General features: G+C 42.6%; 1 protein-coding gene across 5 annotated transcripts; it reads left to right on the top strand.

Moving 5' to 3' along the window:
* The first annotated feature begins 35,465 nt into the window (after window positions 1–35,465).
* On the top strand, window positions 35,466–140,087 carry LOC134418637 (bifunctional heparan sulfate N-deacetylase/N-sulfotransferase 4-like). 5 transcript variants are annotated; one of them, XM_063157203.1, is made up of 6 exons: window positions 35,469–35,886; window positions 49,016–50,253; window positions 84,690–84,777; window positions 107,250–107,361; window positions 109,729–109,790; window positions 110,890–111,005. In XM_063157203.1, the coding sequence occupies exons 2-6, from the start codon at window positions 49,273–49,275 to the stop codon at window positions 110,931–110,933; spliced, it is 1,287 nt and encodes a 428-aa protein (XP_063013273.1). In that variant the 5' UTR covers window positions 35,469–35,886; window positions 49,016–49,272; the 3' UTR covers window positions 110,934–111,005. The 5 variants fall into 5 exon arrangements, with proteins under 5 accessions (XP_063013272.1, XP_063013273.1, XP_063013275.1 ...); XM_063157202.1 differs by lacking the exons at window positions 84,690–84,777; window positions 107,250–107,361; window positions 109,729–109,790; window positions 110,890–111,005 and adding exons at window positions 56,904–57,043; window positions 61,540–62,070; window positions 63,544–64,186 and having other exon boundaries at window positions 35,466–35,886; XM_063157205.1 differs by lacking the exons at window positions 109,729–109,790; window positions 110,890–111,005 and adding an exon at window positions 128,393–128,666 and having other exon boundaries at window positions 35,473–35,886.
* The last annotated feature ends 4,092 nt before the right edge of the window (window positions 140,088–144,179 follow it).

Here is a 144,179-nt window from a genome sequence, read left to right as displayed (position 1 = left end):
TGATTAATGAGCTGTCATGTTCCTAAGGCATTCCCTGGCATGTTTCTGTGAGCCTGTTCAGATAATGAGCCTTAAGAGATGAATGAAGCATGTCCTGCCATCCTGCTGGGATGATTTCCTTGTACCATAACCAGGGGACATGAACTATCTCAGCTATTCCTAAAACAAATCTGTCTGCTCATTAATCACATCCTGTCTCACACTGTGAGAGCCACGATGAAGAGCAGAAGCACATGACAATAATGCACACACAGCATCCAACAACCTGGACTCCTCACTCAGCTGTGTGGGCTTCCCCAGCTGGAGGAAAGGTGCACATGAGGTGTTGTCAGTGTGCAGTGACCATCACCACAGATGACCTCAGACACAACCAACAAAACTTACCTCAACCTGATCAGCCATTTTCCAGCATCTTGGGAGCAGGACTTCAGTCAGGACACAGCACACCCCTCCAGCCATTGTCCTTTCCTGTGGGCTTACCTCAGAGAGAGCAGGTGCACACAGGACACTGGGGCATCCCTGCTCCAGGAATGAGTTCTGCTCTGGAAAGCAGGATCAGGGTGGTCAGCTGGGTACTCCTGGCAGGTTCTTTTGCAGACACTAAGTCAAGAGGTCATTAGAAAGCATTTTTAAACAGAGAAATTCTACAGCAAACACAGGGTACTTTTAAAGCCTCTTTGTCTCATTTCTGGGTGGTGGTGCAGTGTTTTGGCTGCTTTTCTTGTTTGTCTTTCTTAAAAACATAATCTGAACTGTGACTTCCCTGACTCAAATATTGCACCTAAAGTCATGTGGACAGAAGGCATTGCCCAATAATCTTTGCTCACTCAAGTTATTTGGCAAACTCCTGAAATGCACCTGCTGATACCAGGAAATTATTTGGATGGCTTTAAACAAGCGTGGAGCTAGACACAGTGAGAGCTAAAACTTGTGCCCTGATGGTCCCTCTGTACCTACCAAGTGAAGGATAGAGTGCAGCAGAAAAGCCACCCCTGCATCTACAATAGCAGCTCTGGCCTATTCATCACTAACACGAGCTACAAATGCAAAATGACCAATTAGAAGTGAAGCCCTATCACCTCCTGCATTTCTTTTCCCTGCTGCCATGAGCAGAGCTTTAGACTGCCTGAACAAAAAGGAAAGCTTGTGAAACAAGCTGTAAAATTTCACATCACTGTCACATCCAATGAATTTAGAGAGAAGCATCTTGGCACTGCAGTGTGCTGTGAGAAAGTTGCCAGGAAACAAAGTATTCCTCCTGTTCTCTCTTATGTTTCTCTAACCTGCTTTTCCTTTCCCTGTTCCCATTCATCAGATGCAAGGATTGTCCACCTCATTTTGTACCATAATATTTTGACAGACTACAGGTTTTTGACAGTCAGATGGTAATTAGCTTTACTAGTTTTCAATTGCAAAAGAAAATAAATCCCAGAACAGCTGGCATTTCTTATAACTTGTGTCTTTTCCTTCTATTTCTTTTATTTGCCAAGCATAAAACAAGGACTGAAACTAGAGTAAGTAATTTTCACAGTTTGTTCCAGCAGAGCAACAGCAACATATGATGCTTTCTCTCACTTCCTAAAGACCCAGGAGACAGGATTTGGGTTTTATGATTTGTTTGTTTTGTTTAGGGCTTTTTTTAAAGAAGAATTAAAATCTGAAGGATTAGTTTGAACAAAGAGGTTTTCAAAACAGAAACACTTATTGTAAGGTTAGCTGCAGAGAATCCTGATAAAGATCAGGGAAACTGGATGCAATGATTACAGCTCATCTCTTGACTGAAGTCTAGGCCAGAAACAGAAAACTGCAATCTTCTAACTAGACTGCTACTTTTGCGACACAATCATCCCATGCTGGTGCTCATTAAACAGCAAAATCTGTCCACACCAACTGAATGAAATAAATTTCTAATGCCTGAGGAAACAAATAGAGGACAGGGGAAATCTCTTCCTATTCTTTTCTCAGCTAATTGGGGGGATCAGCTTTACTAGCAGCATTTTTGCAGTAACAGGTATGGCTTAGTAAATGATTGATTGCGATGCAAGGGAATGCACATCTAAGTTTACACCAAGAATTAAGTCCAATATTATTGGATAATTAGTGTGACATTGACAGAGCAGCTTGATGTATGCACACATTACTTAGCAAGTCTCAAATACATTTGTCCTTTTCTGATAAGCAGCTGTGCAATAAATCACAGAAGCTTTTCTGTCTAATTCTGCAAACTACAACTTAAGGACTGACAGCATTAAATCAGGTCACTTCCAGCTCCATGCAGGATCCAAGCAGTTTCCTGAACTGGGCATGGCCCCTATTGGAATTTAACCATGGCAGGCACTCAGGCCTAAACTCAGCAAAACATGGAACCACACAGGATATCACAAGGGAAATTAAATTCCCTGTGTCCAGCCCAAAGCAGCACAACCCCCCACACACAATGGCAATACCTGTCAAACTGGGGCTGTCTCAATTCTGAAACCTCAATAGCTGAGACCTCCCACAGCAAGAGAGACAGGCTCAAGGAAACCAACCTCTCCTGTACTCAAATGACAAACTCTGGGTGATTTTGTGTGTGTGTGTGGGAGAGAAACAATGCTCCGTAGTCTGAAAAAGAAAAATGAAAGCAAATACATAGAAACATTGCTTTATTTTTGGAATTTACAGGTGACTTTTCAGTAGGCTGCCTTTCAGCATCAAATGCTTCATTAGACTGAAAAAGTATTGAGGTGCTGGAGACTTAGGAAGCTTTTAAAAGAATAAAAACCAACAAAACAAACTAAAACATTTGCTAGTAAATAAAACAAGCTGCATCAGTTCTAGAGGGTAAAATAAGACACACCTGTCTGGGGTGGACACTGTGAGAACACTGTTTCTGTCAGTCCTCAGAGCAGGGTTACTCAGGACCTGTCACCAGAATCACTTCTCAATCAGTACTAATGTGCCACGTGCAACACAGACCATGTGGAGGAGAAGGAACAAATGCTGGAGAACATCAGAGAGCTGCTGTGTCGAGCTGCCTGGAAGGCTCAGATCTTGTTTTGCTCTGAGCAAGACCACACAGTCTGTTCCTAAGCAAGCAAAGGTTTTGGTGTGCTTGTGGTTGCTGTGCTCTGCCCTACACAAACACACAGAGCAGAAGGTAAAGCTGAGTTTATCACACCTTGTACCTCCCCGAACTCCCCCAAAAAACCACTGCCAGTGCAGGCTGTGTTCCTGGTGCCGTCTGCCTGGGCGCAGGGGGCGCAGGGGGCGCAGGGGGCGCAGGGCCGGGGCCCAGAGGAAGCAGGGCCCTGCCGCAGGCTCGGAGCCCCGCCGAGCCCCCGCCGAGCCGCGGGGGACTCAGGAACCGGCAGGAATCGGGAACAGCCCCGCCGCTCCCGCTCTAAGTACCCGGCACTGCCCCCGATGAGCTGCAGCTGCTGACAGGTGACAGAATCATTTGTCTTTTATTCAGCTCCAGCGTTGAGTTACTGCGGGCTGGAGCTGTCTGGGGCCTAGAGGGAGGCATCGTGCTGGAGTTTCATTTGCTGCTATCGAAGGCAAGAGGTTTATAAAAGTTAATGAAATACAGCCAGCAAAGAGGCTGCAGAGGGTCTCTATCTCAGCAGCAGCAGCAGCACACAGATGCCTCTGGCTGTTACACAGGGCAGCAAAAAGGCACCAGCCTTTCCAGGCTCTGATGCCATAGAAAACATTTAACATTTTCACTGGAACTGCTGGTTTTCCATCATTTGACTAACTGCTAGAGCTGTTAATTTTCCTGATTTTTTTTATATTTTAAGTCAAGCACAGCAAGCTTATGGAACAGACACTGAAATGAAGACAAAATAGCCCAATGCTATTGAATATTTTCATGCCTTAAGAGAATCTCTCAAGCAGTCCATGGCTACAACTGGCACACTTCAAAATCTGCAGTTAAAGATGTGTCCTGCACCAGCCTGTTGTTAGGGAGATGCTCCTTACCTAAGGAACGAGTCTCATGTGGACTCTGACTACAAAAAGTGCAAATCATTTCCAAAAAACTTTCTGACAGTTCGAAATTTAATCCTATATGAGGCACAGAAAGTCACATAATCCCAGTGTAAGATGAAAAGCAATTTGATAGAAAAAAAAATTAACATTGCTTTAGAGTCATCACCAAAGGACTTAACACCTGTTTACAAGGCTTGGTTGTGTGGGTTTAAAATAAATCTCACTAATACTTTGGGAGAAATCATGATGCTATTTGCTTTCTGGGATATAAAAAGAGATTAAAGTGTCAGGAAAAGCATCACGTTTTCTAAGATGCACTGTTTACTGATAATGGCTAAATAACCTTCTCTCATTACAAAGGAAAATGATTCTGTAGCAAAATATCCATGGATATCCAGTGTGAGGAACTCCGTCTTTAAAGCAGCAATGCTCTTCCACTAGAATAACTTGGGCAGAAGAATTGCTCCCACTTTTCTCTTTCAAACGAAACAAGGGCAGAAAGGTTGACCTTGAGTGTCATTTTTACTACAGCAGCTCCTCCAGCTCTGTCACAAAGCCCCAAGGTCAGCAGGGCTCTGGAACCCAATTTCCCTGCACAGCAGCACCGGCGCTGCTCTGGCTGCTGAGCACGTCCTGAGCTGGGCAGGGGAACACCAGGAGGCTCCACAGGAGTTTCCCAGTGCCTCGCCTATCACAACTCCAAGCCTGTCTTCTGTGCCATCAGAGCTGCTGCCTGCACGCCCGAGCAGTGTCCCAGGGAAGGTCCTGCCCCAAAGCGCACAACACTGAACTCCTTGTTCTTCACCCGAACTCTCTCTCCATAAATCTTCACACTCTGCCCCTTCCACAAGCACCACAGCAGAGCTCCTGCTGGAACACCACCCAACCCCTTCCCATCCCCTGAAGCTGATTTTCTGGGGAAGCTGAATGTTGCAGTAATTCCTGTTCTGTTTTTGACCGTCTCAGTCAGAGAGGCAAATTAACAAACAGAACAAAACAGTGAGAACACAGGGGCGGGTGTACAGGAGGCCAAAGGGGAGCACAGAAGAAAAATTGCTCCAAAGAACCAAGAGAGGGGAGAGGAAGGGAGAGAGGGAAGGAAGTGGCTGAGCAGCACCTCAGGTGAGGCTTTCCTGTTGCTTCTGATTTCTGCTATGAGCAAAGGGCCTCTCCAGTTAAAAATGAGCTTTTTCAAACTGCTGCAGAATAAAGCTGTACCCACACAACCCCCTGAACTTCTCATTTGTCCCTGGGTGAGCTCTTAATTCACTGCAGCCAAGCACTGCTGTACAGCACCCTCCAGCCAGAACCCCTTATTCATACACAGATACAAAAACACACCAACAGTCCCACACTTTCACATTTATTTACAGCTCCCTTCAGTTTTCCTTCAGCATTAACAGCAGCGAGATATCAAGCATTGTGGGTTTTACCTTGAAGGCTTCTGCATGTCTGAGCAGGCACACTCTTACCTGTAAAAACCTGGAGGCTGCTCCTCACCTGATAACATTCAGTGTTAGGCCAGGATGAAAACTTCCTTTGCAAAGAAGTCCTGAGGCAAACAAGCTTTATTTACTCACAGGAAGGTAACAGTGCATTCAGAGCTGAGAGAAGTGAAAGTTTTTCTACTGAAAACTGATGTAGGAACAAGTAAAACTTGAACAATGACTTCAAGGTTCTTTGATGCTCTATGAACTATTTTCTTTCACTATTATGCTGTGTTGCAGATTCATTTAGTACAGACCAGCTACTCTTGGCTCTGTGGAAATGTAATCCTATTCCCTCCAAGTAAAACAGATTTTTTTTCCCAAGAATAAGCAGGATTGCACCCTTGCAATTACATCCCCCAGAGTTACCAATGTACATTAAGCACTCTTGCCAGAAGTACTTTTATCAGTCTGTCATTTCATAAAAGACCAAATGCTGTATAAATCCCTGGAAATGATTGTGCTGAACATTTTAATACCCTCTATACTCCATTTTCACTGCACTGAAGAATGCTGCCTGCATATTGGCAGCATACAGGGTTCTGCCTGAAGATACTCACTAGTTCTGCTGGTGGAGAAACACACTCAGGTTTCTGAAAAAAATGCTTCTCCTTAAAGTTTAAAGCATTTTCTTCTTCATTCTTGTTCATTCTTTGATATATCATTTCTATAAAATACCTGCTTTTATGCTGCTCTCTAATCTTGTTCAAGCACTTGAACAAGTTGATTTTGGAGGAAGTTGAGGGGTTTTGTTTTGTTTCTTTCCTTGATCAGTTTGTTTATTTTTTTAGAAAATTTGTTTCGTTGGTTTGGGGGTTTTTTTGGTGTGTGTTTTTTTTTTTTTTTTTTTTTTTTTTTAATTTGTTTTTCCTTCTATTATCCCAGATTCGGATTTTTTTATGCCAAACTATCTAGGTTCTCATGTCTCACATTTTCCCCCTTTTTCCATCCATGGAACCAAACTGTCTTCAGGTTTTCCAAATGCCCCAGCAGAAGCTCTGAAATCACAGGAGACTCCTGGGGAAGCTTTTGTACATTTGTGCAGAATTGTGTTTGCCCTGAAGAATACTTTGTTAAAAATTCTGAAGGTTAGAAAGTGCTCAAAGATGATATGATGTTCAATTTGTTTTCTGCTAAGCCAAGCACAGAAACATTGAAATGCTTTTCAGATTATTGAGAAAACTTATAGTCTTCAACAAGCAGGACTCACCTTTCAGAACCTCACCATGAAAAAAGTTCCACAGGATTCCCACCTTTTTAGCTTGGCTTCAGAAGCAGGAAAGCCAAGTTTCTATAGCAGGAACACAGCTTCTCTTCTAAAAATGACACAGGAAAACACGATGTGCACACAAATCTGAATACATGTCATCAACCAGACACTCTACACTGAGGCAGCCATGCACAAGGGATAAGTTTAGTCCCATGTTCCTCATTTAATCTTATTCCAAACACTTGGCTGATGTCTAACTGTGGACATCAATAGGAAAACCAGAAGAAACCTCACAGCATAGACGGCAGAACAGGTAATAAAACAAAATAATAAATCCAAGTTTTTATTTCATGACCCCAGGGTTTAGGGCTGCTGGCAGTGTGTCCACTCCCACCCTGCCTGTGCCTGAAGGAGCAGTTCCAGGCCCGTGGTGGCTGTGCCATCCCTGCACAGAGGATGGAGTGCAGGGTTTCAGCCAGAGCACTCCCTGCTCCCTTGGCTGGTGCTGACGGACACTCCTCAGTGCTCCCTGCTGCTGACAGGTCTGCAAACCCCACACTGCCTGCAGGGCCCCAGTCCATGCTCCACAAGTGCCTCGGGCCAGGATTGCAGCTGCAAGTTCCTGCTAGAGCAGCCTGTCATTTCCAAGAAACATTATCATGTTCTCTTCACCTTCTCTGTCCTTCTGCCCCCTGAAGACTTTGTTTCATCCATGCTGAAATAGGCCAGATAGATTTAAAATCACATTTCCTAGACTGTTATACCATGTGGTAATTAGTAATAACAGTAATCTGAATCTTAGTACCTGTAACCTCACCCATATGACCTGGAAGTGTGAGCAATCTCTAACTAAAGTTTGGTAAGTGGCAGCTGATTGCAAAAGAATTGATAACCCACAAAAATTAAAAAAGTCTCCGTGCAGCAAAAGAGCTCATAGCTTTAGCAGAGAAAGTTTGGGGAACACAGAAGGGTTTTTGCACCAGTGCTAAACCCAGTATATTTTGTACTCTGTATTTCGCAAAGCGCTGAAAAGTACAAAGTACAAAACATTGGAGAGGAGCAAAATGTTTGCCAGTTTCCAAAAGCTCCATCTTGGAAATCAGTGGTGGAAAAGCTAAACAGGATTATGTAGGCCAAAATAAACCCAAGAGAAACGTGTTATGGAAAGATTAGAAAAATTAGGCCCAGTTTTGAAGGAAAGCTTTACCAAACCTTCCATTGATGCTTTTCATGGCCATTACCAGCACAGTTTTTGTGAACATCTTGAAGATTAACTTCCCTCAAAAGGCGCATCCCATTTCTTTGGCAATAAAGCTGATGGGATTAAGAAAAAATCCATTACTGTGAATAATGCATGATATGAGGAGTTACATTGGCTGAGTCTGAGTACCCTCTCTGTCAGAGGTAAATTCAGCACAGAAACGCTGCCCACCCACTCTGCAGAACCCAGCTCAGCCACACGGAGCTGAATGTGTTACAGCAGAAGACACCGGGCACGGCTTTTCCAGCGGAACACCGTGCAGGAGGCTGCAGCTCATGAATGTTTCACACAGGTCAGGTTAATTGCAGCAGTAATAATCAGCTTTTTGTTGGTACGAGGCACCACAGTCAGATTCAGCCTGCCCTGCCCTGGCTGTGGGGACGTGCAAGGAAACATTCCATCAGTCAGCTCCCAGCAGGCCTCTGCCTTATCCTCTGCCTGCTCCTAAGCACAGCTTTCTCCCAGCCTTCAGAGCAATCCAAACTTGCAAGCAAAGCAGGACTTTAGGGGTCAACAGTAATCGGAGGAAAAGGTCACCCATTGTAGTTGTTAAATGTGGGTTTGTTTCACTCTAATCACCCATTAATGGTGAAACATTCTTTGTGTGCCTCTATATAATTTATAATATATAGCTCTATACTTAATGCCTCTATTTAGACATGTATAAAGTATATGCATTTATAATTCATACTATATAGTGATATAATCAAGTTTAACTTCTGAAATTAATAGTTCATTTACATTTTTACCAGGTACCTAATAGAAATTTGGGAATGCTTAGATTAGCCTGATCCACTCTGGCTCAGCTTGGTTATGGAATGAGTGGATGGCAGCAGGTATCCCCTGTGATGTGGAGTGCAAGGAAGGATCTAGCACACCTCAAAGTGATTTTGTTTAATTCATGCAAGTCCTCGGGTCTCAGGAATTGGTTTGAGGCTTTCCTGATCCAATTTTGTGTAGCTTCTTCCCCTTGTATGGTGTTAGTGTGCTCAAGGGGCCACAGCTCAGGGAAAAGTGGCTCTGTTCTGCTCCTGGCATTCCAGGCTTAAGGCCAAATAGAGCTGCACAGGTGTAAATAAAGAGCAGATTTCATTCCCAGTGTCCCTCGTGCAGGACTTGAAGCCTAACTCGAAAGAGAAAGGAACAAGTGGGCTGAGCTCCTGCCTTATTTAATTCCCCTAGTAACTACCCTGTTCTTTCATTACAGTTATGTAACTGCGGAACCCAGGAAAAGACTTACATTTAGTCCCTGTGACTGGAGTTTTTGCTTTTGAATTTACATCACTAGTTAAATACGTCCTGTAGTCATACGGCCAGGAACTGAGTCAGTGTTGATCTGTTTGACATGATAATTACTGCTGTCACCGAGTTTACAGCTTCTCCTTGGAGCAGGGCACTCCAGAGCAATCCCTGCTCAGAGACCTTCCTGCCAGGCAGGGCTGTGGCTCAGCAGCGCTGCAGCACTGCTGATCCATGAACTGGCAATTAAGGGCTGGTAATTCAAGTACTGCAAGGCACGGGGTCCCTTCAGCAGCACAAGCACCCCAAGGTGTGAGTCTGTGCTGAACACACCTGATGGTCCTTGTTCATGGGTGGGCACAGGAGCAAATGTCCCTTTATTTTTCCCAAATGGAAAAAGGATCTCAGGAGAAACAGGCTCTTTCAGGGTTTGCCTCCCAACTATGTTTGACTTTTCAGTTTCGGAGAACTGATCCTGTTCTTACTGAGGAAAGGAAGTTTAAGAGCAATCATTCTACATCTCAGTGCAACTTATCCTTGTGCCAGGTTTTGGTTCCACTAAAGAGGGAAAATATCCTTGTATTTTAGATTTTCTCATTAACCAGAATTATGAGATAGCAGACTCTGAACCTGAGCTGTAGAGGAAGCAGAAATGGCTTTGACAACACCCACTGCAGCAATTTTGCTCTGTGGGTATTAATTAGACAACGTGAAAAAAATGCTGAAAAGTTCAGGGCTGAACTTTGCTTGCCCAAAGAAGGAATTTAACTGTGAGAGCAATTCCTCACATTTCCAAAACCAACTCCTGGTCTGCACAGTGGACGAACACCATCCATGTGTTCTCTGGCCAAAGGGATGTGCTCTGATTTTCTCAATGCAAACTCCTCCAGTCTCCATGGAGCAGGACCTGGACTGCCTGGCACGAGAGCACGTAGCCTGGCTGTAAGGCAAGACATCTTCATCCCCATGCACACTGCTAATGTTTAATTTAGGTGTGCCCAGTGAGCAAATACATCAGTGCATTCATTCCTTTGCAGTCTCCTGACGTGTACAGCAGCTCTGTGATTTGATTTGAATTGATTTTGCTGCTAACTCTGGTGACCTCCAACAAGAAATTGTTCCATTCGCCACAAAGTGATTTAGGATGGCAGAACTCTCTATTGTATAAATACTCTGCAATGCATTAGTCAGAAATCCACTATCTTACTTCATTAAACCAACAAATACAATCAATTCTTATCCAATTTACAGTTTTTATGCATGGAAAAATGATTTTACCCTTATGCCAAATGGAGTTGAAATGTAGCTCACACAATAAGAAATGTCTCTGCCTCAGCGTGTAAGTGCCACTAATCCCAGTCAGAGCCTGCAGCTCGGGACTGAGGCTCTGATCACTCTGGCTGGCACATGACAGCAGTGAAAAGCACATGCATGTTTTGGTAAACAGCGCTGAGCATTAGCACCGTGCCTGTTGGCAGCTAAACACCCACCTCGTTTTAATCACAATGGGAAATGAAAGGCATGGCTGGAATGCCAGCATGGGACAAATGGCATTAGGAGACCAAGTGTTTACCAGCAGTACATTATTAGTTACTGCCTCTCCTCTCAAACATCTCCCAGGTCTGTAACAGCTGTCCTGTGCATGCTGATATGTGAATCTTAAAAATATCATACACAGGAATCACTTCAGTCAGACTTGAAATGCAGAGCCAGGACTTGCTTGCTGTATGTATGCAAGCAGAATAACACATTTTCAGAAGTCATGCATCTTCTAACTTAGAAGGATGGATGTGCTGCTGAATCTATGGCTCCTTATTGCAACAGAGAGTCAGTGAAAAGAGCTCTCACCCAACTCCTCTGCAGTCCATCCCTAATTCTGCCAGAACCTCTAAACACTGCATTGCCCATGGAGTCCCTCTGTCCCAGTCATTTGCATCATGCTCCAGGTGCTGCTGATGCACAGCCCTCCCCTCTCTCCCATACTGATGGGGAAAGGGCCCTGCCCATGGCTGCTGCTGCTGGGAGGGCTCTGCTTTTCTGTGTCATCAGCTGCACCTCTGCAAAGGCACATGGCAGCTCCTGAAAGAACAATCCCACACAGATCCATTGCCTGATTCTTGCTCTTGGTGGGCACAGGTCAGACACCAGTGGGGCACTGTTAGCAGCACACTCAGCATCATGTCATTTGCTAGACAAATTATTTTTGAGCTTTTAGGACTCAACAATTCCAGTTCCACAGTAGGCTTTTTTCTGTAAGGAATGGCAGGACCCTGGACAGATGCCTGGAATGTCAGGGGACACTCACAGAGGAATCAATCTGTCTCTTTTTGAGCCCCTCAAGCTAGAGCAGTGACTCTGCTAGCTGTCAGGAATTCACAGCCCCCTCTCTCTCTCTGAAGCAAAACATCTGATCTTGATCATAAAGTCTGTGCCCTACATCATTAATAGGAAAAACATAATAAGAAACCAGGAAACACTTGATAGCTGGGAAGGAACAGAACCACAAATCTTTGTGGTATCTAACAATGTTTTCTGTTCTCTCTTGATGCAAGAACAAGAGGGAAAGGATAAAAACCACTGGTATCAAAGGATTTTTCTTGTCAGAAAGGCTGCATTGTTGTCCTTATTAAAGGAATTCCAAGTGGCTTTGATTCATCTAGACAGTTCAGTGATATCTGTACCTGTCACACCTATGGACTTTTTCCAGCTCATACATTTTTTATCAGCAGGTAAAATGTTGCTATGTCTTCCAGGAGTTCCTAAACACTAAATTGCTGTTTCTGGAATCAGAGATCCTTTTGTACACGACCCAAGAGGTTGGATTTCCACTAGTTCTAAGAAACCTGCCCAATTGCACTGCAATATACCATGAAACCATCTTCACAAAGATGGAATTAACAAAGATATCAGATGAATACATAGACAAAGCCCGACTTCCAGAACCAAAGTCCATTTAAGACAATATTTCTCCCAGGCAAGGAGGTTTCTCAGCCTGATGCACTGTCAGAGCATTTTCCCGTAAGATTTTTATGGTAACTTCATGCACAACTGAGGGCACAATTCATAGGTCAAAACTTTTTGTTTCCTATTTTCTCACATGCTTCTTTTCCCTTTGCCCCTGTCACACCGTGGCACTGCAGATTGTGCCTGTGCAATGTCACAGGGGGTGTGCTGGGCTGGGACAAAGAACAGTGACACCCTCCTGGTTACAGGGGACCCCTGAGGAGTGGCCAGGTGTGAGTGCAGCTTTTTAAGGGCTGATCTTTGGAGAAGGTCAAAACAGAAAACTTCTGATTTGGCATCCCCAGTTTGGCAACTGAGTCCTCTTGCTGAAAGGTGAGAATGAACAGCAGGGACAGAAATGGCCCCCGAGGCTCTTTAGGCTGGGCTGACCCGTGCTGAAAACACAGCTGCTCACAGGCACAGGGGAATGAAGAAAAGGAGTTTTATAAGTGCCACAAAAAAGCCTTGCTGGTTGTTCCTCTGCCTCCACTTCTCACTGGTGGAAATCTGTGCCTGGGAATGGCAAGTAGTGCCTGAGCCAAGGACCTGACACCTGCCTGTGGAATGGCACTGGTGGAGGGGAACTGCTTCACTGATGAATTCATGGACAGAGTGCTTTTCTGGCTGAGCATGTGCTCCAAAATGGAACCAGGAATAAATAAATGTTTGGAAGATCCTCTTGGTTATGAAAAAAAATGAGAGTTTGCATGTGTTTCCAATGAGATGAAGGTTTATTTCCTGCCCATTTCCCACTGAGAGCCCAGTTGTAGGGATGTCTGCCCCTGCCTAATCTTTCCAGAGTGGGAAAGCCACTTAGCTTGTGTACTTAAAACACCATAGCAAAATATTGGGGAAAAAAAAAAAAAAAGGTATGAAATGAGTTTGATGTGAACAGCAAAACCCCAAGTATTCATTCTGTGAGCAGGTGAGAAGCTCTCATTAGCAGGTGCAGTGCTCTTAGAGAGAAAAATGGCATTTGGAAATTACAGCCCACATGCTTTCTTCAAAGCAAACAGCCAAGGGCACAAAGACAACTCCTCAATGAATCATGAACTCCTGTTAGTGCAGCGTGCCTTGTGGTCAGAGGTTTGGCTGAAAGGGTGAAAAAATCACCTCCTTTGGTGGAGCTGTATTAGCACAGTGCCAGAAAAGTGAGACAGAAGAAACTTCTTGGTGGCCTCACAGCAGACAAGCCTTGCTTAAATGATATTCTGCCATGTTTAGCTATTACCTGTAGGTTTTCCTTTCAAAGGTGCTTTTCCTAGAAAGGATTTTGCCTTCAGAATGATGTGAGACAATTTATCCATGAGTTTCAGGCCTATCACATGAAATTAAGCACCAGAATGCTCAGTAATCAGAGACCTCACCCTGGAAAATGGATAATGACAGAGTCCTTGAAATCAATGAAGGTTAAAGCTGCCTGTTTATGACAACACCTCTATAAACCCAAAATAAGATGTTGGTTAGGATATTGTATCAGCCACATAACAATTCTATTTAATGCTGTAGGGAGAGTTTATTTTGAGCATTGCATGACCTCACAGGTTTAGCCAGCAAACAACACCCCTACTTTGCCAAGACACAAATATTGTGCCTTGTTCCAACTTGTCCCATGTGCATACACTTCTCCCAGATAATCACTTAGGGATATTAGTGAGGGGTTCCTGAAAAGAAATGTCTGCAGCAAATCAACAAGTCCAACGTTGTTTTTCCCAAGAGGAATGTGTAAACGAGCCATAAGTCAGCCAAAGCTCAGGCAAAAGTTCCCTACAAAACAGCTACAAATTGTATTTAGGTCAGTTTGGAACCAGCTGATTGTTAAAGCAAATAGATGTGGTGCTCTCCTCTTGCCTTGCCTGCCTGAGAGGCTGCCTGGCAGGTGGCACATGTCCCACCCTGCAACCATTCCAGGCTGGGCAGAGTTCTGAGCACCCTGATGTGGCTGCAGATGTCCCTGCCCAGTGCAGGGAGCTGCTCCAGGTGCCCTTTAATGGTCCCTTCCACCCCAAACCATTCTGGGACTCTGTGACCTTCCCAAGGGACTGACATGGCTAAACAGAAACCATCCCTTGGCCTTTTCCTCATGGATTCTCATTATTGAGTAATTACAGCTTTTGGAAATATGTTGGTTTAAGTTATGCTTTTAAAACAAGTTTATAAATATTTTATGATTTTGCTTTCATACAACAATTTTAATCTCACAGGCAATAAGGTTCTCCAAAATGATCTGTACAACCTCACATCTACCCCTGAGCAAGGATTCTCACACAGGCAGTGCCTAATGCAAGGTAAGCCCACACTCTTCATTTCTCTGTTTGCATTATTCCTGCAGTTCACTCTTGAATGTACCCCTAAAGTGTTAGGAAAGATCAGACTTCCTTAAAATTTGATGCATGCTCTTCATAAAGAGTTAAAGATTTCAGGGGAGGTGGAATTGTTTTAGTACTCCTCAGGCCTTACAAGCATTTGGGTGTTTGCAACAAGATGTGTTTTGTTTTCCTGGTCAAGAACTGAAAAATAGGATTACGAGGGAGGAGGAAAGAATAGCTGACCTTCTCTAAACACTGCAATTTTTGTCACCTGAAATCAGATCTACCTTCCATTACATCCACACAGCCCTGTCAGCTTGTACATGACTGGAAAGATGAGCTCTAAATCCTTCTGAGAAGTTCAAGTCCACAGCTTTGCAATAGATCTTCCTTTGTGCTCTTTTGTCTCTAAGTTTGCTCTTACAAAGAATCCATGAACTACAGGATTTGATTTATTTCTCACTCCTGGCTGCATTCAGCTTTTAGAGTCCAGGCCCTGATCTAATTTTGGTGGTTGTGAACAGTTTCTTTAACTGAAAAGAAAATCCCCAGAGAATTTCATTTCCCTATCTCCTAATGAACAAAGGCAGTACTGCTCTAGAAAGTTCCAGATTTCAAAGGACAAGGTTTTGAGTTTTAGTAGTTGATATTGGCCAGTCAGAGATTTCCTTCTGGCAGTGTCAATAACCTTAAATGCTGCAGATCTCTGCACTGTGGAACCTGTCAGCTGAGAGCTTGCTCCACACTAACTGTGATTAAAGTGCTAGGTGATAAAACTTTCCAGCTCAGCCTAACTGTTATTAAGCCTTGTTTATGATTTCTAAGGCAAGGCTCATCTGGGATTCTGAAGTGAATGAAACTCAACACCTGCAGCTGGACAAGAGGCTGTCTACTGTGCCTTGTTTCTATGCCAGAGCCTAAGTAACCAAGGAATTCTTTCCCAAACATCCCTTTGTGAAAGGTTTTGTTGTTTAAATAACAGCTTTAGGCCCAGACAGATAAAATAAAACACATCTGTTATTTCTTCCTCTTAGCCTTAGTATCTGGTAAAAATAAGATTAATTCTTTCAACTGACTCAAAGCAGCAGGTTTGTTTCTTGTGATTTTCCTGCTTTGCTGGAAGGTAAGTTAGCAGCATCAATTGTATTAGTGCTTCTGTCAACACCCACGTTAAATATGTTTCTGTCTAGGAGACATCACATTCCAGCCTACTCTGGACATCTAAATTTATCAAACTTTCATCACATCCATATTGAAATCCAGCTACCACCTGGATTCCTGTAAGGTTTACTTCGTGAAATGTTCAGAATATTTCTGTTTCAAGTATCACATGAAAAATTAACTGAAGTTTATATTTAGGCAGCACAGCCAGTAAACCACAGACACTTTCTCTTCCATCTTTCTGCTTTTTTGTAGTGTCAGAGAAAACTCCCATAATCCAAATCAGAATTTGGTACATGCTGTGATTTTTTGGTATTCCTTTAACCTGCACTTATTTTCCATCATTTTCCAAGTTTAGAATGCCTTAGTGGCACAGCCACTCAGCCCTTTGCACTCTTGACTCCAAAACCAGCTCCAAAAGGGAAATATTCCTGCCTACACTTTTGTTTGCTGATTCCTTCCAGTTTTTTGCAAGACAAGACACTCTTGATTCAGGCCAGGGAAAGCCATGACAGGCTGTAAACAAAGGAGGAAATTCTATAAGCCTATTAAAATCCCAGCTGAATGCAAAATTTAGCCCAGGCTTAGCTGTAAACATTTAAGTAGCCTTGTTTTGCTGAACTGGGGTCTAAAGCTCCTTACTTATAATGGACAATATAATTTAACTTTACACTCAGGATCACTGTGAATGAGCTAATGCAGAAATCAATGGTAAAACCTAATGGAAAGTGAGAAGATTTGAAGTTTCACTTTTTCTTTTCTTTCCTTTAAAAAGAACTATGCCCTTCTTCCCTCAGTCCTCCCCACCTACCATGGCATACCCATAAATGCACATTTAAGAATGCTAATTAAGAACAAATTCAAAGCAAGAGCAGTAGAAAGGTGGACACAGAAAAAGGGTTCAAGCACCAAAGAGCAAATTAATACCCATAAAGAAGAAACAAAGACAGGAGAGAGAAAATGAGAAGGAGAGAAAATAAGAGAGTTTGCTCTGTGCCTGTAAATAAGCTGAAAATTACATTCCCAGATGGATACCAATAGCCTTTTCTGTCACCAGAGCACCAGGATTACTGCCACATGATTGAACATTATATATATTTCTTGAAGTTTACAGGACTTTATGTGAGCATCTAGCAAAACAATTAAGGAGCCACTCCGAGCTTCCCCCATAAAAGCGCTGTGAGGTCTGGTTTTGCAGAATAATAGGGTATTAAAGCATCCATGGGAATGCCCATTTACCTGCTAAATGGATGTGTGCAGCCCTAAGTGTGGATACAAATTCTCCAGGAGCAGCTTTTCAGCTGCCATTTTGGGTGATGCTTGGTAACAGCACCCTGGGGCTGGGCAGAAGCACAACTGCCTGAACAGATGTGGGGCACTGACTACAATTTTCCTTTTGGTAAGGTCAAGGACCAAAATTTCTGGTGTAAAAAAAATTATTGCAGGTAGCCAAAACATCTCAATCATTGTAAACAACACAGCTACTGCTCAGAAATTCTGATGACAAAAAGTAGTCTTTCAATTATCTTTGAATACTTGCTCTGAAATTTTGTTCATGCACACAGGTATTTGTATTCAGGGATGTTGATTTCCTGCCATGGGATGAGACTGCTGGATCCTGTGGTTATCAGCATTTGGTTAATGGAAATATAAAAATGTGGTGGGAAGAAAGCACAGCCCCATTGGATCCTATTTGATATCAACTATTTTTTGAACAAGCCTGTCCACAAGAGTCATGTGCTGTGTCTTAGCCACCCATGTAATCCAAGGGATTTTATCTCCGTCTGTTTCACAGGAGATTTGGAGGTGGGAAGTGGCATTTTGTTATGAGTGCCTGGCAAAACACCTACAAGCAAAGGATAATATGTAGTGTACAAAGAGTGACTCCTTGTTCTTGCTCACCAGAGTCAGTAAGGGGCACTTATAGAACACCATTGTGACCTGAAATGCCTTGGTAGTCTGCAAAAAAATTCACAGTGTCCATCAAAAATTTATTAGCTAGAACAACATGAAATGGAAAGTTAGAAGTGCTTGCATTACCTATAACAGATTATGAGTATGACCAAGGTAATTTTTATCCACTTTTAGGGACCTATTCAGACTAATTATGAGAGGCACTGCTACCAGAAAACACATGAGCAGAAGAACAGGATGTTGTAACAGGTTTCAAATGTGTCCAAGAAAACACTGATGGTTTGGATTAGCATTTCCCTAATTGCTGGAGCTGTGAGCTGTCAGGAACCCCTCCCACCTAGCTCTGTGCTTCAAGCTGTTTAAAATACTGCTTCATCCAAAATAACAGCATTGGCTGAGTTGAAGCTGTGGCCTCAGCTGGAATTTAAGCTGGAGCTCCTCCTACACCAGAGAAGATTTACTGTAGTCCCAGTTTCTCCGGGAAAAATGGATGAGTTGACTGCCTTTGGGGCAAGGACACCTACAGGCTGAGTGCATCCTACTGCAGCTAGCTGAGCCAGGAACGAGCTTCCCAAGGAGTGCCAGGCCAAAGGAGAGAGACCCTGCCAATGAAAGCACAGCCCTCCTTAGAGACACAGCATTTCCCCACTGCTGTGACACGTTCTGGCTCATTTTACAGAACTGACACTGCCTGCAGCAAGGGGTGGCTTGGAGTCCCACAGGTATTGATGCTGGGGAAGCCTTTCCCAAGTGCTGAGCGTTCATTTCTTGAAAACCAGCACTTGGAAAGTGCTCCAAGTTGAGGAGCCAAAACCACACCTGTCTTAACACATCAGGTTTGTCATGGAGAATGTCAAACACAAAGCTTTTTCTTTTTTCAAGGATTTTTTTCCCTGTTATATTGTATACCAAGCTTTGGAGAGCCTGTAGAACACAGAAACCAGCTAAAAACCAAGCCCTGATTTACTCCATGTGTAAGCTGTGCTAAATCACACACTGATAAAACACAGCATCTCTATATTTCCAGGCTCATTTCAAGTTAGATATTTAATATTCTGTCTTATTTCTTGGCTTTTAATTTCTTGGCTTCAGATTATTCCTGAGCAACCAACATTTGACATGAAGAACATTTTGATGGAACATTTGGTGCTCTCAATATAGGTTGTTTCTTGATTGTCTGCAAGCCCTTAGAAAATCAGAGCCATGGTGCTTTCATTCACAATTCCAAATTTAATTGCTGTAACTCTTCTGCAATTGTTGCTTTAAAGGCTCTGGTTTGACCAATGCTCATAGTCCCACAAATGAACTAACAAGTTCAAACACAAAAAACCTTGGTGATGGAGGATGGGGCACAAAAGCTCTCTCCATCCATTGTCTGATGACAGATTTCTACAATCAAAGTCCAAGGGTCACAGGCACCAGGGCTAGCACAGGAAATCCCCTCCCACAGCTCCAAGGACAGGCTCATCTCCCCTGCAGTGCACTCCCTGCACTTTCCCTAGCTCTGTTTCCCACTTGTGTTCACCTTTTGCTCAGACAGGGAAGGCACCCAGCTGATGTCCTTCTGCACTGGGAGCTGCTCTGTCTCATGGCTGGGACAGCAGCAGCTTCTCTGCTTAACAGCTTTTCAATTCTGTTTCTATCATTTTTCCATCTACCTTTCCTGCATTGTGAGATTTCCAGTATAACAGGACTTCTGTTGGCTACCAGAAAAGTCAAATCTCATTAAATAATTTTACTGGCTGGCAATCAACCACACTTCTCTCACCTGTCTCTCTTCAATCATGCAAGTAAAGCAGAAGTATTTGGAACAGAGATCCCTTGTTTTTATTTTCTTTTCCTCCCTTTCTCTTCATTGTGCTTTATTGATAGGTGAAAGGCGAATTCAGTCTCAAGAGTGCTCTGCATCCACCCCATCTATTTCGCTGCAATAAATGACCTTGCTGTGAATACATTTTAATTAGTGATTTCATAGTTGGAATTGTGCAATTGGATTAAAGTAGGCGTGAGGAGTTATTGAAATAGTATAAAAAGGCATAATTATTTTCAAAAGCTCTGTGGGAATAACACAGGTAAAAAAATCCCCTGCTGGCACCTGTTTTCTGTGTCCAGTGTATCATTAGCACCTCACATTCTCTCTGTGTTCATCAAAGGCTAGATCACAGGTGCTGCAGGATGCTCCCACAGTGCTGGAGAGTTTTCCTTCTCTGTTTGCTGTTCCTTGCTGAGGTCATTATAATGAAGACCAGATTTTTACTTCATTTGACAATTTTGTTCAAATTGACTGAAAGATGTTACAAAGAAAAATGGGAACAAACCCCAGAGATTTTGAAGGATTTTCCTGACTCTCTGGACCTGGTCTGGGATTCTTTCATGCAATGTGGAGTAAGTTAAGCAGGGCCTAAGAATAAAAAAATCAAACCCTTGTCATACCTGTTACTGCTGAAGGTCGGCTGGCAAGGGCTCTGAGGAGTGAGCAAAAGAAAAATCTTTAAAGAAGCATCAGCTCATTTGAGATCTGAACTCGAACTTGCAAGCAAGATGCTGGGCTAGAGGAACTTGGTATAAAATGAAGGGTCATGACAATGCCTGGGATGGATTACATCAGGCACTGGTTACCTTTACTGGGATGCAGCTCAGTTAATTTGGCCATTGCTCTCAGGACACAGAAGAACAAGAGTGATAAAGGCCAGATGCATTTTTAAAACTGGCTGCATTTTATTTACATGTGCCCTTGAAGGCCCTTTTTGTATTTTACACAAAATTATCATGTTTAAGAAAACTGCCAGAACTTTGCTGGCGTGTCAGTGAAAACAAGAAAGTTGTTCTTAAAATGCAGCAATTTACACCTACTTAGAGTGACTACAGCTAAGGAACAGCACACATGAGCTGTCATGTCTGCTCCCTTCAACTCCCTCGCCTGTGCTGTGGCCATTCTGGCAAGATTCCTGCCCTGCACCGGCTGAGGGAGTGGCTGCCTTCAGCTCCAGTGTGCTGGCACCTGAGCCAGCTCTGCCAGCCTGGCCCGGGCAGCCTGGCAGCAGGGGCTCAGCAGCCCTCAGTCCCTCTGCAGAGCAGGGAGCCACGGGGTGTGCCCAGGCTGCTCCTCCTGTCTGGGATAGCCACCATGCTGGTAATTCCCACCCTACCTCTGTGCTCCCATCTCCCTTTGGTTCTGGACTGCAAATCCCAGAATTAAGAGAGGAAGTAGCTGCAAAGCTTGGATCCAGTCCCTGTCTGAGCTGAGCCCTGTCCCTGACACAGCCACCAGAGGCTCAATGGGCTCCTGGGCACGATGGCATTTCCAAGAGGAAGTTTGCTGCCCCTGCAGCCACATGTGCTTCTGCAGAGGGAGCGTGGCAGTCCTGAGCTCTGCTGTCTCCTGGGCCTGCAAGTGGCAGCTGCCACTGGCTGGGTGTGGCAGCACCGAGTTCAATGCAGCTGACTCCGATCCTGGCTCAGCCGTGCCGTGGCTGCTCTGTCAGAGATTCTGTGCTCACAGCCCTGCTCAGTACCTGACCATGGTTAATAGGGAGAGATAAGCTGACTGTCTCAAACCAAATTCCTTGGAAAGGCAGTGAAATGGGAGTGTTGATACTCCATTTGGAACTTGACTAATTCAGAAAAGAGACTTTTCAAATCCTGTAAAATGAACAGATTACAAAAGCAATTCACTGAACCTGCCATGCCTTTGAATGTGCATCTCACTGCAAAGGCTGACAGTGTCTCTGCTTCTCCTCTTGCAATGCAGACTTGGCCTCTGCCTTACTCATCCCTCTTTGGGGTTCAATTGTTCTACCTGACTGGCTCTTAAATTTCTCCAATCCTCATCATCAGCTGAGAGGAGCAGGACTGACAGAGGAGGAGCTTGCTTGGGAGTGACCTTCTCAGCACAGCCCAGCAGCATCCCTCCCTGGCAGCAGACTGCTGGAATTAACTATCCGGGCATGGCTCTGAGCAGGAAGGTGCTGTCACCGAGAGCACCAAACAAACAGGAGTCCTGTTTGCAGAGAAACCTCAGGATAAATTATGTCCAGGTGTCATGGGATCACCTGCCTGAATCCATCAATACTAAGGGCTTTGGAAGAGGAAGAAGAGATTCAAAGATGGAGACTGGGAGTTCAGAAAGCAGCCAGGTCACCTGAAATGCAGCAGCCCTAAAACCTGGGGTCAAAAGCAGGGGAAAAGCCAAAAATCATAAAATAGTCCCCAGTATGAACACTTAGTGATGCAAGACATGAAGACTGAGCGTATTTGCCTGTGCTTTTCTATAGAATGTAGTAAAGCAACTCAGCAGCAGAGAGTTTAAAAACTAGAGGGGTGGATGAAGAGTTAAGATACAAAGGTCCCTGTGCAAGGACCTTGCCAACTCTGTATTGGGTGCTTTCTTGGCCATCAGTTCTAAAAGAGAAGAGAAGCATACTCAAGTTGCAAAGTGGAGTAGACTCCAGTCTGTTTTGTACAGACAAAGCTCCCAAAATATTGTATATCACTGAGGAAATCAAAACACAAAGCAAAGTTCTTCTGGGAAAAATTAAGACTGAAATCAAGTGATAAACAGAAAAAAAAAATTATCCCACCTGCTGCCTTGCAGTTGGTGGAAATTGAACATCTTGGATGCATCTGTCTGCCCTGGACAAATAATTGCTGTTTACCATCCATGGGGAAAGCCAGGAAAGCAGGGGAGGGAGATCATAATCCTCAGAGCATTCCCCTCCTTTTCATGGAGTGTACTCAACAAAGCTGTGATCACTTAGAACCCCTGATGAGATGCCTCCCCTGGTGACCAAAGCTCAGCTTTTCCCAGACATGGCAATCTTAAAAAGAGGAGAGCAAGGAAATTGTCCACTCCATTTAATTGCTGAAGTCTGAGTGAGAACAGGTACCTCCAGCTGTTCAAGGAAAGGCAGAGGGATGGACCACGTGCTCTCCACCTCCCTCTCTGCTGCATTGGGCTCTCTGCGCACCTCAGTAAGAAAAGAGGCTGAGTTCTATTCCTTCCTGATGTTCCAGAGAGGAGCAAGCACCCAGGACTGCACAGCAGCCTTACAGATGTTGCATTCTGCTCCTACAGAACAAGAACCCCCTTCTCCCTGTACTTTCTGATGGAGGAATGAGATGTGGGTGCTGTGGAGTTGAACAGAGGGAAAACACTGCTGAGACACTCAATATTAGCACTACACTTTCTGGGTCTCCAAATTAGGATGCAAAAGAAGGATGCAGTCCCTGCCTTAGCCAATGTAAAGGGAACATTTTTGCATCTTTTTGATATGTGATCTTATCAGCAGACAGCTTTTTCTTTTCAGTAAAATAAATCCTTGTAATTCCACAATACAGAAATCTGACAGTACAGAAAGGAATCTTTATGATGGCTGAAAGTCTCTGCACAGCAAATATTGCAGCTTAGGATAATTACTGGTGCTACCATTCCTGAGCCTTTAATGCACTTGTGGCCAGTGGGCAGAAAATAAGCAATCCCTGGTGACAACAGCAGAAATGCACTTCTTCCCATGGCAAGTAACTTTTCCAAGTTCTTGTCAGGCTGCAATATTTTCCCCTCCATGCAAGAGTACTAAAATGAAAACCTTGGATATATAAATCAAAGTAGGGTGAGTTCACTCCTGTGCCAAGAGGGAGCCAAATGAATCCTGGGGATGTTAAAGCTGAGAGGGGCCTCCTAGATCATCTTGGTGTGCCTCCCTTCCCCTGGCCATGAACAGCTGCTGCTGTCACTGGAGCAGAACCCTAAACAGCCCAGGGATGGGGAAGGAATGCCAGGCTCTTCCCTCCAGCTGCTCATTAGTGCATTAACATTTTCTACAAGCTATTTACTACTACAAACTACTTCCTATTTACTATTTACTTTTCTATGCCTCTCTGTTTTCTCCTGTACCTTATCAACTACTCACATCATCACCTCTACAGTCACAGTCAACTTTCTCTACCTAGGTTATTGTCAGGCTGACCTTTCCTCAATAGGGCCTTTTTCTCCTAAGCATAGAAATTACTTTATTTGGTTTGGTTTCCATCCATTACATCTTTTAAATACTCAATAATTCCTCCGCATCTTTTGAGTCCCTACAGTGCAGGTATTTATAGACAAGCACATCCCTCCCTCTCTGCTCCAGTATGGAGGCACAGAAGTGACAGCCATGTGACAAACAGCCAAGCTGAGGAACCACGTGGGAGCCTTTCAGAGCCATGAAGAGGAATTGCCAATCCCCAGTGCCAGCATGTGCACACACACAGGTGTGCCAAGGAAGAAGCAAAGAGAGCAGGGATTTGCTGCAGGACCAATATTCCTCCTCCAGGAATGGCTCTCTGAAGGTGCTTTCAGAGCAGTCAGATGGATCTCCTGGGATGCAATTTCATCTATTTCCACTTCACAGAAACAATCACTCTGGGGGTGAAATAGGTCACATGAGGGGATCCCATCCATCTCTTTGCCATTAGGCTCTGCAGAATAAAGCCTCATGTTTCCTGAATTTAGCTGCCCAAGCCTTAAACAGGAGGCTCTCCTTGCTTGCCTGTATTAGCACCTGAGCTTTAGCCATGCCATGCTTCCTCACTGGCTGGACCAGGAGCAGAGACCTGCCATTGCCCGGCAGGAGCTTCATCCCCTTTCCCTCTAGGTCTTCTCCAGCTGCAGCACCCAAGTTATCCACCACCACTTCCCTTAGGTGGAATTCATCATCCAAACGTGGCCCTGCTTCCTCCTGGTGTAATGGTACCTGTGTTTTCCCTAAAAGGGCTTTGCAGATGTCATCTTGAAAGAAATCTACCACAACGTTTTACACTCACAGCTGACTGCATTTCCTGGTTTTCCAAAGGGAAAACTTTCTTTGCCATGTTCCTTCTCTCAGCAATCTGCTTGTTACAGCTTTTGAATATCTTCAGACCCTTTACCTGGTATTACCTTTCTGCCTCCTGAACACCAGAGTACCTGCCTAGCAGTTTTCTGATGGATCATCTGAATGCAGGCTACTTTTTCCCATTATGGAAATACATTTTTTACTGAGATTTTGATCCATTTCCACGTACATTAAAGAGGGTAACAGCTGGTGCTCTTAGCAGTAGCTGCAAATTACACACATCCTGAAACTAACACTGTTAATGCTGGTAGTATAAGCTTAGTAACAGATAAAACTTACCAAAACGTGTTGGAAAACCAAAAAAAGTTCAGTAGGTTTGGAAGAAAAGGCTAGCTGAATCCTCATAGTAACCAATTTAAATATTGCTAAATATAAAGTTTTATCCACTGTAAAAACTTCACAGGATGGTCTCACGTTCGATTTCAGTTTAGTTCATGTCTGTCATTTTCAGAGACTTCTTTTGCTGTAGTTCAAAGCTCCATGAAGTAGTTGCAGAGCTGGTAGCATAGCAACCACCACAAAGTGAGTTTAAACATGGAGAAAATGAGCTTTTAGCTTTCTAATAGCAGAGCTTTCATATTCATATCTTCTTGCTGGCTTTGAAACACCTGTGCCTATTTCAGCTGACTAGGTTCATTCTATCAGTACAGAAAGCTGCATGGCATTACTGAACTGCAATTAAATGAACCTGGTTTATGTGAATATTCTTTGGCCATGGACAAACAGAAAACCGAATTGTCAATGGTGAGGAACTAATTTCATTTTTAAATTAAATTTTCATTTCCTTGAAGCAGAAGAAGGGTGGTTTTTTGCATGAAGCAGAATTGGTTCCCAGAGGGGGCACAACAATAAATCTGCTTTTTCCTGCTGACTCAGGAAAATCAAATAAACCCAAACATTCACCACTGTGATTTTAAAAATCAGTTTTGAGGTTATAGATGTGTCCTGTCTGCACAATTATGTGAAGTCTGTCAGAACAGCTGAGGGACAAAGAGTTCAGAGTTTTGGCACCTGGGCAACTTCTCCTGTTCACCTGAACTGACTTTAAAACTGTGACTGGTCTTGGCTTTGCACCTTTGTTTGAAAAGATCTTGGTGCCTGGAGAAGTGGATGTGAAATGCTGATTTAAAGAGCATCTCCAGCTGGTAACATCTGCATGCCCGTGCAGGCATGCAGCCAGAAAAGCAGTGGATAATAATCAATGAACACTTTTAAACTCCAATTCTGCATCTTTGTTAGGCTTGAAGCCTTTTGTCTTCTTCATTATTTTTTTAATGAGGTAGATTTTTCCTGCTGATGTATTAACTGCAATGGACACAGAAGATCCCATGGGAGGTATCTCACACCAGGCACATCCTCCAGCTTGGATTTATCCTGGAATGAAATGATTTCTACCCCACTGCAATCTCCCTATCCCCACACTGCAGTTACTGACAGAGGATCTTGGGTCAGTGCATTTTCACCTGGCTCTCCCTCCTGGGCAGTCAGCCCCACAGACACATAGGAAGACTCTAAACCTCTAATAGCCTAAATTGGTTCCAAACACATCAGTGCAGATTGTGCAGCTGGGTGTGATCCTCTGGGAATGCCAGAGGTGGCACAGAGGTGTCCAGGGCACCTGGATCCTGTCAGTCCCACTGACAGGTGCCTGGGAAAGGCAAGGGTTGGATGGCAGGGCCACCAGGCAGGATGGAGAGCTGCTGGAGTGCCCTCAAACGAGCTTCCACCTCCAGGCTTGTGCACAATGAAATAATTCCCTACTCTTACACCCTGCACGCAAATCTTCACTCCCACTCCTGCCTGTTCTGTACCCAGTGCTCCACAAAAAGTCAAAGTGAGAAGTTCTTGAAGAGAACCCCACCACTGAGAAGCAGCAAGCTGCTACCACTTAGACATAAAACCTCAAAACTTGTAACTCCAGTCAATCTTTTGCATGACTAAACTTTTAGGATGCACTTTACTATGGAGTTTTCCATTTCTAACCCAAACACTAAGCTTTCCTCTTCCAACAATAACTCTGCTGGCAGCATTTCAGTAGTTCTGGAAATGGTGTTATAATTCTTCTCACCAATGTGTGCAAAGCCTCTCAAATTACAGAGCTTACAAAGAACCTAAAATTCTTACATCCAGGTTACAGGGGATTATCCAAACCCCTGAGGTTATGCAAATTGGCTGTAGTTATGCAGAGCAGAGCTCTGGAGAACATACCCATGTCCTTACTCCACATCTCATTCCTGTTTGATGGGAGACAGATCCACTGCCATAATTAGTGCTCCTATTTATGACTGACATCAGCTTTCAATATATGCTGCTTACTCATCTTCATTTTCCATTAACATTCTGCATTGGAATGTCATTGCCAATGACTTATTAGCAGCAGAATAACAACAGCAACACAAAGAACAGCTGTGTTGGATAGTTATTGATTATTGAAAAATGTGTTATTAAAAATGTCAAGTGTCCATGTCATTCTAGAAAGCCTCAAATAGATTCATCAGAGCTCCCTTCTAACTGTTGTTTTGGGTCTAATCTAAGTATTCTTGTATTCACCAACATAGGGGTGGTGTTGGGAAGTGTTGCTTTTCCCTACTCTGTGCTTGTACAGATTGATGGCTACAAATGCCATGAGGTGTCATCAACTCACTTTTAAATAACCCCTGAATGTGTGAATTAATGAGATGTAAACTGCACAGAAGTGCAGAGAAACCCACTCTGCCAAATCTCACATTAGTTAAGAGCTGGAAATTGTCCTTTACAGAGCACAGACCCCTGCATTAAATGTGAGTTGCCTGTAATTCTTCTCTTTCATTGCATCCACCTCTTTGGGACCCTGGCTAGTACAGCCAGCCACAACCTGCTCTTTCCCACTCTCTCCAGACTCCTGAAGTAGCAGAGAGCAGAAAATGAGACACATGGCCCCAGAGAGGAGGCCCTGGCTGCCAGCACAGACTGCCACATCAGCAACAGGAGAGCTCCTAGGGATGCATCTGGATGCCCAGGAGGGGACCTGGCTTCAGGTAAAAAACCTGGATGGAAAATTGAATTCAGAGTAAAAACCCAAACTCACTCATACACCCAACTGTTTATAGCCCATATTCATGTTCTGGACAAAAGCTTGGGGCTTTTTCTACTCCTTTTTGTATCTCTGGTTTCTGCTCCTGTTAGTTACTTTTCTTTCCTATTCTGTGAAGAATTCCAAGATGCCAGCAACAAGAAGCTGCTGTGAGGCTCCCTGGATCAGTTCTGCTGGGAAACAGTGAAACAAGGAGTGTCACGGATTTCAGCCTCACTGACTGAGCTCCAGGGCTGAGTACAACATTTACAGCGGGGCTTGTCCTTAGTGTCACTGCTGGAATAGAGATGTAATAAAAATAATTTAACCATCTCTGTACTTCCACAGCTTAGGCAGGATAACATAGCAGAGATTTCATGCAGTAAATAAGTATAGGAGAGAAATTTAGGGTATGAACTTGTTTTAAAGGGGCATGGACCTTTCAGTGTTCCAACTACCCAGGGGGTTGAGACAGATGGAAATCAGAGCCTTGTGCTGAACCACACATCAAAACCAGAGAAGCACAAAAGGAAAGCATAACTATAACTGTGCCCATGTGTCCCACAGGCAGGAAACAGGGGATACAATCAGAAATGCAGAGGATTCCATGCACCCCAGACACATCTCTACAAACCCTGTGTCCACAACAGACACCACCAACTTGGGTCCTTTTTCTTATGGGTTTGTCCAAGCACCTGTATTAAAGGAGGGCTCACACTTGCTGTGACCTGGTTACTGAACAGAACACTGTAAGCTAAAATGGGACTTTCCCCCTACAACCTACAATAGGTAATCTACAAAATTAATTTCCTTCACGTCTAACGAGGCTCTGTGATGTGGTTTGGCGTGCATTACTGTGTGTGTTAGTCACAGCCTGGCTGAAGGGAAATGCACCATCAAATTTACTGCAACAGCAATTTTCCTTAAGGTACATCAGCACAGATGAATTGGCAGACCCCTAATCCAGGGCTTAAAACCATCTGTGATACAACATTGCCCTCTATGGGAGCCCAAGGTGTAACAGATTTACAACAGAAACATGGCGCTGCTGCTCTCTGGTCCCGTTCATTTTTTTAGCATAGTATCTACTTTCCTAAAACACTTCTCTTGAACATAAAAGCTTTATGCCACCAGGAGAAATCAACCTACTATCCTCTTATCATGTAATTTATTTCTTTCAAGCCTACCATTGAAATTGTAACAGATATCTCCATTACTGGCATTTAGCTTTTATGTGATAATTTCAGTTCACAGAAGCCCTGCTCCATGTGTGTCAGCATTTCTGTCACACAAAGACAATGAATAAACAAAAATTAAACCCAAGTGCACACAAGGCAGTAGCCTCAGCACTGGTATGAACAGGCAAACAACATGTGGAATATTATTTCTAAAGTGCCCCAAACTCTTCGGGGAGCCAAGATGCAACTCCAGAATATCATTACAGATATTTTCAAATGTAACCTGCTGAACATTAGAGCCACAAGTAAAGCAGGAACGAGCATGATAAAGAAGTACAATGGTTAAGTATCAAGTTCTTATTCACTCGGAGTGCTCTCTGGATTATTCCATCCATATTTTCCTTTGCTTATTTTAATTAAGTCACCCTTGTTTTCTTTCCATGAGAAAAATGTATTTTAAAAAGAAACCTCAGTCAAAAGATGGCTGGAGAGCAATGATCACTGGGCTTGTTCACACTGAACTGTATTGCATACCCAAAACAAAAACCCAACCATTCCTTATGCTGCCATCCTGATATTTTAGGGTTGGTGCTGGAAGTCTGTAAGCAATTCCTACCTCCAGCAATGGGAAGCAATAGCAGAGACATTAAAAGTATTTCTTTAGCTTATTAACTCTGTTCTAGCAGATGTTGCAAAGACATTTCACATCTCTAGAGAAGGCCAGTTCAAAGTATAACATCATGATCTTGATTTCCCTTGTCAGACTAGAGCATTTTCAAGTCTTTAGCCTCCCTTTTGCTGAGCCCAGGTCTGTGTGGGTTTTTTAAATTTTATTTTCAAGCACAGCCTAGTCACATCAGTCTAAAAAGAGACCTTAGGGCACACTTCCATTTCCCATTTCAGGATTTCCCACCCTACTGGAGCATGAGCACGAGGCCTCCTCCTATAGCACCAGATAAAGCAGAAAACAAATTATAATAGGATTAACTAAAAAATTAAAAATTGCTAGGAGGTGAAACAAAACCCTGCACAACAGGATCATTTATTACAGCAATTCCTGAATACCAGTTTGAGAGTGTGTCAGTAATGGATTTTTCACTTTAAGTGTTTTATAAGTTTTAAATTGTGGGATATAAAAAGCTCTGCTTGTGTGAGCTAACCTACAAAAGATTCATCCTTAGAATGCAATGGAAGCTTGATATCTAGATGGCAAGGACAGAAGAGCAAAAAGAGAAAGATAAATGTTCTTTGTAGTTCCTTCTTTGAAACTACCATTCCTGGTTTCACCTTTAATTCAGAGGTGGATTAGAGTATTAAAAGAGTCTCTGTAGGCAAGTTAAAGGGGACTCCCACCGGAGCTCTGGTCTAATTAAGCTACTTTAGGAATCATTCCAGTTTGACTAACTCAATTTCTTTTAAAAAGTAATCACTTAATACATCAAACAGAGTTCAAGCCCCTTTGTTTTTAATAATCAAAGAAGAAATGCTTGGGTTTGAGATTTGTAAGCCATCACTTCATGTTATGGATGACACTCCCTATGATAATTGCTGTGCCAGCAGCTGGCCTGCATTGCTGTCTGTCAGCAGCCCTGCCACAGCTCAGACATGGCAGCAGAGTGCTGCTGTCACACAGAGATCATTGTCCCAACCCATGGAGATCATCAGTCAGCTTTTGGTGCTGGCTTGGCTGGAGATCAGCGGGAGCTGGAAGGGCCCTGCTGAAGTTCCTGCAGGGAACAGCAGAGCCCTGCCCACCCTGTCAGGAGTCCCTTGTAGGTGCTGTGAGCAGAGCTGTACAAAATGTGTCACCACCCAAACCAGCCCCTGGCCAGCCTGAACTGGGGCTGGGAGCAGCTGCACAACGGGGTGACCCCACTTCTGTCTGCAGCACTGGGGACCAGAGAAACCCTGTGGTGGTCTCTGGTGAAGCACAACCTTTGTGAGTCACACAGCAAAGGATTCCCTGAGCTTTCACAGGAAGGGGACATGGGGGCACAGCCAAAGTTCCTAAATCTGGTTTTGTGACAGTTTGCCATGCAGGGGGGCAGCAGCCAGCTTTTCTGGGTGAAGCAGTGAGGTGAATGGGACCTGCAGCTGCTTTTAATCCTGTTCTTGCAAGGATTTACAAAACCAGACGGACTTGCTTACCAGCAGGGAGGTCACAAAAGGAGTCATCATGGAAACAGAGCAAAGGGGACACAACTCTTAGAGAGTGTCACATGCTACAGGGACAAACAACAAACCCAAGGGGGCTGAGCAGAGCTTAACCCTGCTCACTGCTTTAGTCTCTCCTGCTATACTCAAGTGTGGCCTGGGAAAAAAGCTCTTCTCTCTCCAAGCTCCAGTCCTGCCCCCTTTCACTTCCCAGGAACTGTCAGCTGCTTCAGGCCAAAGCAGAACCTGGGAAGGATTCTGTAAGGAAATTGTGGGGCAGAGCCCAGAAGGGTCCATGGATACACACAGACATCCATCTCTCTCACACATCAGGAGCCCTTGGCTCAGTGTCACAAGTGGTGACAAAGGTCAGGCTGTGGATTAAGCACAAACCCAATTTTTTCTTTGATGGTATCTCAATTGGAGCACTTAAAACTGCAGTTTATATTTTCATAGCTGAGTAAGCACCTAAGACATAAAACAGTAATGTAATTAGAGATACGTGGAGCAGCTCTAATGCTGGATGTAAATGAATGTCTGTTGGTTTAACAGATATTTCCACATCAGTTTCTATTAGCACCCTCTCTGAAATTAATACATCCAAAGCCATACAGGAAGAAAGCCACACTAGGATATGAAAGTAACCTTAGAGAGGAATAAAAGCATAAGATAAAGGTCATTACAGAACTGGTATGCACTGATTTGCCTTTATCATCTGTACAAGTGTGTCCAGACATAAAGAGGGGAAGCTGGAAAAGAGATTGTGTCCCTGGAAAAAGTCAGCAGTCAGGAAATCCAGCTATTTTTTACGTTCTTTAATTTTACTTGAGGACTGAGCAGCATTTTTGCTGTTGATGTTGTTGCAAATCAGCACTTCATGCTTAAGAGCACCACCAGCAGCATGTTCTCCCCTGACATCTGGGAAACAAGAACAGCCCAGGACAAGGCAGGCACTGCCAGTAGAAGACATGAATGCCTTAACTGAGTTCTAATGCACAAAACTCAGCTCCAAGTGTATCCACATTTCATCCCTACATTTCTGCTTCTGTAAAACCTCTGACATGTTTTGAGCCAGAGCCAAAATAGTCAGATGAAAAACCCCAACAATTTATTGAGACATCAAGACAACAAAATAGACTTTTCTTAATGAAATATATGAATACACAAAGAAACCCAAACCACATTCCACTATGCCTTTGTGTTTCTCGTACTTTTGATGTTAATCAAGTTCTGCATATCTCAAACTGCTGCTAGAGAACTATGACTAATCTATAACTCTTATGAAGTTGTCATAGTTCCTCTGAAATCAAGGGAGGTTTTGACAATTTGCACCATCTGAGGAACTGCTCTGTGTGTCTAACAAGACACACTGCTGTTTAATTACAGGCACGTTCAGAAGGAATCTCCACAGCTCCAGAAAAAGCTGGTTCTGCCAGGAAGAGTCATTTTTTTGTTCTCTTAAACTTATTCTGAACTTCATTGTCAAAAGCCATCTTACTTTCACTAAAGACCATAGATGTGTCTTGAGCTGAAAGAAAAGGTTCTGTGTCCTGCAGGCAGCTTTGAAGCGTGGCCTTGGTGCTGTGAGGGGGTTTTTGAGAGGAGAAGAAGGGAGTGCCCATTCCAGTGTCCTCAAGGCACTGGAATAACAGGTGGGGAGACTGGGAGCAGCCAGACCCCAGAAACTCAACATAGGAGCAACAGAACCTCAATCCAGACATTCCTGTGATAGTTTCCAGACAGTCTGGAGAGTGAACCAAGGAGATACCACGTGTTCACACACTGACTTCTGAGAGGATTTGCTCGCTCTGCAGCACATTTAGGAACATCATTTAGTGCTAGGCTGGGTGGTGCTGGGTTAATAGCTGGACTCCATAACCTTAAAGGTGTATTTCAACATAAATGTTCTAGGATCCTGTGTTTTCAACCACAGAACTGCAGGAATTGTGTTTTCTGCATCTGCTAGTGTGAAGATGAATACTTTAAAATGTGTACAGACATTGCAGTGAGAGGTGTGTAAACTGCAAGAAGATTTGGATAGAACACAGCAACGCTCACTTTCACCTGACCAACAAAGCACAACAACAAACAACCAACCACCTAAAAAAACCCCACCAAAACTCAAAAAACCCAACGACTGTCAAACCTACAGTTCAGAACCAGAAAGTCATGTTTTCCACAAAGTTTTGGGCAAAGCAGTGGTAGGTTCCATCTCTAGGTTTTGTGCTACCAAAATAAGTAGAATAAGCTGTTGTGATTGCCTGCCTGTACAGGGAGGAAACAAACCACATGAGGATTAACAGCTACAGAATAATGTACAGCACCCAATGCAAAATCTGTGCTGCAGGGTAAGAGCCAGAAAAACTTATATCCTGGGGCAAGGATCTCAGCATAAGTGTGCTGCCTCATTAATAGACTGTTTTATTACTAGGATTTCTCTTATTTTCTTGTTTCTCTCCATCCACACTCAATTTCTGTTTCTTGCTGTCCTGTTTTCTTTCTTGTCTATTTTCCTCTCAAGCAGAGCTTGAGGATTATGTCATGACCAGAAGGACATTCCAAGTACCTCAAGTGCATCTGTGACTGAGCTGGAAGAGTTCAATTCTCTCTACTACCCAAAGGAGAGGGAAGTGAAAATTCAAACTGCACTCTCGTCTCCCAAGGGTTGGTGTGCTCTTTCTGCTACACAGAGTGGGAGCAATTCTGCCAGCAGATTCCCACATGTTTCTCTTGAGGGCAGACCCTGGCACAGTCATTGTCCTGATCCCACACTTGCAATGAATCACCAGCAGAGCAAACAGCTCCAGAGGCAGCCCTGTGAATCCACAGCCCTGCTCCTTCATGTTGAATTCACCCAGCACAGCAGGGCTTAAGCCAAGGATTTCAGTTCAAAGAGTGACTTTAGCATCTGAATTAAAACACTCTCAACAGTTTGTGCAAGCACTTGGCCACTGGCCCACCCAGGAACATCCACAGCGCAGCGGTGGCTTCCAGGGGGCAGAGCGCTGCTCCCACCACACCTGGAGCAGCACAGCTGTCCCTCAGCCAAACCCTCCTGCTCACAGGCACCTCTGCAGTGCTCCAAGTGCAGCCAGGAGCCAAGGACAGCAGTACCAAGAGCAACAAACTGGACTTTTCACCCCATCAGATAAGCAATGGAACCTCTGGCACTTTTCAGACAAAATGCACCAGAAGATTTCCTTGTGTTGGTAGAGACTCTGTAACTCAGTTTGGCTGTTTTAGTTTGCAGCCTGACCAAAGCTCTGATCTTCACACAGAATGCAAGGAGGCACTTGCTTACCACCCAGCTGCAATGGGATCTCCATAGCCAGCATTCCCAACAGTCTCTGGAAAACAAATCCCAAATCTAGAGCCAGGCAATAGGTGTAAGGCATTTTTTAAAGATCTCTCAGCAAGTGCTTTGTAATTAGGAATTGCAGGAAATTACTCAGTGGTTTGAATCTTACTTTTCCCTCAGTTTCTAATTTAGCCAGAAGGAATCAATAAGTCCCCAGTTCAGAATCTCTACCTGAAACTAGTCTCTGAAACTTGGATATTCACAGAGAGCAAACAGCTCTTCATGTAGAAGGTCCCAGCTGAAGGATGTAAATGCTGAACTGCATGGAACGCCATTTATTCACAGTGCTTTGGAAACACAAAAGGTTGAGCTGACCCTCCTATGATTCAAATCTGAGTTTACAGTGTCATTCATCATCTCAGACCGGGTCTGTTCCAGTCTCCTTGAACAAAACTATTTTCTCCTCACATTTGCTGCACAGAACTGGCTGAATTTCAATTCCAAGGTGCATTGTACAAAGAACAGTTTTGGAGTGAAAGATGTCAAGCTGGCAAAAACTGAAAATTAGATTGGAATGAAATCTAATTCTTTTAATATACAAAGTGTTTAGTTTTGCCTCTGTAATATAATTTGAAATCACGTAGCAATCATGTTTCTTGGCTGTGGAGGCTGGTTTTGTATCCAGCTGGATGAAATGAAGGATTTTAATAAGAAATTATGCAACAAATAGGTGGAACTTGTGTCACGTACAGCAAGAAAATACTTTTCACCTCCGAGCACCAAATATTTGCTGGTGCCAGGGAATGTTTGCTGGGTGACTCCTCCTTGATTTTGGTCATGCACTAAAACCCACCTTTTATTGTATCAGATGATCTTATCAGTGACCTAACAAGAGAAGGAACCAAAAACCTTCCAGCCCTGGGATTTTGTTAAGCCTCTTTTTTTAGCACCTGGAGACAGTGAGAAGTGATGGGGGGCACTGGGGGCACAAGCATCCTCCTGCCAGAGAAATGATTCTGCCAGCTTTGCCTTGCTCCAAGGCTTTCCGCTGCAGGCTCCAGGTGTAACACCGGGAGCTGGAAGAGGGACTTCCCTCCCGCATTTGGGGCGGGCAGGAGGGGAGGTGGTCCAGCCGCGCGGTGACAGATGATGCAAATCCTCGCGGAGCGCGGAATCCATCGGGGCGGCGGGAGAGGAACGCGGCTCATCTCCGAACCAGCCCCCGCCGCGGCGTCCTCGCCGAGCATCCCCCCTCGGCCGGAATGACATCAGGGCAGCTCCGAGTCCCTGCAAGCCTGCGGGCTGAGTAGCGGCGGGATCGGCCGCTGCTGCCAAGCGCAGCCCCGCGAAGCCGCCGCGCTGCTGCCGGAGGTCCGCGGGAGCCGGAGCCTGACTCCGGCACTCGGAGCGCGGCGCCGGCGCCAGGACCGCGAGCAGCGGCTCCTGGGCTGATCCCAGAGTTCTCGCAGCCTTTCTGCCGGAGCCCGGCGTCATCCCCGTGCCCAGGAAGGAAGCTGCATTTGGAACGCTGTGCTGAGCAGAGGTTTGAATCGTTCCAGCTGGCTGCTCGCTCTGAAAGGACAGGCTGGGTACAAATGAGATGTGACTGCGCCGGTGGAGTTCAGTGACTGGGGCCGGAGCAAGAGGAGCCTCCCTGGGATGTTGCTGAGAGCTGCTGGCAGCTGAGAACTCTGCCTGGTTCACCTGGAGCCCTGTGAAGAGCTTTGAATAGCAGGAGTCTCTTTGCTGCACACCAGGAAAGAAATTCTTCTCTAGGTAAGCTGTTCAGCTTCTCAACCTCTGCTTGTGGGCACACATTCATACATTCATACCAGCACACAGACAGTGCCTACACTCAGAGCAGGTACAAATACCCAGAACGTGCCCAATGATCTGCCTGGAACCTCTGCACAGTAAGTGCTTCCAAAAGCTGCCCGGGGCCTGCCATCCCAAGGATTGTTTGAAAGTTTGAGATGAGATAGTCTTTGCCACATGCCCCTGATGCCAAGGGATGTTGCTCCCAAGGGAAGCAGCTGTCTGCCTACACGTATGAAAGATCACAGAAGGGAGAGCATGGGAAACTAGGTGAGGAGGAAAAGAGGATACAATTACTTCTTTAGTCTTCTCCACATCCTTTGCCTTTTTTGCTACCATCCAGCAAAGTTCAGTAGTACTACTGCACTGAAATGACTTGGTAGAAGCTTTCCACGGAGATACATTAATTGTGCACCAAAGGAAGAGTAATTGTACTGTGAGGAAGCCAAAACCTACAGATCTGCTCTCTTCCAGCACTTTGATAGCAAACTACATCTGTCAGAAACTTTTTTTTTAAACAGCATGATCATTCATAGAGTGAAAGCAAGGATTGTTAGAGGCAGTAAGACCTAAACTGAAGAAATCAGTGTGGGCTCTTCAGATGCTCCAGAGCCCAGTCCAGCAGCAGCCCAGGGGTTTTATTCCGCAGCTGGCACAGGGGCTCCAAGTCACTGCTGCTGGGAATGAACACTCACAGGAAAATGCTCAGAGGTGAAGAAGTCTCTTCCCACAAGCCCTGCACTGTCCTAACCACACATACCAACAAAACTCCAAGCTCAGGAAATTCGCTTTTCCCCAGGGAATTTACCAGGTCATTTTTTACTAACTCCTGTTAGTAAAACATTAGTTTTCCACATTCTCATTCATATTGCCTGAAGCCTCCCTCCTTCCCTCTGTGTGAATCAATGCTGCAGAGTCTGGCCTACCCCCTGTAGCAGGTTACTCCACCTCTCCTAGCTTTGAATGCCCTCAGAGAACAAGATAAAAAGAGAAGTAACTCATTTTCACCCCATTTCTTCAGTAGCTTGAATCATGATCCTCCTGCTCTAAATGTTCAGCCTGGAAGGACAGCAGGATCTTCTTGTTCACAAAGTTCCAATAGCTGGCCATGTTTCCAGGTGCTCCCTCTCTTGCCCCATCCTGTCTGTGCACTCTCCCCATGCACTTTTTCCCCTCCCTAAAGCTGTACTGCCTGCATTGCTTTTGGGAATGCTGCCCTAAAGGAGGGGCTGGGGTGGGCTCTGAACTACCAATCCATTTAACTAAAGAAATTCTTGGCTTTGAGTTCCCTCTAGAATCTTATCAACCAGACCCTATGATCTGCTCAGTTGGGTTGGATGTTCTCATGCCATTGCTCTGTGCACAAGTTTACAGCTGTCTGTCAGCTTTTGTGCCATTTCCCCAGAACATGGCCTTTTTTGGATTCATAATAGATGCCTAATGTCTGAAAGCTTCAGAATTGAAAGCAGAGTATCTTCATGTCTTGTTGACACCACTCTCTTCTGCAAGGCTGGGGAAATGCTCCTCTAACTTGCCTTTTATCAGAGTAAATCAAATTCAAAGGGTTACGTTTCAGCAGAGAGCAGGATGCTTCAGTGACTGACCACTTGCATACACACACCCCCCACATACAAATCCTTTTCAGCCTGAACACCCTATTAACCCACACCATCAAGTTCTGCAAGTCCTATTAAAACTTTATGGGTGTTTAGAGGCTGTGATATCTGCTGTATCACTCCCTGTAATGCCCATGATCAGCCTTAGCACCGTGCAGGAATCATGAGCTGCTCTAGAGTTCAACTGCCATACTCACTATGAGCAGGATAAAAATACGCTAAAAGTAAAGATGGGCTTTTTTAAGGTTGCAGTACAGGAATTATCCCAGCAGTACAATGAGATACTTTAAGGAAAATGTGACCATATATTCCAAACCCACGGCAATACTGAGCACAGAAAATGCTGATAAGTTCCTATTAGTTCTGACTATGAGTTTTCAGTTAGATAAACAAAAAATTGCATCTAACTCTATGTCCCCAGAAAAAGATTCATCATTTCTCTACAAGCAGTAAAAGAAGCCATATAATGAACTTCTACCAAATAAAAAGTATCATTTCTGTTCCAAATCATTCTGATTTGTCCACAAACAATTTTGCTTTGACTGCCTCTATGACTATAGGGCTGGCTGAGCTTCAGCTGCATGAATATTCTGCTGTTTGCTTTCATCAAGCGTTTGCCTTGCAAAGCTTCCATAATCCCAGAATCTAAGAATGGTTTGGCTTGGGAGGGACCTTAAAGAGCACCCAATCCCAACCCTCTTTCTGCAGGTCCATAGGTACATCCAAGAAACTGCTTTCCATACCCGCACAATTGGCTTTTCTGAACAAAGCAACCCCTGGGCTAAGAGCAGCATTGCAAGCTGGGGCCTGGATGGCTGAAGGAAAGGTTACCTTGGAATTGTGCAGGAAGCTGCACTTGGCCCAGCCTGGGGAGTCATTTCAGGAGCAGGGCATTGAGCTTAGGGTGAGCCAAGGGCTCTCCACGCTTCCCAAAGGGAGGGGAGCCTGGGTTGAAACCATTTGCACATGTAAAGGAGCACAGTGTAAGGGGGCAGCCCATCACATCCCTTGTTCTCAGGCCTGGGATGCAGTTGAGAACCATCAGAGGAGGTAGAAGGGCTGGACTCTTAGGGAGAAGGAGGGTCTCTGCTGGAAATTGGGTAGAACATCAGAGTCCTGCCTCCCACGTTGAGATAGGCTGAAGAAGGCACAGCTCACAGCAACAAGTCTCTCTCTCCTATTGAGATGCTAAAGCAATGCCCCCCACCAAGGTAAGCCACCCAGAAGAGTGCTAGATAGAAATTCAGCATCAATTCTCCATCTATGTCAACATTCAAATTAGAAAAAAATTGAGCCATTAAAAGTATCAGGTGCTGGAAGAAAATTAAAATCATGCACATCAATCCTAAACATTTATTACAACTACGGTCTCTAATAATTACAATGGAATTGGAATTCCTACTGAAACTACAGTTGCTACAGAAAAATAATAATATTTTACCTAAACAGCAATGCCACCAGAATTACATGGCAACAGCACATCAGTACAGAAACCATATCAGTATTTGATGAGGAAAACACATTGGCACCACAAGTCATGGATGGCCATTTGAACTCAATTCAAAAGGAAGAGAGAAATATTAAAACCTATTCCCTTCCCTCTGGCTACAGAAGGGGTCACAGCTGCTCTCCACAAGTGGAGGCAAAGGAAGCAAATTCATCCTCCCTCCTCTGCTGCAAGGATGGGTTTTACAGAGCCAGAGCAAACACAGAAGGAGAAGCCAGGGCAGTGTGTGCTTCCTTCATGAGGAAGGAAGCACAAGGGAAGTGATTCCCTCTTCCTCCTTGGATGCTGGTGGCATAAGAACTCCCCTTACTAAACCTGGCCAAGGGAGATCAGGCTGATGCCCCACAGCTCCAGACTCTTACTAATGTCTGGGTTTTCATCTCCCACATGTAAATATCAGTACCAGGCACAAACAGCAGAGAGAATCATGTGGACAGGCTCTGCACGAAACCTCCCCTCCTGAAGGACTATCCACAGCTACTTATTCCAGCCCACTCTCTGCCAGGCTCCACTGAAAGGATTGCATTTAGCTTTTAGTGTACAAATAAGTGTTCTGATAAATAATTAATAGTAGCTGCTGGCCATAGAAGAGGTGGCTGTTTGGAAAGTTAAAGCAGTCTGTCATGAAATATGCACCCACCTCCTCTGTGCTCTACTTCCAGGGGCTGTTCCAGCCAACATCTTGTCCTTTTCCATAGGACCATAAGGTGCAAGGAGGAGGCCAGGGTTCAAGTTTCAGACCCTCAGAGTATTCTTGAATTTAATCTCTCTCACTGGGGTATAGATTACCCCCTAAAGCACCAGAAGGGAGGGCAGGTGGTCAGTAATTCACAGAGAAATGTTTGGAAATGAGAGGAAAGGGCACTCTTCTAGGCTTCTAGGTAAGATACAGAAATTAGACTTATTGATCACATTTGATTTTAAAGCCCTCAGAGCTTCTCAGGGTTTTTTAATTTAAACAAAAAAAAAAAAAAAAAATCAGGGCCCGCTGCCTTGATATTTTGCCAGACTACCTGCACTCCACCCCCTCTAAATAGCTGGTGTAACTATAGGGCATTTTTAGTTATTACTACTCTATAGACCCTATTTGGGGTGCAATTTTAAATGGCTCCACTACTCTGCCCCTTTGAGTCCTGCTGTTTAGAGTGGAACAGCATCAGCGTCCTGGTGAATTAATCACCTGCAGAAGGGCATGGTACCATTGTTTGTACCTCAAAAATCACAGTTAAAGACTAAGAGAATTTTGTGATATCCAGTGTGCACACAGCAAGCAAAGTGAGCCACGCATGCCTCCAAATACCTGACAGGCTCCCATCAGACTAACTCCCCATCAGCCTTGGTGCAAGATCCATGTGCCTGCATCAACCACAGGCAATCATTCTGCACACTTAGATTTTTAACTGAAGGACCTCCCATAAGGTGTTCTCCCCCGGGAAAAAAATATTTGGCAGAAAATAAAGTCTCTATGTATATAGAGTTACCTAAAACTGAGCTTTATGGATTACAAGATATTGTGTCAAATGACTAGACACAATTTTGTCAGCCCCTTCCATAACCCAGAAAGTCAGGCTGGATTTCCTTGTCCATGATACACCCTGGAGATGGTTTTTGAAAACCAAGTGGAGTTCTACATTCAGCCTCCAGGAGAGGAGGACAGGGATGTAAAGACAATTCCAGCCTGATTCAGGAGCACTATGTTCAGAAAGACTGACAACCATTTGGATTTTTTTTTTTTATTCCACACTCTCCCCCTTCAACAATCAGTTAATGCCTCAGTAGTTCAATAAACAGAGATTTTTCAAGCAAGCAAGAGGTTAATCAAAGCCTCTCTATTCCATCACAGAGCTCTAATGGCATTAGTTCTAGTTCCAGTCTCTGAGCTGAGCATGACTCAACAAAAAAATCCCTTGAATTCCCAAGCAGGACCCTTATCCTACTAGTGGCATTTCCAAATTGAACTGTATCTAGACAAAACAAAGAATAGATCTTTCAAAAGGAAACATTTGTTTGTATTTTGAACCAAGAGCAAAACAGTATCTATAGGTCACAGATGACACACCAGAAATCTCTACAGAGATCTTTCATGTGGCTGACAAAGTGGCTCCTCTCAGAGAAACCCTATAAAGCAGTGGCAGGAATAAACACAAAGGAATTTAACCAGGGTACAACAAAAAAGAAGAAATAGGAAGCAAGCACAGCAAACACATTTGCCTGCACACAAAAGCATGAATTTTGCACTGGCTTTCCCAAAAGCACACTTCGCAATACCCCTGCTATACACATCCGAACCAAACAAATAATTTTAGAGCATTTTACAGCTAATGTCCATGTAAATGTAGAAAAGACCAGTATTCCCTCAACAAAGACAGGGAAAATGAAATACTGAAAAAAAAAAATCATTGGCCTCCAGAGGGCAAAGCATGACAGTGGCAGAGACAGAAATTAAAGGTTCTACTCCCTGCCTTATCTTTTCACCATAAAGCATTTTTCCTCTTGATAGGCAAACAGTACCCCTCCAGTCATTTCAAGGTAAGAATTTCAATTTGTGTTAATCATCTTGCATAAAACTTCCTCTGACTGTCTTGTCTGCAACACTTAAGTACATTAAAGAGAAAGTCTCTTGGATACTGTAGTATTTTTGTTACATGACCACATTTCTCTGTCTAGATTAGGTTTACTGACGGCAGTCATGCCTGCAGCCCTAAGTGGTCCCCACAAAAAGCTGATCTTGTCTGTAAAGAACTGGTACTAAGACTCAACATTTTCTTGGAGGACTGCCTAGGACCTAGTGTAGAACTAAAACTAGAAAGAGACAGGAGAGATACTACAAACTTAACTTGCTGCTCCGCAACTGCCATGCAACAGAAGCAGTGCTAAATGCAAGTATTTATGAGGAAGGTGGAAGAGACTGAATTTTGCCCTTTAGAAGGTGTTTGGAAGTCCAAGAAGCATACACACACACAAAAAAAAAAAAAAAAGGAGGCACACGTGGAGGGTCACCCCGGCTTCATCCACTCTCCTTGCTTCATTTTGCTTGGAAGCCACTACTTGCCAAGCCCTGCCAGGTTGACACCAGGACTGGTGGCTTGGGTAATGCCCCAGCCCTCACATCTGCTCTGATCAGAGATTGGTGGGACCAAACTCTGAGTCTTCTCCCTCTTTTTCTACCAAATCCTCTCAACAATAACCAAATCCTTGAGCCAGTGAGGACAAAGGTAGAGATAGGGGATTCCGGCAGAAATTACTCAAAGAATAAATAAAGAGAAGCTGTTACAATGAGAATCAATGTACACAGAGCTTGAAAACTGTGTCTGACTGGCTGGAACTGGGCTTGAGCAAACTCAGCATAAAGCCCTGTTTAAATTTCATGTGGCAAACATGCTGTATGAGAGATTAAAGTACAAAGTCTTTGTTATCTGGGTTTAAATAGACTTCCTCTGCAGTAGCAATAGATCACTACTATGTGACAGCAGTAGTCCCTCTGAAATAAGTTAGTGGCCTCCTTTTAATTCCTAACACAAATGTGACCACATCTGACTTCCTCACAAACAGTCCCTGTGACAGGATACAGACACCACAAAACATGTTATTCAGTGAAATATATTGGCATTGGTAAAAGAGTGGACACATTTTAATTATCTCACATGGTGGCAAACATTTTTAGCTCCCAGAAAAGCAATAGGACAACAGAAAGTGTGGGAAACAATTAACTACAAAAAAAAAAAATCATAAAGACCAAATACTTCAGCTTCTAACAGGCTGTTCCAGAGTCTGGGAATGTATCTCTTTTTTTTTGTAAAAGTAAAGTTTTAGTAATAACCCATAAACCTGTAATCCTTGGTAAATTGTCAAAATCAATATAGAAAATATGCAGCTACTTGGTTCTAATAGACCATAAGAAAGGCTTTTAGCAATTTTTTTTTTTTTTTAAGTCTTAGCTTTTCTACCCGTTCAGGCAACACGTACAGAGTTTGGCTATTACATTGATTGACTTTTAGGAGTCCTAGTTAGGCAGCCATTCTACTGCACAAATGTTGTGTCTCAGCTGAGTTCACAGCACAAATCATTCTGTTGGAACTGGAGAGCTAATTGACAGCCTTAGGAAAGGGGAAAACACTACCAGAATAGATGGACTCTATTAAAACATCTGATAGAGCATCTCACAAAAGTTTTATTTGAAGAGTTAAATGAATTCAAATTGGCTTCCATTGGAGCATTAAACTATGAATTGAAAAGTGATGAAGAGCCATTAACCAAGCGAGATAAGGAGATTTGCTGCATCAAGTCAGGGAAATGTTTTGTGGGCTGCCTCAGAGCACCGTGCAAAGTCTGTTTATATTCACCTCCATTCCCCTGGGCTGGGGCACTGAAAGCATGGTGATTCCACTTGCCCTCTCCAGTAATCCCACCAGGAAAGCAAAGCAAGGACTCAATCCTGCAGGGCACACACTTCTGTGACTGCAGCCCCAACTCCCTGCCCTGACATTTTGGTTCTGTCATCGTGGCTTTGGCACTAAGCTGCTGCCCTTCAGATCATCTCTCAACACCACCTTCTCAGCCTTTTGCTGTCCTACACACACCAAGAAACAGCTGCTGAAGGCCATTATGCAAGGGGCTGCTGTTTCCAGCTCAGCCACGGGGTGTCTGAGTGACCTTGGAAAAGCCAGGCTTGATCCCTTTAATGCTGTTTAGCTTTTTGAATTTTTGGTGAGTTACTGGTGAGAAGTGGTGGACCTTAACACCATCAGTCACGATAGAGAGACACATTTATTAGAAACTGCATTGAGAAGGTATATTTAAAATAATCATTAAATTAAGTCTGCCCTGAGAGTTAAGCTGTTTTGCCTGTGACATCAAAATATCATGTGTATTGTGATAATTGTGGTATCACCACACAACATCTGGAGCTGCTCAGATGGTGAATGTGGTCACTAACACTTATCTGTTGTGATGATCACTAGAGCTGCTCTGTCATGAAACAGGAAATACATGTATAGGTTCTCTCTTCATGCATGGCTCTCCTCAGACTATACCTTAATTACTGATTGCTGGGAGCTTCCACTCCTGACACTCTAGAGAGAGCACGAGTCAGAAATTCCTGAGAAAATGTTGCAACTACTCATTATGTTCAGAAGTACCAATGCATTAGAGACCCATAAATGGTGCCATTTGGAGGAAGCCTCACTGAAACATCCCAGATGGGATATTTATGGAATTTCTGGGTGGTCCAAATGACCGTGGGACTGCTGGAAGTTAATGGGTCACAAGAAGGAAGTGGTGAGGCTGAACATCAGGCAACATTCACCACAAGGGTGGTCTGGCTAAGTCTTAAAACACATTTCTACAAGGAGCTAAGCCACATGAAATGTCACATTTAGGCTGGGGAACCAAAGGATGTGCACAGGTGTGAGAAGATCCCTATGGGCAAAACTCATCTGCAAATCACCCTCCAACCACTGCTCCACCAGGGAGCCTTCTCACCACCTTCTGAAATCATCTGGAAAAGCTCAAAGTCAAAGAGAAATAGAAGTCAGAAGGGTCAAACAGCTCCCTTCCAAGTATTGTTTCATGCTAAAAATCACACCAGCTTTCATCAAGTGCACCAGTTGAGGTATTTCAAACTCTTTGCTTTATATTCATTGATTATTGACTTCACCCTCTGGCATCATTTAGCTTTCTGAAATCATACAAGATTATATGTACAATATAGACTTGATCAAACGGCTGAAAATACTGAAAAAATGGGTGTTCAACTTACACATGATTATGCATATAAAAGAAACAAAAGAGGTGAAAGTACTGAGCAGCCTCTCCACTCAAAAATAATAAAATAGAAGTCAGAAGCTCTCCAGCCCTTATCAGCTCAGAAGCTGGCCTTATGCTAGGTAAAAAGAGTTTTCTAATACTTTGTGATGAGCTATGAGAAGCTGGTATTGAGACCTCTCTCATCAAAGCCACATTTACAAACATAAAACACATTGCAGCTTAGTAAGTTTGAAAAAGAAATTACTTTCAAAGAGGATGTAAGCTTTGTGAGCTCAGCCAAAAAATCTCCTGGAAACTTTTCTGAGGGAAAGAAAAGAAAAATGCTCTTTTTCTCCTTCCTCAGCGAACAGAAACCCTGAATTTTTGCAAATGGTCACCGGGAGTCATTTATCACTCAAATCAGGCTGCTTGTTTCTGTAATGAATGAGGAGTCTCATGCAAGGAGCAGCAAGGCAGCTGTCATAATTCATTGGGCTGGCAGTAAATGACAGGAGTCATACAAGCTTAGAAAGAAAAGAAGGAAAGGCTTTACATTAGGTTTTTAGCCTAAAGGGAAGTTTTATATATAGACAATAAAGACATTCTGACTTCTGATTTATGACAGAATAAGGAAGGGGAAGCTCTGGTCTGCCTCCAGGTGAATTGCTCCCAGCAGTGCACTGTGGTGCAGACAGGAGATTGGGAATGGCCACAGTGCTGTGGAACAACCAGGGTCCTGCTCTGCTGGGCAGTGCCAGCACTGCCACGCTCTGAACCCACTGCAGATGTCAAGCCCATTAGCTCCATCCTCAGGGTGAGCCAGCACAGCTGATGGCTTCATATCAATATTTCTACTTCCCACAAGCTCAAGGAGCTCAGAGATCCTCTGCCTACCACAATCAGAGGCAAGAGGAGCTCCCCCAGCCCACACACACACACACACAAAGTGTGCTGGCTCAGGCACCGAGCCCTGGGTGAAGCTGTCCCCATGGGAGCTGGCCCATGAGAAGCCAGCCTGAATTCCTGCTGCACAGCTACCACATGGCATTACCAGGGGGCTGCTTCTCCTGGCTGTCGTGCCATCAGTTTTAAATAGTCAAATCCAAATCTCCCATCAAATCATCTTCAGAAGTAGCACACTTTAGTCATCCATCAAACGCCTTTCTGCGGGCAAGCAGGAAGTGTTATTTAGCAAGGAGGCAGCAATTTTTAAACCTCCATTTTTCTTCAGCTGCCTGAATTAAAGAAAAATTAGAGTCCCTGCAGATGTGTCTGACATCACAACAGAGCTGTACTGCAGCATTCTGCTCTTGCTGGCCCAAGGCCCCACATGGAGGAAATCAGCTCAATGGACAAGACCTACTGAAGGACCAACCCTGGATGAGTGCAGCCTTGATTCCTCAACCAAATGCGCTCAGCTTTGGCCTTTACCTCTCTGAAGAGTCAGTGAGTGCTCATCAGTGACCACAGGAGCACAGGACCTCAAATACCAGTTACCAAGAAGCTCCATAAGTAATACTAATTATGAAGTATGGCCTATTTTCATGTTGCTCAAATACATCTAGCACAGGAACTCTACGAAGATAGTTGAATTCTGGAGTGAATGCAAAGCTGTTGAACTTAAAGGAGGAGAGTTTCAAAGCATAAATGGCACTTAACTTCCAATTATGCCTTGGAGAAAGTTCCACTAATGGCTAATTTAGCTGATTTATTTTCATAACCTTTAATTACTTCACACCATTTTTTTTATTTACAGTTCAACAGAGCAGTTGAAAAACAATGGGCAGACTAAAAAAGGTCCTCTCCAATGCCAGGTTTCCTTATGCAAGTTTAAATTCTTTATCAATTTTAGGTAATTATGCATCTCAATAAGTGGGAATACTCGCACTTAATTACAACGTCTACATACAACAGATAGTAGCTAATATGAAATCTGATTATTCATATTTTGTCTCAATGAGATTTTACCAGTGTTATTGGGAGGAAATAATTAGGGATGAAGACCATACTTTTGTTTTGACTAGTATAAAGTCAGGGGCTTCTCCTGTTTTAGTAACACAAGCTATAATATTGGCGAAGTTGATTGTTTTGACAGCTTGCAATACCAGTACCCAGGAGATCCAGCAGGGCCAAATACTGAAGAAAAACTGTGCCATTTTAGGTCTTCTCACAAGCTATTCCCTTGTGTCACAAGTGGAGGCTGAAACATTTGCAAACCATCCAGGGTGATCCAGCGGCACATTTTTTCGAGGAGAACTCCTGCCTTTTATTTAATTTTAAGCATCTGAGTCTTAATTAAGGTGTTTTACGTGCCCTGGGGATTTGCGACGCCTTCTGGCGGGAGCGTGGCCGGGGGCAGGGCAGTGTGCTGCGGAGCGAGGGGAGAGCCGGTGCTGCCTCGCAAAAGCAAGAAGCGATTGCCCTCTAGTGCCCAAAGCAAGCCGAGGATGCACAGCCCGGGGAGCGGGAGTTCAAGATTCTTTCCCAGTCACCTGCCTGTCTGGTGCTGACCGAACAGGCTTTTTGCAGTCAGCTCTTTGCTGGGGGGACACATGACCCAGCCCTGGAGGCTGCCCCTCCCACGGAGAGCAGGAGTCCTGATCTGATAAAGTCCTGAGGGAGTCCTCAATGCCACCCAAACTCCAGCACCATCTTGCAGAGGATGCTTCACTTGATCCGGTGTTATCTTTTGAAGGAATCTTAATTGGAGGTTTAATAAGAAGTGAAATCCCAGCAGGCAGACAATTGTAGAACAAGGGAAGCACCAAAGCAGGGCAAATGCTTTTAAGATCATCAGGTTGACTTCAATTTCCTAACGGTACCTGTGATTCGTCTTACATTTGTTCTCTCACACATAAGAAATGAGTAAATGCATAAAACGTTTCCTATTTCCCTACCTCACTCCCCTCTTGGCCAGTTATGTGACAGAGCAGGGTCACTACTGGAACAGCCCAGAATCCAGGGGTCTCAATATCTCCTTCCAAACTTCCAACTGAGGAAGGTAAATCAGATAAGAGCTTCAACCCACCAGCGTCACAAATGGTCTCAGAAAACAAACTCCTTCTTTCTAAATGCTTCTTACAAGCATTTTCCAGTTTTAGGTGCAAACCTTAAGATGAATGAATAGTTTTCAGAACACAAGTCAAAAATGTAATCTGAGTTAATGGAAGAGGACACATCAACTTGGAAGGATCTGCCTGGAAAAAGCATTTCTTCCCAGCAGTTCCAAAATAGTTCATTGTTTACTGTCTCACATTGTTCCAATAAACAAACAATATCAATAATTCACAAAGATGTTAATTCCTGCTTAAATTCATAGAGTAGCAAAGGCTATTTATTTAGTTAGCTTTAACTGCCTCTGAATCAGGGGTTTATTGTTACCAGTGGCAATTTCTCATGAACTTAGGCAGAACTGCCAGGAATTGCACAAGGGCTTCAGAGCAATGAGGTTTAAGCACCCTGTCCTTGATGCGTACAGGAACAGACCAGAGGCTGAGGGCTTCAGCCAGAGGTGCCATGGACCAGCACACACACCACCTACTTGCCCACCCAGCACTAAAACAGCTTCCTTGAGGTACTTCTCCTTCTACACAGCACCTCCCACTGATCGCTGAGGGAGGCAGAGCCAAGCACAGCTGTACCCCACATTAGTAGCAGCCTGCTCATTCATTTGGAAAATCCCCACAGAATCTTTATAGTTCCTAAACCGGACCATGAACTCTGATTGCTCTAAGAGCAGAATGGAAACTGGAGAGAAAGCCCTACAAATCTCTCCTCAAACTCCTGTCATATCTTTCACTTTGGTAACATTAGTTTTTCAACCCAACACAGAATTTATACCTTATGCAGTTTGAATTTGATGCAGAATATGGTCCCAGATTTAACAAATATTCACTTGGTCCAAACGTTGCCCCTAAAATCTTCCATTGTTCCATCTGCAATAGTAACGACACATTTTAGATAAGACAAGCAGATAAGGAGATGCACATCCTCAACTAGTTTTCTTCAGAGTTCATTTCTGTATCCTAAGAACACGGGGGAGCTGTTTAATGCAGTTTATCTTAATGCACCAAGAAAGCAAGTGACACTGAGTGCTCCTTGAACTACTCAGAACTTCCCTCTTTACTCACATTACCAGTATCAATCACTGGCCTTTTTAATGTGTGGTTTTAATTGCTTTATGGATTTTTTTTACTTACTCTTCTTTTACTTCTTGTTGCAGATAATGTTAAGAGTCCTCTTCATTGATTATTGGCAGCTGCTGCTCTGTGAGAAAACCTCTTCCAATTTGTCTTTCCCGATCCTTTGACTTCCCGCTCTGACAGCCTTACAGCCTCCCCAAACGCCTCATAAATGCACTGCAATGGTCACATGAACACCTCGGAAAGGGAACTTCTGCAACTCCTCATTCCCATGGCACATTAGGAGGAGCACCTGGAAGAGTGCTAAGTCCAGCAGGAACTGGAAGCCCTGCCAAAGATGAATCTCATCTGGAAGCTCCACAGAAGCTTCCGAATGCTGGTCATTCTCCTGGCCACCTTCTGCTTGGCAAGTATTGTCGTCTCCGCCTATTTCCTCTACACTAGCTACAAGCAGGAAATGGCCCTCGTGGAAACCACTGGGCAAGCAGAGTGCGAGGACCTCAAACTTCTGCCCTACAGGTCTGTGGAGCTGAGAACACCTAAGCCAATTGATCCCTCTAGGACTGATCCCACCGTGCTCCTGTTCATGGAAAGCCAGTACTCCCAGCTGGGGCAAGACATCGTAGCCATCCTCGAGTCCAGCAAGTTTCAGTACCACATGGTCATTGCACCAGCCAAGGAGGACATTCCCCCTCTCACAGACAACGGGAGAGGGAAGTACACCATCGTTATATACGAGAATATTTTAAAGTATGTGTCCATGGACTCGTGGAATAGAGAGCTTCTGGAAAAATACTGTGTGGAATACAGTGCTAGCATAATTGGTTTTCATAAAGCCAACGAGAACAGCTCCCCCAGCAGCAGGCTGAAAGGGCTGCCCTTGCAGCTGTACAACAACGTGGCCCTGCGAGACTGCGTGGTGAACCCTCGCTCGCCCCTGCTGCGCATCACCAAAGCGCCCAGGCTGGAGCAGGGACCCCTGCCCGGCCAGGACTGGACGGTGTTCCAGTTCAACCACTCCACCTACCAGCCCGTGCTGCTGGGCGAGCTGCAGCCTGCCAGGCCCACCCCGGCCTCGCTGCCCCGCGCCGCTCTCCATGCGACCGTCATCCAGGACCTGGGCCTGCACGATGGCATCCAGAGAGTCCTCTTTGGGAACAACCTGACCTTCTGGCTCCACAAGCTCATCTTCATCGACGCCATCTCCTTCCTGTCGGGGAAGAAGCTGACGCTCTCCTTGGAGAGGTACATTCTGGTGGACATCGACGACATCTTCGTGGGGAAGGAGGGGACGAGGATGAACGTCAACGATGTGAAGGTAAGGCAAGAACTGGGGGATACCATCCCAGACACGGGTGCATGCTAATAGGAGTTTAAAAGGAGGCAAAGCTTGTACAAGCTGAGCAGCCCTTTTTCCTGGTAAGGGCTGGAAGTGCACAAGTGCAGCCAGCAGATGCATAAACCACAGCCTGAGATGAAAAGGCATTTTTCCCACAAACATACAGAGATGCACTTATGGATGTGTCTACGTAGGGGCATACACATGTTGCACATACATAATATCTTCTAGAGGTCTGTTCTGTATTATTTCTCTCACTATTGCTGTCAAGTAGCCAGAACACTACAAGACGGTTGCCTTTTTAAACCTCACCATCACTGCATTTAAAAAAAACAAAGAGCAAAAGGAAAAAAAGAGCCTGAAGAAGTCACAGCCCCAGCATGACTCCTAAGAGTTATCAGGATAATTCTCATTACAGACTAGCAGGTAAGCATTTAAAGTTACCAGTGACAGGGTGGAAGCACATCATGCACTTGAGCAAGTGACATAACCATCTGACAGAGTGAAAGGCCCACAGACTACACACTGGGGGCTCTTCCACACTTATTTTCCTGATTTGTTGTATCCAGGGACACCATTAAATTTGGTCAGAGTAATTCTCAAAGATGTGTGCAGCTCGGAAAGAATAGACAGAGCTCAACAGCAAGACAGTTATTTCTTGTAATTTTCCACATGTGGGAATCATAGAGACTGATTGAATCCCTAAGCATGCAATATCACAATCCGCAGCATTTATTCTGGAGGGTTTTTCCTGTAAATACCCAATGCTTTCAGGAACAATAAGCAAGCCTTTTGTTTTCAAAAGCACATTTCTATTTCATTTCTAAACCCTTACTTCCATTTCTACAATTTCTATGTTCCTCAGCCTCCTCTCCAGACCTTTGGGGTAGCCAAACACCCAGCAAGAGCAGTAGTCACATACAATTGAAACAATTTTGCACATCAGAACAGCCATTAGCCACATCAGGTGTATGAATGCTCATCAGGGCTGATTCTGAGCACCAAGCACTCGGAGTGCCTGGTGCCTTTGAGATCTGAGCACTGTGCATCAAGTGCTTTCTCTCTGGAAATACATGGGGAAATGCTCTGAGCAAGGGCTCGTACACAAGAGGAAACTCACTCCAAAGGCACTTGTGAAACAAGTTTTTCAGCAATAGCTTCCTGCCTGCACCTTTTTGAGAGCACCTTTCTGATGTGGTTTGCTGCGCTAAGGAAGCCTTAATGTTACTGTCCCACAGCAGTTCAAGAGCCCCCACTGCCAGCAGAGCAGTGTCCACACAGGGACACTTGGAGATTCAGAGCTGAGCTCTCACTGGAATCACCTCATTATGCAGGAAAAAACCCAAGTCACCCCCATTACTGTCCAGCAGTCAACAACATTGCCAGGCAAACCTTTCCAGCTGTGCTTGGCACAGCAGCCACACTTCTGCACTCGTTATAGGAGACACGGCAGAAAACTCCACATCCAGGGGCTGCAGTAAGAGCTGGATGCTGTTAAAAGCATTCAGAATTATATTTATGTGCTGCTTGCCTTTATCCATCTGAAAACCAACCAGTCCACGCTGCTGAACAACTAAACAATAACAAGGAAAAACATCTGCCTGGGATTCAGACATTTTTAATTTTTTTTCAAAGCAATGCATGGTGAGCCTTCTTTCATTCATTATGTTCGAGTCAGGGTACAAAGGGAAGTTTTCATTTTCCCCACATTTCTCAATGTCAAATTAGCAGCCCACCTTCCTCACAAAAACACCAGAAATGCCACTCATAGGATAAATCCCCTCCTCACCTCACACAAGTAATCACACCACAAACACTAACCACAAGGAGAAATCTCCTGCAGGCACAAGCTCAGAACGAACCTTCCCCTCAAACTCTCTTTTGGGGACAATAAAATGTTTATCTCCCATTTTTAGGTGAATGTTTCACACATAAATCCACCCTGCAGCTTGAGCACCCACAGATACTCTGTCCTCAACATTATGGATTTCATTTCAAACCTGGCAGAGGTTTGTTCCTCAGGGTAACTCACAAACACTTGCTACACAAATCAGTCTGCTCCTACAGACTGGACATTCCCAGCATCCATTAACCCACAGAAGAGAATCCTGTTAATGAGCATAACACTGAAAGCAGAGTGCACTTTGGTTAGTTTACAGAAAAGGGTAATTACAGCCAGTTAGAGAACAATCTCCCAAGTCACTGGGGAAGGAGGCAATTAAGAACCAGCAGACCTGCCTTCACCCTGTAAGGCACAGCAGCTTTGCTTGAAAGGCAAAAATAACTACTTAGGAGGCTGATATTTCAGTGATGGCAAAGCCTTGCCCTGCCTTTGGGAGGAGGGGCTGTGGCTGCTCACAGAGAGCAGAGATTTAGGGACTCTCCGCTAGGCTCTCTAAAGGTGCCATGCCCACCCAAACCCCTCAGGAATGCTTTAATACCCAGCCAGTCCCTTGATAGCAATATTGGCATGTAACAGTAATCAAACAAGTCAACCTGTGCCTGTGTAATGACTTCCTGCAACCCAAATGTTCCTATTCCCTCACAAAGCCATTTGTCAATTAGGTGCCTCAGGGAGATAAACATATATATAGACACACACACACACACTTTTATTAAGGGTGGCATCAGCTACAGAAACAGAGATTAGAGAACAGGGTTATTATGGGCTCTGTTTACCACAGAAGATCTCCTAGTCCCTGGTGTTGAAGAAGTTGTGCAAGGTCATGTCTGGCTAAGTAATTAACAGGAACTCAGCAGAGCCACAGAAAGCTGTTTTTCCAAGCTTTGTGGAGTTCTATCTTGAGCCTAGTGAGCCTCTGCAACTGAATTTCTCCCTTTCCTGCCTGCCAATACATTATCTCAGTGCTTGATTTTCAAAGGCAAAAGAATTCTCCAGTTAGTTTGCAGAAACAGTGAATTTGTGTTCTTGTAAATGATACTGGGTCCCAGCCACATGAGTCCAGTATCACTGGCATCAGTGATTTGGCAAAAAACCCTTGGAAAAGTCTTTTTATGCTGTCTCTGGGAAAAAAAACACAAAGCTTTCACCCTTAAAGATTGCTTTTAACTGAGCACAAAGAGGGCTGCATTTCCCAAACAAGGAGTAAGAGCTTGCTGAAGTATTGCTATTTTTCCTGTTGCCATAGTATGAGCCAGTACAATATTTACTCACCCAGGAAGAGCTCCATGCAGCCACCAGGGTTTTCCAGCACCTTTCACAAATACACCCTCTATTGTTAACTCAAAAGCCCTGCAAGAACTCAGTGCAAGCTAAGGCATTTACCCTTCAACAAATAAAACAAAAAAAACCTACTCCAAATGAAACAAAAAGCTTTAGCTTTTCACTTGATACCCTCCTCTCAGCCCCAGGATTTAGACTGCAACAAACCTCCTTCTGGGTGGAGTCAGAACCATCTAGTCCCCTCTCTTATCCCACTCTCCCAGCTGGAGCTGATGAGATAATCGAGGAGAAATTGCCTGTCCCAGTGTTTTGCAGAGAAAAGAAGAAACCTCACAACTTTATAAAAGTTGTAAAGCCCGGTATGCTTTCATTACAAGGTGCGCCGGACACAAGTCCCCCAACAAGGCATGCGTACCTCTGAAGACCTCGGGTCTTCTTTTATCCCCCTTCCAAATGCATATGCATACAGTTTCACAATAAGTTCATACATATTCATTCTGCGTGACATTTAGCACCAGTTCTTCTTTATCAAAGGAATTTCTAAGTCGGGGCCAAATTGACCTTGTGGTCTTTTCTGTTTTTCTTTCTCTGTCTCCTTGCTGTCTCGGCATGCAAGTTTTTCCTTCAACTTTGGCCTTTTCACCTTTCTTAGACACTTCACCTAATTCAGAATGGATCTTTACTCTGTCTCATTCCCCCCTTTCCTAGGAAATAAGTAAATTCTTTTACTTAATGAAAACCCTCACGACAATAAGTGTCTTTTAACGCTTCACCATGTACGTTTGACAAAGAGGTTAGTATAGCTATTTGTTGTAGCATTCTCCAGTTCCAAATTAACAATATAATAGATAATCCTAAGCTTATCCCAACTAATATTAGTAAAACTACAATGGGGTGGCACAACCTATTAAAGATTCCATTCGCAGTTGGTGACCACCCAAAGATCACATCCCACCAGTGATGATCCATATTTTGTTTTGTTCTTTGTAGAACTCTAGTTATCTCCTTTGTATCATGTTGGACAGTAATTAAGGTTTCCTTTCCGCTTCCTTGGATTCCTTTCAAGCCTTCCAATAGGTCTTGGTGCTTAATTACTTGTTTTACCAATGTAAGGTTGATCCCACTAGGGGTAGGTGGTAGTCTGTGATACATTGTGTAATTGGCTTAAATCAGCTGGTGGGATGTTACTGGTACTAAATACGAAAAATCACACCCAATAATCTTAACACAATTACAAATACAGAGATTAGAATGGTTTCTACTAGACAGAATAACATCATTGCTATCAATTTGTACAGCAGCACAGGCAGTTCTCAAGCATACACCCTTTTCCAGTATATACAAGCACAGTTTTCTGGTCAGTGACTGGATGCATTTCAAAGTGACGAATACTCTGCTCAGTGTCCAAACACACATCCTGAGCATTAATAGTATTGCTTTCACAAATGAATCCCATCTGTTCTCTAGTAATGCAGGATTCCAAGTTTACTGTCTGCCACTTTCCATTCATCTTTCATGCCCACACTCTATGTTCTGAAGGATAGAGTATTGTTTTTTCATGGTTTAATCCTAGAGCAACAATGGGATGGATAACATAAATAGTGGCATTATGTATGGTAAGCACAAAGGCAGTTGCCACATTAGAAACAGGATCATAGGTGAAATTCACCATAGTCCACCAAGATTGAAACTTCCTTTTAAAATCAATTGCCTTATCCCACACAATTTCTTGAATTTCAGCTGGAAAATTACCTTCACCCCTTTCCCATATGATCAGAGCTGCTGTTGCTTGTATCCATAACTGTGCTTGTATACAACTGAAAGCTAAAGACACATTATCTTGAACTATACTTAGTGCTTCTACTATCAACTTGTGGTCTTGGTCCCTGGCCTTTTCATACTTCCTTACTTTGGCAGTACTTTTGAAATCTGTCACTGGCTAGTTTCTAATGCCAATAGAGATTACTATAAAGGCTGCTTCAATTTTGTTAGGCTACCTGCTGCAGTGGCCAGTTTATTCACCAGTATTTCTGAATCAATTCCATTTAAAACTCCTAATCTTGTCCCCAATATGCCAGTTAGATGTTTGTTATGGGGAACAGGAACTGCTTTCTGTCCATGACCATCCCTCCCTGCCAGAGGGATGTGCTGGGCTCACATTGCAAATTCAGACACACTTCACAAGTGTATCTGACAGAGGTTTAAGTCATATTTGAGGCAGATGTTTGTTCTGAAATGTAGAGACCCCAGGGAATCTCCTTCCCCCTCCAGAGCACCTGATTTCCCAGATGTGAGGCAAGCAGGAATGTCTCTCCTGGTCTACGAAACCTCACCCACCTTGCCCTTAGCTTCAGGTCCAAGCCTCAAGTAAATAATGAAGGGGAAGTCTGAGAGAAGAGCCTAAATTCATTGCAGTGCCTCAGAAGAAACTGGGATCAGGTTTCTGCTACTTGAAACACTCAGCACAAAAGTGATGCTCAAAATCCTACAGCCTGCTGCTGAGCTCTGAGGGGGGGGTCTCTCTCTCTACCTCTTTTAAGCAGAATCCAACCACCTCAGACTGGGACAATCACTGATCCAGATCTCAGTAGGAAAAGGGATAGCTATAAATAAAGAAAATCACCTCCCTTGCTTGGGTTAATTCACCACCTGCAGTTCAGCACCCTTAACCAGCCATTGCCTGAGTGTTCAGCCCACCAGCTTGGAAAATGACTTAAGGAGCTGTTGTTCAGTCACATTCTTTACTACGTTAGGTTCAAGCTTGGAGTTTGGGTAGAGTCTGAACTAGTATGGGGTGTATAAGGCCCTGCTGCGGTAAAAAGTGCAGTGTCCACTTTGAATTCAAATGAAAGTCTGATAGTAATTTGAGCTCAAAGGCAGGTCACTTCTACAGGCTGTATCAAGGTGAAATTACACCAACAGTCTGATTCACTTAGGTTATCATGTTGGAAAAGAAATGAAATTTAGCAAAATATTTAATTATAGTGAGTTGTGTGTGAACTGGTTTGTTAAAAAGCAGTTTTGTAGCCGTTGAAAAGTGTGTTGAGTTTTGTGTGTAACCTAGCAGGTAGTCTTAGGGATTTAATAAATAATTAAACTAGTGCAAGAAAGTAAGAATGCTAACCTGTCTAGAGGCAGCATACAATGCTCTTAGAATAAGATAAGCAGAGGATTAATGATCTTGTTTGTGAACCAAGGAATGTATCACAAGGGGTCTGTGACCAGGCAAGGGGAACGGGGAACTGTTTCTTGGAGGCTAGGCAAGGGGAACGGGGAAACTGTTCCTTGGAGACTTTGTTGTGAATCGCATGTATAAGAGGGAAGCACCCATACATGAATTTGGGGGCTCGGACTTTGGGACGTGAGTCCCCCAGTTCCCCGGGCCCTTAATAAAGCACCCACAAAACTTATCTGAGTTTTGTGTCATTTATCAATCGGGCAACAGTTTTCTGGCGACCGCGGCAGGACTCCGAGGGCTGCTGGGGCGGTTCGCGTCCCGATCCACTCCAAGCCGGCACCGAGCACTTCTCGGGGAGTCATCGGTCGTGCCCGACCCCCTGCGCCTGTCGGACAAACTGCATTAAGGTAAGCCCGAAGGTGCTTTATATTGGAAAAAAAAGGTGATAATTGAATTTGGATTTGGTGGTTGGTAAAAAAAAAGCCTAGGCTCCGGCCATAAGACGTCTAAGGACGCAGGACCGGAACTCGCCTCCTGTTTGTTTTAGGGAAGGACGGCGAGAAGGTATATTGGTTTAAGGTATATTGGTTTATTGGGATTAATAGTGGAATTAAAGGTTGTAATATGATGTCTTTTAAAACTTTTAAAACCTTAGTGCAAGCCAATGGTAAAATACCTGGAAATACACCATTAGGTTGTATATTGAAACGGTGGAAAAGTGAAGGGTATTATCAAGAATTGGATAAAAGTAAAATGATAGATTATTGTAATCATTGGTGGCCTGAATATGAGATTGGGGAAGCGGGATGGCCGGTGAATGGTACACTGGAATTGGGGATAATGGAATCTTTGATGCAATTTTTAAGGAGGAATGAGAAATGGGATGAAATACCATATTTGGATTTATTTTTCGTTTTATATCGGAAAGAGGAATGGCAAAAGGAATGTGGTATTTTGGTTTTAGAAGTGAATGATGAAAGTGAGTGTGTGGGATGTAAAGAAAGAAAGGAGCGTAATTTGTATCCTTCAATCGAGGAAGATTTGTCTTATTGTATAGCACCTCCAAGGGTTCCGGTTGCTCCTAATGTGCCCCCTGCTCCCCCTGCGGATATAGCTATAAAAACGGGATCTAGTGAGAGTGATAGTGATGGTGGTGATGGTGAAAAGAATGAGAGTGTTAAAAGAACTTCGTTAGCAGGGCGGACTCGCAAGGGAAGGAAGGGGCAGAAGGGGCCACATTAATTGCGCCATTGAGGGAAGCTGTGGGACCACAGGGAGAAAGGATACTTATAAAGGTGCCTTTCTCCCCCGGGGATTTGGTAATATGGAAGCAATCAGCGGGGAGTTATCGGGAGGATCCTGAAAGGGTGGCAAGGGTGGTTAAAATGGTAATAAAGACTCAGAATCCGACTGGAATGATTTACAGGTATTATTAGATACTATAACATGGGGAGGTTGGATCCAAACCAGTGTGCGTTTTGCCGACAATTGGGACACTGGAAAAATGAATGCCTGGTTAGAGGAGGTATGGGCATGGGAAACATGGGATTAAGGACAGCCCCAATGGGAAATGCCCCTGTGGGAGGATTCACGGGAGGACCAGCAGAAGTCGCTCAAGCACTAGTTTTGGGAAACTATCAGAATCAAAGCTGACTAGAAAAGGATTTAAGGGTAGTTTTAGAAATAGATGGAAAGGATCAAGAATTTATGGTAGACACTGGAGCTACTTATTCTGTACTCAATAGACGATTGGGACCTTTGAGTGACACAAAGGTACAGGTGGTGGGGGCAACAGGGAAGCTAGAGGAACAACCATTTTTACAACCTTTAAATCTTAGGTTTGGGGGGAAGGAATTAGATCACCAATTTTTGTATATGCCAAACTGCCCCACACCCCTTCTTGGCAGAGATCTGTTGTCCCGACTTAATGTGAAAATAATATTTGAAGGGGGAAGGGTGAAATTGGAAATACCTGAGGAACAAATAGCAGGCATTTTTGTGATCAAGGAAGTGGATGCCTCTCCTATTCCAGAAGAAATTGAGCAGGCTGTAGTACCCTGGGTATGGGAGTCAGGGGTCCCCGGAAAATCTAAAGCTGCGCAGCCAGTAAAGGTGGAACTAAAGGAAGGGGCCCGACCAGTGAGGATAAAGCAATACCCCTTGAAGCTTGAGGCAAGGAGGGGAGTAGCCCCGTTAATTAAACAATTTTTGGTTCAAGGAATATTACAGGAATGTGAATCGGAGTATAATACTCCAATTTTTCCAGTAAAGAAACCTAATGGTAAGTACCGTTTGGTACAGGACTTAAGGGCTATTAATGAAATAGTGAAAGACATACATCCAGTTGTTGCTAATCCTTATACTTTGTTAACATCTGTATCAGAGGAGTTTAAATGGTTCTCAGTGATTGACCTTAAAGATGCCTTCTTCTGCATCCCACTGACAATAGAGAGTAGGAAATATTTTGCCTTCAAGTGGGAGAGTCCTGATTTTGGGAGAAAGAAGCAGCTTATGTGGACGAGACTCCCACAGGGATTTAAATGCTCCCCTACTATTTTTGGAAACCAACTGGCCAAGGAGCTGGAGGAATGGAAGATAACCCAGGTAACAATATCCCCATCCTTGTATGTAGTCCTGCAGTACGTGGACGACATTTTTCTGGCTACTAAGGAAAGGGAAATGTGTGTGGAATTAACAATTAAATTACTCAACATGCTTGGCCAAGCAGGGTATCGGGTTTCTAAGGAAAAAGCTCAATTGGTCAAAAATAGCGTTATTTACCTCGGTTGTGAGATCACACAAGGGCAGAGAAGTTTGGGAGTAAACTGAATAGAGGCAATATGTGCAATTCCTTTGCCTCGTAACCATCAGGAATTGAGATCTTTTCTAGGAATGGTGGGATGGTGTCGACTGTGGATCATAAATTTCGGTCTCCTAGCCAAGCCACTATATGAGGCCTTGAAGCAGCATCGGTTGGAGTGGACGACACAGCAAAAGAAGGCCTTCCAGGAACTGAAGCAGGCACTAAAGGAGGCCCCAGCCCTAGGACTCCCTGACCTGACCAAGGAATTCCAGTTGTTCGTGAATGAGAGGCAAAAACTGGCATTGGGGGTCCTCACCCAGAAGGTGGGATCCTGGAAGAGGCCAGTGGGATACTTCTCTAAACAACTGGATTCGGTAAGTTCCGGGTGGCCCTCATGTTTACGAGCCGTGGCGGCAACAATAATTCTTATTCAAGAGGCCCGGAAATTGACTTTGGGGGCAAAAATGAAAGTGTTTGTTCCCCATATGGTCATGGCCGTTTTGGAGCAAAAGGGGGGTCACTGGCTATCATCCAGTCAAATGTTGCAATACCAGGCCATCCTGAGAGAACAGGATGATATTGAAATAAGGACTACTAATCATGTTAATCCAGCAGAGTTTTTACGCAGTGACCAGGAAGCTGGGGGACTGGTGCATGATTGCGTAGAGGTAATTGAACAAGTATATGCCAGCAGACCCAACCTAAAGGATGAACCATTGGAAGAACCTGAATGGGAACTATACACTGATGGATCCAGTTTTGTCGAGAATGGGACTCGCTATGCCGGGTATGCAGTGGTAACATTGGATCGGGTAATAGAGGCAAAGGCTTTGTTACCTGGAACTTCGGCCCAGAAGGCAGAGGTGATTGGACTCACCAGAGCCCTGTATTTGAGCAAGGACAAAGGGTCAATATCTGGACAGATTCTAAATATGCCTTTGGTGTGGTTCATGTACATGGGGCGTTATGGAAGGAAAGGGGGCTTTTGAATTCACAGGGAACCAACATCAAGCACCGGGAAGAAGTGCTACAGCTACTGGATGCGGTACACAGTCCCAAAGCAGTTGCAGTAATGCATGTTAGAGGACATCAGACTGTGGAAGGAGACGTTTACAGAGGAAATCGATTTGCTGATGTTACAGCTCGGCAAGTGGCACGGGAAGTATGGACTCAAATGGCATTGGTACCGGTAAGAACAAATCCGGCTACCCCATACCTGAATCAGGAGCCCAAATATTCAATAGAAGATGGAAAACTAATAAACTTGCTAGGGGCACAGAAGAATCAACTTGGGTGGTACGTTACACCAATGGGACAAATAGTGGTACCTACCCGCATAATGAAATTTATTTTGGAATCAGAACATAATAAATGTCATTGGGGGGCAGAAGTATTGGTAAAATTTTTGAAGAATGAGATAATCTCTAATCAGATGTTAACAATGGCAAAAAGAGTTAATGCAATGTGCCCAGTATGTTTGAAAAATAATCCAGTAGTTAGGAGACAAATACAAATGGGAAAGTTGCAAGTCGGGCCACAACCAGGAGATTACTGGCAAGTTGATTTTTCTGAATTGCCTAGGGCACAGGGATACAGATACTTGTTAGTGTACGTATGTACGTTCTCAGGGTGGCCGGAAGCTTTTCCATGTAGAACTAATCAGGCTAAGGAGGTGGTAAAAACCTTGTTAAAAGAAATAATACCAAGATTTGGAGTACCTTTAGGATTGTCATCAGATAGGGGTCCACATTTTATAGCCGGGGTAGTGCAGGAATTAGCTCGAATGTTAGATATAACCTGGAATTTGCATACCCCCTGGAGACCTCAGTCTAGTGGGCAGGTGGAAAGGATGAATCAAACCCTGAAAGGACAAATCAAAAAGATTTGCCAGGAAGCTAAACTGCACTGGCCTCAAGCTTTGCCTTTGGCCCTACTCAGGATTCGAATTAAACCAAGGGAAAAGGTAGGCGTAAGTCCACATGAGATATTATATGGCAAACCATATCATGCAACTGTATTAAAAGGGGAGGTACATGTGAGTGGGGACCAGGCGATTGCAGAGTATGTTATGTCACTTAATAAGATCTTGAATTCTTTAAGAAATACGTTACAGTGGAATAGACCGCTCACGCTGGAGAATTCTGTCCACGACATCCAGCCTGGGGACCCGGTGTACGTCAAGAAGTGGATCACGGATCCGCTACGGGAATCATGGAGCGGACCCCACCAGGTGATGATGACGACCTACACGGCGGTGAAGGTCCAGGGGATGGATGCTTGGATCCATTACACCAGGGTAAAGAAGGCACCGTTCCAGTGGGAAACCCAGATAGTGTCTCCAACCCGGATGATCTTCCGCGCAAAGCCGCCTTCTTAATTATATTACTGCTAGTGATCATGAGACTAGTACCCGTTCAAGGGTCTACTCTAGTACAGGTTGAAGAAACAAAGGTTACAGTCATGGAAGGGATGGATGTTCAATTAACTTGTGTTATCTTTGACAGCCAGAAAGTTGAGGCCGGTGAAGTTATTGCAATATGGCAACGGGGGGCTGAAAGAAGCCGAGGCAAGATAGGAGTCGGTTGGGATCAGGATAAACAACAAGGAAACACGGTACTGAATCTTACCAAGGTAACCACAAACGATACGGGAGAATATACATGTTTGGTCAAAATACGGGATAGTTTTGATTACAAAAGAGTGAGTATGAGGGTTTTGCCATGGACAGGGGATCGTGCTGAAAACATAAAGGTTAATCCAGTATCAATGGCAGTGGACATGTGGGATGGGCCACCTCTCAGAATAAATTGTTCCTTCCTAGTAAGATCAAGATATCAAAGGAACCTTTGGGTCAAATGGTGGAAGCAAAATAGGGAACTGACCTGGGACAGAATAGAGGACGGGACCAATTGGTGGGGAAAGGAAGACAAAGGTTGTGGGTGGTGGAGTGTCACTAATCCTAGAATAGGAAATGCATGGTGGAGGCATGACAGAATGATGTTATCCTTACAGAGACATGGTAGGAGTAGACGGGAGGTTAATGATACAATAGAACGAAATCCCAACAAAATGAGATGAGTTGTCAGAATGTCACACAGAATTTTGACACCTGGAATAGTTGGAAGACATTATGGGGACCTAGTGTTTTGGAACACTATAATTACCTTGGGGAAGTACAATGGTGCATCCAATGGTCAGGAGTAAAGAATCAGTCACATTATAGGGCCCTTATCACGTCTACATCTTCCCGAGAGTTCAGACCGCAGAAAGAGGATTGGAATTGTACTGAGGTTTTTACATGTGATACACTGGAAGACCGAATCGGATTGGTACCGGTGAAAATGGCATTAAAGTGGGGATGCGAGTGTAGGGGGTATGATCACACGGTTAGCAGAGAGTCCATGGATGGGCCTATAGATTGCAGATATACTACTGTGCATAGCCCTGGAAATCTAGTCTGGGTGTTGGGACACGGACAGTGGACCACACATTTACCTCTAGATGGATCAGTAACACAAATCACCCTAGGGGTTCCCACATTGTGTCCATACTGGAAACAGAATAGATCCAAAGGAAAGGACTCAGAAAGAGGGAAGAATCCCTAGAGGAGCAGTGGCATGAACCTGGCTCAGGAGTGCAATTTGGATGGATATTGGAGTCATTATTCCCTCCGGTAGCGACATATCGAAACAGGGAAACGCTCAACAATTTGTTAGGACAGACAGAAAGGTTGGCAGCAGCTACTAAGAAGGGATTTAAAGATCTAAATTTGCAATTGCAAGCTACATCAAGAATGACCCTACAAAACAGAATGGCATTGGATTTGCTACTGTTAAAGGAACATGGAGTTTGTGGTTACCTGAGTAGGAGAATAGATCATTGCTGTGTACACATTCCAAATGTTACACTTGAAGTTGAGAAAGATATTTCTCAACTGGCAGAAGTGGAAACAAAAACCAAGGAAATTGAAAGGGAAGCACAGCATAATTGGATAGGAGCAGTATTTGATTCTTTGGGGCTTCACCTGTCTGGCTGGATTACGTCTGCTATACAGTATGTACTAATGTTTTTAGTATTTCTAGTGACTATATGGATTGTATATAGATGTCTCTTAGGTGTGATCGAAAAGGAAAAGAGGCGATCTCTCCGGTTGCTGAAGGCGATGACCCGTGGGCGGCAGAATGAAGAACATTCCCCACCTCGTTATGAAGATGTTACTGTCAATACTGTTGATTGAGCATCCTTGCAGCAGGACTGAAGGATCCTCAAAAGGGGGGAAATGTTGGAAAAGAAATGAAATTTAGCAAAATATTTAATTATAGTGAGTTGTGTGTGAACTGGTTTGTTAAAAAGCAGTTTTGTAGCCGTTGAAAAGTGTGTTGAGTTTTGTGTGTAACCTAGCAGGTAGTCTTAGGGATTTAATAAATAATTAAACTAGTGCAAGAAAGTAAGAATGCTAACCTGTCTAGAGGCAGCATACAATGCTCTTAGAATAAGATAAGCAGAGGATTAATGATCTTGTTTGTGAACCAAGGAATGTATCACAAGGGGTCTGTGACCAGGCAAGGGGAACGGGGAACTGTTTCTTGGAGGCTAGGCAAGGGGAACGGGGAAAATGTTCCTTGGAGACTTTGTTGTGAATCGCATGTATAAGAGGGAAGCACCCATACGTGAATTTGGGGGCTCGGACTTTGGGACGTGAGTCCCCCAGTTCCCCGGGCCCTTAATAAAGCACCCACAAAACTTATCTGAGTTTTGTGTCATTTATCAATCGGGCAACAATCACAGACTTCCTGGTGTTCATATACACCGGGGGAGGTTCAGACACTGGTTTCTCATAAGCTACCCTATTGATGACCTGGCACCCTACTTTGATTTCTTCTCCTCTGATTCCTTGAAGTGTCCACAGTTCCTGTTCCTGCCATTCTTGCTCCTCATATACCTGATTCTCATGGATTACTACAGTAGATATGTTTAAATCTTTTATCTCAGAAGGTTTTCCTATGGATCCAGTATACTGATTAAATGCCAGGGACCAAGGCCATTCAGCATTGCTTTGAATAGAGGTACTCTCAAGTTCTAAAACTTCAGTTATGATTACACACAAAACAATTCTACAAACTAAAATATGAGCTACTCCCGACCGCAATGTACTCATTTTGCCCAAGTAAATTTTAATCTCAGTTCATTGTCTCCTGGTGTCACTTCTCAAGGGGTTTCTGGGCCTTCTTCACCCGAGAGTGATGAATCCAGGCGTCCTGCTCCTTGATTTTGATTGCAGTGAAGGTGGTGAGAAGTACTTGCAGTGGTCTCTCCCACTGTGGTTCCGAAATCTTCTCTGTAAGAAACTTAACATATACATCATCCCCAGGCTATCTAACTCCCTGCTCTGAGTTCCAGCCACATGTACTCTGAGCTGGTTGCTTAATGCCACCATGTAGGTGGACATTCTGGACATTCCCTTTGCATTCTATATGGTCTTCTATAAGGCATTCCAAAAGGACTCAGCATTCCTTTAGCTCAAGGTTTAGTTTGAATTTGCAATATTGCTAGTGGAAGAGCTTGGGCTAGGGTAGATTAACTTCTTGCCCCAGTCTTATTCATTCTCTCCACCTGGCCACTTGATTGGGGGTGATATGGGGTGTGAAGTTCCTAATCTGTGCCCAGATGGCTACTAATCTGTTGCACTATTTTGGAAATGAAATGTGATTCTTTATCTGAGGATATTGTGGCTGGAACTCTGAAGCGTGGTATTATTTCTTGTAAAAATAATCTGGTCACCTCTTGAGCTTTGACAGTTCTGGTGGGGAATGTTTCTGGCCACTCTGAAAATGTATCTATCAATACCAGTAAATACTGATAACCCCCTTTCCTTGGGAGTTCTGAAAAGTTAATTTGCCACTGCTGTACAGGCCCATGGCCTCTCCCAGTCTGACCGAGTTTTGGCTGGGGCGTATTTTGGGGTTAGTCTGGAGGCAAGGATCACATTGTCAGCTTACCTGAGTGATAGTGGCATATAAATTCCTGACAACGATACAACGATTGTTTCAATCAGATGTGTGTTCTAGAAAGCCTGTGGAAATTACTGCTTCAAAGTCAACACTTCATTTCAATGCACTCTGTATCACTCGCAGCCTTGGTCATTTTGAGAAAGGAGCCACACTCTATAAAAGGCTTTTAAGTAGTTAGGCCCTAGTGTGTTTTCTAGTGCCCTTCCTTCACTAGTAACCATGAAAATGGGAAGGGATTCCTAGCTCTCTTTCAATGGTAGCCCACCCCTTGCAGTTGTACGTCTCTTTTGGTTAGTATTATTGTATTATGGCTTACCTTCGAGGAAAATCTGTACCTCACCCTTTGCTGCTTTCTTTGCCTCTCCATCCGCCAGCTCATTTCTTTCCTCCAATTTTAAGCTCACTCTCTAGTGTGCCTTAATATGCCTTTTCAGGTAGCTGAACCGCTTCCAGCAGCTGGATTGTCTCTTCTTTCCCTGTGAGGTCAGCAGTCCCCTCTCTTTCCAGATGGCTCCATGTGCATGTATGACTCCAAATGCATTCCTTGGGTCTGTGTAGATGGTTATTCTCCTCCCTTTTGCCCTTTCCAGGGCATGGGTCAGGGCAATTATCTCAGCCTTCTGCGCAGAGGTACCTGTTGGTAAGGGTCCAGACTCGATTACCTCTCTGCAGGTAGTCACCATGAACTTTGCAATGTCGCTTTCCTGTCAGTGAACCAGGTCTCTGCATCGTCCGGAGGAGTGTCCCTTAAGTCTGGGCGGTGGGAGTAGGTAGCTTCGGTGGTCTCTAGGCAACTATGGTGTCCACTGGGAAAAGAAGCTGGGTTGACAATATTAGTCACCACTATCTCTACATCGTCTTGCTCTACCATGATGGCCTGGCATTTCAGAAACCTCTGTGGTGAGAGCCAGTGGCCACCCTTTACTTCCAGTGCTGCGGACACTGTGTGGGACACTAGCACAGTCATTTTTGTCCCAGGGTAAACTTGCATGCCTCTTGAATATTCAGCACGACTGCTGCTACAGCTCTGAGGCAACCTGGCCATCCTTTGGCTGTTGCATCTAGTTGCTTAGAGAAGTAAGCAACTGCCCTTCAGTATGGGCCCAAGTCCTGAGCCAGTATTCCCTGGGCAATTCCTTGCGTGGGAAAAATAGAAAGAATGGTTTACTTACATCTGGAAGTTTCAAAGCTGGAGCCGACATGAGGGCACTCTCTAGCTGGCGAAAGGCCCATGTGGTGTCTTGTGTCCACTGGAGATCTCTATTTCCATTGGCAATAAGAGCATAGAGGGGTCTGGTGAGCAGTCCATAATTATAAACCCACAGCTGGCACTACCCTGTCATGCCTAAGAAGGTTCTGAGTTCTTTCGTTGTCTGGGGTTTCAGGGTTTGGCGTATGGCTTCCCTGCCTTAAAGTCTGCTGCTCCGCACTCACTTCTTACCCCAGGTAGATTACCTGCTGTTTCACTACCTGTGCCTTTTCTTTGAGACTCTGCGTCCTTGGAGTCCTAGGAAATTCAAAAGGCTTACTGTCCAGGCTTCTCTTGCTTCCCTCGTCCGAGGGGCTACTAGAAGATCGTCCACGTACTGCAACAGCCTCCTTTCCTCTTGTGGAGCTTCCCGGGACTCTGGGTCTTTGCAAGCTGTTCTCCAATCGGAGTGGGGAATCTTGAAGCCTTCAGGCACATGGAGTATGTGAGCTTGAGTTTGAATGCAAAAATTTTCTGGTTGGCTTCGTGGATAGGGAGGCAAAAGAAGGCATCTCTTAGGCCTAAAACAGTGAACCAGGTTAGCTCAGGTGTTAAACAAGTCAGTAAAGTATATGGATTTGCTACCACAGGGTATAAATTCTGTGTTATCTTATTGACAGCCCTTAATCCAGTACTATCAGTTATTGGGCTGATTCCTTCCTTATCTCCCTTTTGAGGGTACTACTCAGTTCTCACTAGTTGTGTTCTTTCCTTAAGCTTGATGCTCATGGGGGAGCATCTTTCACTCTCCCTGGTACAGCAGAGGCCCATACCCTTGAAAACACTTATTTACTTATTCTAATATCTCCTTACTAATGTCTTTAATTTCAGTGTCTGTTAATGTTAAGCCTAACCTCTTTATATCATTTGTCTCCAGAGTAACTTTTCTCATTTGAGAATGTTTAGCAAATTGAGCGAATTGTACAAAAGCTTTTAGGTACACATAGTACACATGTTACTTTAAAGGTTTGCACAAGTATGCCTTCTCAGACTGGCCAGTTGTTCATTCCCCACACTACAACATAAACATTCTCCACAGGTACTAAAGCTTTATTTAAAACTGAATATATGGCCCTTGTGTCAACAAAAATTCTTCCCTTTTGGGGAGGTCATCTTTACCCTTCCTCCCTTACCTTGGGAGGAGCTTTTAGCAAATCATATGTACTCATTTTTCGAACTGTGATTGCTTTGGATTTCAGCATGATAATCCTTGCCTGATTTCATACGTTGCTATCTTATGCTGCATGCTGAACAACATGTTTGATTTGCTTTCTCTTTGCCTTGTTTTCCTTTTTCAAGGGCCAAGACCAGAGGGCGGTCTGATCTTACAGTCTCTTTGCCATTCTGGGTGATTTCTTAAAACACAAAGACATTTCAGCATACAAAAAACTCTATCCCATTTATCTTCCTATTTTAAAACAGTACTAACAGCAATGAAGTACTATAAATCTTTTTATTTTCTGAGCTGCTCCTACCGGCAGCCTTCTCCCAGTGAGCCCCTCCCAAAAGGGGCTAATTTAGGAACCTCTTTGCTCTGGTCAGTTCTTATTACCTCTTTCTCCCTGCCCACAGGTCATTCCCGTGTTCTCTGGGGAGACAGGGCAGCCAGAGCTGTCCCTGTGCCCAGGGGACAGCCACTGTCACCTCATGCAGCGTGCCAGCCTCTCGATACACCAAAGGCTCCCCGAAATTGCCTGCAAAGGCAGGCTATTCTGTTTGTTACAGAGAACTTTAAATCCCTACAGATTGTTTCCAGTCCAGACTTACTGCAGTACCAGCTGAAGTCTCATAAATCTCCTAAGTCTCATTAACTAAGTTCATCTCATTCATCTCTTCTATATAAACTCTGTTTTACAAAATATCAGTCTTTTCTAGTTCTCTTCTTGCACAATCTAATTAAGCTCTGTGTCTACTTACACTTGTTTTACTGCTTTGCAAAAAGGCTCTGCTAGTCACAGCTGAAGCTCTGATATGCCCACAGACACCGACACACGCACCCGCACCCCCCCCCCCTTTATCTCAAATTCACTAGAGCCAAGGCTTGAATTGCTGTGAGTGGGAGAATTCTTGGAATTCCTTTAACTCGCTTTATCGTAATTAAGCATAAATCACTGTACTATAGTTCTCCTATGTAAAATGCTACTCTTGTTGCAACAAAATCAAAAATTCTCCACAAACACTACTATACAATCTGAGAATCAAATTACCACAATGCAGCAGAAGAAAATCACCACACAAATTCACTGGGAAAGGGCATATTTCTCAAAGTGCTCGCTTTTCTCAACACAACACAGCATACCATAATTCGGCATTTACTCACATCAATTTTTCCTGGACACAATCAAAATAACAGCACACAGTCTAGAGATCAAATCCAAACACCCAAGGCAAAGGAACTCTCTGAGCTCATACTCACGGTTAAAATGTACCAAATCTACACAAATCACTACATTTAAACACGATAAATACCATCACTGACATTCCTCCACTCGCTTCTCTGCAGGGCACTTCTCTCCCTGCCCCCACAGCCTGCTGCAGCCGGCGCCTCAGGCCTCACTCGGCTGCTTCAAACATGGGTAGTACTGACCCCCCTCTCACTGTAGGGCCCTGTAGATCTACTCTCTTTCATACGCCATACACTTATACACTTGCACGATTAGAAACACAGTGCACTGACCACACAATGCATTGACCATACAGCGACACAGTGTCTGGACATCACACACACACACAAACAAAACACACACGGGCTCAGCAGTTCTGCTCTATCAGAACTATGAACCCCCAATACACACATACACGGGTTCACCCGGCTCACCCCCAGAACCGCTTGCGGTCTGCTCTATCAGAACGATGAACCCCGTCTCTAATACAGCTGCTCTATCAGCTGAACCCAGACGTCTCTGGGTGGTTTACTCCCTTGCTCTCCTTTCCTTCCCCCAGGGGCCCCTCAGTACATACCGTATCTTCCTCCGCAGGCCAGCAGGTCGTTGTCTGTCCTCGCAGGTGGCAAGTTGAGACGAGCGGAGCCCCACCAGGAAAAAAAATCCTAGGACGTGCCTTGGAGGTCCGTCTATCCCCCCTGCCCCTGCGGGGACAGAGATCTCCTGCCTGGCTCGCCATAATGTTTTGCAGAGAAAAGAAGAAACCTCACAACTTTATAAAAGTTGTAAAGCCCGGTATGCTTTCATTACAAGGTGCGCCGGACACAAGTCCCCCAACAAGGCATGCGTACCTCTGAAGACCTCGGGTCTTCTTTTATCCCCCTTCCAAATGCATATGCATACAGTTTCACAATAAGTTCATACATATTCATTCCACATGACATTTAGCACCGGTTCTTCTTTATCAAAGGAATTTCTAAGTCAGGGCCAAATCGACCTTGTGGTCTTTTCTGTTTTTCTTTCTCTGTCTCCTTGCTGTCTCGGCATGCAAGTTTTTCCTTCAGCTTTGGCCTCACAGACTTTTCACCTTTCTTAGTGTGTAGTTAAACACCACAATTCCCTTGGCACCAGCAGAACCCGTATCCTTCTCCTTGGCAGCCTGATGGATTGACTGTCTATCCAAGGATGCTCCTGAATTCTAATAGATTTGGGGTTTTCTCATCTGCCACCTTCCCACTCAAAATTAGGTGGTCTTCAGAGTGTTTTATAGAGTCTTGTCAGAAAACACATTCTGGTGGCTCAAATTTTCTACCTCTTGAATTTATTGAACAATTATGTCCCTAGCAAGATTTTCCTCAATGTTTGAAAACTCACTTGGTATTCTTGTGTCCCAGGGAACACACTGGTGTTTGGTCTGTAGGGTTCAATTTGGTATTGTTTGTACAAGCAATTCACCTCAGAATAATCTCTGTTAAACACAGAATTAATCTCAGATGTTTGGGTTTTTTCCCCCAAGGAAAAAAGTCTAACAATGCACAAAACAACAAATGAATTATTTAAAAAAGTGAGAGAAATCATCCTTCATTCTGGCTATAAGAACTCAAGAGAACTTCATTTTGAAAAGCATTTTAAAATTTGATGTTTTAAAAAATGTCACAATACATTTTATAATATAGAAATGGCAGGTCTTCCAGGTGAAATTCAGGTTTCTGGTGCTCAAATATCTGGTGCTCACAAGCTGACTTGTGTCGCATTGCTCTTCTACACTTGCACTGATTTCCTGGATTTGTACTTATTTCTTGAATCCTTTCTCCAAACTAATCCTGAAGTCATAGGTTATAGCAAAATGGAATATATTTTCAGGGTACACGTGGTACTCTATTTAATTTAGCCTCACTTAGGAATCCATAGGAGCCAAAAAACACATCTGCTTAATATCAACCCCTCCAGAGACCTGCATTAACCTGAGCTTTAAAACAACACATATTAGTTAAAAAGGAGCCCTAGCAGCTGCTTCCTGCACAGAAAACAACACTCTGGAATGATGGAATGTCCTTGTAGAAGGGCCAGGCAGTGCAGACTGCAAGAGCAGTCATAATTATTGCCTTAAAAGCACTTGAAGCAGCAATAAACACATTAGCAGGAGCCCATCCATAATGCAGCTCCTTCAGCGGGTGTTACTTAAGTGACTTTAAATAAGCCTTTGTCATCCAAATGGGAGCATGAGGAACACTTGGAGCAAAAGCTCAATTTAGCACTCTTGGCATTATTCAAATGATGTGCAAGTGGCAGTGCCCAGGAAAAGGGTGGGGACAGGGAGGGATGGACAAACAGGTGAGAAACTGAGAAAATCTCCCTGAAAAAATGAGAAATTTGAGACTTACCTACTTAGCAATAATTAACTAGGAGTTTTCTGCCAACCTCTGTGTCACAATGAAGTATAAAACCAAATATTTAACTATGTCTGGCTTCAAATCCTTAGCCATATCCATCCACCCCTATACTTTACATACATATGCTCACAGAAATTAAGTCTTAAAGTCTTTGTCTTTTCTGTGAATATGGCCAAAGATCCTTTCAGTTACTGCTGTTACTCCCAGTATTCTACACCTCCACCTGCCTTCTTTCCATCCAGGCAGAAAAAAACCCCAACAAAGTACTACAGAGTTTTTTTCACCTCATGGGAAATTCTAATATAACACTATTTAGGAATTTAACTTTGTCATTTTGTGTCAACAAAATTTCTAATGTTAAATACAGTAATTTATAACTTAAATAGTCACACACATTTTCTAGATAATAACTTAAGATATTAAGTTAAGTTAGTTCACAATTTCTCTCCAGAAATGTCAGGGAGAAAACAAAACTATTTTTATTCAATTCCATTAAGAATTTCATTTTCAGTATTTTCCAGAAAATTAAAGGACAAGCTAATAAGAATTTCCTGCAAAGCAGTGTATTAGTTAAAACACTTCATAGCTTTCTTTAGGAAACAAAGCCATGGATCAAGTATTTTTTCCCCTTCAGAAGCACAAATTTTACATGTCCTTTACCAAGCCGTGACAATTTCTCTAGGTATTTGTAAGTCTTACCCTTGTCTATGTTTCTGTTCTTTCTGCGAATTGCCAGCACTCTCTTAGTCTGCTGTTCCCATTTTCCATCCAGACAACACCCAAACACAAGTGGGATCTGTAGTGTGGGACACACTCAGCTTCTCTGGCACATCACATCCCTGTTATTTTTAACATTTCTGATCGGAAAAGGATGAATCTCTTATCTCAGAGTTTAATTTTTTAATTGATGCCATCATTTAATTGGAATTTTAACATTTATTTTAAAAAACCCCACAAACTAAATCTATTAAAGCTAATACCACCCTCCCAATACTTTCTGACAAAGGTATGGAAATATTCAAAGAGTGAGAGGTTAGGATTTTAATTTTCCTTCCATCCTACTTGTTTAGCCATTTATCCTTATACTTATAGATGGGTAGAAAATCCTTCTAAAATGGCAAAGTGACAAGGCAGAGGAAAATGCAGTTTATACTCCAGTTACTTGATCAACCTGGATTGCTCCACTGAAACAGCTTTCTGTGCAAAATGTTGATTTATGAAATGCACAATGTTTCACTGGAATATGATTCAAACAAAATTGTGTTCTGCCAGCTCATCTGCTCTGGCAGACTAAAGGAAAAGGGGGCAGTTTGAAGAATATTAAAAAAAAAATTCCAAAGATCATAATTAAATGTAGCCTTGGAATTGCTGATCTTCCAGAAATTAAAAAATGCAAGTAATTCACAATTTGCTGAGACATTCCTTTAATACAAGAATTTCAAGGAAATGGATATTTCAGGTTTTTGCTGCCTCTTCATTTTACTTAAGAGACAGAATTATTCACGTAGCTTTTACATTACACATTAAACCTAAAATACCAACTCTGAGGCAATTCCTTAAAGTTGTCTCAATATTCCACTTGAACTGCTGGGATTGAATCAGAATCAATTAAATCCATTGGCTTCAGCACCTGTGTGTTTTTCACCCCAAAACATTAGCCCTTCAAGTAAAAAATGGTATTAAAAATGATGGAATTCACATTTTTGACAGCAGACTCTATTTGCCTGCCTGGCCCAGACCTGATGAAGTATTAGCTCTTCAAGCTGTCAGTGATTCTTGATAGCACAAGTGCTTTTTTTGGTGGAGACCCAATTGTTTTTAGAGGGCAGCAAGTTGTACCTGGGGAAAAGCAGCCTGGTGAAGAGCAGGACAAGGGAGACAGGCTCAGGGGATGAGGATCAAAGTACTTTGTCCATTTCCCAGTAATATTTAATCCCTGAGGGCCACAAGACTGGAGACCTCCTTTGTAATAATATTTACTGTAGGTTTTTCAACAAATTAGCACAAATGTTTGGGAACTGAATATACATACATAAATAAGCATTAATCTCCATGAATCTATAATTAATAGAGATTAAATACTCTATAATCTTATTACTTTAGGAGTTACAGGGACAAGTGTGAACTGTTGAGGCTATGCTCTGCATGGTTAATAGCAACAATAATAACAACAATAATGCATTACATTTAAAAAATAGGTTCATCTGCAGAATGTGAATTCTTTAATGAAAAAGCTCTGCATGTCTCTTCCTAGCAAGATACCCCTAGATTTATGTGCATCATAAACAAACATGTCTGTGGTATTATCAAGTGTAATTCCTCTGTATTTGTTATTAGGAAAGGGAATATGGTTTCCCATATGCTTTCCCTTTTATTTCTGCTGTAACTGGGCACAGGCTCCCAGTACATTATCAGGAAACAAAACCCACCATCCCTGCTGTAAATATTGCAAGGTGAGTGTTCAAGACCAGAGGGAATTTTGGGCAGGAAACCTGTGCCTGGAAAGAGCCCACTGCAGGATGGCTAAAACCACCTTTCTGCTCTTCAACTGCTCAAAGCCATCTGAGATTGCAGGCACAGAAATATTCTGGATTATTCATTTCACTGGTGACCTAACACATAGGGTGTGCTGAACCCCAGCGGGGCAGAGAGAGGGCAAACAAGGGGGAACGCACAGCTCAAAGGAGAGCTTGAGGATTTCCATAATGGAAAAAAACACCCAGCTTTTAGCACTTCCTCATCTTACAGCTGCAAATTATTTCCAGGATTTGGATACACCTCGCCAAACAATCCTGTTGGGCTAGCAGAGCAATACCCAAGCAAAGCCTGTCACAGCAATTCAGTATTTGTCATTTCTAAACAGCTATTCCCATATAAAATAAAATTATGGCATTACCCTTCAGCTGTGAGAGTAATAGAATCTCTCACTTCAGAAATGAGTGCAATTTAGTGTAACAGCTATCATTAAAAGCTCGATAGTTTGCTGAACATATTTTTCCCAGTTTAATGATCCTGTGTTACATGAAATCATACTTTACACTGCAAGTAGCTACAGAGTTTTCAGTGGGAATATTTAGAGGGAAAAGTGCTGCCTTTAATGATTAAGATCAAAACCAGGTAGATTTAAAAGTTAACTGCCTCAGTAATGCCACTTTCTGGCTGCCACCAAAATCCCTATGAATGGCTCTGAAATAGCAATCTGTTTTAAGCAAAAACCAAACCTTCCTCTCCAACTTTTCTGTCTCAATTCAGCACTCTTGGCATTATTCAAATGATGTGAATTGTCTTTTTTAAGACGATGCCATGCAAGTATTCCACGTGCTGGTGAGATCAGCTCTCCTCCCTGTTCCCAAGTGCTGGAGACCTATCACCACAAGGGCTCACAACCAGGGTGCTCCTGGATGTGAGAACAGAGGAAAGCCAGGAGATCCAACAGTTAGGAGACTTAGGAAAGGATGGCACACTCTGATTTTTCACTGGGCCATTATTGCCATCAGCCATTATTACTCTTGGAAGATATACTGCTCCTCTAGGGTGTGCTCAGGGAGCTTGGGAGCAGCTGGCTGGCTGTGGGCACTCACACAGAATCATAGAATAATGAAGTTGGAAGAGACCTCTAAGATCAGAGTCCAACCTATGCCCTAGGTATAGGTTCATTGAGGTTGAACACCTCAACTGCACTATAGCACCAAGTGACATGTCCAGTCTTTTTTTAAACACATCCAGGGATAGTGATTGTACCACCTCCCTGGGAAGAGCATTCCAGAACACAAGGAAAAAGGCTGGAAAAGCCATGTAGAACATGTTAGCACAAGTTTCCTTCCTAGGAAGTTACTGCAAGGACTGAAAGACTTCATCACTTTTCCACAATTACCTTGGACCACTTGAATTTCTCAAGGTGCAGGTTTGAGTTTTTTGCCAGGTTCTATTCCAGAGTGATCTGAGGAGCAGCAGTACTTCAGTTTTGCTCTGAGTGTAATTTTCCCACATATGGGAAAGGTGTGGTGATACTTTTGAACCTGAAACATTTCCTTTGACTGTTAAAGATCTTTGTTCTCAATTTTACCTGAAATCACATAGTTTTATGAAGAAGCAGCCTACTGAAACTTCTGCAATTGTTCATTTCAAATGTGCCAGCCTCAGTTGGTGGTCTGGGTTGATTTTGTTGGACAACATACTAGCCTTTCATGTTTCTGTTCAAGAGAACTGAGTGGAAATGTAAGATGGGCATTGCCATTTAACTTTGGATCTTCAGCTGCCTCCTCTGGACAGCTCACTATGTTGTCTTCATGCTGGGAAGGATTTTCTGGCATGGAGGGATTTTAAACCTATCCTGGAGGACAACAAAGGCTTTAGCTCTCTCTGCACTGAACCTGATGGAACAGGGGGTGGCAGAAGCACTCTGATCTCTGGTGAAAGAAATGCAGTGCAAAGCAAGAACATTTACCTTGAAATTCCCTTTTTGTTCCACAGAAACATCCAATTCTAGTTATCAAAACACTAAAGCCAGCTCCCTGGATAATGGAAGGCAGCATCACAAAGAAGGGAGGAAGGTCAGAGAAGTTAAGCTCTGCCAGACAAGTATCAAGCATCTCAGAAATATTAAAAAGCAACACTTAATCCTAGTGGTTTTTAAAGCACACCCTTACTCATCAAGATTCTGCAAAATCAAAGTTTGACAATAACCAAGGAAAACAGTTCTCCAGACTTCCCTGGCTGCTGATTTTTATGGAGAGGGTGGGCAATGGGCAGACTCACACAGGGAAAAGCCCCAAACATGGAGGCACTCAATGCCACAGGACAGATCCATCCTTGTGCCAACATGCCCATTCTGAGCCCTGAAGGACACACCTCAGCTCAGGATGTATCACCTGCTCCAATCTCTCCTCTATGATTGAATGTGTGCAGAAAAATACCCTTAATTCCCCACCACACAGCATATACAGCAGGTAGTTTTTAAGCAGTAAATTTAAGGCAGGGATTTGACACTGCTGGTCGGTGCTCAGAATTTTGAGATGAATGTACATGATGAGAACTTGAAGGAAGTTTGATTTCTGTGACAAGTTATCCAAGTGAATGATTTCCAAGGGCAGTGAAGGAACAGAAAACCACTCTGATTAAACCTTAGTAGATCCAAGTCCATAAATTAAAGAAGATAAATAAGGTAGCCTCCATTAGTCTAGTCTTTAAATAATTCATAGCAACTGAGTACCCACCTGTAACAGACTGTAGAGTTTATTTGTAATTCTTTCTTTTTTTTGCTTAAGAAAACAAGTCTGAAGCACCAAAACACAAGAAAAAGAAAGAATATACAACTCAACCAACATGTAGTTGTTGCTGTCACTTGTCTTTTACCCTATATTTGTATTGTGCCAATGAGAGAGAGAGACTTTGGGGCATGGCCTAGTCATGACCTGAGCTAACTAATGAGCAGTGTGGGTTTTATGTGGGTGACATGCAGCACAGTGACTGACACCAGCACAGTTTCCTGCCACAAGACCACAATGGCTCAACAACCATTTTTTATTAACATACTACTTTAGACCTTGATGCTGTCCCTGAAAAGCCTTGAGACAGTTTTGCCATTCAATTTCTATTTTAGGGATTAATTTTATGATTGATCAGAGCTGACATGAGGACTCTATCCCTGCCTTTTGGGCCTCTTCCTTGGGGGCTCTACAGTGGAATTAGAGAGACAAACCCCACCTGCCTTGTGCAGATTGGATATGGGGAAATAGAGCATCTCTTCTTTATTTCATGGAGCTGTTGTGCTGGCCACAGGGAGCAGAGCCACTGAAATCAAAACAAGCATTCCTGATCATGTTGTTTCAAAAACTGGACCAAACATTCCTTGATCTCCCACTAGCAGATTGCCTTTCCTGATTCTCCTGCCTGAAAAGCCTTTCTTCAAGAAATTTCTTTTGCTGGAAATGCTTAAGCTTCTCAAAAGTCAGAACTGATAAGAAATAATCTCTAAGCCCCTTTGCTGCTCTGCTCCAAGTGCCACCAGCTCCTATCCCTGCTGCATGGACCTGCAGGGAGGGATCCTGCTCAGCCCTGGGCTTGTGCCCAGCAGCTCCCCACAGCCCAGGAGATTGCTCCTGCTCTCAGCTTGGGCACAGGCTGGCTTTTCGCCTCCCAGCACTTGACAGCACATTTGGTTAGTATTCCTAGAAAATCCTTCAGCATCAGCAGTGATTGATACTGGAGACCCTCAGCTCTGGCCCAAACAGGCTGTAAATCATCTCTCTTCTGACACACAGCAGCAATCACTGCTGGCAGGGAGCCACTGCAGCCACTCCCTGCTCCTGCAGCTTCAGCAGCAGCTCCTGTGGATGCTCCCAGCCAGGCCTAATGCCTTTGATCCTCCCCAGAATGGGAGCAATTGCCTTAACTCACCTGTGTGGCCCAGTTAAAATAAACCCCGCTTCTTATTCATGCTCCCTATTTTCCATTCATACTTTCTGCCCTGTTACACTCTCCCCTTGCTCTTCATTTGAGCTTTTTGCTGCTAGGTGCTCTAACAGGGCCAGGAATTCCTTTTTCCAACAAGAGACTGAATGATTGCCATGGATATTTTTATGTATCTGTGCACCCACACTTGAGCAGTTGGTCAAGGTGCTCTCACTGCCAGGCTGTGTCACACTCATCATCATCTCTCTTCTAATACTGAATCAAGAGCCACCTCCTGAGTTCTCAGGGATGTTATTCACCACTTAGTCATCAGCGAGATGTCAATTTGCTGCAGGATCTCCTTCAGCTGGAACTGGCTGAAGCTCTACTGGGACAGATGCACTCCTCTAGGTCCAATTAAATGCAGGTAGACTCCTGACAGTTTTCTGACTTTAGGACAGAGTTACAACATAGCCACAGAAATGGATCTGATAAAGTGGGTATTCCATTCAAGAAATAAAAAGATTTTTTTTTCCCGTTTCCAATAAACATACTACACAAATATTTGCAGATCATCACCTGTTTCTTGCTTCTAAGAAACCCACCTATCCTGTCAGACCTTACACAAAGGCAGCCAACTCCAGGGAAATGCTGAACAGGCTCAAGTAATAGCTCTACAATGAAAAATAGATCTGCAGCCAGAGCTGGCTGTGTTCAGCCCCAGCTGAGAGCTCCCTGTTAATTATTTATAGGGCACTACGGATTAGCAGGCTGCTTCACAGCAATAAAAGCACCAGGAAATGCAGTCCCAGCACTAGGGAAGGCAGGGCCAAAGCCCTGGCTGTGCCCAGTGCTCTGCAGCCAGCACTGGGAGTGGCACCATTTGCAGGAAGGACTGGATGAGATGTGCCTCCAGGTCTGTGAGGTTTGGCAGTTTCCCTCTGATCCAGGCCCTGCTATTCCAGCCAGGATTGGCATAGGGTATAGAGCAAGTGATTTCAAAATCCCATTAAAGATTTTACTGACACCAACCCCTAAACTGCTTTCAAACTCTAGCCACTAAGTCAACAATGTGGATTCTTGCTAATTCCTACACTCTGGTATTATCTGCTATAAGCATGGGAAGTTGGCTAAAATCCTCACCACACAGAAATCATCATCTCAGTTTCCCTGGGCTTAAAAATTCCTCAGCAAGTTGAGTTTTAACAAGTGCAGACACAGCTGAGTTGATTGTCCCCCTTATGACAGAAATTTATGCTCCAATCTGAAAGCTGAAAATAAGGAACTTAAAATCCCAGTCTTGCAGTGACCCCATCAGTAATGTCAGGCTAGACATCACTTTTTTACTGACGGCTTTCCTGTCAGAAAATAGCAGTGGCTAGTTATTTCACACCTTCCTTACAGTCATTACTATGATTTTAAGTGCTTTGTGGTATTCCTATCAATTCCAATTCCACCAGCTTTGAAAATTGCCAAGACCACAGGAGGCTTAGTGAGATTTTTTATCCTAGCATAGATTTCAGGGAGGGAGCAAGAGCAGGAAGAGGCAATCAAAAAATCACATCCTGACAGCAGCTGCCTGCAGTGCAGAGAAACATTGCGGGAAGTACTCTTTGCTTTCTCTTTTTTCCTTCCAAAAATTTTCAGCTGGAAATTTAGAGTAAAAACTATTACTTTGTAGCCCTCCAACTTTGCACAGACCAGCAGCAAATTGCTGCACAAAACAGCTTGGGAATGAACCTCAGGGCTACGTAGCTGCACAAGCACTGAGGACAGATGTTAGGGACAAAAATGAATAAATGCATTAAAAATTGTTATTAATACCATGTTCTTGGTATTAATAACAACTATGTACCATAGAAGCCTGAGAAAACTGTCTGGAAGTGAAAAACAATTTTGGTTGGAAGTATTTTCTGGAGGTGAGCTAATCTAAGCCCCAGCTCAAAGCAGAGGTAATGTTAAAGTCACGTATGTGCAAATATTTGCATGTATTTTCTGCCCACAGTATAGATAAATAAAAAGTATTGTGTATATGGTGAGCATATCCATATTTTATACACACAGACCAGAGCAGAAACCTGCAGCAGTGCAATCACTGTCCAGCACTAGGATCTGTCCCCAAATGAATCATGACTTTGAGTAATGGCAAGTGAGCCCATTTTTAACAAGACTCTCAGTCATACCCTCAGAAGGTGATGGGACAGTGCAACCTTGGCCAGCACCCCTGGGAAGCCAGGCACTGGCACATCCTCCTGTACCAGAAGCACTTCCTCAAACCAGTCTGTGCAAGTCAACTCAGGATGACAGCAAATTACAGATCCACTGCAAAGCAGGGATATCCAACTTCCCCTCCTTGCCTAGATCTCCTTCCAGACTGGGTGAAGAACTTCCTCACCTGCCCCACCCACTGAGCATCCTCACCAGCAGGCTCTGCAGTAAATTGGGATGTGGTTTCCTTGGGCAGCTCTCCCTTATGGAATGCCCCAGAGCACCCCAACCACACAGACCCTGCCATGGACCTCCAAGACCTGGAGATTTTGCTGCTTGCCAAAATTCACATTCACAGCATTGCCTCTGGAAGGGCACATGTATGAGCAGGAGCCCTAATGAAATGCCAGGCTGGCTGCTCCACACTGGGGAAATGTTCAGTCCTGCAAACCTTGTGTCCCTCCTGTGCTTTTCCTGATGCTCTCAGTTTCTGGCAATGTCCCTGAGACACCTCTGAGTGTCAGGAGTTGGGTTCTGCTTTGCAGAAATAATGTTTAGAAGTGTCATAAAGATGTTCTGACAACTGCAGTTTTCAAGCTAAACAATGTCTACATCTCAGAGACTTTCAGGATTTTTCCTCCAAAACTAGACTAAGTTTTCGCCAGCTGATCTCACAGGCACTGATCCTTTCTTTCCCAAGAGCCTTTCTTGTCTCTAATGCTGTTACCTGCTGTGGGAACAGAATGAAGGGCACAACAAACAACACTGGCTAATAGAATACTAGAAAAAGGACGAGGATCTGTGCATCAATTCCCATAATGAATCCATTTTTGGTTTAACTGAAGTTTCAGGGATCACCAGTCCCTGTCTGTGCACTTGCACACACACCAACCCACAGCTGCACATACATCTGTCTCCCTACAGACAGCCCCAACATGGAGCCCCAATATTTGCCTCACTTTCCCCAATAAAAAGATGGGATTCCATCGTGCTGGCTCAATCCATGTGGCATCTGCCCCCCTCCCCCCAAACACCACTGCCCATGCAAGGGAGGGCTCGTGCTTTACCAGCTCTATTGATCCACTCAGACCTTTGGGTGGGAGGAAAGCCTCTTTAATTACTTTGGCTGATTTTCAAGTTCTGTTTTGCCTTAACAATGTCTTCAGAAATCCAGTACTGCATTTTAGCATTGTTCAGTACTGCATTTTAGCATTGTTATCGCCTAACTCAGATTTGGAGTTTTGCTCCCCAGAGAGGCACCTTCTACCTCAGCCTGGCCAGCCCATGCTTGGCATCAAAATCACACCAAGTCATTCATTTGCCTTCTCTAAGGATTTGATAACCTCTACACTTCCCTCAGCCACAGGTGTTTTGACCTTTAATTAAAAGGAAAATTTGTTGTCTTCCACTCAGAAGGCAGCAAATAATGAACTCATTAAAATGAGGTTACTGTTCAGGCCTTAGAGCGATAAGAGCCAAAGTCTCATTAGCAGCTAACAATCCAGAACATAGCACATAAATAAACCTAATATGGCAGGGCAAAATACCTTGGTGCATTAAATTTGAGCAGAATCAAATGTTTACAATGAATGATGTCTGGGGCATGAAGTCTTAATGTACTTAATGAAGGAAAGCAAAGTTCTTATTAGGCATGAAATGTTCCTGCAGAAATCGCCCCAAAAAGTTTATTATGTAAATGAGGGAGTTAGAATTAACAAGGACATAGCAGGGAAATATCAACTTCTTCCTAATAAATGCACCAATTATGAAGAATAAAGACACAGCAACTTCAAATCTAGAAAACGTAATTATATGGATTAATGTAGAAAGCTACTGAATGCAATATAATGAAGAAACTGTATCTTGTGAGTGTCAGAGAGAAGCTTCGCTGACAAAGCAAAGAATCAATTAATAAAGTTAAATCCATGAGTTTTGAAAGATTCCAGGCAATTAAGGGCTTACCTTAAAAAAAGCCCTGCCTTTGCTTAGCCAGGCATAGAGATGTGCCTGTTTGTCCCTGCACAGTGTGCTCCATGGCTCTTTCCTTGGAAAGTGATAATCGCTAAGCATGATCTGTTCAGCCGTCCAAAAATAACCACCTGTGGTTCAACAGGGAATGCTGGTTTTACTTCCACAGGCATGCAGTGGGGACAGGGGTGGGATGGAGATCACTGAGCCCCCAGGGAAGGGGAGATGCCTGTGAAGCCAGGGACAGCAGGCAGAGTGGGAATAGCTGTGTGGCACCTGGCCTTGGAAAGGGATCAGCTTTCCAGCTGTTAAAATTCAACAGAGCTTCTCCACCTTGCAGAGCCTTCAGAATCAAATCAAATAAATACCTTCTGCCTCCCATGGAGCCTGTGCAAATCCTAGGAAGGTTTCTGGCCCTGGGTGCCAGGGATATGCAGCTTCTCCACTCTTTCATTAAAAATAGGGAAAGCAGACCCTAATCACCTAAAAAGTTGTTCCATATTAAGGGTGTGGAAGACATGCGTGGCCTTCCTCCAAACAGACAAGCAGTGACAAAATGAGTTTGGACTGCCTTAGCTGACAATATCTTCTTAGCATTAAATAGAGGGGAGGTCATGACAACAAAATTGAGCTGCCTATTATATGAATTATATGAATTAATATGCATATATGGAAATTGAAATGGCAAGAAAAAAGCCTTTAGGACCAAGCCAAAGCCAGTTCGAGTGACAGATTTGCCCTTTAGACAGAGAAAATGCTTGACACGCTGCAGGTTCCAGGATTCACATCTTAATCCTCGCTCTGTGTTTTTAATGAGGCCAGGCTGGGCTGGGCGGCTCCTGCCTATCCTGCAGCTCTGTCATCTTGCTGAGATGTGAGCAGAGCAGGAGAGGAGCCCCGGTGATGAAATGATGTTTGTTCCCTGCTCCTTCTCCTACTGCACCTTAAGTGATGATAATTTCTCAAGAAGTTCTTCCCTCAAAGGAAAATTCAATTGATTTTTCTCAGCCCATCAGTCTTTCTCAACATATCTAAAATGCTCTAGATAGCTTGGAAAATTATCTTCTAAAATATAACAACTCTGATTCTACGCTTCTGACTTTAATGGTGTCAATTTAGTGGGGATTTTTACCAGCTGGGGATTTTCCTCAATGTCTCAGCTAACAGTGGTGTTCATCTCTGAGGTTTTGCATTTTAGTGAACGTTTACTTGTTATATATTATGTAAATATAGTCCCACATGTGAGATTGTCACAGGATTGAAATAATCAACTTAAAAATGTCTGGCAAGATAGGCTGGAAACCATACAACCACCTTAATATTTACTGTTAAATCACAAGATTTACTGACATAAGATTGCTTTATTTCCTTCAGCAAGGAGAGGAATTTGCTTGGTGACTGTTGCAGCTGATAAACACTATCTCAATTTTACATCTTCCTTGCAACCCTAAGTATGTTTCTATTTTAAAAACTCAAGGCAGATGCACCCTGCCTGGAAGTCTGTTGTATTACACTCACCCACCTCAGCTGCTTAAACCCTGCTTTTGTGGTTTATCCTGCACTGGAGATACTTCTGGTTTCTGGTCCTTGTTTAAATTAGATAAAAGAACTATTTTCCTATGAAGTTAAAGGAAATTATGACGATACAGAATGTAATTTTTTCAAATGAAGGACATTAGCTGGGCTGGGGTAGGGTGTAAACCACTGCGATCATTTTATCTTTGAACTCTGCAAGAACATGAAGGTCCAATCAATAGGAGTGTTATTGATAGATAATAGGAAAAGTTCTCAAGGGCCACATAATGGAGGCACAGAAAATGGATGAAAACAGAGTTTATAACCTATTCAGCATTGGCAAGGCCAACAGGAAGAGAAAGGCACTCCCCATCTCACATGCAGCACCCCCAAATTCTAGGGGCTGGGGACCCAAAGCAGATCTGTGCACAAGAAGAAGCTCCAGGAGCAGTGCAGAGCTAACAACCAGTAGTAAACATCAAGTAAAGCTCACACAGGTTTAATCATGTTCTCCCTTTCCCTAGGAGCTGGAAATACGTCCAGAACAAAAACTGGACCAGTGGCCAAGACTATTTCTTCCATAAGCAGCACCCTTTGCTTCCTTTCATTTCCAGTGGACTTACCTTAGCTTGAAGGAGAGAATAAAAATAAACATTAATTAAATTAAAAATGCATTTATGACATGGACACAGCTTCTACCACAGGCCAGACCTGAAGCTTTGCTCATTCACACTTAAGCCTGAATTTGCTATTCAGACACAGCCCAAAATGGTCCTGCAGGTAAGCAATCCCAACACCTTCATGCCTAGATGATGAGCAGTATTCCTAATTTTATTTTGGGGTTTAAGCACATTTTATCAAGCTTCACTAATGAAGTGAGCCAGTATATTGCTGCCTCTGAGTGGCAGGGTTTGAGTCCTGCTATGGATCAGTGCCCCAGGGGAAAATGTCCTGGGCCAAGGCACAGAACCATCACCTCCTTGGACACTCAGGCACTCCCACTACCTTTTTTAGCCCATCAAACTCTTATGGAACAAATTAAGCTCTCTGTAATAGTCCTATAAAAAAAAGATGAGCCCAAAATAATATTAATTTTTCTAAATCCATGTTAATTTCTTATTTATTTCAGGCTTTACTAGAGACTCAAAATTTACTGCGCACTCAGGTTGCAAATTTTACCTTCAACCTTGGATTTTCAGGAAAATTTTACCACACAGGTAAGAAGGAACTTCATGCAGTTAAATAGGTGACAGAATTTTACATCTACCGTTAAACATTCCCTTTCTAAATAATCAGAGGCTCTGAGACATCATTTTCCCAGTCTTTTATATTTCATCATACCTATCACACCTGAAAAACCTTACTCTGTCTCCTGAGGAAATAGAGAGATCTCTGCAACCACTTTGCCTCCTTTATAACACTAAGATTTACCACCACACATCTTTCGGGAAAACACCAAGGGCATCCTTGTGTACCTGAGCAGTTCATCCATAGTGTGTCTTTACCCCTTTGGACACTGAAATAGTGGAACATCTATTTATTCTTCTTTAAAACAGAAAGGATTATGCTTCATCTTGGTTGGGTTTTGTTATAGTAAAAGTGCAAAGTCAGTGTTTCCAAGAATATTCCCACCCTTTCCCCTAAAGTGTGTTGGAAAATGTAGAGAGGTAAAGAGCTGCTCTGAAGTGACAGAATGGCAAAAGCCTGAAGGACAACAGATGCCTGATTTACTTTTAAAACCATTGTAAGGTTTTTGTGTACTTTTAGCATAGAGATTTCTTCCTCCTTCCCCGTCCCTCAGATGTAAATAGAGTAACTGAGTGTAGCAGGAATAGTTTTGAGCCCAGGATAATGGAATGAATGTGAGAGAGGAAGAAAACTCCACAGACTCCTAAGAAATGGTAATGTACCAAGGCAGATATTAATATTTTAGAAAAAGGATAACAGTATTTAGTACAAACTAAAACAAAATATATCGTTGTGAGAAAAGAACTGAGTTCTTACTAAACGCTGATGCACACAACTCTGAACAGCCCCACGCAGGTTCAGAGGCTTCATGTTTAGTTTAAGTTAAAACTTTAGATCCACTAGCAAGTTTTGAATTCCCAGCTTCTGAGTAAGTACCAGAAATCTACAGACAGCCCAGCTCACTCCCACAGGAAAAGCCCACAGAGCATCACTAAGGGTGGCAGGACCCAGCCCTGTCTGACTGTGCCAGCATCAGACAAATCACTGATGTTCCAGAGGAAAAGCTCAAGGGCTGGGACTTTCTGGGGTCTTGCTGCAAAGACCGTGCCATGGGAAGGGCACTGAAAATGTAGAGTTATCTGGTTTTGATTTTTTATACTACGATGTGATGACACAGGGTTACAGAAAACCTCTTACATTTCTTGGTTGGGATCTCACAGCAAACATTGCTCTGGACTGCTGAGATAGACATAAGGAGAGAATATTTCCAGTGCTTTGCATGAGGCACAGGCTGGATCCAGAGCCTGACCTACAGAGAATCTCTACACAGACTGTAACAGCTCTGCTCATTTCTGAATAAAAGATACCGATTACAAACCCTTCATTCCTACACCCTGTACTCCAGAAAAATTCTTATGTTATGTCTAAGTCCCTATACTCATGCTTTTGGGAGATGCAGCTCCAAAATCCACCAGAGTCAGCAACACAAGAGCAGTGCTAGGAAAAGCACAGCTGAGTTGTGGGAGTCTCCTCAAGCACCAGCTCCTCCAAGCATGCCAGTAACTGCAGAAACTAAAATCATGCATGAATAAAGATCAAATCTCCCCTGCTACAAACACCTCCCCCTTTGCAGCACAACGCTGTTAGAAAATTTCCTCGTTGATGTTTAGTCTGTTGTCTCAGACTTTCTGGTACCTTTCTTGTGAGCGGCATTAGGAACTGCGTTGTTTTGGTTTTTTTTTTTTATTTTTCATTTGAATGGAGGGCAGCAGAATATATAGATGAAAATTGAATCGGGTGTTTGCCAAGAGTTAAGTATTTTTCATGTTCTTCCTCTCCCTTTTGGACTATAAAGCAGAGCAGTAGGGACAGGAGTGCCAGACTCATTTTTACATGTGATCTACGGTGTAAGTGAACACCTGTCTGCACAAGTGGAAAGCCAGTTTATTATTCTGTCACACCACCTAACCCCTGATGTGATGTCAATGAAAGCATCACAAAACCATTCTACCAAAATTGGGAACATTTTTGTAAAAATAGCATTGATTTTATTCCATGCACGGAATACTGATAAAACAAAGTAAGAACAGGAAACATCCAGCCTCTTTTACAGAAAAGCTCAAGTTTTTTATGAACTGCTTCTTAAAGGAACAAAAAGCAGGGTGAGTTTCAGCTGGTTTTAGAAGGATCACTCTCCCTCTCCAACCCTTCTATCTTCCAGATAAATCCTCCTGGCTCTTTCCCAGTGCCTTGCCTAGAGACACAGTAATGGGGATTGCACTCAATCACTCACTGCAGGGACTCCCTTATCCCTTTTCCTTCTGAGGGACTGGAAGGATGGTCACTGGATCTGCTGCTAATTTAGAAAAATTAACCACTCCTTAAAAGAAGCAGGTGCTAAATCCCACATAAAGCAGCAGCTTACACACTCTCCAGTATGAGCTCTCCTGCTCATCTTCTGGCCCTTGTGCTGAACACAGCAAGGCCTGTACTGAAAGAAATAAAAGCTTCTCTGCAGAATTCTACTGGCAAAATTAGGCCAGATAAAGCAACAAATATATTGGAAGCTACCCACTGGGTATATTTCTCATTAGCTTTGTGTTAAACCAGTATCGCGGAGAAGAAAACTCCCTAAAATTTGTATATAATTTCAACCAAAACCAACTTCAAATTGGAGCTGGAATGACAGAGGGACTGCCACAGGAACTTTTCTAACAAATCTCATAACCAGATTAAAAAAAAGCTTTCAAGCTGTAACACATGTAAACAAAGAATGCAAATGAAATCAGACACTAATATTGAGGCACTAAATTGAGTATCACACACAAGCACCATTCATGTGTGGCATGCAGTGCTTATGTTTTTGAAACAAGGTACTGAAGAATACAGCCTCAAAAACCATTGATCCTCTTTGTTTCCTTAAGTGCTAAATTCACTGCATTCAGGCTCAAATAATTTCTAATACATTTGTCCTGCCTTCATGCCGTTAATGCAGATGTGAATTACAGCTTCTTTGATGCTTAGAACCTCTAGCTTAATTCTGCTCTTCTATCACAAAGCACATCTGAACAGGCAAACAGGGGATAAAAAATACCTTAAAAACCCTACCCATTCTGTCCCAGCCCGAAAAAATTCTCCTCAAAGGCTTCTGAGCAGGACCCCGCAGAGCAGAGCACAGCATATGTTACTGTGAGAAGGAGGAAGCGACAGATGTTGCTGGCACTTTGGAACAACACAACTGGGTCCATAGATAGACACAACTGTATCTGATTAGGTAGACAGCTCCATTCATCTCTCTGTACACCAGCCAGGAGGTCTCTAATTGTTTTGCAGATCACTTAGCAGTTAATGATGCTGTTGCCCTTGGACAGATCATGCTACAGACTGATATTTTCTGTCCAAGTCAAAGCACTGAGGAGATATAGGGATACCAAAGTTACTCCATTAATATAGCCCACAGCAAAGATTTGAGGGGGGCAACTTCTCAGGTAAGAATTTATTTTTGTCACAAACATGAATTTTCTCTCTCAAGTTCTCATGTCAAATAACCACAACTCTTTACAAATTCAATTTCACAAAATAAAGCCCACACAAAATTTTGCACCAAGTCAGATGCAAAGTTGGAAAAAGAAGAGGCTGAAGAGTGAACAGAAGTGGGAGTCTTAAAAGTGGGCTGGAATGATCCTACAGGGATCAAAAGCAGAAGGGCTACAGAGGGTAAGAGAGATATTGACTTATCTCTACTGACAAAGCAGGTCTGCACAAAGCACTCTGGAGCTAAAGCAACCAGCCTAGTTGCCCACAGTAAGCTCATGAGAGCCAGGGCTGATATTTTTTCCCTCACTCTCAGGTGAAATCTCAGGTATAGGGCACTGGATAAGACTGAATGTCATCCAAGCCAATGGTAAAAGTTAGAGCTGATGACACCACAGTGGGGCTCTTTATCCATTTTTCCCCCAGTAAGAAAAAATGCCTCCAATTTCCTGACTGGAACACATTTGAAAATCAAATCAAGATCAATCTTAATCCAATAAAATAATAAAGTTAGAAAACTTACTATAAAAGGGATAGTTTTTTACAGCTCACGTGGCTCAAAATGGTTATTGAATCTAAAATATCAAGTGAGGACTTGCTTGTATTTCTATTACAACTTTAAATTATAGCTTTTGAGTGCCTCAGGATAATTTTAATTGAGAAAGAACTGTAGTTTAAAAATCAATTATTTTCAGTAATCATCTGTTTCAGTTCTTCATTAATGACCCATACAGCTATCTATGTAAAACAAATCTTATTAGTCTGGTATCAACTACTTGAGAGCAATGAACAACCCAGTGTCTCCCAAACTTGGTACTACACACGTAGCCACAAATTCTCCAGTGGTGGGAGTATATTAAATAATTAGTATTATTCCAACAATGTGGCCATGAGAACCTGTCTGGGGGCACAAGTGTGGTCTGCTCTTGACTTCAGCCACGGTGTCTGGTCTGTGACAGCAGTCTGGACTGAACAAGGTGCTGCAAGCCAAGAGCAGGGAGCCAGAGGAGGAGCTCTAGGTCCTCCCTGCCACCCTTTCTGCTGCTTAAGCTCACAAAGGCATTCCTCGAAGTAAGGGCTGGAGAAGGGGAAGTCAGGTGCAGACCCCTGGTTTTTTCAGCCAAAGAATTTGCCTGGTGTGGACACCAAAAAGAAGCCGATTTGCTGTTTCCATGATTTTACCACTGCTCGGTTTTATTATTTAGAATGGCTTGTTTTCATTTCAACTCCACCTTGTTCCAATGTTTAATTAACCTCTCCATTAGGAAGTTTTCCTAATGTACAAGATAAATTTAATTGTGTCTTAAGTGTGTTTTTCTTCCTATCCATAATGCATATCATAGTTTCTCCCTTGCCATGCTGAAACTACCTTTCATTACCATCCCTTTATCTTCTTTCTGTGAAGCAGCTCCAGAAGTCTTTCCCCAGAGGGCTGATTTCGGAGCTCTTTGTTCTTGCTGGTCTCCTATAGCTTCCCTTCATTCTGCACAGACTTGGCCTTGCAGTGCAGTGTCCTGACTCTGCCCAGGGACTCTGGATGAGATCCTGCCCACGCTGAGCAGAGCAAAGGGATTAGTGCACACCTTTTCTGAGAGGCATTGCCTACCAGGTAATTCCCCCTGCAACAGCCTGCTCTGGCTCCTTAGGAGGGCTCAAACTCCCACATCCTATTCTAATGAAGGAATTCCCAGAAATTTGGCTCTTTTATTTCAGGGCAGACTTCGTACAACCTGCAGATAAAGTCTTAAACTGAAGATTCAGAACAAAAAGTCTTCATGTTATCATTTTGATTGCTTAACTTTTATTTTTGCTTGTTTGGTAATTTGTAGATTATAAGAGCTTTCTTTTAAACTTTTCATTATTTTCATGCTACAATTGCTGATATTAGTTGGCATGAAAACTACAAACCATTTTATACTTCTAAGGTATTTTATGCATTATGGGAAAATGATATAGTACATTATATGATTATACACATTCAGATACTTGTGTATTTGCAGAAAGAGGCAGCTAGCTGGCTTGCCCATATTTGTCCTTCAGAAGTCTGCACATATAGAATTATGCAAATGAATTCAAAGTTTTCCGTGTACTAAATTATAGTTCTCTTCCACATTCACTTTCTATAAAGAACATTAAAGAACAAGAGAATGCAGAAATACAAATTATGTTCAGGAAAGACCGTAAGGTCAGCATAATTTTTTTCTGTGGTTCACTGTTTTTACATGTACATTTTCTACTCTACAACTGGTTTTGGCAAGAATTATTTGGAAGCAGTTAAACAGGTAGGCAAAATGGAGAATTCTGTATAAGTAAGCAAAACCTTAAAGAGGTTTTGATCAATCAAATTTCTCTCAAATCTCTCCTTAAGCATGACAAAGACACATTCCTAAAAACACTGATTTCTATGGATTTTTATGGATCTGGTCCTGATTTTTCCACAGAGTTAAGAAGTTTCTCTAGGAGGACATGGACACATGACATCAGTGAAAATCCTGAGCTGGAATGCATGTAACTCTTGAAGGGCATGCAACAGGGAAGAGTGCAGGTCACACACTTAAAATGAGAAAAATGAAATGGTCTCTATGAAAAGGTAGCTGCTCGAGCCACTCTTGACTCCTGCTGGACACACACAACCTTTCCCAGGCACTCTGTCAAAGCAAACACCCAAGGCTGCTGTGGAAGATCAACATCTTGCCAAAGCACATGGTGAACCAGCAGGCTCCAGCTCCTGAGAACTCTGTTTATTACAGGCTTGGCCAAATCACTAGAGAGTTGAGAGCTCAGCTTGAGGTTCAGGCAGGAGCAAAACAATCTAGGTAGGATTGATGTCCACATGCTGAAAGTGGGAACAGCACCCCATCTTCCTCCATGCTAAAGAAAAATTAGGAGTGGGAAATTTGTACTGGGCATAACAGCAAAATTGACAACAGCAAGAAACCACAGATCTAATCCAAATGTTGGAATGAATCCAAGAAAAATCTGCAAAGGAAACTTGCAATAACTCTCAAAACACTCTTCAATATGTCTCAAGTGTTTGATCAAAAGCATTACAGTCATTACTGTTTCTCATTTGGAGAAAAAAATGAGAGACCTTGCAAGCAGGAAAAATTGAAAACTTTCCCTCATATAAATAGGGCTAAGGAACTCAGGAAGCTTATTTTTTAGCAGGGGTTTTAGGCAGGAAGATGAAAATGTATCTGTTTTCTATTAATAATCAATGTTTCATTGGTTTACCTGCTGCCTGTATGGGTCATGCTGGGTCAACATCTCTTCAAAGAGGGTTTAGCTCTGACTCATAAGGTGAGACAGATTCTTGCATTTGCAAGTCTCCTGCGTACAACATCCAGGTTGCTGATGAATAAAAAAAATCCCTTTCCAATGAATATATGAGACTAATTCTCAACTGACAAGGATTTATATTACATAAATAAAACCCATCCAAATTGGGTTGGCAAAGTCTCTGGCAGTTTCAAACGAAAGCCAAGAATTAATTGGACACAGAGACAAACAATTTTTCCATTCCAAAGATGAATTCCTGCAAGTCAAGGTTGAGTTACATTTAACATTTCCTAGAGGATTTTCATTTCTGGGAGTGTTTGCCTGGGACTTATAATAAAGACAAGGAAGAGTATCCTAGGGTTCTATTTTACTGAGATTTTATCACAATGTCCATCACCATGGTAGCTTGTTGATATATGGGTGTGAGAGTCTGTCCAAATTTTCCCTCATCTGCCTCACGATCGTCCTTGGGAGACCACTGAAGAGAAGATCCCCCCTGTCTGGAATATCTGGCTCTGAAGGAGAAAAGTCACACGCCACAGGCCCTGAGACCTGAAAACACAGTGTTAAGCTATTGTTTTCACAAGTGTGTTTGCTGTATGCTAAGAAGGGGGCACCATGCCCCGTTTGCAACAATAGCAGCTCTGGAAGCTGTCCCATCTCTCGGCCTGGCTGGACTTCTCCTGAGTTTCAGGTGGTCTCCCACAGAAAATCCTCACCTGCTTTACAACCACCGTGACAGACAGACTGAGATGTAAGGAACCTGTCCACCAAGGACTGAGATATGAAATTCCTAAAAGGCCCCTCTGCTCCTTCCAAGGACTGGGACTGAAACCCCCAGCCCGGGGGAGGTGTGTGGGGGAGGCAAGCTGACCGAAGAGAGATGTTTGCCTGCAGATTGTGACCACTGGAGCAAGAAAACAATGGCTCTCATGTACTGCTGAGAACATAGACTACCTGTTACATCTGTTCCCTATTGTATCTGTTTCCCCCCCTCACAATTTTCAGTAATAAAAACCTCTGAGTTAGCTAGAGCCTTTGAGATCTCCCCAGTGTACCAGGCAGACCCTCTGCTGGACTGGACCAAAGGACTTCTTCTCTGCGTTGGTAGCTATATCCCCTTTCTCTCTCTCTTTCTCTCTCTTTCTCTCTTTTTCTATCTTTTTCTCTCCCTTAATCCCTCTATCGCATTTTTGCTGTGGTTATTTCAATAAAACTGCATTTGTTTTGATTATCACTGCAAACCCCCTTGTACCATGTTGGTTTTGCACTCAGATCATTCCTACGAACCATCAGGGTATCTGTTCACTAGGATGGATCCTGACAATGGGAGCCACGGGGCTCTTCCAATTCAGATGGCTTGTTATTCATAACAATGGCTCCCAGATTACATGCACAGAGGAGGAATTCTTGCTCCCCTTCTTAGAGCAAAACATCTTTTCCAGAATTTGGCCCAGTCTAAATCACATCTTTGTTTTACTGTCTGGCAATTCTGTGGAGAGATCTACCTAAACACCACTAGTCATTTGTCAGGCATTTTTAAAGGAAGAAAACTGGTGCTTTATTTAGAGGGTAAGTTCATCTCAACACACCTCTGGTTTACAATTTTGTCCTTCCAAGTAACTAAGAGTTAAGTTGCACTGAGATATCCATTTATTTATCCCAAAACCATGTAATTAAATTCAGGCTGTTTGAGATCAGTGAGGGAGTGCATTCCACAGCCAAGGAACCCTCAGAGAACAATCTCTGCAAACAGCAGGCTCTCCTGTAAACTGGCTCGATTTTGCAAACCTCCTTTGCCTTTGAAGGCAGACCCAGCAGAAGAAGGTGTTCAGCAGGCACACAAGTGAGAGAAGGATGAGCTAATGCACACTCAACATTGCTAAGTGACGATATCTCCAGAAATTCAGCATGGAAACATAGAAATGTGGCTTTAACAACCTTTTGAAGCAGACAGGAGGAGGACTTTGGTTTTGTCTGCTTTCATGGAAGCCTTGACAAGAGGAGCTTAAGGAGAAACAGGGCAGCTGCAAGGGATGGGCTTTATGTGAATCACTGAGGCCCACTAAAGTGGACTGTGGCCTCCAGAATATCTCAAGAGATCTGCAATATGCCTGTATTTGTAGAATGCTTCTCATTTTCAGATTTTTTATTGACTTAAAAACCCCCAGAAATCCAAAGTCAGTGAAAATTATTATATACAGACAGGAGAAAAGTAAAAGGGAGGTCTGAAGAGCTCCCTTTGTATCAAGCTTTCCAGCGCCACAGCAGTGTGTGCTGTTCCTCTGCCCCCCTCCACCTACAACCTGCATTTTAAAATCTGCAACAGTAGGGGCATAGAATATACATGAATGAAAAATTAGAAATAAAGCAGAAACAGACAAGTAACATCTGAACTTAACTTGTGAAATTATGGGAATTATCTGTATGAAAAAAAAACCCTTCATTGTTTCACAGGAGTGTAACTGTTGGAAAACCCAGACAGCATGCTAAAATCTACAGGGTCAAGGATATCATGACAGTAAAAATTTTAGTAAAATATCTAAATACAGAATTACTCAGTGCTGTGTACTCCTGGAATTGCCCTTGATAATATTACATTACTTTCTATGTTGTGTTCAAGTTTCAAAGCTGTGCATCTTTTCTCCAGCGTCACTGACTCCCTCTGCCTCTAGAATCACCGTGTCCCAAACTCCCTGACTGCTGCCCTTTTCTGCCATAATAGGCCATTACCATAATGCCATGCACAAATTCAGCACTTGTACCACTGCTAGGCTGGAACCACTGCTCTTTTCTAAAAAATTCAGTTGCTAAAAATTCAGATGCTCACCTGTCTCTTGCATCCACCTGTTCTCTTTCCAAAAAGTGTTACCTTTAAATAAATGAAAACCAGTAATTTCATTCTTATCTCCCTGCATTCACTATGAGTCTGAAAGTATTGACCTGATATAGAAGCTTCAATTGCCTCTCAAAGGACAGAGAAAATCCTCAAATTGACTGGTGTAGGGGCGTCTGTAGGAGTGTCTGTAGGAGAGATGGGGGTCACGAACAGTTGGGACGGACAGAGATGAGAGATCTCTGCAGCTAAGTCATGAAACTATCGGTTTATTACAAAGGGCGTGGGTGCAGGGCCCTGTTGTGAGCTGCCAGCCGCAGCTCGGAGCAGGGCCAAGAGAAGAGAGGTTTAAAGTGTAAGAGAGTCAACGGCAAAGGTTTAAGAGCGGAGAGCATGTAGAAAGGAGGGGTGAAGAAGTGCAGAGGTGGCCGCGAGAAGAGAAGAGAAGAGAAGAGAAGAGAAGAGAAGAGAAGAGAAGAGAAGAGAAGAGAAGAGAAGAGAAGAGAAGAGAAGAGAAGAGAAGAGAAGAGAAGAGAAGAGAAGAGAAGAGAAGAGAAAGAGCGGAGGAAGAGCAGTGGAAGAGCGAGGAAAGAGAAGAGAAAGAGAAGTGGAAGAGAGCGAAGTTTCCGTTACAATACAATAAATCATCTTTAGTGTTGAATATTCAGATTCTCATCAACCAATCTACTACAGCATGCATATCCTATAACATTTCCATACAACCTATAAGAATCACTACATTGCCATACTGTGTTACATTTTAAACCCTAAATCTTACTCTTTGGGCCCCATCTGCTAAGCTGCAGGGTCTGCTCTGACCCTTGGACCTGCCTGCTTGCAGAGGGTATTGTTTCATCAAGAGGGGATTACCTTCAGCTGGCCACACCATTGTTTTCTAGTTGTTCAGTAACTAAGGGATCTCAAAACTTGCTTTCATTTCAATCTCGCTTATAGTTTCTATATTCTCAAAATCTTTTGCCAGGCAATCATATTTAAAAGGCTTTCCTGTTTCATCCTCACCAACAGACTGGAAATGGGAAAGCATCCAATACTCTCCAGAACAGAGCAGCATCTTGTATCCATGGAGGGCAGCAGCAAGGTTATTTATAAGCCAATTCTACTGAAAGAAAATGAGGGCTACAGCCATGTTTAATACATTATGTAGGAGGTCAAGACTCAGGTGTGTTCCTCCTTTTCTGATACTAAAGTCTATGATTAATTTCAGAGATTGGAGCAAGGAAACAACTTGTTACAAACTGAACATGGATTTTTCCCTTTCAAAACACAGACTGACAGGAGATGCAAAACCAGGAATGAAATTACTAAATGGCTTTATAGCATTCCCCTACAAAAAACAAAACAAAACAAAACAAAACAAAAAAACCAACAAAAAACAAACCAGAGTACCGAAAACTAAAACACAGACAGCTAAACAGAAAATAGGATACAACTTGAAAATAAATGTATCTCTTCACAACATATCCATCAACAGAGCCAGCAGATTTTATGAGCTGATTAGGAGTCTGCAGACTCATTATAGCACAGGTTAACAAAGACTACCAAAAAGAGCTCCAGGTCTGCATCTTTACATCAACTAATAATTCAAACAATCCAACTACTTTATTAAAGCTTCTTCATTGGCAAGGCTGCAGTTTCTAGTAATGAGGATAGAAGGCAAAACTGAGAAAATTATCTGGAGAGAAATGAAAGTCATGGGCAAAGAGGAAGGAGAAGGAAAGGAAAGCAAAATGCTCGTTAAGTGCATAAGGCAAAAATCTACCATGAAGTGAAATGAAACTCCTGCCTAGCAGAAAAGCAATTTAGCTTTATGAACAGCTGCCTCACAGAGAGTCAGGCACACCAGCAATTAAAATGAAACAAGTTGATTTTAATACACCTTAGTAACTGTGATTGATCTCACAGAGCTGCTGTTGACTGTACACCAAGAAACAATTTAGGATCCAGGTTAAAATGAAGTTTATAGTCCTCCTTTAATGGATTTTAGTACCTGAGGCAGTACAGTGTTCCAAAAATTATTAAAATGTACCCTGTCTCTGTGTAACCAATAAGCTTCCCACTGTAAGGCTGGTGCAGTTCCAGGCACTCCTCAGCATGCCTGGAATTCCAAATAAGCCATCTCTATGCACAGGACTCATTAAACACCTCATCCTTCAGCTTATTAGCATTCAAGTTTGCCAGACAACCAAAACAAAAGGTCACATTTTATCAAAAGCAGACTTTGCCCAAAACATATACCAAATCCCTGACAGATTTATGTACAAATACAACAGGGATGGATAAGTGAATGATGCAAACACTCAAGATGGAACTGCAAAGTCCCGATAAATGGAAATTAGGATAATTCACTTTGGTTTCCCAGGTAAAGTATAAACTGTGAGGGTAAGCAACAGGTTACACATCAGATGGGAAAAGGAAACCCCACCTCTCTGACCATTCAGACTCTTACACCCTGAAAGCTCATTTGTTATTTTTACAATCTGCTTGTCTTGGTGTCAAAAATTGAGACACGGAACTGGAATCAGATTTGGAGCTTTCTATAAGGAAAAAGCAACAGGTGAGCGCTTAAATATTAAATAGCCTATTACATGGATAAAGAGCAAATGATATCACGCTATTGACATCAGATTAAATGCAAACGTGAAACATGAATTTTGAAGAAATCTGAAGAAGTGTTGTCACTGCCTGAACTTCTACACAATGAAAACTCACATAAAGCAAGATCACATCTTCTCTGTATCACTTATTTTGTTCTACCACTAAATGTCCTGTCTTTTTGGTTTTAACAGAGAAATAAATACAAACCCTTCATGTGTGACAAAGAAAAATACCTTTTCTTGGACAAAAGCTTGTTCTGCTTTCCAATCAACCTAAATTTCCCTTCCACAGCTTTTATATCTCAAAATAAACAGCACACCTGTGTCTCCTTCCTATTTTGTCTGCTTTAAAAATGGTGTGATTTTTCATTACGTAAAGCAAAGTTTCTGATATGAAGATGAAATACCTTTTAAATCAAGCAATTCAGAAACTAATTATCTCCTTGTGCATCTTTTGGCATTGCCAACACACTGATGTTCTTAGGTTTAATCTGATTCTTTGCTTCATCTGGTATTTGGCACAGAGCAAGTTATTATTCTAACCAAAATATTGAAAGCCACAATTTTTGTTTTTCATAGCTGCAGACTTTGCTTTACCAGCCTTAGCTCCCTGTTCTTTTACCAGAGTATTCATCACATATTATTGTCTGGAGTCATGGGCAAAAAGCTGTGGTTTCCTGCAATAATTTCATAATGATGAAACGGATCCTGCTGAGAAACATCACAAGGAGATGTTTCCAAGACCTTGCGTCTCTAGCCTGTGGGAGATCTGGTTTGGTATTTCTCTATAATTACTGTAATCGATATACAGAAAGGCACAAAAAACAATGATAAGGCAGAAAACACAGGGAAAAAAGATTAAGATATGAAGAAGTGGCTGGCCTAGAGAAGCAACTGTTCTCATGCTTGCCAAACTAACAGTAAATGAGGTGTTTGAGGGGCAGAAAGGAAAACTAAAGTTCATAGTAAAGTGAAAGGTTCTCCCGAAAAATCCAGCTGGAGGCATGAATTTTTCCTTCAATTACCTATTTATTCTTTATTCCCTTACTCAGAGTTGTGGCTGCCATCATCACACAGAGTTTAAGGGGTAACTGAGATTTCAGCAACCCTTGAATGATAGCCCCCTGTGAAAATAAGAGTAATTTCTGACGTCACCCAAAATCACTGTGTTCTATGGGCCAGCTCCATCTCAGCTCATGAAAGGGTAACAGGTGTGGCAGAGGCCACAGAATTGCTATGCCAGGGCTCATCAAAGGACAGTAAATCTTTAGAGATGATGATGATTTATGCTTTCCTCAGATGCTGTCCTGAGTATGCACCTCGCATGTAAAGCCATGTGAGAAATCCTCTCATCCTCACAATATCCAAAAAAGTACTCTGACATAAGGAATTTTTTCCAGGAGTCCCTGATACCATCTCATTGTGCTTTTTCTCTGTCCTCATCTCTTAAACGCCATGTACCTCTTCCTCCCTACTCCTTCTAATTGTAATAATTATACACAAAGAAAAGACATTACAATGTTCTGCTCATGCAAAATCATTGTTATATTCTAAATGTAAAGGTAATTAAAGTCGACAATTTCATTTCCTTTAGCATAATCATGGAAATTGAGTCATGGATTAAGATTTTAACAGTTCTTTACTCCCCATTACAGCTTTTTCCTGATTAAACATTGCTACCAACATCTTAAAAAGTTTTTTTGAAGGGGGTTCTTTTGGTTATATTACTGCTCTGGAAAAAGAAGAGGGAATGTTACATAACATTTAGGTGAACATTGGCCAACCAGAGATTTAAAACATACAAATGAAATGAAAAAAGCACAGAACACTATTTTCAGCCTGATCCTGCACTTTCTCCCATTACATGCAGTAGGAGCAGAAGCCTATTGGAAGGGAAAAGCATCTATACAAATTGCAGGGTTGTTTCCTTTAATTAAATATATCTTTTCAAGCAATTAGCCCTAGATGTAGGCAATATTAATTGGTGCTTATGTACCAAAACAACCAGTGATAACAGGTTGCATTACACCAGCACCTTCCAATTGCAATTGGTTAGCTGTCGTTAATTAAAATAATTAGTAATCATTCATATAACCTAAGGGACATAAACATTTTTCTTTATCTTTATATCTACAAGATTCCATGCTAATAGTCTTACCTACATAAAATTTCATTTGTTTTCAGAAATAAGCATTTCCTGTGTGCAAAAAAACCCTACCTAAATACAGTCATAAAAAAAAACCTTTAAACTGAAAAAACCCAAAAAACTTTTGGATTTCTGACATCCAAGTCCACCTCCTGTAGATACTTCTCCAGCATGCAGGCCTTATCCTTTGTAAGGGCATTAACAATAGAAACTGGCCACCAGCCACTTATAATCAATTAAAGTGGGTTTTCCAGTATGATAAATGCTAATCTTTTGGGAGCAATTCCACAAATGGACAATATAGAATTCTCTGAGGAATTAAGACACAATTAAATAAAAAATGTGCTTCAGCTAATTAAGAATTTAATTATGCTCATTTTACTTGGAAAATAATGGGTAACAAATAACACCAAGTTCTTATATGAAAGATATGAAGGGCATAGCTTGGTATTCAATTACATTTCAGAGTAAAAAGAGGCTTTTTTTACAGACCAAGACCAAATCTACTGAACAATTCAATCAGCTAATTTACAAAGCCACTAAATGTAAGAACAATGGCTAGTATGGTCGTGAAATCCCAACAGCCAAAAGCTTTCAACTCCAGGTCTATTTCTGGCCTAAGAGAAAATTAGAGAAATGACTGGAACAACAAGAAAGATAAACAAGGCCACTCCAATGTATCTGTCCAGTACTAACTTGACATTTTTCATGTGCATCAGTAATGACTGGTTTCTTCTCTTCAAGTGGTAAAATCTCTGGTTTTTTCCAGTTTGTTCCAGTGCTTACTCTGTGCCCTTTTCCCAGAGCAGGGGCAGAGCTGTGGCTTGGAGATGGCCAGGTCACTTCTCATGGCAGAGAAGAGCTCCTGAAGCCCCGGCCCTGCCAGCAGGCACCATGAAGCACATGTTTTACCAGTTACCAGGCTTCTCAGTGATTCCAGAGAAATGCTCTTGTCATTAAATTCCTTCTGCTGGGGCCAGTCAAGAGGCCATGGAAGCAATGCTGAAACACACAAAGCTTAGAGTGACTTTTCAGCACTTAAATGAGATCATTTGAGTCTTTTATGAATGAGCAGAGTCCAAGGAAGGTTTTGTGGATCCTAATTTGCATAATTAACAGTGAAAAAGCCTCAGTCGTTCACCCTCTGAGCCTAGACAATCCAGTGAGTTGGCAGGAAATTAAAGGCCTTGCTGGAGAGGAGGGTTAGATATTTCTGGGAAGGTTTCTGAGTAGCCTGGGGCTCAGGGACACAACCTGAGCTAGAACCTTGACCTCAAGACTGGAAACAATTTTGGAGCAACTGGTGCTTGCACAGTTGCTGAAAGCTAAAGAATGACGGTGCTGGAGAAGCACCCTGGATTTCTGCCAACAGAGGGAATTCTTGGTAGCACCAATTTATTAGTACTTCCAGTAAGTTCTGAAAGAAATCTTTCATGATGATAGGCAGCAAAACATTCTCCACCAGCAAACAAGGGCTGGCATCTGAGCTAACTTCCAAGAGCAGGAAGCAGGCAAAGCTTCCAGCCCAACCACTTCTGCTTGTTAGCCTTCAGAGCAGCAGGGCAGCCTGAACCATGCATGACACTGGCCTTTAGCAGACACAGAAGTCTGCAATATGAAGAAGAAAAGATTCTTGAAACTGGGACCATTCCATCATCAGCTCAAACTCTTACTCAATGACTAGAATGTCATTTCAGCAGCCAAACTCTTTAAACCTAAAGCTTTATGAAGTAAACTTTTCACACATAGGGCCAAGACTATTAGACTGCAGGAGTTTCATTTCACTGATTATCTGCTGTAGAGCCTCAGAAAATATATTTTGTGGTGTGAATGGTAGTGGCATTTTTATCAAGGAAAGAAACCTACATTGGGAGGAAGTGAGGCTTCATCAGAAAAAGAAATACATTAAATGCATTAAACAAATATTTGTACTACAAACCTGCATGCCCAGCCTTTAAGTGCCATACGTTTTAAGTTCAGCTGACTTTTCAATTTGCTTTCTCAGTCCCCAAATACAGAGCAGACCATACACCTTGCGTGCTGTCCAGTTATTAGCTCAGAAATGTACTTTTAATTCCACTAAATGAGTTATTTTACATAGTAAGTCACATGGTTACAACTAAACTGCCTCTAGAGAATTGAAGCCAAGCAGCAGCAGACCAACTGAGCAGTCATGCAGCAAGAGGCACAAGTCTGGTGTAACACTTAGCATCAGAAGGAGCCACTTACACGTTTCTTTAGGTGAAGGAAACTTTCATTCTGAACAACATAAATCACCAATTAGATGGCAAGGCTATACAGTGTCTACAGAGACTACAAACTGCAGAGTTTGCTTATATGTAGCAAGAGACTCATTGTATCACAGTTACAGCATGACATCCAGTTGTCCTGGAATTTTACAGAATTTCAAGTTTATATGAGATGAAATCCTCATTTTTCCCTGGGCTGTTTTGGTTGCTTTGTGGGTTGCGCTGTTGTTTTTGTTTGCTTGGTTTTTGTTTTTTTCCTTTTTGAATTTGGTGCTGATTAATGTAATAATAACTGATTCAGGTAATGGTTTTAAACAACCGTTAGGAAATACTCCAGAGATTCCAGTTCTCAGTTTCAATATCCAGCACCTAAGAAGCTTTATTTAGAGAACAAAATGTGCTTTAATCAAACTGATAGAAGCTCTGTGAATTTCAAATTCTATCGTACAGCATTATGTAGCAGGAACAAAATTACTTACTGTTCACTGTTTCATTAGTTCTCATTATGCAGTTCTATCATAACTGGAAGAATCTTATTTAATCCTTACTAAATACGACAAAGACCTCGAGTGAACCGCTTTAAGTTTACATCTTCTTAGCAGAAGCCTTCATGTTAAAGGGACAGAGGGCTTTGATTCTAAAGAAACTATCTGTGCACGAACACTTACATAATAAATAAGATTATTTCTACCCCAGAACTCAACATCACCAGAAATCTTTTTGCAAACTAAATTCTCAGATGTCTCATAAAATATAAAGGAATCTGTGCCTTCAAAGCGGCTCTGACCTAATGTTACAGAACTAAACCAGACTGCTATTAAGTGACACGTTCACTTCTATATCAGTTCCACATCTCTGAAAAAGCACTGAGCTGGTTTTAGACTGTGAGTAAAGCAGGAATTTGGTTTTTCCAGCTGCAGCCAGGTGAAGTGGCTCAGCAGGGTGCAACAATCCCAGAACCAGCACAAGGAAGGGAGTCAGGAGTCAGCCTGAGGATCGGGAGCAGGAATACTCCTTTCAGAGCCAGGGAACAATGCCATTGGCTCAGCCACAGCGCCTGGTTTTAGCCAAGGATAAAAGATCCCAGGTCAGCTTTGTCTGAGCTCACTGGAGTTGTGTGCATTTACACTGGGGACTTACCTTCAGAAATTCATACTTCTAAGAACATACAACCCAAGGGCATATACTGTGACAAGAGGAGATGTCTCTCATTCCTCGAAGTAGTCACAGGCCTTTGCTCAACAACAGCTTTTGTCAACAGCTACTTGTCCTATTCAATAATCTAACCATTCTGAAAGGCTGGTGGAAAAGCTTCCCCAAAAAAGCATCTCCATTCTCCTCTCTTCTCTGCCATTCTGCCTCCTTCCCTTTTGCTTCTTGACCCTATGCTTTGATGATCCCATCCTGCTCCTTATATCCAACCTCCTTCCCCCTTGCACCAGCTCTGGGGCTTCTGGCATCCCTCACTGACTTGTTTCAATTTCCAAAGGGCAGGAAAAAAACTCCCAGGAAAATTTTTTACACACACAATGCTTTATCTTCCTGCCAGCTCAATGAGTTGCACAGGGTCCCAGAGGGGTGTGCAGAAAGGCAAAACTCGTGCAATGAAGTGCCCAGAGCACATGGGCAGCAACTGGGAGGGGAGTATGTATGTGGAGACAGCAAATGCAGGGCTGGGAATGCTCCTCTTGGCAAAGTGAGGTAATAATGGGCTCAGAAACACAGAGAACCTGTACTTTAAAGCCAGCAGATATTTGGAATGCTGTTTGGACCAGTCTACAGCAGCACCAGACATCAATCATTTGGCCTTGACGTCTCTGCCTAACAATTCCATGTTAGGCACCTCTTTACCATGTAACCAGAAGACAAGAACACCTAAGTCCATCATGAATGAGGAAAGGGGCAGCATAAATGTTTTTTTCACTTTCAACACAGGGCTTTCTTCAAATAAAAGACACCAAACAGCACTCACTGGACTTCAGGCGTGTAATGACTCCAGTAAACGTTAGGAAGATAAAAATCAAAGCACTTATTTTACTGGTTTCAACATAGTATGTTCCAAAATGACTCCTCAAGGATGCACAGAAGCAGCAGATCATGTAGTGTTAAAAATGAGAAAGCAGAGAGAACTCTGTATCTCCCATTTTCTGAGTAGCTTCAAGCAGGCAGGCTCTCTGCACAGCTTTTTACAACATTCAATGGCTACAAAAGCAACCTGATTCTGCTGCACCTTTTGTTCTACTCTCCTGTGTGGCTACCTCAGCTTCACATTTGTCTTCCTGCATTTCCAGTGCCTCCTACACACACAAGCTGATAGAATGGCTCCCTGTAGCTCTGACCTGCTATCCAGCAGAATATCAGAATGAGCAACAGGGTATGACACGACAAGATGGTATGGCAGAAGATCCTTCACAGCCCAAAAGTTGCCAGGACCTATCCTCATTGCAGTCCAGGTCTGAACCCTCCGACGCACTTACAGGCATGGGCTCTGTCAGTGTTAGCAGGGAAATCCCACTGATGTCACTGGGGTTGCACCACACATCCTGAGCCAGGGCACAGACAGACCAGGCTCCCCCTGAAGAATCTCCTCAGCTTTAGACAATTGAAAAGTGATAATTCCAGGTTCTTTTCTAGGTGAGTTTTCCTGCTTGTCTTGGTTTGTTTGGTTTCTCTTTTTACTTAGTTATCGGCTGCAGCCCTCTTTGTTGGTCATAGGCTTTTAAAATTCTCCATCTACCCTCTATGTGCCAATCAATGAAAGGGAAGCTGGAATCAGAGTAAGTATTCAACCCCTTGTGTCTTGTCTTGTTGGGGTTTTTTATCATTGTTCATAAAATACATGGACAGACTTCCTAATCAATGAAAAGGTATAATTCCCTTTTCTATTTGCAGTTAGATATGCACAAGAGATATTAAGACACAGCAATCCTCCAGGACAAGATTCCAATCTGCTGAATGCACATGTTGCAAATCAGGTCAGGGACCTCTGGGAGAGCTGGTCACAGTTCCCACAAGCTCTGACCAAACTCCAGTGCTAACAAAGTCTGTCATGTGAAATAGCAAAGGCAGCACAGCACCAACCCTTTAAGACTGCTCCCTGCTGAGCCCCAAAGGTTGCAAAAAGGAAAAGGACGGTGGAGAAGTTCAATACCACAGAAAAAACTCCTCTTTATACACCAACTTTTAAATAATGTGTCTGGGACAATGAAATTAGTTTCAACATTAATGACTCTTGATTTCCAGCTTTCTGGAAATCAATATAGCTTTCTATGCTATACCAATCTATCGGGCTTATGTGGCTATCATGATACTTATCCTCAGAGACAGAACTCAGATTTGTCACCCTAACCCTTATTATGTAAGGTATTTTCTGTGAGAATTTAGTGCCCTAACACACTTTTATAGATTTCTCCAGTATCCTATCCTGGAGCTTATTGTTGAAGGCAGTGTGTGCAAAAACCCCGGCTGAATTGTGGAGGCTATGTTGCTGGGATAAACAACACACTGATCACTTGTTATTCCATCTGTTCTAAGAAGCAGAATCAAGTGCACTTGCAAGAAAACAACACTTTTAACAATCCTCCTTACTTACTCCTTTATGACCCCAGTGTGGGGGTAGAACAACTTGCTAACAAGGCTTAATGAAAAGCTACAAAACTCGACCCCAAATGACTAATGTGACATCCAGAAGCCGCTGCCATTGAAAAACTCCTCTGGTGTATCTGAACTTCAGTCGATTAAAATAAGAATTTTGATGTAAAGAGTCAGTTGCAAACCTTCTGAGTGTTTTTGTAAAATGTTATCATGGATGCACACAGAAAGGCCTAAATCTCTGATTCAGTGTTAGCAAATGGTACATGAGATGGCTCTAGCTGGCATATTACAATAAGGGATTTTAAGTCCTCAAATTCATATGGAAAAGGCTACTGATGTTAATGCAAGAGGTTAGAAGCCTAATCTAATAAATGAGATTAATTAATGTGGTATTAAGGACAGAATTCAGAGAGTTGTTTGTAAAGCGTCTATGTGAGCTTTGTTCAGTTAGTGAAGAAGCAAACACTGGAAGGACTCTGCTTCATAGACAGAGGCTTCCCTATAGGAGGCCATTAACTACAGCATAAAACTGCTTCTTTTCCTTCATTTACTATAAAAGGAACGTAGATGACAAGCTCAGATATTGATATAATACATGCCTACACTTGGGCAGCTGAATCCTGTCTTAATGTCGCAAAAAGTTTTGGAAAAAGAGTGTATAATCAAGATTTTTTGCCTTAACATTTATACCACTGAGATTTCATGGTTTGTCTTGATATAAAATCAGAATTGGTTGTTGAAGGGATAGCTTTCATATATTCAAAGAATTCTAATTATAAAAAAAAAATGTTAGCATGGATTTGGATTAAAAACAGGTTGAAGGCCATAAATTAAGACTGTGGCTGAACACCAGGCATGGAGCAAGAAGGGACATGGAATTTGGAGCAGGCCACATACCTGGTTGTGATTAATTTTGTCACTTGGCAGCCAGAAATAAGCAGCAAGACTATGTCAACCAATCTGCTCATAATATTAAGTTTCAATGAAATTGAAAGTCTAAAGTGGATTAAAGAAAACATTTTTAGGGAAACTAAAGAAAATAGGCAAAAGTTGCCCCAGGAAAATATGATTTAGACTGGAATACATGCAAGCTAATAGCTGGAGAATGAAAATCCAATATAAGGGTAATTCAAGAGATGTGAAAACTTGGAAATCAGTAATTTTGAAATAAAGCTAAGGGTGACAGTGGAAAGATAATTAGGGCTCTATTCGTCGTGGGGTGTGTAAGTCTGAAAGGTTAATGCAATTTTATGCTGCAGAGACATACACATTATACAAACCACAAAGAGCTAACAGTCAGCTCTCCATAGGCTGACTACACCTGACACCTTGGTTCTAAGATGCCTTGGGTTCTAAGGAAGTTGTTACTATGATTTAGAAGAGCAACTTGTGACACTTAATCTCAATGTTTTTTTAACAGCTATGTTTGGATGACATTTCTCAGCAGTTTTATGAGGATTTTGTCAACTTTAATAAGCTGCACACTAGATAAAAGAGAATGACTACATAATGCATAATGACTAACCATGTTTTCCATCTGATTTTAGTCTATTTTGAAAGTTTTCCAGGCCTAATTCAAACTTTGCCAATTAACAGCTCCATAAGCAATGAATTCTAGACACTGCATCATCTCTACTTCTAAAGACATTGCTTAGGTACTGGTCACATGCATCTGGGATACTGGTGACTGACCAGTAGGCTGTGATGTTACAAATTTCAAAGGTTTTTTTTTAAAGTATGCAGACATTCAGTCCATCGGTTAAGCAGAGCCCACTGTGTTATTATTTCCTCATTGCTCTATCTGTGCCAGCAATCCAACTACTGTAGTCAGTTCTTCAAAAGTCCTTGCTCCTATCACTGGGAATTTCAGAAATTGCTATTATCACTTGGGAATTCAATAGTAAAATTTGAAACCATTTTTCAAAATAATTTGGAGTTAGACTCGCCAAGTTCATAAGCTCAGGTTGCTTGTTTGTAAGAATTTGAATCCCTGGAGCTAGGCTGGCTGTGAATTTCAACATGTCATTGATTTTTCTCTCTGCAGAAAGGAAGCTTCAGTTTGGGTCTGCAGCCTCTACCCACACACATTTGAAAAGTAGATGATTGTAATTTTCTAGCTTAAAAGGAGTTCTATAAATTCAGTTCTGCTAAAGATGATGTGTCTGGAAGAGCTATATGCACAAGTGTTCTGCTACTGTGAGTGAGTCTTGCTGAGAAAATGGCACCAAAACTCATATTTCTTCCACAGATTGCCCATGTGTCATCAGAAGCCATTTCAGCAAAGAATTGTTCCATGAAAAACGAATGTGCCACACAATCAAGCTCAAAAGAAATTGTGAAATCAGCAGATTATTTGTGAGGTAAGCCAATGGTGATGTAAAGTGAGACAGGGATTTTTTTATCTCTGCTACTTCCATTGAAGCAGGGTATTACACGGCACTAGGAGAGGGGGCCAAAGCAGCACTCCCCACAACACTGCCCACCGTGTGGCCAGCACAAACCTCCTCCTGTACCAGCACCTCACAGACACATTTCTGTGTCTCACAGAGCAGCACAGCTCCAGTGAACACAACCTACCAGCTAAAATCCTAACTGCAATCAGTGACACAAAAAAATACCCTGCTGGTGAAAAAGAAAACCTAAACCCACTTCCTTACCCAGGAAATATCAGCTCTAATAAACATGTGTTTAACGTTGCATTTATTTGAGGAAACTGAGCTGGCTAATTGCACAAAATGTAAGGGATGATATTTAGTGAAGAAGACCATAAGTAAAGTAAAACCCTTTAATCAAATTTACTTTCCTTCCTCCATATTTTGAGGAGAAAAATCAGTCAGGGTTTTTTTTTTTCTTTACTTTTCTGCCTTTAAAAAACTCTGGTAGAATCTAAGAAGAGGTTTCCTCCAGTATTCAGAGACACACTTTGTCAGCTAACTCCACATAATGGATATTTCAAGGCATTTTCTAAATAGAATTCAACAGTCAGGGCTCCTGTTCATCTCCATCAATGTTGAAAGACTCTTCTATTTCAAAATGGTTACAATCTTTCAATTTAATGTCTTTGTGCCATGAAGTGATTCAGATGAAAACGTGAAAATTCAGAAGTGATGAAACATGATGACTGCATAACTAGTGCTGCTATAGATGAATGCCAGCCAAGAGGCACTTCCCTAGGCTTTTCTATTGTGCCATCCTGGCTGGCAACCTCTCCTGATGGGGAAAACAATAACATTAAAAGGGCAAAAAGTCCTCAAGTATTTCCAGCCTGATTACCTGACACTGCAGATTACAGCACACTAGTCGGACAGCTAGCATAAGCATGTTTGAAAGTAAGAAAGCTTTTACAGACCACTAAGGCTTTCTCTTTGCCTCCAGCACATTGTTTCATTTGATCCAGTTAAATAAATAAGTACACTTGATCAAGAGCTCTTTTGTTGCCGCTTCCCAAAAGCAGCTGAGACGAGGCAGAAGTGCCCATTTCCATACGCAGAATATGGCAGGGTGGCTGCACAAGCCCATGCCCCTGAATGCCCCAGAGCCCAGGGAAAAGCAGAGCCAGGCGCATCAGCATGCAGGTGTCACTCAGGCATGCCCGGGTCTCTGTGCCTGCCAGCACCACTGGTAACTGAGCTGCAAAGGGCCCCACTGCTCCAGGCAGGGAATCAGCAGCCCCTAATGCTTGGCAAATATGCTGGAGAGGGATATTTTCAAGCCAATTATCGACTAAGATCTCTTCAGATGGTTTTTGGCAATGATTTATTTAAAATTTTGGTGTTCATCTCTAGCAGGATGTTTCCAAGCAAAATTTTGTGTCTAACTGAAAACAGATGCTTCATAGGAATGTTTCAGGAGAAAGCTCTCTTTGTTTTTATTTCATGGAACAAATTCCGGGCTTGTTGAGTGGAACAGAGACAGTTTCTTAAAAGATATCTGGGAAATAAAAACATCCAGATTTGCCAATTCCCAAAGTGGGTTTCTGCTTGGCATATCCTTTCCCTGACAGGGGGAGCAGTCCTTGCAGGATAGCTGGGCTGCTGCCACAGCCTCCCTGCCTGACCTGTTCCTATTCATCACTTGCAAATTAACACAAAATCCCACAAGCAGTGATCAACAACACACAATCCATTTTTTTCCTCCACTACCTGAACCTGTCACCAAGTCCCCTCAAAGTCAGGACAATGGCTGGCAAGGCTTTCACTGTGTGTGGAAATAACTTGGCCAAGAGCTCAGCTAAACAGGTTATGTCTGCCTTAAAAATGTTTCTCCAGTGCTAGAGAAGCTCTAACTGGTGACATCCACCATCTTTATACTACCAAGATGCTCTTCACCTCTGTCTTTCAGCATTTCTACACCTTTTATTCACATACACACACTCACAATATGCACAACACAGTGCAAGGTTGCTCCTTTCACTCTCTGAGATGAGAAGAAAATCTCGGCTCAAAAGAAAAATATGCAACAGCCTAAGTGATACAACCTTTCCATTTATTATCTTGTGTTAGCATTGAAAAGAAAGCTGATGCATGCCCAAGCCACACTTCAAAATTGTTTGGGTAGGTGTTAGTCAGGTCTAAACCAGGCTGAGTCTTTTTGTCAATTTAACAGCAGAGGTGAATCAGATGCAGATATAGCAGTGTTTCAATCATCACAAAAGTCCAGCACAGCAAATACATTCAGGAAAACAACAGAAACTCACCAGAATTCACTTCAATCTCTTTTCTTCCCAGCTGGACAAAGGACACAGAGATCCCACTTGTGGCGTCCAGTTTCACTGCCTTAGTATGCAAAGGTAAATTGCAAATGACTGGAACAAAAGGCTATGCCAGGTGCACCCCCTTCTCCCAGCTCCTGAGCCTCATTTAATCTCTTCTCTGTCTTCATTTTACAACAGCAAATTGAGAAACAAAGCTCTGCTGCATGAGACAGACCTCAGTTTGTAAATCCTTTTCACATAAGCACAAGCATTTCTTTGATATTTCTAATAGTGTTGTCCTGCCTGATGTCTCAGAGAAAAAAAACAAAGTTTCCTTTGTACCTTTTTATTTTTGCTTCATTGCATCTCTACCAGAACATACTCTGTCCTCCAGTGCATCAGATGAGATGCATACAGAGCCTGAAATGCACAGAGAGCCTCAGGGTCCATGCTGTATTTTACACTCCCTTATAGCGTGAAAGTAAGTACACACAAACCTACATTTCCTAAGCAGTCTTCTGGCTAACAGAGCCTGTCCTGAAACAAGACATTATGGCCTGCATATAAAAAGATTATTCACTACGGGAACTGAGGAGAAACTTCTCTGTGTAGAGCAGGAAACCAGCCAGTGGAACTGAGTGACAAACACAGCAAGAGAGGTTCAATCTGTGAGAGATTTTCAGAAATTAGTGACACAAAAAGGAAAAAGTAATTGCATAAAAGAAGGGAGTGCAAACAACAGAGTAGCAAATGGGCATACAAAGCATGGAAAGGCTCTGCTGCCTTTCAGTTCCCAAGATATTCCACATAATAATTTACTGTTAGCTCTAATTGACTTCATTGCAACAAAAGCACAAGGCATTTCTGGACATGCAAAATACACAGGCACTGCTGGGTAGCAGCACAAAAGAAGTGTAGCTACTTCAGGGAAGTCATGGCTTGGCAGCTGATGAAATGAAAGGAGGTAAGAGTTATTCTCTGCATATTTTTCTTATGCCTATATAGTTAACAACTACCTCACACAAACAATACCGCCTACCTTACATGACCATCCTAGGAAAAAGGTAATTAAGTTACCTTGCAGAGATTGGTGCTTAATTCAAGGTCAAACTAAATTGTACTTTGAAACCTCAGCAACATGCTCATGTTTATTCCTGTGCCAGAAAGTTGCTATTGAATGTGTCTCCCATTGCAGGCTTTACCACTTCTCATAATCTTCACCTGCTGCTGACCATTTAATCACCACATTTGTCAGCTGAATTTGACATTATTGACGCACCTTCTTCCACCACCAGCCTTTAATAACACAACTCAAAAAGTGAATTTTTATTGTTAGCCTAGCGATGCAATAGAAAAGGAGAATAGGAAAAGACTGCAGTTCTTGCAAAACGAACCATGGTACGTATGTTTGCTTATACATCGCTCACTGTACTGTATGGACACTTACTAGCAGATATCCTTGTACTAAATTATGTTGCTGTTGCTGACATGCAAGAATGATTTAGCTTTTGTGTTACATGTGCTAAATATTGTGCATTCTTTGTACTAGAGCCTAAAGAAATACATGTCACTACAAAAGCAAAAGCCTCAAAAAGTAACCCTTGAATAAGTCCTGTATCAGCATGAACTCTGAGTATGAATGCTAGGTACTGATGTTGACAGTAGTGAAATTAATAAACAAGTTTATCAATAACAGACAAGAGTGCAAATTACCTATCACTGAAGTGCATAAACACATGAGATTTCAGCATTTCTACAATTTAAAGCCAGGCATATATTTTGGAAACAGCATTTTAACATTTAAAAACAAACCAACATTCATCCCTTTTCTCTCCATTTTACATTTCAACTGCCAACACTTTGAAAGGGATATTAATGCAGACAAGTCTACAACTGTATGCAAATACTTCCAAAAGAAGTATTCTCTTAAAGAAAAAAGAACTTTGACAAAGGCATTTTAAAGTTGGATCATAAACACTTTTTGACAGCTAAAAATGCCTCTGCTACAGTTTAAAAGGTGCACAAATGCATTACTGTGCATTTATACAGAAATCTCTGAGGATTAAATCTATATCACAGAGCTGAGATTCAACTGTGAGCAGTAGGACAAGTAACTGAATCAGAAAATTGGATCGCAAAGAACTCCCTGCAAGACAAAACTGTCTCTAAGTACTCGGTTTTGGCTGCTGCGCCTTCTCTGTCAGTCACTGACTGCAGCACTGCTGCTGCACCTATATGCAGCATGCCCAGGTGCAAGAGGAATAAACATGGAATCTTCCCAAAGTGGGGATAAAGTGGTGCAGCTGGAGAAGGACAAACAAAGGCCTGGATGCAGTCCCTCCTATTACAGCAGCCCAGGGAAGCACAGCTGGGCTGCAACACCACATCCTCTGTCACTCGCTGGTGTTGAATAGGACCTGCTGTTGCACAGAGTAACATCCAGGCTCTCGGAATGACAAACAGGATAGAAGACAGACCACAGCAATCTGGAAATGCCAGTGCTACACTGGGTTTGTATTACTTACAGCTTGAATTCTCTGAGGTTTGAAAATGCCTCATGTCATGGTCTGGCTGTGCCTCAGCAGACCCAAAGCACAGGGTGGCCCAAGGCATACAACAACCAGATCTCAGTGTCGCAGTCAGACAGACAGGTATAGAATGCAATCCTCAACATCAGAAATCAATACTGTTCAACTGCACCAACACCCAGGGTAATGAATATCTTTATCATTCCCAACTGATACTTCTAACTTTAGCCTGCTTTACCTTTTTAAACAAAGAAGAAACCTGCTTGTTCAGGAGTCTTTGGTAATTTAGATACAGCACTTTTTAAACAATTACAGACAACCTGTGCACCCATAGCCACACAATGTGTTGGGGGATGTGTGTGTCCATCAAAACAGAAAATTATGAAGAATTATGTCACTTGCAGTCACTTATGGGAATCACTTGCTGTAGGTGAATCGGTAAGTGAACTCTCACAGTTCAACAAGTGGGATTCTGTAGTACTATATTAGAAAAGAAAATACCTATCTTTAAAAATGCTTTTAAAAATTATTTTGACCTGCTTAAAGTGTTACTTCAGCAGAGCTCATTTAGAGAAACATATTGGGAAGAATTGGCAGTACATTTATTTCACCAGCCTCTCTATACAACATAGATTAACTATTAACAAGGTACAGAAAAAACAAAATACGCAAAATGTCTGGTGCTTGGGAAACTGCTCCAGCAAGCTGAGATGCATCTCCTTTCCTGTCCTGCCCCATGGCACACACTTCAATGTATCATTTCACACCACTCCAGTGCATCTTATATGATTTTTTAAATTGCTGTCAATAAAAGGTCTTTCTGGAAAGCAACTCAGTTATTCACATTGCTGAACAATTCTGGAGAAGACACTGAGGGGGACAGGAGAACCAGAGTACACTGGCCTTCAAAAGACCAGGCCAAGGATCTTTATCTGCTACCTCCTTGTAGTGAAATGAGGGAGCAGTGTCTAATTTCTTACACAAATGAACGGGGAATTTAGATGCTGAGTATTTCTAAATGGGCTGGGTAAAGTCAAGCTGATGTGAGGGACCAAACTTTCACTAACTTCAACAGCAGTACAGTTATTCCTCTGCATCTGCCTGCACACTTATATCATTTACCCATAACCACACTTTTAAGTATTCTTGTCCCTCAGACGATAAACACATGGCCAAAATATACATGTATTTAAGTATTAATATGCATTAATTTTTCTTTTAACCTAATTTCCTTCCCTCTCAGTCATTCAGTAACTCTAAATTACTTTAAAATTTGTCATACACCTCTGCAGACACATTACCAGACTTTTATCTTTGCCATGTTCAGCTCATGCCATAGACCCTTTTCTAACTCAATTTAATTCCATTGTTTGGGACAATGATGTGTAGGAGTAACACCACCCCTAGAGTGTCTTCCCTCTGCTTTCAGGAAGTGAACCTTTTCACACAAGGATCATCTTCCTGTTGCATAAAAAAAAATAATTTGTAAGGATATGTAAATCAGGAAGAAGTGGCCACTGTGGTATTTTAAATATAAAACTTCCACATATGCATTAGAAATTAGACTTAACAACCATTATGACTCATTTAAGATCATAATATCCCACTGAACATTGCAGTAAGGATTCAACAGAGAACACAGGAATTTCCTCAGTAAATGTGATGATTTCTGGCACGTTGCTTGAATAGAATTGTCCCAGGACAAGGAGCAGGAAAGCATCAGCAAAATGTAAGGGCAAAGAGAAAGAGAGGGAAACAGGTACACACAGAAAGAACAGCTTTAGAGATAATGCTGTAGCGGCATTCCCACTTCTATAAGCATCATTCTTGCTAACATTCAATCCCCATTCTAAACTTGGTAGAGGACAATGACAACATGTCTCTCCCAGCGCCCCAGGGCTGGGCATGCAGCACGAGGGAAGCCTTCACGCCTCCTGCCCTTCCCCACATCTGGTGCTTTGGCAGAAGAATCCTCTTCCTGACATCCTGCAAAGCCCTTTCAAGCGCAGGTCAGAAGTGCAGGCATCTATTTCTAAAACTGTATCTATCTCACCTCTTCATACCCAATTCAAATGCCATAAAACTGTTGCACGCTCAGGTGAAAATTACATTGGAGCTCTGGCCCCAGAGGTCAGCAGCATTTCTGAAGGCAACACATATATAGAGGATACACAGGATTTTTCATTTCAGAAGCTGAAACATCCAAGTCAATTATATTAAGTCATAAAAACAAAACTCAGTTAAACATAGGCAAAATAGAACGTGTTTAGAAGTGAAGGACCTGTAGAGAGCTTTACAACACAAAAAGCTGAGGCTAGCTGACTGCCTTCATGTCATGTCATGATGTTATCTTTTACACACATTAATTCTGCTAACCAGTGCCAAGGGATTTTCACAGCCATTTCAGCACCTCCAAGGTGACACCTAAGGGGAATTACATTTCACATCAATAACTAAGTGTAAAAACATATAAAAACGTGTGTGGATATGTGCTAAAACTCACTGTCACAGGATCCCTTAAAGTCCTTTAAATATGGTCCTTGCTCTTCATCTACCTAATACACTAGTAATTTATACCTTTTTATCAAGGTTCTCCACTCTATAGAATGAAAAAAGGAAAAAAAATAATCAGCATGGAAATAAAGTAGAAAATTATGCACAAAGGACTAAGTTGTCCTTGCAAAGATTATACTATGGTTGTGCATTGTATAGCTTTCTATAATGTGGGTTAAAATGTGGTTCTCCAAGTACTTTCGGATTTCCCATTGACAAATGATGCCGGTTTTATGAATCTGAACAGATCTTACCCAGTTTCCCAGATCCTTTTCTTTGTTTTCTGTTTTTTCGACCATACTGCTGCAGTGGTGACCTACTTGCAGTCCAGAGAGAAAGGAGGTGGCCCTTGGAGACCAGGTGTCAGCACCATGATGAGAGCAATGGGAGGGCTTGCAGAGACACAATGGGTTCACACCAACACCCTGGAGAGACTCTTCACCTCAGTTAAAGATGACTTAACACTAAGCAGTTAGAAATATTTATTGCAAGTTATATATATGTCCTAATAGCATTTCTATGTACTTTATATCATATTAAAACACCATGACTTATTTTAATAATTGGGTTATAACAAATTGAAGCTACTGAACTGCATGATGTTTATAAGTAATAATTACAGTTGTTTTTTTCTGGTGTGGCTTTTAAAAGAAAATTGATTATCAATTGCTTAGCATTCTGCAAGCTTTGAACAGCTTGGGCAACAGTCCACAAAAACTGGTTTAGGAAGTTGAAAAAAATAAAAGGCTCAGCTTTTTCCAAAAACAAAACCAGAGAAAATATCTAAGTTTAACAATTAAAAACAAGCAAACAAACTTACAAGTGCTTAGTTAAGAAGCTTTCCAGCATTCATACTTTTGGAATGTGCAGCGGATTACTTTTTATTGCTAAATTACTGGCAAAGATTCAGGAATTATGGATGCTTATTGACATCCAACAAATCTGTCCAATTTTCACTGAATTGCAGTGTCTGAAGCTGCCATTTGCAAACATTCAGTGAAAAATAATTAAAGACTGGCAAGGAAATTCTCAGAGGAGCCCATAACGATACCAGCGCTCAGAATGAGTTGTGAAGATAAACCCGTTAATGTTTGTGAAACCCTCCAATGCCGCGATAACGAATTGCACAGAAAGCCCCTGAGCCCAGGATTAAATCTGTAATTAAGGTGATACTAGGGCACTGCGTAGTAAATAGAACTGCGCACCTCACAGCGAACTAAAAAATGACTGGATTTCCCCACATTCACTGGAAGGTATCTGTGGGCTGTCTAGAAGGAGCACCACAGAAAGAAGAGGTACATACTGATATAGGAGACAAATAAAGGTTTGGTAAATTTCATACACAGAAGTGCCAGACTAAATTCAGAGATTCACAACTGCGATTCTGTACTTCAGCTTTTGAGGGCTTGCCTTTGCCAACCCAGTCCCTGAGTGTTATTGAACCACAGGGGTTTTTTCTCTCTGATGGAGCAGTGTCATCACAGCACCTGAGCAGCCCAGAACAGCAGCCTGCCAATGCATTCTGCCAGCTTGCTCAAGACAGTAAATTCTTTTTGTCCATAGAGGTAGCACATAGAAATAAATGCAATCCAGTCTAACAACCTGCGTCCTGAAAGTAGTCACAATTTCTTAAAATGTCATCCTTACGCTAAGGCTGGGGCCACTGCTGCACTTACAGCTGTGGCTGAGCTTCCTGCATGTTTGTACAGATTTATTGACTGCACATTCTGTTGCCTACCAGATCCTTGACCTATTGTACACTACAAATTAATTTTTCCTGGCAGTCAAAAGGGAATGATCAAACCAGGTGAAGGGATTACAATAATATATTCACATATTAAAAAATAGCTTAAATACTTCTATATTGGATGCCTCCCAATGTATATATTCATACCTTTATCTGTGTTATTTCATTTTTATTTTGTGCTGAGATACCAAGTCCAGCCAAACAGAAGATGTCCAATTGTAAAGGCTTTTTTACTTTAGCCCAAATTGAACTCCTTAAGCAGTACACGTAGATATGAGCCAATATTTCTCCAAACTTACATCTCCTTTCTTTATATAAACATCCATTGATTCAATTACAAATGTCTCAAGTAGGTTTCTTCAGCTATCAGCCAGACATGCAAACATGATAGAAAAAAAATCCATTTGCCTTTGAGAAAGAGCATCGCAGCATATACAGAAATCCACACTTCTGGACCTACTCCATGCACACCTCAAGAGGGTCTTCCACTGGAAAAATAGTGTAAGAATCAGATGCTTCCTGAGAAAGCTGCAGGTAGAGTCAAAGCATGCATTCTCTGAGCAGGGAAAGAAAGCTCTCTGTCTGCATCTTCAATATAGGGATGGTGCTGAAGTGTAAAATGTATATCTTAACCTTAAACCCATTAATTTTAGACAAAGATGAAAAACAAAAGCAGTATTTTATGTATGTACCTTTGTAATTTGTTATAATTCTGGGCAGCCTTTTTGATTCTCTTACTAGGCAGTTAAAGAAGAAAGGGCTTTCAAAACTTTTCATTAAAAGAAACTTCTGTGATGGAAATTATTCAATATGTGTGCTGTTCCATAGAAGAGAAACCAGTTAATGGAAGACACAATTTGTTTAGTTTACTGTCTGGAAGAAGAGAATAAACAAAACTAACACAGATCAGCTAGGACTTGCATGTGCCTTCAGATTTCCTTCTTCTGGAGAGAATATTCCTCTGAAGATATTTACTATGTTTGCCTGATGAGTTAGGGTAAACAGACGAGGACTGGCCTAAATGAAAACAGTGCTGCAGAAATGACAGAGCAGCTCCCAAGCTAGCAAAGCATCTAGCAGATGCTCACTGCTCTCCAGAAGCTAAAGGCTGCCCTTGACAATTTGTGTTTCTGTGCATTTTCCCAGCTATTGGTACCCTCCTCTTGCCTCCTGGCCTTTGGTTGTGGGATCTTGAAACTGGAGCTGATCTCCAGGGCCTTCATGGCAGGTACCACCCAGAGCTCACCAGCAGAGGTGACAGCATCACTTCATCTCCTTCAAACCCTTGAACACGACTCGTGCTGCAGTACCTCAGCCGCTCCCTGGCTCCTTCCCTCACATCTCTGCTGGGACAGTAACCTACTTTCCAACCCATCCTTTTTTCCCACAGATTCTCAGCTTTCACTCATCCCCTACCACATTTCTCATCCCTCTCTTCATTTCTTCTGTATGATAAAAATAAAAGAGAACTATTTGAAAAGTAGAAAGGCTACTCTCACAACCTTGATTGCCTCAATAAGGTCACATAATTTCTCTCAGCTACAAATTCACCTCAATCCCGCCATACCAAATTCACACTTAACACGGTGCACAGTTCCCAGATCTTTATGGAGGCCACGATACAATAAAGTAAGGATGACACCGGTCTTCATCTCATTGCTTTCTCTGAATATTCCCTGTATTTGGCCCACAGTAACCAGAAGGGAAGTACTCTAGATGACAGTATTGCCACAGTTCTTTTAGCAGAGGATATTTAATTTGTTGTAGTCAGAAACCTCCAAGACAGTAACAGCTCTCTGTTGAGAAGGAATTCCACAGAACAGCAACTATGCAAGTTTTTGCACATTATGCCATGTTTCAGAAACGTATTTAATTATAGACCCACAAAGCCTGTGACTAAGATTCTATTTGACCTCTCCCAGATCTCTCAGAGACACATTTCAATTTCTGAATTGTGAAGGATGCGTGTTAAAAGTCAAGACGTTAGCAAGAAAAGTCAAGTGGGAATTACTAGTTAATTTAACACCATCGACCTACTGGACTCCTTACTCTGATTAGCATGCAGTATCAACTGAAGAAGCCCAAATATCACTTACCTGGGAAACAACTAACAGTTTTAGAGAAACTTTATAATTTATGATCATTATTAAACTGATGAAATACTGCTTTTCACAACAATATACAATTAGGTGTGAGATCTGAGTCTAAGTGGCTTGAACTACTTCATTAGCAGTATTTACTGAGCACTAAGAGCTCAGTTCAATTTTGTTTCTCCCTAGAAAATGTCTTCCAAGGCCCTTTATGCTCTGGGATAATTTTGCTTAGCCTTCCAATAGCATTTTAAGATAGTCTTAGTTTCCTGGCCCTCTGTGCCCTCAAAAGGACTTAGAAAAAAGACCAATCTGCCATTAAAAGCTTGGTTCAAAAAAGCCTTTGAATAAACACAAAAGCCACAGTGCCTCACCATTTTTGTGCTCCCAGCCTTTCCACATTAGACGTGGAGAAGGGGGAATATGTTCTGTGCAAGGTAATCCCTGGGAAGGTGGCATTGATAATCACCATTTAATTTCTGTTCATAAAACCTGCAAGTGTTGCTAAATCAGCAGCAGCAGTGTTATCCACTATGGGAGAAAATGGAAGATGGTCAAAGCAAAAGCTAAAGTAAAATGAAGCACTGCCCTTCCTAAGGTGCAGAAACTGGCCTGCTAAGAATCAATGGACAGAGCTGCCTGATAAATCTCCTCCTTCAGTCATCTCCTCAGTGCCTAAGTTGCAGATGTCAGCAGCGCTGATGAAGGAGATTAAATGGGTTTAGAGGGACTTTGTGGAACAAATGTAATGGATTCCAAAGATTGCTGCTTAGGGCCTCGCGTGCTGGAGTCACTGCATACCAAACAGCACTCTGGGAACAACTGCTGTGATCTGCACTTTATATTTCCCCAAGTTGGCTTCCCAAAAGGCCAGGACAGTCTCCTGCTCTCCACAAGTACAGAATTCACAATTGGCTATATTATAACTTATTTACTTTCTACCTATTTCTACTTTCTGTATATTAAAAACAAAATTAAAAAGGCTCTCAGCTCAAATATGCTGTCCCCCTTCTTTCCCCTTCCCATACCTCCATCACAAAAACATGCATCACATTTTCCCTGTGCTAAACAAGGACTGTAACTGAGAGATACGGGTAAGAACTTCAGGCATTCTTTTACTCAACAAAGTATTTACCAGATCCATGCCTGAACAGCAGTATTACCAGGATTCAATTCATTCAAGTCTGATTCAGCACCGAAATCACTGATAGAACTCACATTTGCTTTGCTGATGCAGCACGAAGCAGAAGAAAGACCAAAGCAAGCCTTCAGCTCTTAAACACCAAGCTTGGAAGAGCGTTGAGAGAAGCCCCACCTGAGCCTGGCTAGATGCCACATGCACAGAAAGGCACTCCCAGGCTGTCCCAGCAGGCACAGAACTGCCCAGGTACCAACCACTGCTGCCAGCTGGCTGAACTCAAACTGAAGCACCAGAGCCTTGGAGCCACGAACCAGCTCAGTGTGCTGGGTGTGCCCTGCAAGTGCAACACACCTGATGCACTGCAGCTCGGGGCTGAAGGAGCCCAGGAGCAAACCCAGCTCAGCTCAGGTACCAACCTCCCGCCCAGAGCACTGTGCAGGATGTGGGAGATGTGCTCTGCACACCAAAACCTGCAGGAGCCCTTTAGGAAGTTCTCAGCCTCTGGTTCTCTGGAGAACCCTTCACAGTTGGTGGATTTTGGGCACTTTCTGTGGTTATCTGGCCACCAGACAACTCAAGATCTGAAATAAAAGGGAACCAAACCCTTTACCCTAGCAGGCAGAACCACCTATTGGTAGGGAAGATGTCCTAGAATTTTAATAATTTTTCCTGAACTGTGAAGGCTCTGTGAAGAGTTCATACAAAATACGCACGCTGTGCTTTCTACATAAATGAATTACAAAATTAGCACTGATTTATGAGTAGTAAATGTAACAAATGGATGGACTCATCCATCAAACTCTAATTGCTCCTAAGAATTCAGTATAAGCACCAAAGCTTCTGCAGTAGGCAGCCAAAATTGTTCTTGGGCTTCACAGAAAGTGGCTTGACAGAAAGTTCCCAGCCCTAAATCCTGCCCCACAAATAATCCCAAGCCAGTGCTCTCCCCCCCAGAAAAAAACCAAACCCCTTAAATAAACAGATGAAACCATAGAAGTATCTTCATCACTCAGAACTGTTAGCTCTGTGTTACAACCTTGCCTGAAGTGAGAAAGCAACTACTCCCAAGACAGTGATTCCAGAACTGGATATACCTACCCACACACCCCCAAACTCATGCTCTTGCTGGGAAATGTGAGTGAGAAACCCAAGACTCAAGCTACAGCTGGCATTTTTCCCCTTCTACCTTACACAATCAAGTCTGAAAAAATCCAAGGAGCTGCAGCACGGGAGGGCTGTGCCAGATCCTACTTCCATGTTCTGTGAAAGCAACAAAGCCTCAGCTCCCTGCCTTGGCCATGCCAGCACCTCTCTATGAAGTTACAGACACAAGGACAGATGGCCAACTCAAACGTGCCTTTCTGTGCTTCCTTTCAAACGGCTCTGGCACCACCAGATGGCATTCTCTGCCTGCCTGGTATAAATTACAACTTACAAGTAGCTGTAGCAGCGCCAAGAGCAATCACTTCCGCATCCTTTCTGGCACACTCTTTTCCAAACCTGGGATGCCCCTTTCCAGATGATGGATATCTGCTTGAAATCTACTAGAGAGGAAAAGAATCCCATGGAAAACGTAACTATGCAAATAATTCCAGTGAGGGAGTAAGAACAGTGATGTAGTCACGTGGAGTGCTGATAAGGCACTGGCAAGGACAGAACAAGAAAAATTTAAGTGTTTGTCACTGTGAATGTACATTTGTGACCATGGAGTCCAGATCCTCCTCTATCAGTGGTCTCTTCATGCAACTCCCCAACAATTTCAGTAATTGTTACTAAAATGTCAGAATTGTTAAAGAATCTGAAAGCACTAAAAATCTCAGGGCCAAACTTAAACGTTGAGATAACAGAGTTGTTCCTCACTGGATTTTCCTTCTGCCTCTATCCCTAAGGTATGCTTCTATTTTTCCCTTCACTGATGTCAATTTTCCTTAATCACTTGTGACTCTGTTTTAGATGGTTTTCACTACAGAAAAAAAGCAGCAATCAAATATTGAGGTTTTATTTGTCTTGGTTGAGAAATTTAGCATCTTTGAAAGTAACATCAATAATTCCTATTAATTTTTCCTATGTAATTCTGTAATTTTGCCAGCCAACTCTTAATAACAGCAATCTTGTTATACTAATCACCAGTGTCCCTGAAAGATCCCATCACTGCCGACAAAATCCTATCATGTCTTATAAACTCATCCAAATCTGCCAGGAACATTTCTTGGAAGATGAATCTGTTTCTTCCTGGTGAACAGTGGAACCAAAAGCACCTACAGGGATGACAGAGGTGTTTCCTCTGCTGTCCTTCCCCTTCCTTCTGAGCTCACCAAGTGCTCCAAGCCACAGGGCTATAGCAGTGTGTGTGCACTGAGAACACCACCAGGGCTCCCGCTGCCCCAGAGCCGCGCTGCGAGTTTGCCAAGGAGAGACAAAGCAGCACCAGCAGCTGTAATGAGCTGGGAGCCTTCATCTACTTCCTCCTCTGCTTCTTTTTATTAGCTCATCCCTCCTCCTGCTACTGACTCCTCTATGTCACTGGCATCATGGATGTTATTGTTTCTCTTCTACTCTGCTCCCAGTTCGTTTGATTTTGCTTCTTTTCCTCACTTACAAATTACTGCCTTAGGGGAAAGAAATGTTCTGACCCTCTGAGCCAGTCTGATCTATTTCAGTGCAGTGGTTGTTCATTTATTAAATCAAGTTCTCTCCTTGCTGCGACTGCTCCTCCTAAGTTTTTGATTTCCACAAAGCTGTTGTTTACTCCTGTGAGTAGTACAGACCATGATGGCAGTCGGCAGCAGTGGATCAAACAGCTGACAAGCCTTTGCTCTCAAGTGCTGGTCAGCTGGAGGCCCAATTCAGTACCACAGTGGCAGGCACAGAGCAGGATCTGGACCAGAGAATGGGAGCACTTGACAGGGAAAGTCACTGCAGGTTACCTTTCATGGACAGAGGTAGGAAAAATCCAAAGCATAGCAGCTTCCTTAGATCAGCAAATCTCTAACACTTTTTCACATGAGGGCTCCCTAAACCACCCCTGAGGCAGCCTAACTCAGATTTCACTTCCCACCCTAGGGGATGGGAACCTTCTCTGCCTCTCCAGGAACCACAGCACCAATGGCCTGGAGCCCAAGAGTTTTCACCTTTGACAGCTCCTTGGTTAGCATTTTTTTCCTTCTAGACCTAACTTTTCCACTGATTTCACTTCTTGTCAGGTTATTTCTGCTTTCATCAATGAATTAAACAAAACAGACTAATCTGATATAAAAAGTAAGCACTCACAAAATGTGAGATTTGAAGAGGAATCTCATCAAAATTTATTTTCATCCCTTAAGCTTTAAAAATCTCTTCTTCCTCACACAAACAAATACATTTTCTAGAAAAACTAATGTAATGGGTTCTCTATACAACACAAACCTGTTGATCAACAGTTCAAAGATTTTCTAAGGAACAACAAGGTGCAGGATATGGCATGCATCCATCATCACCTAAAATTCAGAAAACAAGAATCAAAAGCCAAACTAAAAATGATAATAATTATGAAATAATCTGATTCTGTCCAAGTTCTGTAAAGTGCAGCAAACCCCAATAGCATGTTTTTTCCAGCAGAAATGCACTGGCAGGCTGCTAATTTTTCCAGGCATCAGAGGAATACTAAGGAACAGAAATTTTAATTATAAATGCAAACACATTAAAACACTGTGGACGTTTAACAAACATGAGGGCATCCGTATTCCCTCCTATGTGCCACATAAGAGATGAAGACAGCCCCCAAGAACTCAGCCTCAGAGGTGCAGCAGGAATTTTCTTATTGATGCTGCTAACTGTGCATCCCTGAGATACATTCCTATCCCCACAGGAGTCAACAGCACACAGCCCAGTTTACTTACTCAGCTTTTTAAGACACTGAATGTACTCACTGGCCTTCACAGAAACAAGTCACATTGAATTTTAGTGCCTTGCACTTTTCTGTACACACATAGCAACACATTTTAACTTGCCCCCTTTGCTCCTCTCTACCAACACCTCTCTGTAAATGTGCAATCCAACAGCAACCAAGAGCCCTAGGATCTCATGACAAGTCAGATGGTGCTTGTAAATGCTTCAGTGCCTTTGAAGAAATGGTCTGTGGACAAGGCCAGTGGTAAAACTGTAACAGGCACAGGAGTAATTTTGCTACCAATAATTAATTAGCTTAACTAACATGATCAGCAAACAGCAGCACCAAGTAAGGAAACACAGACTGGTTGATTTGCCTGCTGGAAAGGCACAGGGGCTGGGAGGGAAGCAGCACAGCTCACTGACTCCTCCATCCCTGCCATCACTGCAGCTGCTCTTGCACACTGGGTAAGGCTGGAGCTGTGTGAGCTCTGTGTCTGTACACACTGCACCGGCCACACGCCGCTGGCGGCAAACTCTGCACAACTGGTGCGGGGGCAGAAAGGCAGCGTGATGCTCATCGCTGATCCAGAAACACACGACAAATGCCCCCGCCCTTGGCCTCCCTTCTGAAAATGGAAAGAGCAAGAGAAAGGAGATGTCTCTTGCCCATCTGCAGCACACCACAGTACACTCAATGAAAAGGTCAGCATGTTGCTCCAGAGGCAGAAATAACCCAACTCATTATAATGCCATCAATACTTTGTAGGTGCTCTAGAGTAAAGAGAAGAGATCCACACAGGCTCTTGTTTCTCCCACAAACTGCAAACATCACTTTTGCACTGGATCATATTTGAGCTGCTGAAACGGTCCCTAGTCTGGATTTAAGTTTTTCATGTACTGTACTTCAGGTGGGAGTTCAGCAGACACTCTGTCCACAGTATACAGTCTTATTTGAAATCCAGAACACTGTAATTCCCTCCTAGCTGATCTACAGTTAGGAGAAAACAGAATGTAGTTTGGGTGTTTCAAACTTCACCTCCATTTCAAGTGGCATTTGACATTTTCTACAAGAACAATGGAATAAAGCAAATGCTGAAGGACTTTCTTAGGCTTGATAAGCACTACTTGAATTTTGACTACTTGGCCAGGTTTTGGCTGGAATCAAGTTAGTTTTCCTCCTAGTAGCTGGTGCAGTGCTGTGTTTTGCATTCAGGACTATGATTAGCCAAATTCCATGTGGTATATACCAACACTGTTTGCCTTTTCTATGGAAAAAAACCCTAGAGCTCTCACTTCTTAGGATCAACTGACTGGTTCTTGATTCAGTATTCCAGTCTTATTAGAGTAGCTCTACTAAGCCTTCCAAACACTACAACTGCCTGCTGCAGTATTTAGATACAGCAAGTTGTACGTCTATTTCTTTGCATTAAGTACTCTATTACATTTTGTTTTAAACACTTCTAATAACTGAAAAATGTTACACAGCAAGTTCTTTCCCTATATGCAATATGAAGTTGCAATAGCATTCCTGTAACCAAAATTGCCTAAGAGTACAAAGCAAGGTCAGGCTTTGGTTTAGCACTTGGGAACTTGTGAGCAGGTTGTTCTGGACGCTCCCTCTCTCACAGGCAGGAGTAGCAGAACACAATGAGCTTCTTCTGGCTCCACCAAACTCCTTTCTGACTGGTTTTAAGACTAAAAAGAGGCTTCATGCTGGCATTCTCACTTGGAGCCAAAGTTTAATACCGAGTGAATAAGGACTTTGTTTTAGAAGGTGCTCCTGCTTTGTGTTTTGCTGGGAGACTGAAACACTTTGCAAAAACTGCTGTATGGGTATTGTCTGATTTCAGTACTTCTGAAACCAAGGGAAAAAACAGCAAGAACATTGTTTCTTTTCCACACAGAGAACTTGTGTCCGTGTAAGCTTCTCCCCACTATCTGATTTCACATCTGCTATAATTTGGAGGTTCTGTCCTTACTTATGCTATTAAATGATTATATTGATCTATCCTAAGCTAAGTAACCCAAAGGAGAGTTCAGATCCCACTTTGAAATCTGACTGAAACATTACAGGTGTGGATTATACCTGAGGATTGAGAAAAGCAAACCCAGTACAAGAAATACTTCCTTCTCCCTTTTCCCACCAAAAAGAAGTCATAAATTTTAAGACTCCAAGATGCCAGGGCCTGAACTTAGGTTCAGTGACTTTTAAAATTTCTCTAATATGCTGTGACTTTCAGGAGATTGCTCTCGGAAAAGCCTTTTTATGACCTGGCTTTTATTTCAGCTCTCTGCATAAAGTTTCTATTTAGAAAAGTTTCAAATGTATTTAGGTGCAAGAGGCAGTTTCTCCTCTCTGGTTTTTTTTTTTTTGGACTGAGTGGGATTGAAGAAGGGCTGTGTTGCTCAGGGCATTCCTTCTCCTTCACTGCCTCATCCAGACAGACAACGATACGCTGTATTTGTTCTAATACATCTTTGTCGGCCACACAGAGTAGTTTAAGAGTGCTGTTTGTGAAGAATGCTTTGGTCTGCATTACTGCAGGCTAGGAAAGCTGTGCTTACAAATTCTAATGGAGAAGGATATAGAGCTATTTTTAGTTTATATATTGCAAGGTTTTGGATAGGCAGTAATACAGTCATGTAAGAGCTTTAAATACTGGTGATAGAATCATAGAAATGTATGGCTGGAAGCTCTAAGACAAGATTAATTACATATGTTTATATGTGCTTCTGAATATAGTTACATTTAGACATTCTCCCTAATTTTCCTAAATACTCCTTGTCATGCTCCAAGGGGCACCAAAATCTGACTGTCCCCTCTGAAGGACCCCCGCTTTGTTTTCCCCAACATTATGGCATTTGACCTTTTCAAGGAAACTGCTGAATAGCACTGAATTGAGAGGTTTATTTAGTCTCAAGATTAGAAAATTCAACTCTTTGAGAAATTTCAGTACGCTTCCTAATTCAAAACACATGGCCTTCTTCCTCATTATCTTTTCTGCTGCCTTTTTGATCTAAAGAAGAAACTAGATTTGTTTAATGTGGTTTGTGCTCAGCAAATCTGCGCTGATCATTCTTCACAACCTTATTCTGGTTGTTGAGGCACAGAAACCAAATGTTGTCAAATGTAACATGGTACCTGTCTGAATTACCCAGTTATTCACACCTAGACTTGACTCTTCAGGTCCTCATCCTTCATCTTTGATCTCTGCCAGCCTGGTAGGCCCTAAACTGTTCCCTCCACAAGTTCTTTACAGTAAATGCTATCGAGCTCAGAAATAGCTTGGACACAAACTCCTTAATAATACAAAGAAATTCACATGGCTGAAAATCAAGCTTGAGTTAATGTACCCCAAAAGACTTGAAACTTATTTTCAAGTCACCAACTTGGTTCTCTATTACTCTTCTTATAATTGTTCTATCCAACTGACAAATTTCACAGTAACAAACAGAATATTAGGCCAACTAGAAATGCCTGTGAGAAGAAAATCCACAAGTCATACACAGAGAATTTTGCTGGATGCAGCTGCCCCAACAGCATCAACATGCTCCATGTGACAAAAACCTGACAGACAAACCACAGAAGGAGGAAACTAAATCATGAGCTGAAAAAAGAAAGGCAGAAATGGTGAAAGACAGAATCCCAGATGATTTCTAAATGTTTAGAGTCCACATATATTTCCAAAAAAAGCACAAACTGTAATTATAATACACAATCTATGATAATGTATTATTTATATATTTTAGGTTTTGGCTTGTTATTTTATTCAGTTTATAAAATGTATTCATACATTAAATCAATCAGCACTTAATATAGGCTAAGCTGCATAGATTACTAAATACTTTCTCAGTCTTCAGGGATAATTTGATACAATCACAAATGTTAGATTTTCATTAGCCTGAAGCTGAAATGCATAATTGAATACAGCATAATTCTAGATAGAATTTCTTAAAAAAAGAAGAGCTTGGTTTAATGAAAATGAAAATGGTACCACTCTGCCTAGAAGATGCTTTTCTATGGCTCTTGAAACTATTTTTCCCTATTTTGTATTTAGAAAAATGAGACAAGTTTACAATACGAGCAGAGATTTTACAGTGTCAGGTGGCTCTTCAAGAGAGCTTCACTTCCCTCCACCTTTGAAAGGCTTGTTTTTCTTTTAAGAAAAAACCAAACAAGAAACCTTTCAGTGAAACAAAGTTTGAGAGACGGGGCATCTAAAATTTAACAGAAACCAGAGCCAATCTGCTTTTGGTTACAAGACTGTATTGACTGCAAAGTGGGAGGTACATGACATGAGCCTCTACATAATGAAACAGATGGGGACCTAATATTCATCCCAAGTTATAGTCTGACTCATGCACTGATGCAGCCATTTAACATCTATGAATTGGAGCCCAACTGCATTAGGTGCTCCTGCAACTCTGTCTGGATGGGACTGGTCAAAAGCTGTGTGGACCCTGACTCAGACGCACAGCGGCATCCCATGGCAACGTCCTAGTCTGCATGTCCTGTCCCCAGCAACCAGGATGGAAAATGAGACCCTGAAATGCCAGGTATCCTCAATGCTGAAAGTGAAACGTGACATATTTCATGTAGTGTGGTCAAAGAGCTCAGGTGCTTCATTTTAAGTCCTGCTAATTTCTAGAAAAACTCAGTAAATACCATTAAGAATTCAGTATATATGACAATAATGCACAGTTCATTAAGTGGCCACAGAAAATGTTTGCCATGTGATTGTTGAAGATTCTATGCTTCTCTTTTTCAGGGAAAGTTCCAATGTGGCACCCAGTTTCACTAAACCACTTCTACTCATTGCCTAATAATTACAAAACTAATTACCAAGTTATTGAAATGCTGCTTCACAGAGGCCTGCAAAATCCAACGTATTCTTACGAAGACTGTTAACAATGTTTTCTTTAGGATAAACATCTCAAACGAATGTCAAAGGACTAATGATGTCTGAACATATCCCAACTTACTATTTTGTTGCAGGTGATTACATCAAAGACAGTTTTTTCACTTTGAGCAGATTTCTGAAAACATGCCAATAGAAAAATAAACTTTAAAAATCTACATTCTGGAGTTCATTCAATTTCTTTGATATCTTAGATCTACAAGAAGACTAAAATGCTGAAAGGAAACTAAAAGGGAATAAGGCATCAGTATCCCAGCAGGTAAATCTCCTACCATCATCAATCCTCTACAGGTCAATGTTTTTAGCAGTCCCTAAGTGTTCTTGCACGTGTGACTAAATTTATAATGTGCATGCTATACCTGGAACTGACTCCATCCCCATGGACCTGGAGCAGCCTGATGGAGCAGCCTGGTGGGCATCAAAACAGATGCCCACACGCTTGTCTCCCACTAAGTCCAATCAAACATGCAGATACCTTTCCCACCTGCAAAATACACACCCAAATCAAAAGCACAGCCCTTGAGTACTCCCTTTCCCAAGTGCATAAAGCACCTGTAGTGAAGCCACACTGTTCTCTTTGATCCAAAAGCACTGAAATTAGGATGTCTTAACTGATTGCTTCACACACCCAAATGTGAATTGCCTTGGCCTGAGGGAGATACTGTCCACACTTCTGCTGCAAGAGAGGCCTTTCTGGGTCCCTATTTAAAAGGAATCCTTCCTTGAAGCAATATGTGAGAGCACAGGTGGGCCTCACACTGCAGTCCAGTGGTCGCACAGGTAACCCAATGGAGAGGAGATCTGAACTACAGCTCAGCTTGGCCCTGCTCCTAAGGACTGACAGCACATTTCATACTCACCAGTTACTGTATGAAATGCACCCAACTGCAAATTCTGGTCTGACATCAGAATTCTGGGCTCCTTTTCCTACCATCAAGTTACTAACCTCTGGAGAAGGAAAGGATTAATACATGTCCTTCTTAGCCCATTCCTTTTATGTTAAGGAAGTGCTCTACAGCTGCTGAGCTGCCCTGCTGTGACCCTCCTCCCCAGTACAGGATTACAGACGCTGGGAGGACCAAAGGAAACAAAAGTTCAAGATGCCTTTGTTGTTTCCAGCCGTTGCCACCTTGGTCTCTGCCGCTGCCATCATCTGGTCTTTCTACAGCCCTGTGATGTTTTGCAAAGGCCATTGTCCAACTGTGTCTTCAAAGGAGGAACAGGCAATGTCAGTGGCATAACACTGTACAGTGCACTAATATACATGAATGAATGATTGAAATAATTTTCTACTACCATGACAGTTCAGTTCTAAATAGCAGCTAATCAAAGTTCAGATTTCCTGACAGGATTTTATTGCATAAAGGTAGTTGTTTATTGATCCCCTTCATAAAAAAAAAAAAAAATTTACTTCAAATTTCTCCAAATAGTCTAGAGGGTACAATGCTGAAGTATGCTGGTTATGTACTTAGAAGTAGCATGTGAAAAATAAAACACAAAGGTTTTTTAATACAGAATATTTTTAATAGGGAAAGATATAAATTGAAAGCCCTACAAAATCTGCAGTAGTATTTTCTTGTCAAGCTACTTAAAACAATCCCTAAACAGACAACATTTCTGTCAAGTCCAATCTTACTGATAGCAGTGGGCCCTTCTGAAGGAAAAAGGAAAACTGAGTTACTAATGTCTATATTTAAGTGTAAAACTATCCATGAGTTATAATTTCACTATCTTTTCTGGGAACCAAATGAAGTAAAACCTTTCCTTGTAACTGACAACGTTGAAATAACATTCCTCACAGCAAACCAGCAATGTGCAGGCATTCCAGATCAAACCCTCTGACCAGGAGCCATCCCATTTGAATCACAAAGCATAAAAGCAGTGAGAGAGTCCTCAGACCTGCCCAAACACCTCCAGCAGGTGCCACACCGTGTCATTTATTCATCCATTGTGCTTCTCACAATGCCAAACACCTCCCAGCACACTCAGTTACTACCTGAATTAAAAGAAAGAACACAGCCTCATGCTGTGAGACAAGTTGACTAAAGCAACTACAAACCACTGAAAAGAGCTGTGTAAAATCCTTACCAATGAAAACAGGATTGGCTGATATGCCTCCTCATTATTTATCACTGCTGCTGGAGTGTCTTAAAATAAGCCATTAAAACTAACCTGGCATTGAATTTGTAATGAATTGCAGAGTAGACTCAAACCAGTCCTAAACAATTGTCCCTGCAGGAAGCTCTTGTGACCACTGAAATAGTCTCAAGATGGAGGTGTTCTGTCTTGGAGGGAGGAACAAGCTCAAAAAGTAAAAAAATATAGGTTAGAGAGGTAGGAAGAAAGCAAACTGCTTTTCTAATTATCTCTGTCAAGGCTAGTTAATGCAAAAAAGGCTCCTCTTAAAGATAGAAAGCATGTGGGAAGTAGAAAAGTGTAAGGTTTTAGTAAGTCTGAAGGTTGCACAATTGAATTTGATAAACTGACATTTTCCTAGGAAGTTTAAAATTTCAGAAGATAAACACATAATAAAAATAAACCTAGTTCAGCAGCTTTTGCTCTGCAAAATTTTATGCCTTTGCTCCAGAAAGAAAAACCATACTCATGTCTCATGCCATGCAGAGCACAGTCAGTACTCCCTTTCCTGTTTATACTCTTCCTCAATACTTTCAAAAGCTACGTGAGAAATACAAGGCAATGTTAGACTATGGAAAATACCTCTTCATGTAATTTATGGTTCTGCTGACAGAAAAGAAATGTAGTGACTGGTCAATGGGGAAATGGCTTCCAGCTGACAGAGGCAAGTGAGTGTAAGATTAGATATTAGTGAGAATTGTTCCCTGTGAGGCTGGCGAGGTCCTGGCACAGGCTGCCCAGAGAAGCTGCGGCTGTCCCATCCCTGCAAGCGGCCACAGGCTGGTTGGATGGGGCTCTGAGCAACGTGGTCTAGAGGAAGGTGTCCCTGCCCAGGGCAGGGAGTACAATGAGATCATCTTTAAGATGCCTTCCAAACCAAACTGTTCTACAAAGTCACATGAATTTCATGAATCTAGTGTGATTCTATGAAGTCCCACCAGAAACATGTTTTTCTACAAGCTTCAAGTCTACCTTATCAATCAGGAACAGTAGAGACAAGTACTGCACACCAAGAAACCAAAGGACACTTTCTGCAGTAGCTGGATGGCTTCAGTCATCTCCCCCCTTTCTGACTCTTTAAACCATGACATTATCCCATTTCCACAACAAAAGTTCTGAGAACTTCCAGCTTATCAGTTTCTATTTATTCAGGTTGTTTTCTTTTTTTTTTAAATCTTGAATAAACTGAGAGATTACTAATTTCTGACTCTTAAGTATCTGCTGGTAAAAGCAGAAATAGACTTAGATCTATGTTTCTCTATTCTTCATGTCATTGCTGCCACTTGGAACAATCCTGGATGCCAACTTTTAAGGAAATTGCTGGATCAGAGCCAGAACTGTGCACAGCCATTTCTGTTGTCAACGTTTTGATCCTCAAATGGCAAAGACAGCCGCAGTCCTGTGATCTGGGTACACCTAAACTGCAGACCAGATCTCCCATCTAGCCTGGCCCTGAGGTAGCTCAGTTGCCTCCTAAGAGTGAATTGACCAGCCCAGAGGCTGGTCAGAGCAAAGACAGATTCACTTTTCACTGTTCACGCAGCAGTCTGGACACAAACACAAATTTCCATCAAATATCACTTTTCCGGTGACAGCACAAGCCTACATAGAGGAAATTATGATGAGTAGCTAGAAACGGAAAAGTATTAATTTGAAAGTAAAAACCGTACTTTTCTGCATTACAAATGCAGATGAGCTTTTCAAATCAGTACAGAAGCTTTAAATTCCAAAGCTGAAATTTCAAAAGGAGTTGGTTGGGAAATGAGCACTAAACCTCAGAACCTCAATTAGTGTTTAGTCACACAACTCCCTATGAAGCCAACAAAAATCCTACCCTGAAAGCTGGTTTTATTTCTCACCTTGACAGAAATAGTCTATTCACAATGACACAGATTGAATAATTAGTCAAAGCTACAGAATTCAGAGCTGTTGGCTCTCATGGATGGGTTACATCACATACTTGGTCTGCAGGCTGCCTTAGGCAACATGCAGAACTTTTTGTCTACTCTGAATAAATAAGCAGCACAGTATCTGGAAAAAATGTGGCCTTACCAGTGGTGTACCTCAGAACCAATTTGCTCATCAGAGACTCAAGGCTGTCCCCTCTATAATCTCAGTTCACAAAATGTCATGTGAAATCATGACTGACTATACCAGCACCAAGCACCACAGGTAAACACAGGTGACTTTTTCAAAGAACAAAAGACACTAAGGAAAAAACTGGAACCACGGTACCCATTTGTCTTACAGACAAGCCGCGGTGTTGGGCCATTTAAGCACGAGCATCTTGAGGACACAGCCCAGGACTTTGAAGCTGCCCAAACTATCACTTGGCAGAAGAGTGAACAAAGCAAAAATTGCAGTCATCTGCAATCTAAACCAAGCCTCATCAGATCTCTTACACACAAATATTTTTGTGTCTGGCTTATTCATTCACCAGGACTTTAAAGCATACAGGAGCCATCCCATCTGCATTTAGCCACCCGTGCCTATGTAAGCCACTCATCTTTGTCTCCTTAGGTCTGTAGGGGCTAGAAATGGTCATGGGGCAGCTCAAATAATCACTAACTGTAAAACTAGAACTGAACAGCTTTTACCTCTAGTTAAGTGGTCAAATTAGCAGACATAAATATTTACAGTTAAGCAAAAGCAGGCTGACAATTCCAGGGAATTTTCCAGCTTGACAGAGCATCTGAGCTACAGTGATATAAATGAAATCCATTCCAATTTGATAGATCGTGCCCATATTTTTTCCCTGGTACAGCTAAGAATAAAGCTGTTCTTTTCTACCCACAAATGCATCTGACCTCTAGAAACTATTACCCACTGTACAAAAACAGCCATATATGTGACTTCTCTCAGTGCTGTCAGTTTGATTTCTTAGAGAAGCACATTTCCACCTAAAGAAAGAAGGAAGGATCCAAGCAGTTTTGCAGTCTCTCTAGCAGTCTCCCTACTTAGCTGCCAGTTTTCCTTGGTTATGTTCCCTGCTTTATCTCTGGGCAAAATCAAAATCACATTAATAAGCCACAACAATGATAGCTGCAAACCCTTACAGACTGCAACAGGTTAGCTACAGAGATGGGAGCTCTTTGTAGTGCTAATGAAGGGCTTTGGGTGGTTACATTCCTTGAATGCAAACTCCCATTTCTCTCCCGACTATCCTGAACAAGAAACTAAAGAAGAATCAACCTGCCCATACTGGGCCTAGAGTCAGCCTTTCATCTCTCTTATCACTCATGTTCAGCATTGGTGCTAATGCAGTTACTTCAGAGTCACAACACACTAAGTATTAGACTCCAGCCTCATGATTTTCAATTTAAATGATGCCAAGGGAGAAAAGAGGAAAAAAAAGAAAAGAGAACCATCTAGTTGAATATTTTCATGACCATGATGGTGTTTGCTTCGTATGTTTTAATGGGGAAAAAGACGGCACACAGAACAATTTCTGACATCAACCGGCACCACTCAGTATGTCTCTAAAATGGAGCAGAGTTGGAAATCTTTCCATATTCTACTCTCCTCCAACAACAACAGGTTGGCTCAGTAAGGATTTTAGCACCTCTGCTCTCTGAAAAGATCCTATACTAATTCCTGTTACACAGCTGGTGTCAAAAAGGGCAGTTAAGTAAAACATCTCCTCATGAGTCCATGTTGGTCACAACATGCAGGTGCAGCATTAAAAACATGTTCCTAATGCCCCTCTCATGGTGTGCTGGCACTCTCAGAAGACAAGGGGGAACCTCCCAGGGTAACACAACTATTCCTCATCTTTTACTTGACAAAGTTGAAGTTGACAACTTGGCACTTTTGATTTCTCCTATCTGCAGGCTACAGAACATGCATGAAGCACCCCATGCCTGCCTTTGCACCTCCTAAAGATCTGGCAGCCACAAGGGTAGGGTGTCTGCCCGTAGTTCTCCCACATCTCCTGTGATCGCGGTAGCACAGTGCAAACCGGAGCACTGCTGAACAGACCCACAGCAACTGCACTAAATTAGGGAGCCACTTTTGTATTTCTGGAGATGACTGTTTCCTTCTTGCCTCTTGCTGAGGCTTACTGCAGAGCAGGTTACCTGGTGGCCATACAGTGGTAAAAAACACTCAGCAGGAGTGAAATACTCAACTAACCTCAGCACCAGGCATAAGGGTAAGGGGCCAAGAAAGACAAAGGCTTGAATTTTGAAAAGCTTGAAAGGGAAAATTTTAAACCAACTGACTTGTGTGGTAGAATTACAAGCAACTAAAACTACCTTTTAGGCACAAAAGTCCCTAGGTTTTAGTTTGGGGTTTTGGGTTTTTTCAGTAGGAGAAAATACACTACAAACCCTGCCCACAATGTCTGCACAGGGAGACACAGGCTATTCAGAATTATTATTATATTGTTTTCAATTTAATGTTTTCCTAATTGCTTTCTTTCTAGCAATTTAGCCAGACCTCCAAACAGTGGCTGGAAAGCCTAGGCAAGAACCTGGACAAGCTGGAAACAACTCTTAAGACACATAGAACAGTCCAATGACAGCCACAGAACTCTCCCATCAGAGCTGGATTTTCATTTTCAAGGTTGTTTTACACATTAGATCATGCATCATCCACTGAATCAATGTCTCGGAAATATATCTGCAATCTCAGACACTTAACAAGAAATTCTTCTTTAAGAAGCACATCATCTGAAGCTAAAACATCTCAAAGGTGATGCAGTAAACTATTACAGTATGGGATATGAGGCAGAAAATACTAATTTTCATTTTATTTTAGAGGAGAACACAGCCACAAATATGAAGTTATTTCTTATGCTATGGGCAAAAACCCAGTAAAGGAAAAAAACCCACCAAATTCAGAATTCAGGTCCTTTTGGATTTCAACTATACTAAGAGCAAACATACCTTTTCCGCCAGGTTAAAAGAAAAAAATAACATCCCCAGGTCATACAAACAGCACTACAAAACAATGACAAGCTCTTCTGTGAGTGCATTACGAAGACGACACAAGGCAGAGGCTCTTCAGTGATGAACTGAACTCCAGAGATATAATCTAGTAAATACATTTAATGTGCAGTTATTTACCTGAGTAGCTTCTACTGTGAGCTTTGCACGTTTCTACTCACACTTATCTATTCCACAGTGGTATCATTGAGCCAAAAGGAAAACAAAAACCCACGAAGGACTGTTTCCCATGGTTATACTCAAATCCGTGTGAACCAAGTAACAGCACAAGTAGATTTGGGTCTCCAATGTTCCTCAAGGAAGAACATGATTTAAAAAACCACATGATCTGAAAGTCCTTCATGACAAGTGGAAAGAGGGACACTTCCCAACGCCCAATTATAATGCGCCCCTTGATAACTGCAATGTTAAATCCTCTTTGTTACCATCTTTATTGGGCTACAAACAGTGACAGCAGTGTCCCACTGACACATGTGGGGTTCATCCTCCTATGGCAGTCAGCAGTACTGGAGGTGGATCCTGTCCTTCACCCAAATTCTGCCATGTCTCTAACCAAACCCAACAAGTCACCCCAATGTGATCCTGAGCAAGTCCTTTCAGGATGTGAGAAGAGCAAGCTTCAAATATATTCTTTCTGCAAAGGAACAAGACCACGGGGCAAGAAAATCTTTTTGTTGTTCATGTGTTTTCAAAGCATTTTGAAATAGAATTGGTACAGAATCCCTTTCAAAATTATTTGAAAATAAGTCAGATAGGTTCAAAAATAGAACAAAACTTTAAACTTCCAATGTTCTTTTTTTCCCAGCAGTGAGGATATCACAAGGCAGATCTCTCCTGGAGCTTACAACACCGGCTCCCATCCCAGCTTGGTCACCTGCTGATAAGACTACAAAGAACTCTGATCCTTCTTTTTTCTAACTACGATAATCCAAAGCACTAAATTCCCAAGCACAGTGAAACCCATTCCAAGGCATTCCAAGGCATCAGTAACTGCAGGATTTATTGAAGTTGCACACAGATATTGCCTCTTCACCTCTTCTTCCCTTCCCTGCAATTCTACGCAAATTCCAGGTAGCACATGCTTCCTGGAATATAGAAAGGGTTAAAGAATAAAGGGAGGAAAAAGAGTTTAAAAACCCCCACCTTTCCAAAAATCATGAGAGGGAGTTGAATTAAGAAAACCTGTCAGGGCTAAATATCAGTACTGTTAACACAGTTACACTAAGATAAAAACTGTGTTTGTAGCACTTGGATTCTCAGCACAGTTTACATTCATACAATTTCTCTTTCAGTTGGTAAGAATGGTTCAGATGGCAATGCTTAAGAAGTTTTTGGCTTATCATCTCCTTATGTCTTCCCCATACATCCAACTCCAAGGCGTGTGTGCGGGATGTCAGTTGGCTCTACTGCCGCCTTGAGTAAAATCTGAATTACGGCTCTGTAGCGATGGTTAAGGGGTAGCTGCTGCTCACTGCTGCCACAGCGTGGGAGCAGCACAACCCAAACACTGCAAAACCCAAAGGAATTTCCTTATTTTCCAATTTGACAGGTGTTCGTTGGCTTGTAAAGCTGGGTTTCTCACCCACATGTAAGCTTCCATTCTAAAAACTTATTAAAAATAAAGGCATATGAAGATTAGATCAAGTGTCAGGGATTTTTCCACTTTTTTCTTCCCACAGAAGCTTAATGTTTGGCAAGCACAAAGACAAGTTCTTGAAAATAACTGAATACCCACAAAATACCTTGTAATAGCCCTAAGAGCGAAGCTTGCTCTTGGTTTTCACATCTCTGAACATTAAGGGAATTGTCCCTTTGGGAGATGGCTCAGCACACGTCAAGAAACTGTGACACGGAAAACAAGAAATTCATTGAGGGAGCCCATTTAATATTAACATAAGGAAAAGAGACATGCCAGGACTTGAATATTGCTTATTTAAACAAATGTTTCTTTGAGAAATCCAAACAAAGTGACAATGTTTTCAGAGCAAAGCTTTTCTGCAAATTCCTTTCCAGTTTTCACTCACTGCAAACCTGAACTTGGTGAGCTCCAGCCCAGATCCCCACAGTAAAGCAAAACATATACATTGTTGTAGTGTGTTGCAATTTCCTGTTTTACTTCCTAGTCACTTCCCAGGTGTGGCAATACCTCTCTCCCTTCCCCCTCGCCCCCTTGCTGAGTGAGTTCTGTCAATCAGGCTTGACATTCCAGCAAGGCCTCGTGTAGTTGGTCACTTTCAAAGGATGCCCTTCAGGCCTGGGGTCATTGGCCTGTCTAGGTGTCCCTTGTCCCCTGGGACCCTGCCCCTCCCACCTGGTTGGTGCTCACCTGTCCTTTCTCCTCCCCCTGTCCCGGAGCTTAAATTAAGCCAGGACCATGCAGTCTCCATTCTGTTGGAGCTGTTACCAAGATTCAGACGTCTATGACCATGAAATAAAACTCTGGATATAAACCCTCCAACAGAATCCGCTCCTTTTGTCTTCACCATCGTCTGAAGCCTTGCCACCTGAGGGAAACTGAGTTTCTAACCTTGGCCAGACTTGTGCCAGTGCCTGCTGCCACACCCAGCCAGCTAAAGGTGTCTCTAAGGTGAAATACCAGAGTTGCTGCCTTTGGCCCAGCAGCAAGGGTCAGATGAGCCCAGGCACGTTCTATCTGGTAATATTGGGATCTTATTGCAATAATACTTGAACAGAAGGACCCAAAGACAGAGTAAGCAGCAAAGGAAGTGACTGAAGAACAACCTTGGGTTGTTTTCCTTCAGAAAAGCAAACTGCAAGGTCACAGTAGGGGAATCTGATTCAAACAGCCTGAAATGCATTGGCAAGATCACCCATGTATTTGAGCAGAGACAAGGACAAGGTCTGAGAAAGATCTGAATTAAGTAAAAAAAAGATCTTGAAAATTACCTGGACACAGGCAGACAGCCCTAGGAAGACAAGCAGCAAACAAGTGTGGTCCTTCACAGCAGGGAGTCCATTTGCTGCTGCACTCTAGGTCAGCTGCAGCTATGGGCAGACACAAATTACTGCCTTGTTAAGAATTAATATTCAAGAGCTAGCTTTAAGTGCACAGAATGGGCACTGTTGCTCAGCAGATGCCACAGATTCTATGAAAAATGGTGCCGTATCTGAGGCTCCCTGACATTTTCTGTAGGCAGAATCGTGAGTAATGCCACTTCCTGCACATTATTGACTCAAGCCAACTGCATGGTGCCACATTTTGGGGCTCCCAGTGCAGTTTGCTGAGGTGCACAATCCCCTCACATCACCGATGTCATCTCCACGTACAAACAAGAACAGCTTTGTCCCCGAACAGAAAAACCAGGAGCAGCAATTCCAGCACTACCTAAAACAGAACTGCACAACACACATCACAGCTCCATCAAAGAATTAATCGTTTGCTCCTCAATTTGTGACTGTCACGTAAAGCTAGCTGGTAAAGAGGTAATTATTTGTGTATTACTGCCTTTAAGACACCGAATATTTGTCACTTACTAAGTTATTCTCCTACTCCTTTCGCTCTTCCTTCTAGATGATGAACAGCTCTGGAGCTTCCTGCAAGCCAGGCTCCCCAGACTGCACCATCTCAGCAGCTGCTGCTGCCAGATCCACTTCCTGGATCCATTAGAACATGACCATGGCACGATGATTGGGTTCCTGCAGGATAACCTCCCTCTGATTTAGTGAGTCAGGCTGGCAGCTCACATGTTCAGCTTCCTATATTAGCTGAGGTGCAATTATGCAACAGATAAAGTCCCCTTTAATGCAAATGTCATCTCTTTATGATGCTATATGTGTGTTCATTAGAACTCTTGGTGTCTGTAATATTTTATGAGTGTTATATTTCCAGGTTCTCAATGAGAAGTGATAAAGTCATAAAAACTCTGGTATTTGATTCCTTCTTCTCACCTTTCATCTTCTATTTACATGAGGTTGCACTAATGCCATCAATTATCCAAGTATCATTTGGTTTTGGGAAGATGTACTTTTCCTACTTAGTGTTTACATAAGAGAAATGCTCTGAACTGTATCATTTCAATTCTTTACAGCGTGCGTGCAAAGAGAGAGAGGTTATTGCTAAATTTTAGGACAGTCCTGATTTTATTTATGACTTCAGTACTGCATTCCATTGTCATTTTTATTGATAACAACTTGCTATCTTTGATAGGAATTCTCAAGGTCCTTTGTGAACTCTTCCTTGCTATGGTCTCTTGGACAAATTAAAAAACTCAAACCTCTCAATGCTTTACAAACAAAGCTACTAATTAAAGTCTCATACAAGCTTGGAAAGGAGCTTATTTCAACTAAACCACTGGGAATATAAGCACTGGACAAAACATAAGGAGGCTGTGCTTTTTCAGTTGCAGAAATTTCCTTCCCAGTGGCGCCCTGCTGTGATGCACGGTCACCTGGGCCAGCGGAGAGCTTTGACTACAGACCAGCACTGATTCAACCACTGCTACCACACCAGGAGGCATCAATGAAAACACAAGTGCCCAAATTATTTCACAGCAAAGACCCCACCAATGCATTTCATGCAATTTTCAGATTACCAACAAAACTGCTTTCTGTAAAAGTAACTCAAGTTCTTGTTTATATGTAAGTATATCCGTGTTTTGGGCACAGGCTGTGATATTCTCATTCGCCAAACATCCGGCAATATGTTCACAGCCTCTGACCCAATAAATAATGTTTCCATATAATTTTACTACCATTATAAAGTATTTCAATTTCTAATAAATTTAAGACTCACTGAACTGTAAACAACCTATCCTTTACTTGGATACAAGTATCTTTTCCTGCTGCAGTTAAAATTATTAAAATTCCACAGGGACTAAATTCAATACACAATAAAATGAGAAAAAAATTTGTCTATAAAAACTGCCTTAACTGGCTCTTGTCAAAAGTGTTGTAAAAAGTTCATGATATATTGTCAATGGGACTCAAATGTTGTACAGGGGCAAATTATAATAATGCTTCATCTGGACTCTCCAAAGAAAAGGCAGATTTTTAGTTGCTATTGTTGCTAGTGGTTGGTTTCTTCAATGTCAATACACCTAGTGCTTTGAGACAACAAAGCCAGAACCAGTAGTAATCCTCCTCAGTATGAAATGCTATCATCCTGGATTAAACCAAGTAGAAACAAGAGCTCCAAGAGCTTCTTTCTACGAAGACAATTACCAAAATAGCTGAAATCTGGTACTTACTTATGAAACAGCCATCTCAAATAATAAAAGCGTAATTTGCTTCCAAGAGAGTCCAAGTTAGGCAGGACTCCAAAGACAATAGTCTTTGGACTATGATGCTTACAAGCAACCAGGGAAAGAACACCAGGGAAGGATTCCAATTCCTCGGAGCATGGTGCCAACTGAACACATTTTGGGACTGCTGTCCCCAGGGGGAATCCCAGGGGCCTGAGCTCAGGATCCACACTCAACGCACAAGAGCAAGAAGAGGCCCCCTGACCTCAGGGATCAGTCAGTGCTGGGAGCAGTTTGCCCTCCCACCCCTGGCCCAGGATCCCCCTGCCCTCTGTTCAGAGCCCATCCCTGCCCTGCAGCACTCAGCCATCCCTCCAGCAAACCCCGCTGGGCTCCGGCAGGAGGAACCCCTGCTTTGTGCTCAGAGATGCCCGAGGGCTCAACTGCTCACACTTCCCAAGCCAGCAGGAACCCAGACATCCACGCACTGGGAGTGCATCCCTGAGTGACAGGTACACGCCACACAGACAAAAGCTGAAACAAACTCATGTCTAAAACTAGCAATAAGCAGCTACTAGGATTTTAAGAAGTCACCAAAAGTATCAGTCAGATAATTCCAGATATTTCCACTAAGAAATAATGATGCAGCTTTTGTTAGGCACTCTAAAAAAAAAATCTTAGCATTATTAAGCACCTACCTCACCACATTTAAAAACTCTTACTCAAAGTTAGTAAATCCCTTTATGAAATAGGAATAACCACCAGTTCTATATTCCAACCCAGACTGATGCAATTAGTGTAGGACTTCAGTAGTTTGCATTACCCCTGTAATCATAAATTATGTACCTATCTTTTATTACACTTACTATGGTGAGGAGGTTACAGGAATTACTACAAAAGAAAACAACAAAACCCCTCCAAGCCAGAGCTTGATATTTTGTCTCACTATCTGTGTTTCTCTCATCCATACTGAAAAACACTTTAGAAAATGAACTCATTACCTCTCCTTTCCAAAGCAGTAAGTATGAGGTACACACAGGAAGAACAAATTTTATTATATATTTATGTGCCAACTCACCTGGAAACATCAATGATCTTTGTGTTGTGTTTCCTCCACCCTCCCCAGCCATCAGGGGAGGGTGGAAGATTCTGTGTTTTTTGACACAGAATCTAAACCTTAGAAAACAGCATAAAACCTAACAGTTACTATGATAATAAACCAGGCCAAACTGCAAAGGGAGCAGCTCAGACTTCTTAGTTTGTGTTCCTTTTTCACATTATTAGGTTCATCACCTTCATGATCTCCACATAAGCAGGCAACAAAAAAGAAGCTGAGGAAAACCAAGGTGTTTCCTCAGGGAGAGCTCAGGGCACCCTCCTCACCTGTGTTCCTTTCTCCCCTGGGTGAGAACTTTTCTGAAAGGAAGTGAGTGCCAGCAGCTGCTGCTGCCAAGGCAGAAAACAGCAACAGGGGAGAGCTGAGAGAACACAGGACCAGATCATGGCCAGGAATACACCCTAAAAATCTGTGGGGCACCAAAAGGATACAAGAGCCAGCTGTGGGTGCTTTTGGTTTGCATCATGGGGTGATCTTGAAATGAAAACTGAAATGCAGGAACATCCTTGTGACTGCAAGTACTTCCTGCACCAGTACTAAGCTTTTTATATCCTCAATATTCTTGACTTAAGCCCACAAAAAAGGACACAAAACTGTACTGAAACCTATCAGAATATATACCATCCATATTATATTCTAACTACAGTTGCTGAGGCTGAGTATTTGTTATAATTAATTTTGCTTATTAAGCACCACTGTATCTTCAAGCCAAGTTTGGTCAGTGACCAGCCAAAACCCATTTTTAATGCTGACTCCATTTCCCACAGTACCTCCATGTCTGCCCTCTCCCCAGTGATGGCTTTCGGGGGCACTGAGGGCTCTGGTTTAAATAAGACCAAACAGATCAGAGCAGTAGATGGATAAATTAGATAAAGAGATTCCCAAACAGATTCCCTCCCTGTACCAGGGCCTGCGTGTAAAAGGCTGTTTTTGGAGGTCTGTGGAGGTGGAGTATTTTTGGTCTTTTTTTTTCGTGAGGCAGATTTTTAATTAAATGTCAAATCCAGCTTGGCACTGGAAACATACTGTATGACTCTTATTTGAGGAAAAGCTGTCAGCTTGTCTCTTCCCCAGTCAAACTCCATCTGCTCTACAGAGATCAGTCTGGGCTATGGATCACCATTTGGCAGCGTTTTGTTCTGTGCATGGCTCTATAACACACAATGCAGGGCACAAAAAAAGACCACCTATGTTTTGGAGTTACAGTTCCCAAAGTATTGAGGGTATTTCAGCCATTTTCTATGCCACTAAATAACAATAAATGTAAAATATTGCCTAGCTTTAGAGAAAAGGCACAAAGAGCAAATCCATTCACATCTGCCACTCTTCAACCAATTTTCACTATGAGTTGAGCTGAATTACAACCAAACCCTGCTCTTCCTGGAAGGGACACCTCTATACTCCAGTGGCCTAATAGACAGAACAAGGTTTTAAAAGCTGGTCTTCCTGGTTTTCTTGAAAACTACTGACTTCACACTGCACAGCCTCAAGGACATTACTTGACTTCATGAACTCTCAGTTTTCATTCTGCTAATTTGTTATTGCTTTGCACCAACACCTCACCTGCTATTTAAATTCATTCCTACCCGCACGCATGCACTGCATTTGATTAGTTCTGCTACTAGGTTTTTTAAGACCTAATTATCTGCCTGAACTTTTCTCTTTATCTAATTTATCCATCTACTGCTCTGATCAGCTCTGCATCCTCTCCCACAGTGCCTACAGAAATCATATAACTAACTTGGGGACCAGAAGAAAACTTGGTCCCAGCTCTGAACTGCAGTAACAGGAGTTAGCCTGAATGGATTATTGAAATAGCTGCATGTTGTATCAGTATCAGTACAGCTTGTCTCCACTGGGCTATGGATCTTTCTGCCAGAACACATTAAGGTTTAGCACCTCTCTTTGATCCACTGGCTGTTTCCCCCCTCAAAGACCAGAAGCCAGGATCAAGCGAAGACCCTTGGATAATTTCACATCACAGCTCGTGGCTCAGGGAAGGCATCTTTGAAGGGTTTAACAGGAATAAGAGAAACACAACAGGGACAGGTCATGTGAGAGGAGAATGGAGTCCAATTCGCTGCAAGATTCTTCACCTGTGCCGAGCTAATTAAGACCACTAAGCACAGTCAATTTACCCTGAAGAGAAGAATCCTGCATTAGGCACAGGAGTCTGTCAGAGCACATTCTGCATGCCATGGAAGAGCACAAATAACCTAAGATAAGCTGGCTTTAAG

The sequence above is a fragment of the Melospiza melodia genome, chromosome 5, assembly GCF_035770615.1.
Source record: "Melospiza melodia melodia isolate bMelMel2 chromosome 5, bMelMel2.pri, whole genome shotgun sequence".
Classification (NCBI taxonomy): Eukaryota; Metazoa; Chordata; class Aves; order Passeriformes; family Passerellidae; genus Melospiza; species Melospiza melodia.
The sequence above is the reverse complement of the archived record's forward strand: the minus strand, read 5'-3'. Positions and strand labels throughout refer to the sequence as shown.

Coding starts and splice junctions, on each gene's coding strand:
- LOC134418637 (XM_063157202.1), top strand. CDS start 49,273: ATGAATCTCATCTGGAAGCTCCACAGAAGCTTCCGAATGCTGGTCATT. Junction 50,254..56,903: donor TGAACGTCAACGATGTGAAG/GTAAGGCAAGAA, acceptor ATCGGGCAACAG/TTTTCTGGCGACCGCGGCAG. Junction 57,044..61,539: donor GTCGGACAAACTGCATTAAG/GTAAGCCCGAAG, acceptor GAATTCTTTAAG/AAATACGTTACAGTGGAATA.